The 144,179-nt window shown below is 44.5% G+C and overlaps 1 protein-coding gene and 1 long non-coding RNA gene across 2 annotated transcripts; one reads left to right on the top strand and one right to left on the bottom strand.

The window, feature by feature from the left end:
• Positions 1-42,187: 42,187 nt before the first annotated feature.
• LOC137217884 (uncharacterized) lies at positions 42,188-124,975 on the bottom strand. Its single transcript, XR_010940308.1, has 10 exons — positions 124,854-124,975; positions 49,787-51,423; positions 48,924-48,965; positions 47,942-48,048; positions 47,069-47,348; positions 45,764-45,866; positions 45,390-45,535; positions 43,745-45,132; positions 43,531-43,660; positions 42,188-43,071 (listed from the first exon to the last, which is right to left on the bottom strand). It is a non-coding gene; the product is annotated as an uncharacterized lncRNA (long non-coding RNA).
• On the top strand, positions 83,239-94,473 carry LOC137217841 (odorant-binding protein-like). The gene is made up of 5 exons (XM_067724807.1): positions 83,239-83,243; positions 85,287-85,442; positions 91,434-91,537; positions 92,507-93,590; positions 94,299-94,473. The coding sequence occupies exons 1-4, from the start codon at positions 83,239-83,241 to the stop codon at positions 92,683-92,685; spliced, it is 444 nt and encodes a 147-aa protein (XP_067580908.1). The 3' UTR covers positions 92,686-93,590; positions 94,299-94,473.
• Positions 124,976-144,179: the final 19,204 nt, after the last annotated feature.

The following is a 144,179-nucleotide window of genomic DNA, read 5'->3' as shown; positions in this document are numbered from 1 at the left end:
CACGCCGGCCACCAAAGAAAGCCACGCCTGACGTGATGGGTGGTCCTTAAATGGCCAAGCAGCCGTGAACAACACGCCTCCACTCACTCCTAAGAAGCCTGGTTTATTCCACTGGGAAGAATCCCACAATGGCGTCGAGAAAGAGAACAAGAGGCTCATTTGGCAAAGAAAGAACCATACGGATAACAAGTCAAAAGGAACAGAGAAGAAGCCAAGAACCCAAAAAACACACAGCGCCCCTCCCCCCGCTCCGTACGTGGAGGTGATTCAGCCTCGGTGAGCCGCGGTCCCGAGGTCATGTTAGCGGGGCTGAGCCCGAAAGCCAGCCCTGTTGCCCCTGCGGCCACCCAAGCCCTTGCTGTGATTGCCACGCCCAGCTCTCCGAGCTCATTCTGGTGTCCACGGCCCCGCCTTCCCGGAACCATCAACGTCCCCCATTCTCCGAGGGGACAGAGTGCCCCCTCGGCAACCTTGGGGCACTCACTGGCCACGTGCTCTTGGGGGTGGCCGCCAGCTTCTCCACCTGAATCTCTGCCCCACGTTCCTTGGAGCCGTGCTTCCCATCCCCACATGCATCCGCTGTCCGTGTACATCTTCCCACGTAGGCGGTGCCCCCTGTGGAGCTGTGCATATGGCCCCGGGTACCAGCAGGTCAGCGTCTGCCTCAGAAACGCCAGAGTTGCCGTGTGCCTCTACGTCCTCTTCTCAGCCCTCCTGTCCGGTCCCCAATGCCCACGTAGCTGGGCACGTCCAAAAAGTCACCACGGCGTGGACAAAGGAACCCAGCGGTGGGAGCTGGCTTCCACAGTCTTGGCGGGTGGACAGAATTCATTTCTTCCTCACCTCAGGGTCACAGACGTTAGAAACAATGATCGCCAGAGCCCTGGAGGGGAGGGTGGATGCCGTCGATGACAGTGATTGCCCTAGGTTCTCCACCTCTGGGTCCTCCTCGGTGCAGAATTTGGGGGCCACTGACGGAACCCAGATTCTGACAAATACGTGTGCATCACTGAGTGTGTGTGTGTCTGTCTGTCTGTGGGGGTGTGTCAGTGAGAGAAGAGAGAGGAAGAAAGAGAGGAAACAGACAAAGACTCACGCATTAGTATAAGTTACAAGGAAGAATCTGACAGCCCCAAGAAACAACAGCTGATTGAGAAGCAGGCAGTGGCCTCGGGCTTGCTGAAGGGTCCCCCACTGTTTTCTTAATTACTGCCTCTCCCCAGTCAACAATATGCTATTGATGAAAGACGGAAGCCTGGGAGCCAGGAGACTGGAGGATTTGTCACATCATCAGCGCACCTGGTCGTGGTCAAGTCACTCGGCACACCTGGTCATTGTCAAGATTCCCTTTGAGCATCACCTCTGCTAAACTTACTGCTTTTCTTTGTCTTAATTACACACATTGAGAAACAAAGAAGTGGGCAGAGGCTTCACCCCCAGATGCGTTCAGCAGCCCACAGGTTAAGTTCCTACTTTTCTGTGCAAAACAAATGCCCCCAGCGAGGGTCCCCTGGCTTCAGGCCACCAGAGCCGAGCTGATTTTATTAGCCTTTTCACACCAGCCTGCGATCGGAGCCCAAGCTGAGTGAAATTCTGCATCCCGGGCATCTTGTCTGCATGGGTGGCAGGGTTCGCCCCTTGCCCACCCTCGTGCACGGGTGATGCGCCTCCTGTAGCTGTACATGCCTACAGCGTCCGTCACGGCTTCCACGCGCGGACAGGAGCCGCAAGAGCGCATGCAAGATACATGGGAGCCTGACTCCCAGGTGGTGTCCGGGGCTGCAGACCTGGTGCCGGCGTCCTTGCAGGTTCTCCACGTCTGCAAAGGAGTGTGATGCTCCCAAATAGGAAGACCTGGGGAACATCCCGGGGAGGAGCCCCCAGGCTGACACGATCCAGGAGATAATGGTCCCCTGACACAAGCGCAGATGCCTGCCCGGTATTCAGGGAGGAGGACCCCTAAAAGCTGGGGTGGTTTAAGGGCAGGGTTAATGGAGGAGAAACTGAGCGGGTGTGGAAGGAAACCCCCAAGAGTTTTGGGGAGATGAGAAAGAAGTATTCGCTCAGGTCTGAGCCCGTGGGTTTGTTCCAAGGATGTTACACTTCGGGTGATGTGAACCCAGCCGGGTTCTGGCACCCATGTCACTCGCTGTCCTGGTCACAGGCTCTCCAGTGTTTGCAGCTCTGCCTGTTTGGGTCCTTTCTCTTGTTAGCAGCAATGTGCAGGGATGAATTATTTAGATTTCTGGGTCTGACCTTCTGACGTGGGGTCTCTCTGTCTCTCTCTGTCCCTCTCTCTGTCTCTGTCTCTCTCTCTCTCTCTCTCCTGACTCCCCATCTTATTTCACAAAGGGTTTAAGGAAAACCACCACTCCTCCCACACCATTTAAAAGCTGGTTCTTACATAGATCAATGAAACAGGATAGAAAGCCCAGAGATAAACCCACACACATATGGTCACCTTATCTTTGATAAAGGAGGCAAGAGCATACAATGGAGAAAAGACAGCCTCTTCAATAAGTGGTGCTGGGAAAACTGGACAGCTACATGTAAAAGAATGAAATTAGAACACTCCCTAACACCATACACAAAAATAAACTCAAAATGGATTAAAGACTTAAATGTAAGGCCAGACACTATCAAACTCTTAGAGGAAAACATAGGCAGCACACTCTATGACATAAATCACCACAAGATCCTTTTTGACCCACCTCCTAGAGAAATGGAAATAAAAACAAAAATAAACAAATGGGACCTAATGAAACGTCAAAGCTTTTGCACAGCAAAGGAAACCATAAACAAGATGAAAAGACAACCCTCAGAATGGGAGAAAATATTTGCAAATGAAGCAACTGACAAAGGATTAATCTCCAAAGTTTACAAGCAGCTCATGCAACTCAATAACAAAAAAACAAACAACCCAATCCAAAAATGGGTAGAAGACCGAAATAGACATTTCTCCAAAGAAGACATACAGACTGCCAACAAACACATGAAAGAATGCTCAACATCACTAATCATTAGAGAAGCAAATCAAAACTACAGTGAGGGGGCTTTCCTGGTGGCGCAGTGGTTGAGAAGCTGCCTGCTAATGCAGGGGACATGGGTTCGAGCCCTGGTCTGGGAGGATCCCACATGCCACAGAGCAACTGGGCCCGTGAGCCACAACTACTGAGCTTGTGTGTCTGGAGCCTGTGCTCCGCAACAGGAGAGAGGCCACGATAGTGAGAGGCCTGCGCACCGCAATGAAGAGTGGCCCCCGCTCGCCACAACTAGAGAAAGCCCTCGCACAGAAACGAAGACCCAACACAGCAAAAATAAATAATTAATTTAAAAAAAAACCTCCTACCCCCAACATCTTCTTAAAAAAAAAAAAAACTACAATGAGGTATCACCTCACACCAGTCAGGATGGCCATCATCAAAAAATCTACAAACAATAAATACTGGAGAGGGTGTGGAGAGAAGGGAACCCTCCTGCACTGTTGGTGGGAATGTAAATTGATACAGCCACTATGGAGAACAGTATGGAGGTTCCTTAAAAAACTACAAATAGAGCTACCATATGATCCAGCAATCCCACTACTGGGCATATACCCTGAGAAAACCATAATTCAAAAAGAGTCATGTACCACAATGTTCACTGCAGCTCTATTTACAATAGTTAGGACATGGAAGCAACCTAAGATGAATGGATAAAGAAGATGTGGCACATACATACACTGGAATATTGCTCAGCCATAAAAAGAAATGCAATTGAGTTATTTGTAGTGAGGTGGATGGACCTAGAGTCTGTCATACAGAGTGAAGTAAGTCAGAAAGAGAAAGACAAATACCGTATGCTAACACATATATATGGAATCTAAAGAAAAAAACGGTCATGATAGAACCTAGGGGCAGGATGGGAATAAAGATGCAGACCTACTAGAGAATGGACTTGAGGACACGGGGAGGGGGAAGGGTAAGCTGGGACGAAGTGAGGCAGTGGCATGGACGTGTACACACTACCAATTGTAAAATAGATAGCTAGTGGGAAGCAGCCGCATAGCACAGGGAGATCAGCTGGGTGCTTTGTGACCACCTAGAGGGGTGGGATAGGGAGGGTGGGAGGGAGACGCAAGAGGGAGGGGATATGGGGATATATGTATACATAGAGCTGATTCACTTTGTTATACAGCAGAAACGAACACACCATTGTAAAGCAATTATACTCCAATAAAGATGTGAAAATTTTTCTTTAAAAAATAAAAAGTAAAAGCTGGTTCTTTCAGAATCTACAGGGGATGCAGTTGTGAAAACATTTTAAAAAGTTGCATTAAGTAGACAGTTTTTAGGAGCTGTTTTTTTCTTTTAAAAATATGGGGGTTTTATTTTTGTTGTTTGTTTGTTTGTTTTTTGAGGGGACCAGGTTCTCTTGGGCGCAGCTGGTGAGTTTTATGGAAAAACCACTCTGGTATGGCTACAGAGAATGGATTTGCCCCTGGGGGCAAGCACAGAGTGGGGAGACCTGCATAAACTTTGGGAAAACCTGGATTTGGGTGATGGAGGGACAGAGGGAGTTGGGAGAGATACAGCCAAGACTCTGGGTGAGTGTAGATGCTGAAGGGGTGGAGAAAGGCCACATTCAACTGTTAGCCTGGGATTCCTGGGGCCAGACAGGAAAGACAGGGATGGAGGGATTGGGGAGGATCTGGGGGTGGGACTTAGTGAATTCAATTATAGACATGGATTCAAGGACTATGTGGAAATTTCTGGCATCCCGTTGCCTATTTGTTGTCTGGCCACAGGAGAATGGTCTACCCATTACTCAGTCTTGGGTTCCATGCATAGACCATCAAGTGACCTTCCACAAGGGGGCCAAGGACACAATGGGGAAAGGACAGTCTTGTCAACAAACGGTGTTGGGAAAACTGGATATCCGCATGCCAAAGAATGAAACTGGACCCTTATCGCATGCCATACACAAAAATTAACTCAAAATGTAGTAAGACTTCAGCGTCCCATCTGAAAAGCCTAAAACACCTAAAAGAAAACATACAGGAAGAGTTTCTTGGCAGCAGTGATTTCATAGATCTGACCCCAAAAGCACAGGCAACAAAAGCAAAAAATAGACAAATGGGATTGCAACAAACTAAAAACACTTCTGCATAGCAAGGGAAACAAAGCATACAGCAAAGAGACAGTGTCTCTGCAGAATGGGAGACAATATTTGCAATCTGCACATCTGATACTATCGAGCGTTTGGACAGAGGAGATGCCCTTTAAAAGCTTCAGTGACTGCAAAGTGGGTTGGGAGGTTCTGCCTTGTAACAGATGTTCTGGATTGCTGGTTTTTCCGACTGGAGCAATTTGTCATAATTATGCAAGTAAATTAGCTCAATGTTACCTCTTACTGAAAGATGCAAGCTTTATTATTATGTGATTTCTAGTCCCCTAGGGGTGTAACGAGGGCTCTAGGAAATTGGTTGATTTTTCAGACGGTTGGTGGGATTTCGTTTATTCTCTGGAGAACCCTTCCCATCTGTGCTCCTATCTGGAACATTCAAATATTTTTTGTTGTCTACACGGTACCCAGCACTCTTGAGGCAAACCTCCCAGCTCCCCTGAGCCACTGCCCAGGTTTTGCAAATCAGATTCTGTTTTGGAGAACCGTCTGGAGCTCTAAAGGGTTTTTTCATCTTTCATCTACTTTCCTTTAAAATTCTCTGAACAGGCTTATGCCTGCACCAAAGTCACACTCAGGGAGCTTCTAATAGGCGACTTGGTGCGTTGTTTTTGTTGTAAATGAGTTTGGCAGACAGCAGGTTCATTTCCCCAGAGCTGTGCAGCTCATGGCCCTGCGTTTGCAGGCACCCATCGCGGCACTGGAGAGTCATGGACAGAAGCCGCCATCCTCCTGCTTTCACAGAGAGAAGACGGTCCCTGCTGAGAGCCAACATTAGTCTGAGCACAGTAGAAAAACAAGGAGGTGGGCACCTTTCCAGGTAATTAAATCTGTGCAGAAAACTCCAAAACCTAATTGAGGCTGAAAACTCTGTTTTGGTTGTTATTTGTAATCAATCCACCCTGGCCTTTCCTGCCAACTTTGCGTATGGAGGCATACTCCCAAAATGTTCTGTCAGTTATTTAGAAAGGAAAAGGTCACTCTTTCAAAATTTTTATTTTTTTAGTTGAAGTATAGTTGCTGTACCATATTATATAAGTTACAGGTGTATAATACAGTGATTCACAATTTTTAAAGGTTATACTCCATTTGTAGTTATTATAAAATACTGGCTGTATTCCCTGTGTGTGCTGTACAATATATTCTAGCTTACTGATTTCACACATAGTAGTTTGTGCCGCTTACTCCCCTCCCCCATCTTGCCCCTCCCCCTTCCCTCTCCACACTGGGGACCACTGGTTTGTTCTCTATATCTGTGAGTCTGCTTCTTTTTAGTTATATTCACTAGTTTATTGTATTTTCTTAGATTCCCCATATAAGTGATATCCTATAGTATTTGTCTTTCTCTGTCTGACTTATTTCACTAACATAATGCCCTCCAAGTCCATTCATGTTGCTGCAAATGGCAAATTTTCATTCTTTTTTATGGCTGAGTAGTACTCCGTTGTATATATGCACCACATCTTCTTTATCCATTCATCTGTTGATGGACACTTAGGTTGCTTCCACATCTTGGCTATTGTATAAATAATGCTGCTATGAACATTGGGGTGCATGTATCTTTTCAAACCAAAAATTTTAGCTTAAAGATCTAGAATTCTGCGTTTTATTTTTTTTCTAATCAAACATTACATGTATTTTTTAAGTTGGAATGTAATTGCTTTACAATGTTATGTTAGTTTCTGCTGTACAATGAAGTGAATCAGCTACATGTACACCTATATCCCCTCCCTCTTGGACCTCCCACACCCCATCCCACCCAGTTAGGTCATCACAGGGCACGGAGCTGAGCTCCCTGTGCTATACTGCAGGTGCCCACTAGCTACCTGTTTTACACATGGTAGTGTATTTATGTCGATCCTAATCTCCCAGTTCATCCCACCCTCCCGTCTCTTGGACCTCCCACACCCCATCCCACCCAGTTAGGTCATCACAGGGCACGGAGCTGAGCTCCCTGTGCTATACTGCAGGTGCCCACTAGCTACCTGTTTTACACATGGTAGTGTATTTATGTCGATCCTAATCTCCCAGTTCATCCCACCCTCCCGTTTCCCCCCGTGTCAACACATTCGTTCTCTACATCTGCATCTCTATTCCTGCCCTGCCAATAGGTTCATCTGTACCATTTTTCTAGATTCCAAATATATGCGTTAATATATGATAATTTCTTTCTTTCTTCACTCTGTATGACAGACTCTAGGTCCATCCACATGTCCCAATTTCATTCTTTTTACGGCTGAGTAATATTCTATTGTATATATGTACCACATCTTCTTTAACCATGCAACTGTCGATGGACATTTAGGTTGCTTCCATGACCTGGCTATTGTAAATAGTGCTACAGTGAATATTGGGGTGCATGTATCTTTTTGAATTATGGTTTTCTCTGGGTATATGCCCAGAAGTGGGATTGCTGGGTCATATGGTAGCTCTGTTTTTAGGTTTTGAGGAACCTTCATACTGTTTTCCATACTGGCTGCACCAACTTACATTCCCACCAACAGTGTGGGAGGGTTCCCTTTTCTCCACACCCTTCCCAGCATTTGTTGGTTGTAGATTTTCTGATGATGCCCGTTCTGACCGGCATGAGGGGATACCTCACTGTAGTTTTGATTTGCATTTCTCTAATAATTAGTGATGTTGAGCGTCTTTTCATGTGCCTTTTCGCCATCTGTATGTCTTCTTTGGAGAAATGTCTATTTAGGTCTTCTGCTCATTTATGGATTGGGTTTTTTTTTTTTTTTTAAATATTGAGCTTCATGAGCTGTTTGTACATTTTGGAGATTAATCCTTTGTCAGTTGCTTCATTTGCAAATATTTTCTCCCATTCTGAGGGTTGTATTTACGTCTTGTTTATTTCCTTTGCTGTGCAAAAGCTTTTAAGTTAATTAGGTCCCATTTGTTTATTTTTATTTTCATTACTTCAGGAGGTGGATCAAAAAAGATCTTGCTGTGATTTATGTCAAAGAGTGTTTTTCCTATATTTTCCTCTAAGAGTTTTATAGTGTCTGGCCTTACATTTAGGTCTTTAATCCATTTTGAGTTTATTTTTGTGTATGGTCTTAGGGACTGTTCTAATTTCATTCTTTTACATGTGGCTGTCCAGTTTTCCCAGCACCACTTATTGAAGAGACTGTCTTTTCTCCATTGTATATTCTTGCCTTCTTTGTCATAGATTAGGTGACCGTATGTGCCTGGGCTTATCTCTGGGCTTTCTATCCTGTTCCGTTGATCTATATTTCTGTGTTTGTGCCAGTACCATACTGTCTTGATGACTGTAGCTTTGTAGTATAGTCTGAAGTCAGGGAGCCTGAATCCTCCAACTTTGTTTTTCTTTCTCAAGATTGTTTGGCTATTAAGGGTCTTTTCTGTTTCCATACAAATTGTAACATTTTTTGTTCTACTTCTGTGAACAGTGCCATTGATAATTTGATAGGAATTGCATTGAATCTGTAGATTGCTTTGGGTAGTATAGTCATTTTCACAATACTGATTCTTCCAATCCAAGAACATGGAATATCTCTCCATCTGTTTGTGTCATCTGTGAGTTCTTCCATCAGTGTTTTATAGTTTTCTGAGTACAGTTCTTTTGCCTGTGTAGGTAGGCTTATTCCTAGGTATTTTGTTCTTTTTGTTGCAATGGTAAATGGCATTGTTTCTTTAATTTCTCTTTCTGATCTTTTGTTTTGTTAGAGTATAGGAATGCAAGAGATTTCTGTGCATTAATTTTGTATCCTGCAGCTTTACCAAATTCATTGATTAGTTCTGGTAGTTTTCTGGTGGCACATTTAGGATTTTTTATGTATAGTATCATGTCATCTGCGAACAGTGACAATTTTCTTCTTTTCCAATTTGTATTCCTTTTGTTTCTTTTTCTTCTCTGATTACTGTGGCTAGGACTTCCAAAACTATTTTGAATAATAGTGACAAGAGTGGACATCTTTGTCTTGTTCCTGATCTTAGAGGAAATGCTTTCAGCTTTTCTCTCTTGAGGAAGATGTTAGCTGTGGGTTTGTCATACATGGGCTTTATTATGTTGAGGTAGTTCCTTCTATGCCCACTTTCTGGAGTGTTTTAATCATAAATTGGTGTTGAATTTTGTCAAAAGCTTTTTCTGCATATATTGAGATGATCATATGGTTTTTATTCCTTAATTTGTTAATATGGTGTATCACATTGATTGATTTGTGTATATTGAAGAATCGTTTGCATCCCTGGGATAAATCCCACTTGATGATGGTGTATGATCCTTTTAATGTTTTGTTAGATCCTGTTGGCTAGTATTTTGTTGAGGATTTCTGCATCTATGTTCATCAGTGATATTGGTCTGTAATTTTCTTTTTTTGTAGTATTTCTGTCTGGTTTTGATACCAGGGTGATGGTGGCCTCGTAGAATGAGTTTGTGAGTGTTCCTCCTTCTGCAATTTTTTGGAAGAGTTTGAGAAGGATGGGTGTTAGCTCTTCTCGAAATGTTTGATAGAATTCACCTGTGAAGCCATCTGCTCCTGGACTTTTGCTTGTTGGAAGATTTTTAATGACAGTTTCAATTTCACTGCTTGTGATAGGTCTGTTTATATTTTCTATTTCTTCCTGGTTCAGTTTTGAAGGTTATACCTTTCTAAGAATTTGTCCATTTCTTCCAGGTTGTCCATTTTTATTGGCATAGAGCTGCTTGTAGTAGTCTCGTCTGATCCTGTGTATTTCTGTCGTGTCAGTTATAATGTCTCCTTTTTCATTTCTAATTTTATTGATTTGCATCTTCTCCCTTTTTTTTCTTGATGAGTCTGGCTAAAGGTTTTCGATTTTGATAATCTTCAAGGAGCAATTTTATTGATCTTTGCTGTTATTTTCTTCATTTCTATTTCATGTATGGGTTTTTTTTGTTGTTGTTCTTTCTCTAGTTGCTTTAGTGTAAGGTTAGATTGTTTATTTGAGATTTTTCTTGTTTCTTGAGGTGAGGTTGAATTGCTATAAACTTCCCTCTTAGAGCTGCTTTTCCTGCATCCCATAGGTTTTGGGTCATCATGTTTTCATTGTCATTTGTTTCTATGAATTTTTAAATTTCCTCTTTGATTTCTTCAGTGATTTATTGGTTATTTATTAGTGTATTGTTTAGTCTCCCTGTGTTTGTGTTTTTTACAGTTTTCTTCTTGTAATTGACTTCTAGTGTCATAGCACTGTGGTCAGAAAAGATGCTTGATATGATTTCAAATTTCTTAAATTTTCCAAGGCTTGATTTGTGACCCAAGATGTGATCTGTCCTGGAGAATGTTCCATGTGCACTTGAGAAGAAATTCCATTCTTTCAGGTGGAATGTCCTATAAATATGAATTGAATCTCTCTGGTCTATTGTGTCGTTTAAAGCTTGTGTTTCCTTATTTATTTTCTGTTTGGATAATCTCTCCATTGGTGTAAGTGAGGTGTTAAAGTCCCCTACTACTATTATGTTCCTGTCGATTTCCCCTTGTATGGATGTTAGCATTTGCCTTATGTATTGAAGTGCTCCTATGTTGGGTGCATAAATATTTATAATTGTCATATCTTCTCGGATTGATCCCTTGATCATTATGTAGTGTCCTTCCTTGCCTCTTGTAACAATTTTTATTTTAACGTCTATTTTATCGGATAAAAGTATTGCTACTCCAGCTTTCTTTTGATTTCTATTTGCATGGAATATCTTTTTCCATCCCCTCACTTTCAGTCTGTATGTGTCCCTAGGTCTGAAGTGGGTCTCTTATAGATAGCATATATACATACGGGTCTTGTTTTTTTGTATCCATTCAGCCAGTCTAGGTCTTTTGGTTGGAGCATTTAACCCATTTACATTCAAGGTACTTAATTGATATATATGTTCCTATTACCATTTTCTTAATTGTTTTTGGCTTGTTTTTGTGGGTCTTCTCTTGTGTTTCCTGCCTAGAGAATTTCCTTTAGCATTTGTTGTAAAGCTGGTTTGGTGGTGCTGAATTCTCTTAGCTTTTGCTTGTCTTAAAAGCTTTGATTTCTCCATCGGATCTGAATGAGATCCTTGCTGGGTAGAGTAATATTGGTTGTAGGTTCTTCCCTTCCATCACTTTAAATATGTCCTGCCACTCGCTCTGGCTTGCAGAGTTTCTGCTGAAAGATCAGCTGTTAACCTTATGGGGAGTCCCTTGTATGTTATTTGTTGCTTTTCCCTTGCTGCTTTTAATATTTTTTCTTTGAATTTAATTTTTGTTAGTTTGATTAATATGTGTCTTGGTGTGTTTCTCCTAGGGTTTATCTTGTATGGGACTCTCTGCACTTCCTGGACTTGATTAACTATTTCCCTTCCCATGCTAGGGAAGTTTTCCACTATAATCTCTTCAAATATTTTCTCAGACCCTTTCTTTTCCTCCTCTTCGTCTGAGACCCCTATCATTCGAATGTTGGTGCGTTTAGTGTTGTCCCAGAGGTCTCTGAGACTGTCCTCAGTTCTTTTCATCCTTTTTTTATTCTGCTCTGCAGCAGTTACTTCCACCATTTTAATCTTGCAGGTCACTTATCCGTTCTTCTGCCTCAGTTATTCTGCTCTTGATTCCTTCTAGAGTATTTTTCATTTAAGTTATTGTGTTGTTCATCTCTGTCTGTTTGTTCTTTAGCTCTTCTAGGTCCTTGTTAAACGTTTCTTGTATTTTCTCTATTCTGTTTCCAAGATTTTGGATCATCTTTACTATCATTACTCTGAATTCTTTTTCAGGTAGGTTGCCTATTTCTTCTTCCTCTATTTGGTCTTGGAGGTTTTTACCTTGCTCCTTCATCTATAACATTTTTTTTGTCGTCTCATTTTTTTTGATGGGTCAGGCTGTATTCCTCTCTTATTGGTTGTTTGGCCTGAGGCCTCCAGCACTGGAGTTTGCAGGCAGTTGGATGGAGCCGGGTCTTGGTGCTGAGATGAGGACCTCCGGGAGACCTCACTTTGCTTCATATTCCCTGGGGTTTGAGGTTCTCTGTTAGTCCAGCAGTTTGTACATGGCACTCCCACCACAGGGGCTCAGGCCCAACCCCCAGCCTGGGAACCAAGATCCCGCAAGCCACATGGCGTGGCAAAAGAAAGAAAAAAAGGAACAAACGAAAAAGAGCAGAACAATAACAAAGAATAAGAAATAAAATAAAATTAGAAAAATAAAAAATATATTAGAAAAAGTAAAAATGAAAATGAAACAACAACAAAGCAAAACAGAACCACAACAGCGGGGAAAAAAAAAAAAAAAGGCCGGAGGAGGCCCTGGGGGAGAGGGGGCTTAGACCCAGGACACACATGGCCAGAGGGGACTCCAGAGGGCCGAGTTTCAGGCCCGGGATCCCAGCTGGCTCGCCAGGGCCGAGCAGGCAGGGGAGATGCTGGCCTTGTTCCCCTCTGATCCTCCAGTCCCCTGAAGGTCTCTCCCCGTCCCCACTGATCCCCTCACCGTGAGTGGGCCTTTCTGAGGGTGGGAACCCCTCCCCTCTCCCAGCCATCCCTCAGGGACACCAGTCCCGTCCCGCCTCCACGTTTCATACCCCCACTCCTTCCCCTCCACATCCTTCCCAGTCATGCGGGGATTCCTCCCATCTCCTTAGGGGTCTGAGGTCCCCCAGCAGTGCCTAGTAGGTGCCCTGGTTACGAGGAGACGCAAACTCCACATCCTCCTACTGTGCCATCTTCACCCTGCCCCCTACAATAGAATTCAGCATTTTAAGTCACAAGAGGCATGCTTGGAAAATTATGACTAGGTCTTCCCGCTTTGATAAATGCTTGGACATTTTATGATTTTCACCCCTGGAGCCAAGCTAATCTGTTCCAGTTTTCTTAGAAATATTCCAATTTCTGATTTGCAAATGGAAAATCAGGCTAGCAATGCTTCTGCCTTTGGGTAAGAGAGATGGATGTCAGGATGTCAGAATTTCCTCCAACCGTCCTTTTTCTTTGACTCTGGTTTTGAACTTGGAAAATGTAGCCCAAGACAAATAGGGAAATGTGAATAAGAGTTAGTCAATTTATAAATTTTCAAAGTATCAGCAAAGGTAAGTGAAAGAATCCGTTTCCAGCATGGGAAGCAGGCAGATTTTATGAAAGATTGGATGTAACTAGGATTACTTTTATGAGATCTTCTGTGGTTAGTCCCCAACCATATTTTTATAAGTCAGTATGAAAACCTCCACCTGTCATGAACTGTGTTTTCCTGTGATAATTCCAAATGTACCTCCATTCAGGAAATCTCAGCTGTGGGTTGACACATATTATCCTGTCGTGGGATAGTGGAGGATCCTGCAGGAAGCAGTCGATATGTTTTCTAGTTTCCAGTCATCCCATCCTGGGTCACTCGCTGTTCTCTGCTGTATCTACACCAACCCAATATTAATGCCTGTAAGATACTCACTTTTAGGTAGAATTAAAAAAAAAAACCCCACAAATACAGGGAAAAGATCAGCATAAACCAGGAGTGGGTCAGGACTTGAATTCCACCAACTGCCACCCAAATGGAAAATTCCAAGGAGCATCAACCCCCTTGATTTTCAAATGCATTCTAATTTATTCTGCTTTCTGAAGAGCATGAGCAAGAATGAATCTTCTGGGCTTCCCTGGTGGCGCAGCGGTGGAGAGTCCGCCTGCCGATGCAGGGGACACGGGTTCGTGCCCCGGTCCGGGAAGATCCCACGTGCCGCGGAGCGGCTGCGCCCGTGAGCCACGGCCGCTGAGCCTGCGCGTCCAGAGCCTGTGCTCCACAGCAGGAGAGGCCACAGCAGTGAGAGGCCCGCGTACCGCAAAAAAAACAAGATGAGCGTAAAGAGGAACTGGGCATACCCATTAAGATGGCCACTGTTTTTTAAAAATAGAAAATGACAAGTGTTGGCAAGGATGTAGGGAAGTGGGGGTCCCTGTGCACTGTTGGTGGGTATATAAATGGTGCAGCTGCTGCGGGAAACAGTGTGGCAGCGCCTCAAAAATTAAAAATAGAATTACCATAGGATCCAGCAATTCCAATTCTGGGTGTACACGTGAAAGAATTGAAAGTAGAGTCATGAAGAGAGATTTGCACACCCATGTTCATAGCAGCAGAATTCACAGCAGCTGAAATGTGCAAACAACCCCAGCGTCCATGGAGGGGTGAATGGATAAGTCAAATGTGGTCCATCCGTGCAAGGGAATATGATTCAGTCTTTAAAAAGGAAGGACATTCTGTCACAGGCTACAGCATGGGTGAACCTTGAGGACATGGTACTGAGTGAAATAAGCCAGACACAGAAGGACAAATACTGTTTGATTCCACTCCTATGAGGTCCTTGGAGGAGTCAGATTCACAGTGACAGAAAGTAGGGGCTGGGGGAGGGGAATGAGGTTTGAGTGTTTAATGGCGACACCTTCCGTTTTCCAAGAAGGATGAGTTCTGGAGACGGGTGATGGCGATGGTTGCAAAACCGTGTGGCTGTACTTAATGCCACTGAACCGTATGTTTTTAAATGGCTGAAATGACACTTTCTTTCCACCAATCCAGAGTGTTTTTTTTTTTAATTTTATATTGGAGTAAAGTTGATTTACAATGGTGTGTTAGTTTCAGGTGTACAGCAAAGTGAATCAGTTATACATATATGTATCCATTCTTTTTCAGATTTCTTTCCCATATAAGTTATTACAGAATATTGAGAGAGTTCCCTGTGCTCTACAGTAGGTCCTTGTTATCTGTTTCATAATAGTAGTGTGTATACGTCAGTCCCAAACTCCTAATTTATCACTCCCCTGACCCTCGATTTCCCTTTGGTAACCATAAGTTTGATTTCGAGTTCTGTGAATCTGTTTCTGTTTTCTAAATAAGTTCATTTGTATCATTTTTATTAGGTTCCACATATAAGTGATATGATATTTGTCTTTCTCTTTCTGACTTACTTCGCTTAGTATGATCATCTCTAGGTCCATCCATGGTGCTGGAAATGGCATTATTTCATTCTTTTTATGGCTGAGTCATACTCCATTGTATGCATATACCACATCTTCTTTATCCATTCCTCTGTCCTTGGACACTTAGGTTGCTTCCATGTCTTGGATATTGGAAATAGTGCTGCTATGAACATAAGAGTGGATGCATCCTTTAGAATTATGGTTTTCTCTGGATATATGCCCAGGAGTGGGATTGCTGGATCATATGGTAGCCCTATGTTTAGTTTTTTAAGGAACCTCCATACTGTTCTCCATAGATGCTGCACCAGTTTACATCCACACCAACAGTGTAGGAGGATTCCCTTTTCTCCACACCCTCTCCAGCATTTGTTGTTTATAGACTTTTTGATGCCGGCCATTCTGACTGGTGTGAGATAATCAGGGAAGCCCAATAAAACTGCACAAGGCTCTTTGGAATTTACTGGTCAGTCCGTGGAAGGTGGAAGCTCCATCTCTCCTAGAAAAGGCGGACTTGAATTCACCCCATGCTCTATCTCAGCCTCTGTGAGGCTGCCCAGCGGCTGGGCAGAGGCAGCAAGGCCACCATACTCTCAGCCACGTAGAGTTTGCAAAGCTGTGATGGGTAAATAAGGATTCCCCTGCGTCAACTGGCCAGATGAATTGATTGTCACTTTTTCATCTCGGAAGCATTGAGGATAAAGGGCCTCATGATTCAAAGAGTGTGTTGTGGGGAAAGGGGCCAGACTGGGCAGATGACCAGGGCTCGAGAGGAAGAGGAGGAATTCTTGAGCCCAGATGGGGGGAGGGGGAGATGGAGTGGGTGTGCTTGTTTAAACTTAACAGAAACTTGTGTTGTAAAGGGGTATTTTGAGAACTCCTACTCCTGGGGGAAGAAAAAAAAGACTTACATGTGTCTTTTAAAAAGTGGAGAAATCCAGTTTCATGAAAATGCCATTGCTTTGTGCCACCTTGCGTCTGCATTGAGCTCATGGAACCCCTGTGTATACCAGGGAGGGTGTCTCTGTGAGTAGATCTGGACGTGCCCCAGAAGTCTGATGAGGCGCCTGTCAGATCTCAGGTGTGTTCACGGGGAGACACGCTGGGACCCCAGAGGCACAGGCTGGGTAGGAAGGGGCGGTGGTAAGCAGGATTCCAAGGTGGCCTCAAGACTCCTGTTCCCTAGTGCACACACCCCGTGTAGTCTCCTCCCCTGGAGTGTGGGCAGGACTTGTGAGCCCGATAGGTGTCCTCCTGTGACCGTGTAGCTATGGGTTAACTTGAGTTCATCAGGAGATTATCCTGGGTGGGCCTGACCTAATCAGAGAAGCCCTTTAAAAGTAGAGGAATTCTTTTTTTTTAATTGTTTGTTGTTGTTTTTATTTTTTTATTTTCTCAATTGAAGTACAGTTGATTTACAACGTTGTATTAGTTTCAGGTGGACAGCAAAGTGATTCAGGTAAACATATATATGTATCCTTTTTCAGATTCTTTTCCCATTTGGGTTATTACAGAATATGAAGTGGAGTTCCCTGTGCTCTACAGTAGGTTCTTGTTGGTTATTTTATATACAGTAGTGTGTCTCTGTTAATCCCAAACTCCTAGTTTATCCCTCCCCCACCCATTCCCCTTTGGTAACCATAAGTTTGTTTTCCATGTCTCTGGGTTTATTTCTGTTTTGTACATAAGTTCATTTGTATCATTTTTTTAGATTTCACACATAAGTGATGTCATATGGTATTTGTCTTTCTCTTTCTGACTTACTTCACCTAGTCTGATCATCTCTAGGTCCATCCATGTTGCTGCCAATGGCATTAGTTCATTCTTTTTATGGCTGAGTACTATTCCATTGTATATATGTACCACATCTAAAAAGAAGGAGAATTCTGCCCACAAGAACGAAGTTGGAAAAGGAGCTCTCCCTTCCAGTGAAAATACAGACCTTAACAACTAGTTAAAATATGAAGTATGATCTACTCCACTCAGGGGGATTTCAACCCAATAGCCAGTAGGTGAAACGTCTAATATGCTCATCATGTGAATCTCCCTGAATCACGCAGCACGTATGAGTGTGCGTAGTCGATATAACAAGATGGCATGTGAGTGCGGAAGGATAATTATTTCACCTGCACAGTGTAGTGTCTCGATCTCACAGGGCTGGAGAAAATGATTCAGGGTTAAGCCCCACTGAGATCATTAGTCTGTCTCGGGGCAGGAATACTTCACAGTAGAGGAATATTGGGGAAATTTTACAACACATTCTGTCCACAAAGCAGGCATCACTCTTTTGGGTAAGGGGTGATGACCTCCCAGGTGGATCCTGGTAGTTGACTCTTTGACAGTCAAATAGGACAATTCTTCAGACGCAGGTGGCTCCCAAGATGAACCCACCTTCAACAAGTCTCCCACCTTCCCATCTGGTGGGGTCTTCTGGTGACAGATCATCTCCCTGTCGGATCGCGTCTGTGATTGGCCCTTGTCCCTTCCTGTTTTCTGGATATAAAAGAAACTTCAGGCACCAGTGGTCACCAACACATCAGTGTGATTATTTTAATAGATTTAGACAAACTCAAGTGGGACGGATGGTCCCAATCCCATTTTCTGACCAAAAGATGCTCAGAAGACTTGAGTCGTCAACTATAAATCATCCATGACTAATATCATTAATGGTGGGAGAACCCTTCACAGAGAGAAATAGGGTCGCTCACCAAAAGAAAGGCAGCGGCACTGCCTTTGGATAAGGCAAAACCAACAAAAGCCCACCACACCTCAGTGTCTTAGCTCAAGATGCCGTAACAAGATGCCAGAGGGTGGGTAGCTTAAACAAAAGTAATTGATGTTCTCACAGTTCTGGAAGCTAGATGTCCAAGATCGTGGTGTGTGCAGATTCAGTTCCTGGCGAGACTCTCTTCCTGGCTTACACACGGCATCCTTCTTGCTGTGTCCTCACATGGTAGAGAGAGAGATCTGGTCTCTTTCTCTTCTTATAAGGTCAGTAATCCCATCATGGGGGCTCCACCCTCAAGATCTCATCTACCTCTAATCACCTCCCAAACACCCACCTCCTAATACCATCCTGCTGGGGGGCAGGGCTTCCACACAGGAATTTGGGGTGAGGGACACAATTTAGTCCCTACAACTCATCCTGGTAAATAGCATCGTTCCGTTGCTCAAGCCAAAAGGGAAGCTTGATTCTTCCTCCTTCCCCATATTTCATCCATTTTTAGGCTTTGCTCATTCTATCCATGACAGACATGTCCAGTTATCCCCATCATGGCAGCCACCAGCCCAGACCCAGACACATTCATGAACCTGGACCACAGCCTTAGTCTCCTAAGCATCCCACCTTTGGTCACCGTTCTCCCACTCCCACTCCCGGCAGCTGCGTCTCCAGCTCCACAGCCTCACCTCCGCCTGCACAGCCTTACCTCCAAGCCACAGACTCTAAACTCTCCCTCTCCCCACCGTATCCTACAGGACCCAGGGTGATCTTCTGGGGCCTCAGTCTCTCCATCTCAGCCCACTCTCTCACCTGCCCTCCTCATTTCAGGCACACCAAGCTTCTCTCTCTTCTTTAACCCACTGGTCCTCAATGGTCTCCTGTGCTCCTTTCCTGGGTGTTCATTCCTTCTTGGGCTTCAAGAGGAACGTCACCCCCTCAGAGAGACGTGCTTTGAGTTTTCCATTCACAGGGACCTCTCCCACCATCTGTTTACTTCCTCAAGACACATATCAGATCCTTTTTTTTTAATTTTTTAAATTTTATTTTATTTATTTATTTATTTTGGTTGCGTTGGGTCTTCGTTGCTGTGCACGGGCTCTCTAGTTGTGTCGAGAGGGGGCTACTCTTCGTTTCTTCGTTGCGGTGCATGGGCTTCTCATTGCGGTGGCTTCTCTTGTTGCGGAGCACAGGTTCTAGGCACACGGGCTTCAGTAGTTGTGGCACGTGGGCTCAGTAGTTGTAGCTCACGTGCTCTAGAGCGCAGGCTCAGTAGTTGTGGCCCACGGGCTTAGTTTCTCTGCGGCGTATGGGATCTTCTTGGACCAGGGCTCGAACCTGTGTCCCCTGCATTGGCAGGTGGATTCTTAACCACGGCGCCACCAGGGAAATCCCCGTATCAGATTCTTTAGTTCTTCATTTCTTTTTTCTGGTCACCGTTTATCCCTCCTAGTACAATGGATGTTCCCTGGGAGCAGGGAGAGTTTCCAATGGGAGGCTGTCCACACCTCCCAGGACCTGCCTCACAAAGAAGCGAAATGTGTTAGGTGGATGAGAGAGGGGATGACCGTTCTCACCTGCCTCCCATCCCTACAAGCAGAATCTCCTCCCCACAGGATGTCTTCCACCTTCTCCTCCCCTGAGGAGCTGCCCATCCCCCAAGGCTGACCCACAGAGCAGAATATTATCAAGACTGTGACTTACTCCTACATGTCCAAACTCCAATTAAAATGACTAGTAGGGGTTCAGAGAGGGAGAAATCAATGTCATGTCTAAAAAAACAGGAGCTGGGGCTTCCCTGGTGGCACAGGGAGTCCACCTGCCGATGCAGGGGACACGGGTTCGTGCCCCGGTCTGGGAAGATCCTACATGCTGCAGAGCGGCTGGGCCCATGAGCCATGACCGCTGAGCCTGTGCGTCCGGAGCCTGTGCTCCGCAACGGGAGAGGCCGCAACAGTGAGAGGCCCGTGTACCGTACAAAAAACAAAACCCCCCCAAAAAACAGGAGCTAGTGGCACTCCTATACCAGAATCACAGAAGGAGTTTAGCTGGACATATTGCTATGTATAAAAGCAACTAAAATACAAACTAGAGTAATTGAAAAAGAAGGAAAAAGTGGGGGAGGGATAAACTAGTAGTTTGGGATTAGATACACACTACTATATATAAAATAAACAAGGTCCTACTGTATAGCACAGGGAATCATATTCAATGTCTTGTAATAACCTATAAGGGAAAAGAATCTGAAAAAGAATAGATAAATATGTATGTATAACTGAATCACTTTGCTGTACACCTGAAACACAACACTGTAAATCAACTATACTTCAATTAAAAAAAAAGATTTTAGTAAAAAAATGAGATTCAGGCCTTCCCTGGTGGCGCAGTGGTTGAGGGTCCGCCTGCCGATGCAGGGGACGTGGGTTCGTGCCCTGGTCCGGGAAGATCCCACATGCCGCGGAGTGGCTGGGCCCGTGAGCCATGGCCGCTGAGCCTGTGCGTCCGGAGCCTGTGCTGCGCCACGGGAGAGGTCGCAGCAGTGAGAGGCCCGCGTTCCCCCCCCCAAAAAAAAAAAAAAATGAGATTCAAAAGATTTATGAGATTCAGAGGAAACTGGAATATTTGATCCTAAGCAATAAACTGAGGTAAAATGGTCTGCATGCAATAGATAAACATGATTTGCTGAGTTTAAAGCACTAATGCAGGCACTTTGCACTGTGAGAAATCAAATTTGGGTGAAGTAGGAAACTGACGAGGAAAAATAATCTTCCCAGCATGCAGAGGAAAGTTTAAAATGCTTAAGGGGGGGCTTCCCTGGCAGCGCAGTGGTTGAGAGTCCGCCTGTCGATGCAGAGGACACGGGTTCGTGCCCTGGTCTGGAAAGATCCCACGTGCCACGGAGCGGCTGGGCCCGTGAGCCATGGCCGCTGAGCCTGCGCGTCCAGAGCCTGTGCTCCGCAACGGGAGAGGCCCGCGTACTGCCAAAAAAAAAAAAAAAAAAAGTGCTTAAGGGGAAAAAAAAAGATCAATTTTGAGACATTAAGAAGAATCGCCAAAGCCAATCTGTGAAAAAGGATTTCCTACAAAGGAATATGGGATAGACGGACCAGAAGCACTAATTATAGAAATGATAGAAGGTAAATGTTTTAATCGAAAGAAATAGAAAAATGACTACATACTGACTTCTCAGTGAAAATTTGAAAGAAAACCAATTCTAGACATGCTCTGGTAGCATTGTCAAACAAGATAAAGAGTACTCTACAAGTGCTCATGGAAAGATAAAAATAACAGAAGAGCCAGTACTGGTCTGGCTTCATTTCATCTCAGCCACAAGAAATAACACAATGTTATTGGACCTCCAAGCACTGATGAGGGGAAAAATGTCATTATGAAAAATTCCAGGGCTTCCCTGGTGGTGCAGTGGTTGAGAGTCCGCCTGCCGATGCAGGGGACACGGGTTCGTGCCCCGGTCCGGGAAGATCCCACTTGCCGCGGAGCGGCTGGGCCCGTGAGCCATGGCCGCTGAGCCTGCGTCCGGAGCCTGCGCTCCGCAACGGGAGAGGCCGCAACAGTGAGAGGCCCGCGTACCGCAAAAAAAAAAAAAAAAAAGTAATTCCACAGTGAAACCATTATAAAATTATCTATTGCTCCCAAAGTAGTGTTAATTTTCAATACCGTTAATACAATTAACTATATTCTACTCGGTAACCGTGCAGTGCTGCAGACTCAGGTGGTGGAGAGGAAACCACTTTCTAAGTAAATGAATGAATCCTGCAGCCAGATAGATTTACCCCCTAAATCGAACATTTTTTGTGTTATGCAAATTATTTGCCTCCAGAGCAGTTAGAAAGTGTAAAGAGGGGATGATTCTTGATCCACGCTTCAAAAAGACATCAAAAACCAGAAAGCAAAACAGATGAGGATTTTCAAAAGTTTTTCAAAAATCAGGTCATAGCCAAGTCATCCTTGTCTTCAAATCTATCAAGCCGTGGAACAGGGATAAAATACCTTTAATAGGATTTTCTGATGATGACTAAATAATTTGTATAGTCTCCTCTGAGGGACAGAATCAACATGAGTTGACTGTAATGTGTTTGATCCTTTCCTCTGTAGATTAGTGCTCCTTAAAGAGGGGGACAAGTCTTCCCACATGAAAATGTGGAATTGAAAACCTTTCTAAGAATTAAAGTATTGGCTAAAATCCTCAACTGGTATGTGCTCCAAAGAAAAAGTTACAATTGTGTGGGAAGGAGATCTATCTAAGACGGGATATTTTAAGAACCGGGCATCCATGAATCTGCTGAAATGTTTTTTTCCTTTTCATCATTTCAGACACTCAGGAGAGTCACTCGACTTTCTGGAAGACCCTATTGGATACGCAGAAAATGGAAGTGGGATGGTCCAAATCCACAGAGACGCACTCCCGTGCCATCTGTGGGATCGCTGACTCCGTCCCTGGTGAGTGCCCTTGTGCGTGTCAGTAAACGGTGTGTGTATGCATGAGCTGCTTGGTGCAAAATATGATTCTTAACACTGACCTTGACCTACAGGTGTTGAGGGGATGAGGTAGGTAATCCCCTGCCATATTAATCCTGGTGACCATCCTCTGCAGTGGGTCTTCCGAGACAGAGATTCAACTTAGAATTTCCCTGTGACATACTTTCTTGGGTCCAACTGGGACTCAGAACCAGGAGGGGGGGTACCATACGGCAGGGCCCCCTGAGGCCCATTTGGGTCTGAGTCATAGCTGGGTCAAGAGCAATTCAGCCAGTCCGTGGAGTCTTTGCTGCACATGAATTATATGTGAGAGTCAGGCACGAAATGAGAACAGAATGCAGTCAAATACTCGAGCACGATATCGAGGATTTAAGCCCTGCTCAGGGCGCAGGGCACGTCTTAACTTGCAGCACCTTCACTACGGCCCTTGAAGGAAGACAGCCTCTGGCCGATGTTGATAAATGAGAAAGTTGAGGCACAGTGCTTGAGTCAGCGTCAAGGTCACACAGTTTGTAAACGTGGAAGAGTCGGGATGCTAATTCAGACAGGATCAGGTGCAGGAGAAGGAAATGACTTGTATCTAAGTGTTGGGGCCGATGGTTAATTTCCAAACGTGGTCACCATCTATTGGAAAACCCCTAAGGTCTAGCATTTGAGAGATGGAGGGCAGAAATTCCTTCTAGGGAAGAAATACCCAGACCCCCTGGTGGAGAGTCATCTGGGTTCTGCTGGGAAGTGCCCAGGGAAGTGGTCACAGAACGCTGTGTAGCAGCAGCCAAGGTTCTCACCTCCCTGGTATCTGACTTGAGGGTCTTCCACCGGGAAGCAGTAGGAGCTCCTCTTAATAGCAGAAGCTATGTCAGTAGTCGTTGTAGTGACAAAAATTGTCTCCTCGACCAGACTCTGTGAGGCTCCCCTAAATTCTTCAGTGAGGTCTGATTTTTGGACTTTTGTGTACATTTCTGCATTGTCCAATTTTAGCAAGAGCCACGCTTAGTCGGTTTAACCAGAACCCACCCCCTTCGTATCTGGTCATCTCCATGTCTAGTCAGCTTCGTATCTGCTCATCTCAATATCTGATTAGATTCCTCATCCTGCACGCCCCACCCCCCAGGTGACGTCTAGTCACCCTTCCCTGTCTTCAGCAGGAATCCTGTGGGGTCAGTTTAGCCAGAATGCCCTCACCCCTAATTTTCCTGTTGGTAGTTTTCCATCCACTGACCCTCACCTGCTCCGTGGCTATAAATCCCCACTTGCCTGTGCTGCCTTTGCAGTTGAGTCTGGCTCTATACTGAGCTCTCTTTGCTCTGTTGCAATAGTCCTGAATCAAGTCTGTTTTTACCACTTTTTCTGTCCTGCTCTGGTTTTTCTTTAACAGTAATAGCAATAATAGCAGTAGTAGTTGTTGTTGTAGCAATGATTGGAGTAGGAGTAGCAGTCATAGTAACATTAGTAACAATCGTGGCAATAGTTGTATTAATAGTAACAATACTTGTAGTAGTTGTTATCCTAGCAGTAGTAACAAGAGTGGCAGTAGTTGTAGTAGCAAATTGTAGTAGCCGTAGTAACAATAGGGGCAATAATTGTTGTAGTAGCAATAATTGTAGTCATTGTAGTAGCAATGCTAGTTATAGTAGTATCGATAGTTGTTACAGAAGTTGTAGTTGCGATACTTGTAAAAATAGTTGTAGTAGTATTTGACGTAGTACCTATAGTTGTAGGAAGAGGAGGAGAGATAATTACAGAAGCAGCTTAGCAGTAGTAACAGCACTAGGTCTGGCAGTAATCACTGTCCTAGAACTAGATGTTGTAGTAATTGTAGTTGTAGCCACAGTAACAATTGTAACAGTAGTAACAGTGGTACTGGTAATTGTTATAATTGTAGTAGTAAATGTAATAGCTGTAGTAGCCATTGTAGTACCACTCATTGTTGTAATAATTGTCACTGTAGCACTAGTAATAATTATAGTAGTGTTTGTAATAGTCGTATTGTAGTGATTGTTAAAATTGTCGTCATAGACATAATAGCTGTAGTGATGGTTGTAGTAGCACTAAGTGTAATCACTGTAGTTGGGGCAGTAGCAATAATTGTAGTAGTGGTGGTAATAATAGTAGTGTTTGTAGCACGAGCAATGGTTGTAGTTGTGGTAGTAATAGGAGTTGTGATGCTAATAGTTGTAGCCGTCACTGTAGCTGTAGCAGTAATTGTAGTAGTTGTGATAGTAACAGCAGTAGCTGTCGTAGTCCTAGGAGTACCGTTTGGTGTCACAGCAGTAGCTGTAGCCACAGCAATAATGGTACTAGTGATCGTCGTCAGAATTGCTGTGCTTGTAATAATAGTAGCAGTTGTCGTGGCGCTAATTGCTGTAGTCACAATTGTAGCAGCAGTGGTAGCAGTAGTTGTAGTAAGCGTTACAGTTGTGAGAGTAACCCTAAGAGTTGTAGTAGTAATTATACCAGTACTGATTGCTGTAATAGTTACAGCACTGGTAATAATTATAGTAGTGTTTGTAACCATAGTAGTTGTAGTAGTTGTAACTGTAGCAGTAAATGTAATAGTTGTGGTGGTTGTAGGAGGGGTACCTTTTATGGCGGTAGCAACTGTTGTAGTTGTAGTAATAAGAGTTGTGACCGTAAGAGTTGCAGTACCAATTGTAATAGCGGTGGGCGTAGCAGTAGCAAAAATGACAGTAGCCGTGACGGTAGTAGCGACTACAGTAGTGGCAGTCATTGTTGGAGTCACTGGAATTGCTGTACTTGTAAGGATAATAACAGTAGCAGTTGTACACATTGCTGTAGTCATTATAGTGGTAGGAACTTTTGCAGCAGCAGTAGCAGTTGTAGCAGTAAACAGTACAGTCGTAGTAGCAAACCTCATGGTTGTGGAAGTAGTTACACCAGCACTAATTGCTGCAGTCACTGTAGCGGTAGTCACAATCGTAGCAGCAATGGTAGTAGTCGTTGTCGTAGTGGTAAATGCTACAGTTGTAGTAGTAAATGCGATAGTTGGAGTAGCAGTTACACTAGCACTAGTCGCGGTACTCATTGTGGTCGTGCAGTAGTCTGCACGCCGTCATCACTAACAACAGTCCCGCGTGTAAGCTGTGCCGGGGGTTGGGTGCAGCCATAGGGGTTCTCACCAGCTGAGCTCAGTGGACCCTCGCCGTGCCTTTATGTGACCCGTCCCGGCCTCTGAGAGGCGGAGTGACCTGCCCAAGCTCGCACAGCTGGTACCAGGCACAGTCTCACCCCTGCATCTCCTGTGCTTGGCCCTGCTTAGGAGAGATAAGGAATTAAAACACACTTTCTAAAAAATAAAAATAAAAACCCAAAACTACACAAAAGGAGGCATGCTTTCTGTCTTCAAAGAATTCTCCACCTCTGAGGGCCATCACGCCCGGGGAGAAATGGGGCAAGAAATCACCTCCAAAGACACGCACCTTCAAGATTACGGATGACACACATGTGTCCAGGATAAAAGTCTACAGTTTTTGTTTGCTATGAAAGAGATGTTTGAATCCAAGGATTGTGAGAAACCATTGAGAAAATGGTTAAACCGATGCCACCAGATGCATTCCTCTCCTTCTCGAGAGGCAGGGAGAGCCCACGAGAAAGCCGTTCCTCATTAGGAGTGGGCTGTCATCCAGATGCGCTCTCAGTGCAGCTTTGCAGTTCTTCCTTCACCCCTGGACAGCTCTCGTGACCACAGTGACCGCAGCCAGGGAGCCCCAGGGAGCTTTGCAGCCTGAGGATGTTACAGCATCCGTGGGAGCTGAGCTCGTTTTGTAACCTCATGGGAGACCCGTCTGCATCACAACTCAGTACCCGGTGTTTGCAAGCAGCCCGCTCGCAGACCTCCCACCCCCTCCCCTGTGTGCTCTCTACAAGGTGAGCCTGGTCTCGTCTCGTTTGCTCTACCCGGCGCTATGAGTCCTGCAGGGCCGGCTCCTGAGGGAGTTTGCCTCTTCCTGATACAGGTCGCTTATGACTTAGATCCCCTCTCTGGTTTCCACCAGGATGACAGGTGGTCTGATCGTGAAGGGACTTTGGGGACCTCCATTTTCAGATGGAAAAACAGAAGTCCGTACCAGCTCCATGATACATTCGGTAGCATGACCGTGTCTGAGACCTTCTCATGCCAAGAACATCTCAGTGACTGTTGGGCTTGGATTTATGCACTTACCTGACGTGTGGAATCGTTAGTGTAGGTGCGTTTCTGTGTGTATCACACACGCATACGTATATAAACATCCAGTGCCTTCACCACACACACGCAGACTTATACAGACATACACACACGCCCTAGTATACTTTGTCTGTCGTACGTTATTAAAAGCATAACAAAGTACATTTAGTAAAAGTATGTTTTACATCTACTCATTGGACAACCTGTCTCAGTGTACTTTGAAATATTTGTCATACACAACTTTCCCCAGACAGGTGAGGTCAGAAAGCTTATTCCTTTTCGTTCCAATGTAGCAAAAGCAGGACATTAAGAGGACGGTGATTAATTATGACATGTCCCCAAAAGGGCCAGGTTCTTGCCTTTGGAACCATTTCCAATGTAATGTCTTTTTCTTTACCCCGGAGCCCTGCCGACAGACCCCTGGGATGGGAGAAATGCGCCTTTTGGTATCACACACCCAGAATGATGTTTAACCAAATATCTGGGTGCCCCGGGACTAGTCAAGCTGAAACACGAAATTATCCCTCACGGGTCTTCCAACCCTGGAAAAGTGCCACAGCTCAGACATTAAGAATAAGGAAAGGGCTTCCCTGGTGGCGCAGTGGTTAGAGTCCGCCTGCCGATGCAGGGGACGCGGGTTCGTGCCCCGGTCCGGGAAGATCCCACATGCCGCGGAGCGGCTGGGCCCGTGAGCCATGGCCGCTGAGCCTGCGCGTCCGGAGCCTGTGCTCCGCAACGGGAGAGGCCACCGCAGTGAGAGGCCCGCGTACCGCAAAAAAAAAAAAAAAAAAAAAAAAAAAAGCTTGTGATGAGAAATAGAAGAAAAGTCAGGATACAGATTTCTCCGTGTTTACTGGGAAGTACTTCCAGCAGGAGGCTTGGGGGTGTGTTCGGACAGGTTCGCTTTGGAAGAGTTTCTTGTGTGGTTTGCAAGCCGCCACTCACGAAAGCCACGCCGGGACCTCACAGTTGGTGGGAAACTGTGCTGTGATTTCTGACGGCTCCAGAGCTGCCTGACGCCTTATGTGTTAACCACTAAGAAGCTAAGGAAAGGGAGGGGTCCTCGCCTGCATCCGGCTGGACCCACGCCCAGACGTTGGCTGTGCGATATTCAGTGCACAGAGCAAGGAGAGAAGCCCTCGTCCCCTGCAGCGGGCACAAACCCCGATTGCTTTGTGCGCTCCACCCCCGATCGCCCACATTCCTCTTAGAAAGTGTCGACTTGGGAAAAAAAAAAAAAAAGCACAACGTGAGAGTTGTGAGTTAAGTTTTACTGGGGGCAAAATGAGGACTGCAGCCTGGGAGACAGCATTTCAGACAGCTCTGAGCAACCGCTCCAAACAGGTAGCAGGGGAGGGGGGAGGTCAGTATATATGTGGGATTTCGGTGAACGGGGAGTGCATTCAGTCAGTGTATATGTGGGATTTCGGTGAACGGGGAGTGCATGCAATCAGTCAGTATATATGTGGGATTTCGGTGAAGGGGGAGTGCATGCAATCAGTCAGTATATATGTGGGATTTCGGTGAACGGGGAGTGCATGCAGTCAAGCATATATTTTTGCAGGTTTCTGCTAGTCTCCTGCAGGTTCCTGCTAGCCACACAGAACAGACGGCACCAGGAAGGATTTTAGTGCTTTCGTGGTTATGAGGAGGTGCAAGCATTGGGCTCATAAAACCGTCTCCTGAAAATCTCTAACTATCTGAAGACCTGTCCCGCCAGTTTTTCCCAGAGCACAGAGTTCCTCATTCCTGGTCTCCACCCTGAGCTCCTTTCAGAGGGTGTTGAAGGTCAGCAACTGCAGCGGCTCTTGATTTAATCCTTGTAGAGGTGACAGCAAGGGCCAATCTGTAGTTGGCAAAAGCAACATGAGACAACTACTCCCCCAGCCCCTCCTAAGTCGCAGAGATGAGCAGCTAATGGAGGTGATAACAGAGTGAAAAAGCAGCGTGGATTACACGCCCACGGAGCACCAGTGGCTCCATTAAATGCTGACAGTGCTCTGATGACAAAGGGATGAGGTATCTCCCATCTAACAGGTTAAGGAACTTAAGTTTAGAGAGATTAAGTCATCAAGGTCCCTCCACTGATCAGAGGCAGAGCTTCTCCTGTTTACCTGAAAGACCCCCAAATCCTCTTCTGTGATCACCTGGTGACCACGGTTCCAGGAACAAAGGGTGTAAACCCACCTGCCTCCAAATCAAAGACGGTGCATGGCAGAATCAACCTCGTAAGTCCTGAGGTCCCACAGACCTTCTCTTCCTCCTTCCATGGTTCACCCTCTTTCATGTATTATTTCAACACGTGTTTATCTGTCAAGGGGTTCTGTGTGCTGGCCACCATTCTGGCTCTAGTAAACAAGCCAGGTCAAGTCCCTGCTTAATGTCCATCCCGGGGGAAGAAGCAGACAGTGAGTGGACATGCAAGTAGATGAAATGCACGATGTGCTTTTTTACATGGTCGTTGAGTGTTCCGAGGTTGAGCAGGGAGAGGACAGACTGACCAGAGGAGCCCTTGCAGCACTGTGGCCGGAGAGGGCTTCTATGCGGGGTGACGTTTGTCCGGAGACCTGGCTGAGGTGAGGAAGGGAAAGGACAGCTGTGCCCCAGCCAGGAGCAGACTGTGTGGACAGTAGAACAGCGATGGTCCGGCACGGAGGGATGCAGCTCGAGCAGATGTGTGTGCAGGAGGCTGAGGCCAGAGGGACTGGGGCAGGTCTTGTTATCTTACTTGGATTTTGGAGTCTGTCATGAGTGAGATGGGAGCCACTGGAAGTTTTTCTCGGATGGAGCCGATGGTGGTGGTGGTCGACCCACAACTGCTGGGAATTCCTTGCCATTTCCATGAACAGCGACCTGTCTTCCAATGCAAGCCCTGACTCTTGTTGGATACCTACCCTGCTTGCTGGAACACAGGGGGCCCATGGGAGAGACAAGCTGCAAATCGGCGAAAGGCACATAGCCCCGCTGGTAACTACTGAGCACAGGGTATAAATACCCCGGCTCACACACCTCTCAGCCCGGCTCACCCGAGGAAAGTGCTTTAAGGTGCTTCTCAGAGCATCACCATGATATTACGCTCCAGTCACCTGGGTGTGGCTGGCCTGATAATTCCCCCCTCCTTGGCTACTTTCCTTCCTTGCGTGACCTCCCCATCCCACTCCTGGAGCTCCCTGCCCCTCCCTGCGTTCAACCCTCAACCCAGGCTCTGCTTCTGGGGGAAGGTCAGTTGCGAAACCTGACCTGGGTACAGACAGGATCAGTCTGACTGCTGTGTGGACAGCAGTGATGCAGGAGGGACTGGTGGCAGGTCCTGGATGTTGGCGTTGTCCAGGGACAGATGTCCAGTGCCTTGGACCAGGCAGGAGATGGAGGTGGGGTGATGAGCAGCAGGCTCCCTGGGGACTTGCTGATGAACGGCATAAATAGATGCAGGGAATCTGCGTGGTTATCTGGGCTTCTCTTTTCCTTGCTGAGGCTGCCCTGTTCTTGACGGTTCTGTGCCTTCTCGCTCTCTCGCCTTGCCTTCTCCAGCCCTCCCCCATACCCACCACCTTGATCATTAACAGTACTGCAGAATTTAATTCAACGCAAGGCTTTTGTGGAGCGTGGTGTAGGCGTTAGACACCCACCGAGGTACCAGGGAGACAGAAGTTCGTACTTCCCATCCAAGGTGTGATGAACAGAGGCAGCAAATCATCGGGATACAGTGTAAAACTGCACCACGTCTGTCTGATGTGAAGACAAGTTTGGGCAAATAAAACTTGTCTTTTCTGAGTAGTGTTTTTTTTAGTTGGAGTAGAGTTGATTTACAATATCGTGTTAGTTTCAGGTGTACAGCAAAGTGAATCAGTTATACATATGTATACATTTTTCAGATTCTTTTCCATTATAGGTTATTACAAGATATTGAATATAGTTCCCTGTGCTATATAGTAGGTCCTTGTTGCTTATCTATTTATATATAATAGTATGTATGTGTTAATCCCAAACTCGTAATTTATCCCTCCCTCCCCTTTCCCCACTGGTAACCATAAGTTTGTTTTCTACGTCTGTGGGTCTGTTTCTGTTTTGTAAATAAGTTCATTTGTGTCATTTTTTAGATTCCACATATAAGTGATATCATATGATATTTGCCTTTCTATGACGTACTTCACTCAGTATGATCATCTCTAGGTCCATCCATGTTGCTGCAAATGGCATTATTTCATTTTTTTTATGGCTGAGTAATATTCCATTGTATATATGTACCACATCTTCTTAATCCACTCATCTGTTGATTGGATTGTTTCCATGTCTTGGACATTGTAAATAGTGCTGCTGTGAACATAGGGGTGCATGTATCTTTTTGAATTAGTTTTCTCTGGATATATGCCCAGGAGTGGGATTGCTGGGTCACATGGTAGTTGTTTTTAGGTTTTTAAGGAACCTCCATACTGTTCTCCATAGTGGCTGTATCAATTTACAGTGTAGGAGGGTTCCCTTTTCTCCACACCCTCTCCAGCATTTATTGTTTGTAGACTTTTTGATGATGGCCAGTCTGACTGGTGTGAGGTGATACCTCATTGTAGTTTTGATTTGCATTTCTCTAATAATTAGCAATATTGGGCATCTTATCATGTGCCTGTTGGCCACCTGGATGTCTTCTTTGGAGAAATGTCTATTTAAGTCTTCTGCCCATTTTTCGATTGTGTTGTTTTTTGTTGTTGTTGAATTGTATACACTGTTTGTATATTTTGGAAATTAAGCCCTTGTCGGTCCTATCGTTTGCAAATATTTTCTCCCAGTCCATAGGTTGACTTTTCCTTTTGTTAATGGTTTCCTTTGCTGTGTAAAAGCTTATAAGTTAGATTAGGTCCCATTTGTTTATTTTTGCTTTTATTTCTATTGCCTTAGGAGACGGACCTAAGAAGACATTAGTGCAATTTATGTCAGAGAATGTTTTGTGTACATTCTCTTCTAGGAGTTTTTTAAAATTTACTTTTATTTATTTATTTTTGGCTGTGTTGGGTCTTTGTTGCAGTGCATGGGCTTCTCATTGCAGTGGCTTCTCTTGTTGTGGAGCACAGGCTCTAGGCGCATGGGCTTCAGTAGTTGTGGCTCGCAGGCTCTAGAGCACAGGCTCAGGAGTTGTGGCGCACGGGCTTAGCTGCTCCGCGGCATGTGGGATCTTCCCAGACAAGGGCTTGAACCCATGTCCCCTGCATTGGCAGGCAGGTTCTTAACCACTGCGCCACCAGGGAAGCCCTCTTATAGGAGTTTTATGGTGTCATGTCTTATATTTAAGTCTTTAAGGCATTTTGAGTTGATTTTTGTATATGGGGTATGGGTGTGTTCTAACTTCATTGAGTTGCATGCTGACTAGTGTTTTTGAATGTCTGTCTTTATATAAAATGCAATGGGTATATATTTATATTTATCTCTTGATACACAAACACGAATTATCGTTGCCTTCTAATTAACTGAAGTAGGTAGTCTTGCAGTGTGAGCCTTCAAGAAAATAAAGATGTTCGTCAGAAATGGATCACCTGTACAACTGTCATGTGTATAACACATTATCATGTTCAAGGGACTGTATAATTTAGCTCATTTGTCTCATTTAGACTCATCTGTGATGAGGCTACGTTATTTCATCATCAAGATCATCTTCACCACTGTCATCACCACCACCACCACCATCACAACCATAATCATCATCACCATCACCATCATCTCCATAATTATCAACATCATCACCACCAATAGTATCACTATCATCACCATCATCATTACCACCATCACAATTACCATCATCACCACCACCACCACCATCACCATCACCACTATCGTAATTATCACCTTTATCACCACCATAGTCATCATCACCACCACCACCATCTCCATAATTATCAACATCATCACCACCATCATCACCACAATCACCATCATCCTCATCATTTTCATCATCACCATCCTCACCGTCATCACCATGTTACAGAAGTTGAGGCTCACCCAAGGTCACAGAGCTAATAACTAATGACACCATCACTCATACGCAGACCTTGCCAAAGCAGAGCTCTCTGCCCACTCCCCCTACCACATGCCAGGAACCTTCCTTCAAAGACAGACACGGCTTGCCCTTTCCTCTCCTCTCCTTCCTACTTGCCCCCTGAAATGGGGAGCCACCCTCCTGCACCGTGAGGCCGTGAGTAGGGGTGGAGGAGTGGGGAGATGCAAGGACCCTGCTTTTGGAGGACTGACACCAGCCCTGACCCCATTCCTCAGGGTCACCTTTACGTGAGAGGGAATCACGTTTCCATCATTTTTGAGCCCTGTTGTTTTAGGGTTTCTGTTCCTGCCAGCCCTAATCCTGATGCAGTCTTCAAGCTCCACAGATCCTGCAAACCACCCCCCTCCTCCCATATCGTACGCACATGCCAAACCCCCCATCCTAACTACTCTGAAGGCGGCTCAGCCATTTCCATAATCTGATTTGCTTTTAATCTGTGTTGGAAAGGATAAAAGCAATGGCCTTCGAGGGCAGACCTGGACCAAAACCACGCAGCTGCACCAGGTAAAAACGCTGCGGATAAGTGTCTTATTTGGAAAGCGCTGGCTTACCGCGAGGGATGCCTAGGAGCGCTATTAAGCAGTATTTTAAAAATCCGGTTTATTCTAAAGTGCGTATTTTCCATCTCTGGCTCAGGTCCAGCCAGCAAAGAAAGACAGGCTTTGGCTTGTGGCTTCTTTTATTCCTCATCCCAAATTGACCATCACCGGTAAATGAGATCAAAGCTTCCAGCCCATCAGCCCGTAAAGGCCCCTGGGAAAGGGAATGTTAAGCCGTCATCGGGACCCAGCTGGACATGGGAGTGGGTGGCCCAGTGCCCACGAGGGCATCACTGTATCTCAGCCTTGCCCTGTTGTGACTGCATGGACCACACATCCTAGGAAGAAGTCCAGCCTCTCAGAGGATTTTTCTGACACAGTGAGAGGCCAGTTATCAGAGACAGTGAGAGGCCAGTTATCAGAGGCAGTGAGCCTTGAGGCTGGATGACGGCTCACGTCAGAGGGGGAAGATCTTGTTTTCTTATTGAACTCTAGTTGATGTGCAATAATGCATTAGTTTCAACTGTCCAGCAAAGTGAGTCAGTTTGTTTTGGTTTTTTTGCAGGTTACTTTTCCTTATTATTACAAAATATTGAGTATAGTTCCCTGTTATACAGTAGGTCCTTGTTGATGAGCTATTTTATATATAGTGTGTATCTGCTAATCCCAACCTCCTAATTTATCCCTCGCCCTCCCTTTCTCCTTTTGTAACGATAAGTTTGTTTTCTGTGTCTGAGTGTATTTCTGTTTTGTAAATAAGTTCATTTGTATCATTCTTTTTTAGATTCCACATATAAGTGATGTTTGTCTTTCTCTATCGGACTTACCAGTACTTCACTTAGTATGATCATCTCTAGGTCCATCCATGTTGCTGCCAGTGGCATGATTTCCTTCTTTTTCATGGCCGAGTAATATTCCATTTTATACATGTACCACATCTTCTTTATCCATTCCTCTGTTGCCGCACATGTAGGTTGCTTCCAAGTCTTGGCTGTTGTAAATAGTGAGCGTAGGGGTGCATGTATCTTTTCAAATTATAGTTTTCTCTGGATATATGCCCAGGAGTGGGATTGCTGGGTCATATGGGAGCTCTATATTTAGTTTTCTGAGGAACCTCCATCCAGTGGCTGCATCAGTTTACATTCCCATCGACAGTGCAGGAGGGTCCCCTTTCCTCCACACCCAGGAGGGGCCCTTCTTGATCACCACAGAGCTGTGCTGCAGGCTGCTTGGGGGCCCGGAACACATCCCTGGACATTGGTAGAAAGGGGAGTGCTGATGTTACTGGACACAGAACAGCCTCTGTGGTAGGATGTTTATGCAATGGACATCTGGGAAATACGTGAAGATAATCCTGCCCTTGACGTTCCAGTGGCCAGGAGGGCACATCAGAAAAGCATGGAGTGCTGGTCATGGGCTGCTTCCTAACAGTGCTGTGAGCAAAGCCGGCTCAGTATTTACCAAAGAGAGACATCTGGGTCTTTCGTGCCAACAATTTAAATTAGTCTTGCAAAAAAGCAAGGATTTAATCCAGTCCAAAGAAAATTGGATTAAGGGAAGAGCATTTTGTAAAATGCTCCTGGAAACTATGCCAGAAGCCGTAGCACAATAGTTGTAAGAGAGTTTTACAGGAGTGTGATGAGATGGGTGTGTGTGTGCACGCAAGAGGTTTACTGTGTGACTAGAGCGGGACAGGTGCAGAGAAATCGGGGACTCGGTGGGGTGTGCTCAGGGGGAATTTAATAGATGCTCTAAGAGAAATATATACAACTCATAGAATATCTTCAGTACAGGACTTCCCTGGTGGTTCAGTGGCTAAGACTCTGGTGCAGCATGGCCAAAAAAAAAAAAACCAAACAAACAAATTCTCTGTATGATTGCAATATTAATACCACTCTGTGTTCGTTCGTCAATCAGTATGATTCTTTCTCTCCGAGTACCGCTGATTTTACCATCGGGCTTTATCATCTTGAAACACGCAGATGTGGGTATTAGTCAGCTGAGGCTGCTGTAACAGAACACCCCAGACTGGGCAGCTTAAACAATGGAAATTTAGTTCTCACCGTCTGGAGGCTGGGAGTTTGAGATCACGGCGTGGACAGGCTCAGTTCCCGGCGAGGCGCTCTTGTTGGCGTACAGATGCCACCTTATCTGCATGTCCTTGTGTGGTGGAGAGACAGACCCCATACCATATTATAACCTCCTTTCACCTTCATTAATTGTTTACCCCAAATACAGTTCCTCTGGGGGGTTAGGGCTCCAACATATGAATTGTGAGGGGATATAAATCCGTCCATAGCAACATGGCTTGAGATAAGCAGGCAGGCTTGTCACAGCCCAGCAGGGGCATCTCAGCTCCCTACCTCGTTCCGTTTCTGAATGGGAACATTTCCCAACAAGGCTGAGAAACCTGCTAGTTGAACAGTCACCCCCCACTGCTCCCCACGTTTGTAGAGCCCTTCAGTTCCCTGAGGTCAGGATGCCCCTGCTGTGCCCCTCAGCCCTGCCCCTCAGAATTCCTGCCCACATCCCAGCCGCCAGATCTGGGCTTCAGTGACTGGGCCTCCCTCTGGTCCCAGAAGGCCACTAGAATCAGCTCAGTGCAGGGAATACACAGCCTCCAACCCCCAAGGGGAGGTGGAGTAGGAATCCCCCAGCCCCCTAGGGCAGCTCGCTCACAGGTGCTGTCCAGGGCACTGGGGTTTCCAGAGCAGCTAAGTCCAAATGCCCCACAGTGCTGCCTGGCCTGGTTCACAGCCCTGGTCCCCCATCCCTTTCCCTCACCCCAGATACTCCCAAGTCTGCATGCTGTGGGACCCCAGCCACGACAATCAGCAGAGATCCTGGAAAAATAAAACCCACCCTGGATAGTTCCCCAAGAGGAGAAAAAGAAGCAAACACCTTCGGTACGTCAAACTCCATCCATTCAACACCTATGAGAAAAGTCAGCTCTATTTTTTTTTGAATTCTATGTATTTTTTTATAGAGCAGGTTCTTATTAGTTACCTATTTTATACGTATTAGTGTAGATATGTCACTCCCAATCTCCCAATTCATCCCACCATCACCACCCACCCCTGCTTTCCCCCCTTGATGTCCATACGTTTGTTCTCTACATCTGTGTCTATTTCTGCCCTACAAACCGGTTCATCTGTACCGTTATTCTAGGTTCCACATACATGCGTTAATATACGATATTTGTTCTTCTCTTTCTGACTTACCTCAGTCTGTGTGACAGTCTCTAGATCCATCCACGTCTCTACAAATGACCCAATTTTGTTCCTTTTTATAGGTAATATTCCATTTTATATATGTACCACATCTTTATCCATTCGTCTGTCAATGGGCATTTAGGGTGCTTCCATGACCTGACTTATGTAAATAGTGCTGCAATGAACATTGAGGTGCATGTGTCTTTTTGAATTATGGTTTTCTCTGAGTATGCCCAGGAGTGGGATTGCTGGATCATACGGTAATTCCATTTTTAGGTTTTTTTTTTTAATTGCTTTACAATGGTGTGTTAGTTTCTGCTTAATAACAAAGTGAATCAGTTATACATACACATATGTTCCCATAGCTCTTCCCTCTTGCATCTTCCTCCCTCCCACCCTTCCTATCCCACCCCTCTAGTTGGTCACAAAGCACCCAGCTGATCTCCCTGTGCTATGTGGCTGCTTCCCACTAGCTATCTATTTTACATTTGGTAGTGTACATATGTCAGTGCCACTCTCTCACTTTGTCCCAGCTTACCCTTCCCCCTACCCGTGTCCTCAAGTCCATTCTCTAGTAGTTCTGTGTCTTTATTCCCATCTTGCCCCTAGGTTCTGCATGACCTTTCTTTTTTAGATTCCATATATATGTGTTAGCATATGGTGTTTGTTTTTCTCTGACTTACTTCACTCTGTGTGACAGACTCTAGGTCCATCCACCTCACTACAAATAACTCAATTTCGTTTCTTTTTTCTTTTTTTTGCGGTACGTGGGCCTCTCACTGTCGTGGCCTCTCCTGTTGCGGAGCACAGGCTCCGGACGTGCAGGCTCAGCAGCCATGGCTCACGGGCCCAGCCGCTCCGCGGCATGTGGGATTCTCCTGGACTGGGGCACGAACCCGTGTCCCCTGCATCGGCAGGCGGACTCTCAATCACTGTGCCACCAGGGAAGCACAGTTTCGTTTCTTTTTATGACTGAGTAATATTCCATTGTATACACGTGCCACATCTTCTTTATCCATTCATCTGTCGATGGACACTTAGGTTGCCTCCACATCCTGGCTATTGTAAATAGAGCTGCAGTGAACATTGTGGTGCATGACTCTTTCTGAATTATGGTGTGCTTAGGGTATATGCCCAGTAGTGGGATTGCTGGGTCATAGGGTAGTTCTATTTGTAGTTTTTTAAGGAACCTCCATACTGTTCTCCATAGTGGCTGTATCAGTTTACATTCCCACCAGCAGTGCAGCAGGGCTCCCTTTTCTCCACACTCTCTCCAGCATTTGTTGTTTGTAGATTTTGTGATAATGCCCATTCTAACCGGTGTGAGGTGATGCCTCATTGTAGTTTTGATTTGCATTTCTCTAATAATTAGTGATGTTGAGCAGCTTTTCGTGTGCCTCTTGGCCGTCTGTATGTCTTCTTTGAAGAAATGTCTATTTAGGTCGTCTGCCCATTTTTGGATTGGGTTGTTTGTTTCTTTGATATTGAGCTGCATGAGCTGTTTATATATTTTGGAGATTAATCCTTTGTCTGTTGATTCATTTGCAAATACGTTCTCCCATTCTGAGGGTTGTCTTTTCGTCTTATTTGTAGTTTCCTTTGCTTTGCAAAAGTTTTTAAGTTTCATTAGGTCCCATTTGTTTATTTTTGTTTTTATTTCCATTACTCTGGAGGTGGATCAAAAAAAGATCTTGCTGTGACTTATGTCAAAGTGTGTTCTTCCTATGTTTTCCTGTAAGAGCTTTATAGTGTCCTGTCTTACATTTAGGTTTCTAATCCATATTGAGTTTATTTTTGTGTATGGTGTTAGGGAGTGTTCTAATTTCATTCTTTTACATGTAGCTGTCCAGTTTTCCCAGCACCACTTATTGAAGAGGCTGTCTTTTCTCCATTGTATATTCTTGCCTCCTTATCAAAGATAAGGTGACCATAGGTGTGTGCGTTTATCTCTGGGCTTTCTATTCTGTTCCACTGATCTATATTTCTGTTTCTGTGCCAGTACCGTATTGTCTTGATGACTGTAGCTTTGCAGTATAGTCTGAAGTCAGGGAGTCTGATTCCTCCAGCTCCATTTTTTTCCCTCAAGACTGCTTTGGCTATTCGGGGTCTTTTGTGTCTCCATACAAATTTTAAGAGTTTTTGTTCTAGTTCTGTAAAAAATGCCATTGGTAATTTGATAGGGATTGCATTGAATCTGTAGATTGCTTTGGGTAGTATAGTCATTTTCACAGTGTTGATTCTTCCAATCCAAGAACATGGTGTATATCTCCATTTGTTTGTATCATCTTTAATTCCTTTCATCAGCGTCTTATAGTTTTCTGCATACAGGTCTTTTGTCTCCCTAGGTAGGTAGTTTATTCTTTTTGTTGCAGTGTTAAATGGGAGTGTTTCCTTAACTTCTCTTTCAGATTTTTCTTCATTAGTGTATAGGAATGCAAGAGATTTCTGTGCATTAATTTTATATCCTGCAACTTTACCAAATTCACTGATTAGCTCTAGTAGTTTTCTGGTGGCATCTTTAGGATTTTCTATGTATAGTATCATGTCATCTGCAGACAGTGACAGTTTTACTTCTTTTCCAATTTGTGTTCCTTTTCTTTTTCTTCTCTGATTGCCGTGGCCAGGACTTCCAAAACTATGTTGGATAATAGTGGTGAGCGTGGACATCCTGGTCTTGTTCCTGATCTTAGAGGAAATGCTTTCAGTTTCTCACCATTGAGAATGATACTTGCTGTGGGTTTGTCGTATACGGCCTTTATTATGTTGAGGTAGGTTCCCTCTGTGCCCACTTTCTGGAGAGTTTTTAACATAAATGGGTGATAGAAAGATTTATAAAGCTTTATCAAAAGTTTTTCTGCATCTATTGCGATGATCACAGTTTTTATTCTTCAGCTTGTTAATATTGTGTATCAGATTGATTGATTTGCGTATATTGAAGAATATTTGCATCCCTGGGATAAATCCCACTGTGATCTGGTGTATGATCCTTTTAATGTGTTGTTGGATTCTGTTTGCTAGTATTTTGTTGAAGATTTTTTCATCTATATCCATCAGTGATATTGGTCTATAATTTCCTTTTTTTGTAGTATTTTTGTCTGGTTTTGGTAACAAGGTGATGGTGGCCTCATAGAACGATTTTGGGAGTCTTCCTTTCTCGGAAGTGTTTTGGAAGAGTTTGAGAAGGATGGGTGTTATCTCTTCTCTAAATGTTTGATAGAATTCACCTGTGAAGCCATCTGGTCCTGGACTTTTGTTTGTTGGAAGATTTTTAATCACAGTTTCAATTTCAGTACTTGTGATTGGTCTGTTCATATTTTCTGTTTCTTCCTGGTCCAGTCTTGGAAGGTTATACCTTTTAAGAATTTGTCCATTTCTTCCAGGTTGTCCATTTTATTGGCATAGAGTTGCCTGTAGTAGTCTCAGGATGCTTTGTATTTCTGTGGAGTCTAATTTTAATGATTTGAGTCCTCTCCCTCTTTTTCTTGATGAGTCTGGCTAATGGTTTATCAATTTTGTTTATCTCCTCAAAGAACCAGCTTTTAGTTTTATTGATCTTTGCTATTGTTTTCTTTGTTTCTATTTCATTTATTTCTGCTCTGATCTTTATGATTTCTTTCCTTCTACTAACTTTGGGTTTTGTTTGTTCTTTCTCTAGTTCCTTTAGGTGTAAGGTTAGATTGTTTGAGATGTTTCTTGTTTCTTGAGGTAGGCTTGTATAGGTATTAATTTCCCTCTTAGAACTGCTTTTTCTGCATCCCATAGGTTCTGGATCGTGTTTTCATTGTCATTTGTTTCTATGTATTTTTAAGAGTGTTGTGGTCAGAAAAGATGTTTGATATGATTTCAATTTGCTTAAATTTTCTGAGGCTTGATTTGTGACCCAAGATTTGATCTGTCCTGGAGAATGTTCCATGTGCACTTGAGAAGAAAGTGTAATCTGCTGTCTTTGGATGGAATGTCCTATAAATACCAGTTACATCTATCTGTTCTATTGTGTCGTTTAAAGCTTTTGTTTCCTTATTAATTTTCTGTTTGGATGATCTGTCCATTGGTGTAAGTGAGGTGTTAAGTCCCCCACTATTATTGTGTTACTGTCGATTTCTCCTGTTTTATAGCTGTTAGCAGTTGCTTTATGTATTGAGGTGCTCCTGTGTTGGGTGCATATATAATTGTTGTATCTTCTTCTTGGATTGATCCCTTGATCATTATGTAGTGTCCTTCCTTAACTCTTGTAATATTCTTTATTTTAAAGTCTATTTTGTCTGATATGAGAATTGCTAGTCCAGCTTTCTTTTGATTTCCATTTGCATGGAATATCTTTTTCCATCCCCTCACTTTCAGTCTGTATGTGTCCCTAGGTCTGAAGTGGGTCTCTTGTAGACAGCATATATATGGGTTGTGTCCATTCAGTGAGCCTGTGTCTTTTGGTTGGAGCATTTAATCCATATATGTATGTTCGTTCCTATTACCATTTTCTTAATTGTTATGTTTGTTATGTTTCTTAATTGTTATGTTAATTGTTATGTTTGTGTAGGTCCTTTTCTTCTCTTGTGTTTCCCACTTAGAGAAGTTCCTTTAGTATTTATTGTAGAGCTGGTTAGGTGGTGCTAATTTCTCTTAGCTTTTGCTTGTCTGTAAAGCTTTTGATTTCTCCATTCAATCTGAATGAGATCCTTGCTGGGTAGAGTAATTTCCCTTTCATCATTTTAAATATATCATGCCACTCCCTTCTGACTTGTAGAGTTTCTGCTGAGAAACCAGCTGTTAACCTTATAGGGATTCCCTTTTTCTTTGTATTTAATTTTTGATAGTTTGATTAATGTGTGTCTTGGTGTGTTTCTCCTTGGAGCTATCCTGAATGGGAACCTCTGTGCTTCCTGGATTTGATTAACTATTTATGTTTCGGTTTTTTTGGCTGTGAGGCATGTGGCATCTCAGCTCCCTGACCAGGTGTTGAACCCACACACCCCTGCGCTGAAAGGTGAAGTGATGGGGCCAAGGGTGGACAGCCCTCTCACCTCTGTGCCCCTCACTTCTCTTCTGCCCCCATCCAACAGGCAGACCCATGGTGAGCTCTGTGGGGCAAGGAGCAGGGGTGGACAGGGATGGAGTGCATGCGATCAGAACACCCACCATACTCTCCCCCTCTCCTCACCCATTTAATGGATCATCTGTTGCTTCCCTGATCAGAGAAATGAGAATCTGCTGATGTAAGTTACTCTGCAACCCACTTTTTAAATTTTTATTGGAGTATCGTTCATCTACAACATTGTTAGTTTCAGGTATACAGCATAGTGATTCAGTTATCCACGTACATATTCTTTTCCCATTTAGGTTATTACAAAATACTGAGTAGGGTTCTCCGTGTTACACAGTAGGTGCTCGTTTTCCTCTATTTTATATATAGTAGTGTGTTCCTCTATTTTATGTATAGTTCGTTTTCCTCTATTTTATATATAGTGGTGTGTTCCTCTATTTTATGTATAGTAGTGTGTGTATGTTACTCCCAAACTCCTAATTTATCCTTCCCCCCTACCTTTCCCCTTTGGTAACCATGTTTCTTTTCTAAGTCTGTGAGTCTGTTTCTGCTTCTGATATCAGGTGGTATTTGTCTTTGTCTGACTTCCTTCGTTTAGTATGATAATCTCTAGGTCCATCCACGTTGCTGCCAATGGCATTAGTAATGTATGTGCCACATCTTCTTATCCATTCATCTGCTGATGGACAGTTAGGTTGCTACCATGACCTGGCTATTGTAAACAGTGCTGCTATAAACACTGGCATGCATGTGTCTTTTTGAATTCTGGCTTTCTCAGGGTATATGCCCAGTAATGGGACTGCTGGGTCATATGGTAGTTCTATTTGTAGTTTTTTGAGGAACCTCCATCCTGGTCTTACATTCCCACCCACGGTGCAGGAGGGTTCCCTTTCCTTCACCCCCTCCCCAGCATATATTATTTGTAGACTTTTTGATGATGGGCATTCTGCCCTGTGTGAGGTGATACCTCACTGTACTTTTGATGTGCATTTCTCTAATAATGTAGAGATGTTGAGCACCCTTTCATGTGTCTGTTTGCCATCTGTATGTCTTTGAAGAAATGTCTATTTAGGTCTCTGCCCATTTTTCGACTGGGGTATTTGTTGTTGTTGTTCAGTTGTTTGTAGATTTTGGAAATTAAGCCTTCATCAGTTGCATTGCTTGCAAATATTTTCTCCCATTCTATAGTCTGTTCATGGTTTCCTCTGCTGTGCAAAAGCTGATTAGGTCCCATTTGTTTATGTTTCTATTGCCTTGGGAGACTGACCTGATTCGTGAGAGAATGTTTTGCCTGTGTTCTCTTCTGGGAGTTTTAAGTCTTTAATCCATTTTGAGTTTATTTTTGTGTTTGGTGTGAGCGTGTGTTCTAAACTTCATTGATTTACATGCATGTCTCCAACTTTCCCAGCACCACTTGCTGAAGAGACTTTTTCCCATTGTGTATTCTTGTGTCCTTTGTCAAATATTAATTGACCATAGGTGTGTGGGTTTATTTCTGGCCTCTGTTATTTAAAGATACATTAAAACAGTATAAGAACTGAGGAAGATTGGGGGAATCCACCAACAAGTCCAGAGCTGAGAGCACAGAAGAGCATAAGGCATCAGTGTTGAGACGCCTGCTGTGGTCAGCTGAGTAATGTCCCCAAAGATGTCCATGTTCTAATACCCGAACGTTGTGAATATGTGAACTTAGTGGCAAAAGGGAGTGGGCTAAGCACCTTGAGATGCACAGGTGACCTGGGTCTTACAGGTGGTCCAGTGTCATCACCTGGGTCCCTGTAAAGAGGACGTCAGAGGAGTATTTGATTACAAGATGCTGAGCTGCTCGTTTTGATGATCAAGGAAGGGGCCCCAAGCTCAGGATGGCAGACGCCTCCAGAAGGTGGAAAAGGAAGGAAATAGATTCTCCCCTGGAGCCTCCAGAAGAAAGCAGCCTGCGGGATCCCTTGAGTTTAGAGCTTTGGGCTTTAAAACGGTAAGATAGCACATTTTGTTCTTTTAAGCTACCAAGTCCTCGGTTCTTAGAGTAGCCACAAGAAACTCAGCCAGAATCCAAGGATGTTAAGCAGGGGGATAGCTGACACTTGCAGGGAAATAACGACTTATGAAGATTAGATGACTAGGACAGATGAGAAGTAACGTAGAGAGAAAGATCTGTTTTTCAACCTATTGATTTTCATCTCCCTAAGAGACTGCAAACCCCGGGAAAGAAGGGCTCCAGTGTCTCCAGCTCACCTTCCAAAGGGGAGCAGTATCTCCACCTGCTGCCCCATCCGGCTCGATCCGCGAGCAGCAGAGGGAGGAGGGTTGCCGTGTCAGGTGCGACCCCACGCCTCTGCAGGGTTCCCCTCTCGTTGCCAAGATCCTGGCATGTGGAACACGGAGCAGGGATTCAGATGCACCATGGCTTACGTTCCGGGGACGCAGTAAGGAGATAGTTAATCATTACCGTCTAATTCTGATGGCTCCAGCGCTGCACCCCTTCCCTCTTAAGCAGATGCTCGAGCTGAAATGGTTTGTGCACCTGCGTAGACAACGTGGTTTTACTTCATCTCAGTAGAGACAGCGTGGGCTCCTGAACGGCCTCTTCTCATCACTTCTGGGTCTTCTTCAGCCACCCAGCCAGGCTCTCCACGAATAACGCCTGAAAAAGAATGCACGGCCAGGAGCCTTGCCCCGAGGTCAAGGCGGCTGAATTGCTGCTTTGTCCGGGCAGGGGTTCTGCACTGCAACAGGAATGCAATCGCCACCTTCAGATCTCGGGTGGCAGAAGAGGCAGCCCACCCTCAAGCCTTTCCAGCCCAAGAGAAAGATGCTTTCCACTTTGTGCCTGTGAGCGCCAGGCTCCACCCCCCTCCTGCCTCTGTGCACCCTTCTGCAAGTCACTCGCCTCTTTACTTTCTCTGCATGCTGGGAAGCTTGCCTGCAAGGTGGTTAGTGGTGGAGATGGGACCTCCATATTTGCGTCACTGTCACCGACAAGGTGAGGACCTGCCAGTTCCTGTCTCTCTCCAGGAGAGGAGGAGCAGACCACTTCCCAGGGGAATCTGAGTCAGCTAAGTAAATGCTGCGACCGTTTGATGGAAACACCAAGTGATTTCTACTGGGCAATCTCTGAAAAATACTGTAAAGCCATTACCTTCTTAGAACAGACCATCTGTCTCCCGGTATCATTGAAAACAGCCATCACTTAAAAGGCAACTCAGCCCAGCCTGGTCAGGTGCTAATCAAGGACATGAGTTAATAAGGCAAAATAATTAGAGGATTCGTGTCATGACCTACCTGGTAAGTGCCCATCTTATATTCTAATGCTTATAATCACAGTCTCAGCTGTTTAGGGGTAGAAAAATCCAGCAATGACACTGTCTGATACGGATTCTCTGATATTTTCTTGAAAGAACCAAGGGACTTGAACGCAGGAAGGCAGTGCCACTGGAGGACGTCAGGGCAGTGCTGACACCCTTAATAAGTCAAGGATGCAGTGTCCATCACAAACCTTTCCTGCTCTCTGATTGCCTGAGATTTATGGGATCCTGATGAGTCACTAGGGACGTGAAATCATAACTAGAAGAAACATCACCACCAATGAAACAGCGTGTCACAGCTCAGCGTACGTGGTCGACCCTTCCTGACAACATCTCATAACTGCAGAACAGAGGCCTGTGTTATCCCGACGTAAATATGGACCCCAGGAGAAACCAGCTCTTTGGACCCACGGTAATGGTTCCTGGGAGGGCATTATTGGGGGTGGGTTTCCCACGGTGCTGCTTACAAGTCATTCCTTGGAGACCCTGAGATTGTAGAAAATACTGATCCAGAGCACAGGATGCAGATGACCTAAAAATGGACCCGAGGGGAAAACAGTTAAGTGGGGTTATGATGGCTCTACCGGTCCAACCAAACAAGGGAGGGTGGATTTATGATCAGATTCTGAATTCTAGAACAGGAAGGGATCTGGAAGGAACAGAAGCACAGACGCTGTCCCCACAGGATGGTCTACTTAGCAACTGGCTCCTCCCTCCCTGGGGCCATGTGTCACTATTCAGCCCATGGGGGTCAGGGTAGTTCAGAGGGTACTTGCTGAGGTTGCAGACCTGGAGCTCCAGGATTTGGGGGAAGGTGGTGTCCAGAATTGTCCCTTCCTTTTCACGAGGAGGCTCAGCTCATCCACGGGTGTGGAGAGTTCAGGCCTGCAAGCTGGCTCAGGGTCCACGAGGATGGATGTCCACCTCACCAAGCACTGTAGGGAGGCAGAGGGTTATCAGTGAAGGGCTTCAAGAAGCATGAAAAGCTGCGTGGACGGATCCCCGGGAATGGACATGATGATGAAGGTGATAGACTGTCCGCTGAGCATCTCCAGTTTCTCATTTCCTCCTATCCTTAGGGTGGATGAACATCTGAAATTAGGCTGTGATGTTGTCTGATTCTTGTGCCCCCTCCCCTTGAAGGTGGGTGTGATCTAACTCACTGTGACACAAGAGCGTCCAGCCGGTCCATCAGGACGGTCTCCAGGGACAGGTCCCGAGGAGGAGTCTTAAGGAAAGTGATACGTGGTCTTCAGCGTCTTGAGTCTGAAGGGAAGCAGCATCGAAGAAGGTAATATTCACGTCTGCACTACCCTGTATTATGTGTGTGTGGATGTAACAAATATAAACATTGTAAGTATTATAAATATGGCAATAATATGATACACATACAATATGATTTATACAACATGCATATAGAACATAAAACGTGTAACATTTGACAGCATGACAGTTAAGGTATCTTTTTGGTTTTTGAGGCACACGAGTACCTTGTGGCCTCTCCTGTTGCAGAGCACAGGCTCAGCAGCCATGGCTCACGGGCCCAGCTGCTCCGCAGCATGTGGGATCTTCCTGGACCGGGGCACGAACCCATGTCCCCTGCATCGGCAGGCGGACTCTCAACCACTGCGCCACCAGGGAAGCCCAAGGTATAATTTTTAAGTTGTAATACATAGTATAAAATATAATCGGTGTAATTGCATATATTATACATTATATGAGTATATCAATACATAATAGTAATGTATAAACATGTATTATATATTAATATGTGTATATATGAATATAATGTATAGACATATATATAACAGAATATATAATATACATTCTAACAAATGACTGACATAATTGTATACAATATGTAACAGTATATAATAATATAAAATCTGACATGTATATGAAATATACTATATATAATATACAATTTAATGTACCAAAACTCAGACGGTATAACCTTAAATACTAGATATGATACATGTATATTATATACAAAAATTAGTATATAATATATACTCTTATATAGTATATATATTACCATGTACTAGTATATTAATACTAGTATACAGTATATACTAGTATATATTACTATAGTACAATATACCTTATAATCTATATTGTGTATTATGTGTTCATTGTACATAATCTATAATGATGTGTATGTTATACATAATAGAGCAGTATAATAACTGTATAATATATATTATACACAATTTAATGGACGTCCTGTTGGCTACCTAGCTTGTCTCCATTGTCTTTAAACTTTCCGTTGCGCCTGGATGCACACACTGACTCCCTTCCCTGGGGAAGTGCATCCCCACCTCCTCCATGTCCCCGAGGCTGCCTGCTGTGGCCCCCGCTTTGGGCACAGAACCACCCCCCCGGGTGCCACCCGGTTCCCCTCCGTCACCTCTGCCCTCGCCACCTGCCTGCCTGTCACCTCACCAGGCAGGATAGCACCCAAGTGCCACCTGTGCTGCCCCATGCCAGCCTCTGCAGCAGCGGAGCTCCTTGCTCCTTCAACCACCAGCCTCACCCTGGATTTCCACATCCACAGTAACCTCTTCACTCGCCTATCAGCCGGGCTTCCGAGAGTCCGCCTGCCGATGCAGGAGACGTGGGTTCGTGCCCCGGTCCGGGAGGATCCCACATGCCGCGGAGCGGGTGGGCCCGTGAGCCATGGCCGCTGAGCCTGCGCGCCCGGAGCCTGTGCTCCACAACGGGTCAGGCTGCAGCAGTGAGGCCCACATACTGCCACAAACAACAAAAAAAGAAACTATCAGCTGCTCCTTCCTTTCTCCTGCCTCTGGACCCCCGTCCCCCCCGACCCTGCATGAAGATGGTCCCTGACGTCTGACCCTGGCGTTCTCTCCCTGAGCAGCGTGATGGGGCCAATGGATCCTGCAATCTCTCACCGTTATGGAAGCTCCAATACCTCCCTCCAAAGTGAAATGTCAGGTGGAGAAAGACAAACACCGTAGGGTCTCACTTATATGTGGAATCTAAAAAATACAACCAAGTAGTGAATATAACAAAAAAGAAACAGACTCCCAGATCTAGAGAAGAAACGAGTGGTTCCTAGTGGGGAGAGGGGAGGGGGAGGGGGGCATTATAGGGGAAGCAGAGTAAGAGGTACAAAGTACTAGGTAAAAAATAAGCTACATGGATATATTGTACAGCACAGCGAACAGAGCCACTATTTCGTAATAACTATAAACCTCTTCCTTCCTGAACTTGGCCTGTCACTAACGACGTTCCCTCCCCCATCAAACACCACAGCTGCTAAGCTACCTGAAATCTAGACATTGGGAATTGATTTCTGTGGGTGAGGAAGTGGGTCTCACCTTTGTCTCACCCCAGCACAAATGGGGTACACTTCCATGGGGTTACCCAGATCTTCAGGGAACTCCAATTTCCTGCATAAATTGTTCTCCTTTTCCCCAGTGTGCTACTTAGGAAAAGGACAATAAATAATAATTCACATAAATACTAGAAAGCTAGCGACGTGTTAAGAAAAATAGGAACATCTAATGAAAAAGGAAAATTTGTTTTTCAGAAAGAGGGCTATTAAAGCAGGAAGCAGAACAATGGTTGCCAGGGGCTGGCCGTGGAGGAACCATGTCGGCAACAAAATGACAAGAGAGCATGGAAATGTACACAACTCAGCGGTGGTGCTGATTCCACAACCGTGCACAGGGCTCAACACTCACCCACCTGTCCACCTGAAAGGGCTGCTTTTACTGAAAACAATTACGTCTCAGTAAACGTGAACAGAAAACCAAAGGAGCCTAATCGTTTTCATTCCTTTCCTGCATGAGCAGCACTAAGTCCAGCGAGTCAGATGGGTGAAGATACGCACAAGCAATTCTTTCACTTTTACGTAAAAAATCTGTGCTGTTGCTGTTTACAACAGCCAAGACATGGAAGCAAACTAAACCACCACCGAGAGGGGAACGGATAAAGAAGATGTGGTTCATGTGTACAACGGAGTATACTCAGCCATGAAAAAGAATGAAATAGTGCCATTGGCAGCAACACGGATGGACCTAGAGATGATCATACTAAGTGAAGTAAGTCAGACAGAGAAAGACAAATACCATGTGATGTCACTTATATGTGGAATCTAAAAAATAATACAAGTGAATCTATGTACAAAACAGAAAGAGACTCACAGACATAGAAAACACACTTATGGTTACCAAAGGGGAAAGGGGGGAGGGATAAATTTATGGTTACCAAAGGGGAAAGGGGGGAGGGATAAATTAGGAGTTTGGATTGACATATACACAGTACTACACATAAAATAGATAAACAACAAGATCTTACTGTATATAGCACAGGGAACTCTACTCAGCACTCTGTAACAACCTATATGGGAAAAGAATTTGAAAAAGGATAGATACATGAGGGACTTACTTCCCTGGTGGCACAGTGGATAAGAATCTGCCTGCCAATGCAGGGGACACGGGTTCGAGCCCTGGTCCGGGAAGATCCCACATGACGCAGAGCAACTAAGCCCGTGCGCCACAACTACTGAGCCTGCGCGCCACAACTACTGAGCCCACGTGCTGCAACTACTGAAGCCCGTGCACTGCAATGAAGAGTAGTCCCGCTCGTGGCAACTAGAGAAAGCCCGTGCGTAGCAACAAGGACCCAACACAGCCAAAAATAAATAAAATTAAATCTTAAAAAAAAAAAGCGATACATGAATAACTGAATCACTTTGCTGTACACCTGAAAATAACACCACTGTAAATCAACTATACTACAGTATAAAAAATATATATATATATACACACACACACATATATATATTTTTTCACAGTACGCGGGCCTCTCACTGCTGTGGCCTCTCCCATTGCGGAGCACAGGCTCTGGACGTGCAGGCTCAGCGGCCATGGCTCACGGGCCCAGCCGCTCCGCGGCATGTGGGATCTTCCCGGACCGGGGCACGAACCCGTGTCCCCTGCATCAGCAGGCGGACTCTCAACTGCTGCGCCACCAGGGAAACTGCTGCGCCACCAGGGAAGCCCCTAAAATATATATTTTTTTAATTGTAATTTTCATGTAAAAAAAAAAAGTGTGCGTTTAAGGCACTGTCCAAATGAACAACTTTCCTTGAGGATTTTGTTTGCATTTGCGCTTTCTTTTGAGATGGTATCTGGGGGTGGGATCCTTTGTCATCCTACCTGTGGCCCTGCTCCTGGTGATACTGCTGTACACGAAAAATGGGTAAAAACACACCCCTTATCTTTCATCATCTGTTTTGGCCTCATTGCCTATTAAAAAGACCCTTAGATAAAATGAAAAAAAGAAAGCATTAAAGTATGGAATTGCACCGCTAGCAATGTGTTCCCACCATCCGGGCAGGCGTCCAGCAGAGGTAGGTGGTGGGTGATGTAAACCAGAGTGCTGCCCACCAGCCGTAAGCACTCTCCCCACGCTCAGCACGGCCACTGGGGTACAGCTGATGGTCGTGACAAGTGGGGCAGCCCTGTGGGAAGGGCAGGGGGGCAGACCAAGGGGGATGCCAGCAGTGTCCGCATTCCACAGGTGCCTGAGAAGCAGCATGCCCGTCACCACATCTGGAATGTGCAGGCACAGTTTCTAAAGGAAAACGTGTACAACTGAACCACAGGTGAGGACAGACATCCAAACGGAATCCCCTGTGAGTCCCAAGTAGAGAGGGTAGCACAGCCGGACCCACAGAGGACCCTCCCACCGCCCTGAAAACTACCTTCCACAGCTTTAGTTTTAAATCGTGGACTCACCCGAGTGCCCCCAGCTGTGTGGCTGTGCCTGGCTGAGAGCTGACTTGACTTTTACCCCATGCCACGTTCCCAGGGAGTCCTTCTGGAGACCCCGTTACAGACTGTTTACAACAGCTGAGACGTGGAAGCAACCTAAGTGCCCATCGACAGAGGAACAGATAAAAGAAGATGTACTACCTATACACACAGGGGAATATTACTCAGCCATGAAAAAGAAGGAAATCGTGCCATTGGCAGCAACATGGGTGGACCCGGAGATGATCATACTGAGTGAAGTTAGACAGAGAAAGACAAATACCATATGATATCGATGTGGAATCAAAAAGATACAAATGAACTTATGTACAAAACAGAAACAGACTCACAGACAGAGAGATCAGCCTAGAGGGAGCGGGGTGAGGGAGGCAAGAATTGGGAGTGTGGGATTAGCAGATGCAAACTAGTTTATATAGGATGCACACACGACGAGGTCCTACTGTACAGCACAGAAAACTCCACTCGATATACTGTAATAAACTATACTGGAAAAGAAACAAAAAAACCCACCATTCTTCCCTGACCTATAGACAGTGCACTGGCTGGTCTCTTCCTCCCCCCGCCCCACCCTCTATCCCTGGCTCACTCCATTCCAGTGTCCTTCCTGCTCTTCCAGTTAACCTTGTATGTTCATCCTCAGGGTCTACACCCTTGTGGTCCCCTCCTCCTGGAATTTTCCCCCTAGACATCCCCATGGCTTCCCCTCTTACCTCCTTCAAATTTGCCAAAAGTCACCTTCACAGGCAGACTGATTCTGACCACGTTCACGGCCATCTGTAGTCTCCCTCCCATCCTCGTTGCAGATTTGATTCTTCTCCATTCTGCTTGTTACCTTTCTGATGCATAAAGGGTTACTTTTACCTTATAGGCTCTTTGAGTTGATGCTTTTGTCTGTCTTGATCAGTGCTGTGTCCCAGCACCTAGAAGCCTGCCAGCGTGATGGTCTCTTCTTGCTTGAAATCTTGAACTAAAGTAAGGATTGAGGAAACACCCAGTACGCACATCCGTGCTGCAAACAGCTGAGTGATAAAGACAGAAAAATACAGATAAGGGTTCCGCTGATGGGCTCAGGAAAGTCCATTAGACCTGTTCTAGCACCACTGTGTCTGTGATCAAGCGACTGAACGTGCCGTGGGACTCTGGGACACATGTGGAAGAACTCCGGTGACAGGAGGATGCTTGTGTGAACACAGAAGACGCGTAGAAGGTAAAGTTGGAGAGAAGATTGGGAAGCGGGTCATATAAAACCTTGGAGGCTGTGCTGAAGACTTAGATTATATTCGACCTGCAATATTTATCCTGGGATATTCTACCTATATAACAGAACATACACAAATGACCCTTTTTTTTTTTTGCAGTACGCAGGCTTCTCAGTGTTGTGGCCTCTCCCGTTGCGGAGCACAGCCTCCGGACGCGCAGGCTCAGCGGCCATGGCTCACGGGCCCAGCCGCTCCGCGGCATGTGGGATCCTCCCGGACCGGGGCACGGATCCGTGTCCCCTGCATCGGCAGGTGGGCTCTCAACCACTGCACCACCAGGGAAGCCCGACCTATTTTCATTTATATTTTTATAAGATACTCTGGCTTTTATGAGAGCAGTGGACAAAGAGAGACACTGTGTTATCTGCTAGGACTGTCGTCATAGAGGACCACAGATGGGCGGCTGCAACACAGAAATGTATTTTCTCACGGTCCTGGAGCCTGGAAGCCTAGGATTCAGGAGCCAGCAGGGTTGGCTGCTGGTGAGATTTCTCTACCTGGCTTATGGACGGCTATCTTCTTGCTGTGTCCTCCCGTGGAGGAAAAAGAGAGAGGGAGGGGGAGGGAGGGAGGGAGGGAGGGAGAGGGAGGGAGAGAGGGGAGGGAGAGAGAGGGAGGGAGAGGGGGGGAGGGAGGGAGAGAGGGAGAGAGAGGGAGGGAGGGAGGGAGGGAGAGAGAGGGAGGGAGGGGGAGGGAGAGAGGGAGAGGGAGGGAGAGAGGGAGAGAGGGGGGAGGGAGAGGGAGGGAGAGAGAGGGAGGGAGGGAGGGAGGGAGGGAGAGAGAGGGAGAGAGAGGGAGGGAGGGAGAGAGAGGGAGGGAGGGAGGGAGGGAGAGGGAGGGAGGGAGAGAGAGGGAGGGAGGGAGAGGGAGGGAGGGAGAGAGAGGGAGGGAGGGAGAGAGAGGGAGGGAGGGAGGGAGGGAGAGGGAGGGAGGGAGGGAGAGGGGGGAGGGAGGGGGGGAGGGAGGGGGGGAGGGAGGGAGGGAGGGGGGAGGGAGAGACAGAGACAGCACTCTGGTGTGCCCCCCTCCTCTTGTAAGGACAGGAGTTCTATGGGATCAAGGCTCTGCCGTTATGACCTCATTTCACCATCATTACTTCCCTAAAAGCCCCATCTCCAAATACAGTCTCTTTGGGGGTTACGGCTTCAACGTATGCACTTCAGGGGGGGCACAGTGGAGTCTGTAACACACAAGCGGAAACAGGGAGACCCATCTAGGGGCATCACTGAGAGAGCACGGCTGAAATGGAGAGAGTGAGAATCAGACTTGAGACATCTGATGACCACAAAGCCAACGGGATTTGCTGGTAGATCAAAAGTGAAGGGCAAGAGAAATAAAGACGAGGGCTCCATGATTTGGGACGCAGGTGCTCAATTTCTAGAAAATGAGCATTAAACGTGTATGCTTCCTGCAGGTTTATCTTAGATTCCACTGATTTAGCATGATGGCTTCCTGGTCTCAGGGCAACAGACTCGATAACAGAATGTTATCTCTGGTCACCACTGCTCTGGGTTACTGAAACTGAGCAGGACCCTGTGGGGATCCTGGGCATAGAAGCCTTTCTGTCCCCCATTTCTTGTTTGTAGGGAACAGACTCCAGCCTCCTGGACCTTCCCTGACTCCCAAAGGGAAGATGCAAACAGTTGCCAATCAGGGAAGGATGGGGATGCAGAGACAAGGGAGGAGCAGTGAAGAAACAATAGTGCAGCCTGGGGGCAGGTCCTGGCTCCCCCTCGAGGGATACACATGACAACATCTTTGAGCTCTTTACAGCACTAAGACCCCCCAAACAAATGGAAGCTGTCACCATTCTTCATTCCAGAGAAGACCCCCTGAGGCCAGATTCAAGGGACCAGAGAAGTTCATCAAGAGATTAACTGAGGGACTTCCCTGGTGGTCCAGTGGCTAAGACTCCATGCTCCCAATGCACGGGGCCCGGGTTCGACTCCTGGTCAGGGAAGTAGATCCCACATGCTGTTACTAAAAATTCCACAGGCTGCAACTAAAGATCCTGCATGCTGCAACTGAAGATCCTGCATGCTGCAACAAAGATCCCGTGCGCCAAAACTAAGTGCTCGTGCAGCCAAATAAATATTTTAAAAAATGAGAGAGAGAGACACTACCTGAGACCAGATTAAAGGGGTGCAGGCCCTGCATACACCCTGACCCTGATCAGCAACCCCACCCTTGAACCTTTGCTACAGAACTCCTCACTAGCCCCCCTCCAGGTTGGGACACACAGTTTTGAGGGCACGAATTCAGTGTCCCCCTTTGCCTGGCAAACCAATAAAGCTATTCTTTTCAACTTCACCCACAACCGTCTCTGAGATTTCATTCGGCACCAGCGCGCAGAGGCTGAGTTTTGGGCATCATTACCGCTTTTACATAACCTCTTTCTGCTCACGTTTCTTCCATTCCTGTCCTAAAATTCCCATTCTTAGACTTTCCATTTCCCCTTGGTAATGTCAATCAGGAACTATGAGGTTATGACTCCTGGCGAAACCAAGCCCCCCAGTACTGAGTTCCCCTGCCGAGTTTAGGATTAACCTTTTCATCCAAAACCTTCTTGCCTTTCTTGTCCCATCCGTTTCCCCTAAGGTGTGAGGGATATCCAAGAAAAGACGGGACTGAAAATGAGCAGGACTGTTTGGGGAATCTCCCGGGTACAGTATCTCCTCTATGTCCCCCGTTTGTAGAAAAAGGCTTTCGTGTCCCAGACCTTCCCCGTGTTCCAAAGAGCAGACTCAAGTAGTTAAGGCTTAGAATCATAGAGTCACAGCTCTCCTAGTTCCTCCTGAAAGGACAGAGATAACAGTCTGACCCGTATCTCTGAGTTGTTCTGCAGAAACCAAGACCCCCGCCCAGGTGGAGGATGGTGACCACATGCTAACCACAAGCACTAGACCCCAGGCTGGTTGGAACCAGATGGCTGATGACTGAGATTCCCCAAAACACCACCCTGTTACCTCAGCACCAGCCAATCAGGAGAAGGTCCAGGAGCTGATCAGGCATCCTAGAACCCTCTCCCCAGCACTGTCTTTAAAAACCCTTCCCTGAAAGCCATCAGGGAGCTCAGGTCCTTTGAGCACGAGCTGCCCGTTCTCCTTGCTTGGCACCTGCAATAAACGCTGTACTTTCTTTCGCCACTTCCCGGGGTCAGTAGATTGGCTTTACTGCACCTCTGGACCCAAGTGGACCCAAGTATGGTTCGGTAACTCTGGCACCTCAATGTTCTTCTATTTAAGATTCAGGGCTGTCGTCTGACGAAATAATCTATGTGTTCAGAATTTAGGAAGTAGTTAAAGTTGTTGTTATGCCCTAATTATTGTACAGCCCTTTGGACCTTGTTTGATCTGTCACGAGCTATTGAAAAACAGAATTACGTCATGGTTTGTCTCTATCCAATGAACACACCAAAAACGAAAAGGCAGACACAGGTAGAATTAGAACATAAGCAGAACAGGAATTTGGTCGTGGATGCCCTAGAATAGCCAGCATTTCCATTAATGCTGGGATATTCTACCTATATAACAGAACGTAAGGGTTTATGTCCATGTATAACTTTACTTGGAAGTGATCACAGCAGTGTACGATTTTAGAGCCAAAAGGGAGTTGTTAGAACACATCCCAACCTCAACAAGAGCCAAGCAAACTAGACTGAAGATGTGAACTGCTTGCTCGTGGTCACGGGGGCAGCATGAGATCAAGGATGAATGTCTCGGGCTCTTTGCTCTTCCTATACTATGCTGTTCCTGTCCTTTACCTACCACGGGATAAACTTCTTAGTGAGCAAATGATGCTGCTTCCCCCAAATTACTCCTTTCTGTTTCTTCTCAGAAACTAGCACTTTTTCCTCCATCCATAAATATGCTTCTCATGCATGGAGACCTGAGTTTTCTCAATTCTAAAATAATAACACCTTTGCCTACAATAGTATAATCTTTTGATTAATAAAGCATAATAAATCGTGCAAGCATATTAAACTGCTGGAGTGAAGTATTACGATTTCCTTTAATTCTAGGAAGTGAGTCCATACTGATTGCATACGTGAGTACAGTTATGACATGTGGACAGACGCAGTACAGCTGTTTTCTGCCGGAACCGTCCCATTCTGTTTATCCTTTAAAACCTAATTTACACAGCTCCCTTAGAGCCTAATTTACTCAGTGGAATATGTTAAATGGCATTAACTATAAATTAGGTAGTCCTCCAGAATTGGGGGACATTAGATGCACACAGTGCAATGCTAAGAAAATGGTATCAACCCTTTTCTCTGTCAACTTACATTAAATTTGATACTGCATGTAACCATTATTGGATTAGATGCTATATTTCGAAATCAGTTCTGTTATTGTGGAAACTTTGTGTTACTTCTAATTGAAAATAAGCAGTTCAAAGTTTCATATTGATTAGATGACTTAGAATAATTAATCATGGATATTCAGAGCATTACAGAGCTTATCTGCATGATGGAAAGCAGATGCTTCTTCTAGGCTAATATTTTATCTTATCAAACTGTTATTGAATTCGGTACTCATGACCATTTTAATAATGGTTATGGAGTGATGGTAAGAATTTATGAAAGTCGTTAACATGGGGGTTCTGTATTCCCAAGAGGAACACACGCGGTTGGACACCTGCTGAGCTGCTTCCGCTCATACATGAAATGCACGCGTTTATTATCTATACCTGGACATCATGGGTCCACGGTGATTACTGCATCATTAACCACTGTTACGAGATGAAGTACTGTATGTTGTACCTGCCGGATACACTAACAGGGTACAAATACAACACCAAAAGGACGTGAACAACTTTCTCGTGATTACTTAGAAACGGACAGAAATTACACCTTGAAAGACGACCTGGGTCTCATTCACCACTTTCATGAGACACTTACCAGACACATGTGAGCCTCACATTCATCTAAGAGGATTCAGGGTGCTTTATGGATGTACAGGTTTCAAAATATTTTCACGTAGACCCATGTCATTTCATTCCCCCGCACACACACGCACACACTACAGATTAGCAATGTAACCTATTTTGAAAAAAAAGACTAACTCATTGAAAATATAAATATGCATAGATAACTATTAAATTGAGATAAACTGTTTTCACAAGAAATATTTAATTTTCACTTTAGAAAATATAGATAGATGTAGCAGATTGTGATGATTAATATAAAAGAAAGATATAGGTATAAATATTATATAGGTAGATAATCACTAGTATCTCTCAAGTAAAACTTTTGCTTTTATATATAGGATGCATAAACAACAAGATCCTACTGTATAGCAGAGAACTATATTCAATATCCTATGATAAAACATAATGGAAAAGAATAGTAACAAGGAATGTGTGTGTGTCTATATACATAAATAAAACTGAATCACTTTATGTACAGCAGAAATTAACATGACATTGTAAATCAACTCTACTTCAATAAAAAGTCTATGACAAAGTTTTCTCTGAATGAATTAGTTTGTGCACACAGGAAGTTAAGAGGAAAGTCGCTATCAAACTATTGTTGTATATGATAAATTTTCTTTTTACCTTGCTAATTTCTTTATCTTACTTTCAGACTGGAGGTTTCACTTGAATTTTCTCTGCACTGACTGAGCCAGTTTTTTGTTCCTGCCTTTTACTCTACAAAAATTGTGTCAAGCCTCAGAGGTCTGGTCATTGTTCAAAACTTTGCACCCAGCTTTTAAGATATTCACTTTACTTAAACAGCTGGGCCTAAACCTCGAAAAGAAACCTATGAAGAAATTAAGCTTTGACATAACACCTCTTCTTTATCCATTCACCTTTGGGGTTGCTTCCAGCTCTTGGATATTGTAAATAATGGTGCAGGGAACACAGGTGTGCAAATACACCTTCAAGATCTTGCTTGAATTCTTTTGCATATATACTCGTAAGTGGGATTGCTGGGTCATACGGTAATTCAGTTTTTAATTTTTTGAGGAAATTCCATACTGTTCTCCATAGCAATTGCACCATTTTACATTCCCACCAACAGTGCACAAGTATTCCAATTTTGCACCCTTGCCAACATTTGCTATTTTCTGCTTCTTTTGTTTTTGATTATGTTGTGTTTATAGTAGGCATCCTCATTGGTGTCAGGTGATAACTCATTGTGTGATATCTCATTAGAGATGTACATTTCTCTAATCATTAGTAATAGTAAGCATCTTTTCTCATGCTTATTGGTCACTGTCTTTTGGGGTGAAATGTCTATTTAAGCCCTTCTGCACGTTTTTAATCAATTTACTTGTTTTATTGTTGTTGAGATGCAGAAGTTCCTTATATATTCTTTTTTAAATTTATTTTTTTTAATTTAAAAATATTTTTAAAAAATATATTCTTAATAATCACCCCTTATCAGATATACGATTTGCAATGATGCTCCCATTTCACAGGTGGCCTTTTCACTCCTGATTGTTTCTTGTGATGTGCTAATGTTTTCTTGTAGTCCCACCTGTCTATTTTTCCTTTTGTTGCCTTTGGTTTTGGTGTCCTATCCAAGAAATTATGTGGCCTTAAAAAGGAAGGAAACCCTGTCAGCTGCTAAAACAAGAATGAACTTCGAGGACGTCATGCTGAACAAAATAAGCCAGGGACAGAAGGACACACACTGTAGGACTCCACTCACATGAAGTATCTAAACAGTTAAAATCACAGACACAGAAAGTAGAAAAGTGTACACCAAGGGCTGGGAGGATGGAGCACGGGAAGCTGGTATTGAATGGCTGCAGAGGTTCAGTGTTGCAAGATGAGAAAGTCCCAGAGATCTGCTGAACAACAATATGTCTACACTTAACACAATGAACTGTACACTTAAAAATGGCATATGTATATATATATAAAACTGGTTCATTTTGTTGTAAAGCAGAAACTAACACACCACTGTAAAGCAATTGTACTCCAATAAAGATGTTAAAAAAAATGGCTACGGTGGTAAATAAAAAAGAAATTAAGCTTTAAGAAAAAAATTAAAAAGAAAGCACACGAAGAAAACTTTGGAAATAGAGTGCGCTCCCTTTCTGCATTCCTGCTGGACGCAGAGACCTTAAAATCGCAGGGGGTTAACCATCACACATAAAATACAAAGGATACAGATCATCGTAAGGGGACCATTTTGAAGGGCATTCCTATGAAATATGATATCGAGGCACTTTTAAGGCAGTTACGCTACCCTATTACGGCTTATGAAGATTGCCAAAGCAATAGTTAGAACATCAGAGAATAAAGTGTTCAATGAAATCGCTTTCTTTATGAATAGCCTAGCTCCGTCTCTTAGAGAAAACCTCGAAGAACTGAGTGGCTTATACGGCAGTTAAAATAGTTGCATTGTTCTAGTAAAAAGCAATCATTTGATATTGAGTTGGCTATTAACAGATATTAATTTGTGCTTTTAGATTACTAGTGATTGAGATAATTCATTCTTCGTTAAAATTCCCTATTATTAGAGAATATTAATTTATGTATATAAGATTTTATTGTCCCACTTTTTAAAAATTGGAGTATAGTTGATTTACAATGTTGTGTTAGTTTCAGGTGTACAGCAAAGTGATTCAGTGATTCAATATTTATGTGTATATACAAAAAAAATTGGGTTGGCCAAATAATTCATTCAGGTGTTTCCATAGCATCTTATGGAAAAACTCGAACGAACTTTTTGGCCAACCCAATATATATATATATATATATATATATATATATATATATATATATATATATTCTTTTTCAGATTCTCTTCCTTTATAGGTTATTACAAAATACTGACTTCCCTGTGCTATACAGTAGAGGTCCTTGTTGTTTATCTATTTTATATATGTATTAGTTTGTAGCCGTTAATCCCAAACTCCTAATTTATCCCTCACCTTTGGTAACCATAAGTTTGTTTTCTATGTCAGTGGGTCTATTTCTTTTTTCTTTTAATTAATTAATTTATTTATTTTGGGCTGCACTGGGTCTTCATTGCTGTGTGCAGGCCCTCTCCAGTTGTGGCGAGCAGGGGCCACTCCTCGCCGCGGTGTGCAGGCTTCTCATTGCGGTGGCCTCCCCTGTTGCACAGCACAAGCTCCAGAGCACAGGCTCAGTAGTTGTGGCGCACGGGCCCAGTCGCTCCGTGGCACGTGGGATCCCCCCGGACCAGGGCTCGAACCCATGTCCCCTGCACCGGCAGGCGGACTCCCAACCACTGCGCCACCAGGGAAGTCCCCTCAGTGGGTGTATTTCTATTTTGTAAATAAGTTCATTTGTATCATTTTGTTTTAGATTCCACAAATACGCAATGTCATATGATATCTGTCTTTGGCTTACTTCACTTAGTATGATCTCTAGGTCCATCCATGTTACTGCAAATGGCATTATTTCATTCTTTTTTATGGCTTTTTTTATATCCATTGTAAGATATACCACAACTTCTTTATTTTTTAATTGAAGCACAGCTGATTTAGTGTTGTGCTAATTTCTGCTGTACAGCAAAGTTGACTCAGTTATACCCACATATACATTCTTTTCTAATTATTTTCCATATGGTTTATCACAGGATATTGAATATAGTTCCCTGTGCTCTACAGTAGGACCTTGTTGTTTATCCATCCTAAATGTAATAGTTTTCCAAATTCCCACCTGCTCATGTCTTGTTTCTGCTGTCATTGTTTTGTGGCATTTGGATTCCTCTCTTCGGATAAAAACGCTACCAGGAGCCATGATGCATTCCTGTTTCACACTCTGTCAATATTAACTGTCATCTTCACGATCACACTGAAGATTGCACGGTGTTCTTCCCGGCAGTTGCCAAAGAATGTACCTTTCATATTTTGTAAACGGTCTTCATAGTTGTTTCTCCAAAAGAAATAGAGAATTTTCTTTTTCCATCAAAGAGACTGAAGAGTGTATTAAAAATATTCACATGTTTTGTAGAAACTCAGGCTGGAAGATTTGAGTATTACGATAGTCTTGGAAATAATCAAATGGCCAAAGACTCTGGCACGTTCAATGTTGCAAGGTGATTCGCCCTTTTCGAAGAAAACACAAAAACTTTTCATCAGCCAACCCTCTCCGAGGAAGACGTCTCTACGTAGAGTCATGAGGAAAGCAAGGCACTTGAAGTATTTCTGCCCACCGCCTGGTCTGATTCCTTACTCTGGAACTGTGCATTATTTCTGTGATCGCAGGTAAATACCAGCAGCCTCTGTACTGTTGAGAGTAATTTTTTAGCTTCGTTCATTTATTTCTCAAGCAGTGATTACGTAGACTCTCTGGCACGTTCACTGCCAGCTACAAAGCTGGTATTCTGAGTTTGGTGGATTCCAGGCGTTTTGGTATTTCACACACAACGGGAACCCTTCTTAGTGCATCTTGAAAACACCAAAACGGTAGTCTTAGGTCAGAAATCGCAGTTGTTTTTTTTTTTCCCCCAATGTGGATAGTTTATTTTAATTCAAAATATTGTAAAGATCCCTTTTTTCATCCATTCTAGGGAACAATGATGATAGATAGGCTAAAGTGATAGTAAATGTCAACCACACCATGCTTCCACATACGCTAACGTCTTAAAATACTATTTTAAAATTTAATAATGTAAATACACATTTAATAACTTTTTCAATTTTAGAAAAATATTAGATTCACAAAATCATTGCAAAGATAGTACAGTATTCTGGCATTCTCTACACTGCTTCCCCTATCATTAACCTCTTATGTTAGTATTGAACATTTATCATAATCAATCAATGTTGATACATTTTTATTAACTAAATTTTATACTTCATTCAGATTCCTCAGTTTTCCCCTAATGTTTTTCAATACAAATAACAATCACCAAAAAAGCTGTGGATTCCACCTATTAAAAATGGAATCTAAATGTGGATTAGTATCTGGTGAGAAGTGATAGCTTTCCTATTAGCTGTATGGATAGAGACATACTTGATAAGAATAAATCTGGTTTCTTTCCAGATTGATCTAGGAGAGGACTATGCTCATTTTCTATTGTGTATGTTTCAAGATACATAAGTTCTCTGTATGAATTTAGGAAGGCAAGTTACGAACCTCAACTATTTCAGTCTATCTTTACGGGCACGGATCTGTGAGTCTTTGAATTTATATCCAACTGCTTCCCCAAAGATATGTGAGTTACACTGAAACTCAGTGTTCAGCATGTTTCCTGCAGTTTATTCACAGCCTGACCAACGAATGATCAATGTTCCATGAAATTTACATATAAAATATGCATTTGAAGAAAATAAAGATATAACCCAAACCACTTTCTCCTAATTCATTCCCAAGGTTGCCCACAGATTCTGAGATAAACCTACAGAGCCACAAAGATACCAAGAATGTAAACAAAGGATGTACTGAATCGAGTCTGCACCCTGTGACTTAACAAAGCAAAGGAAGATGAAGCTCTGTCCCAGAAAGCTCTGGGTGGAAGAAGAGACCAACTCAAGAGCCACTGCTTCCCACTGAGACACAGTAAAAAGAACACACAGACTGATGCTTTAAGGATATGATTCAAAATGTTTAGAGACTTCCCTGGTGGTCCAGTGGTTAAGAGTTTGTCTATCAATGCAGGGGTGTGGGTTCGATCCCTGGTTGGGGAGCTTAGATCTCACATGCCTCGCGGCCAAAAAACCAAATCATAAAACAGAAGCAATGTTGTAACAAATTCAATAAAGACTTTAAAAAACAATGGTCCAGGAAGGCGGAAGATGGCGGAAGAGTAAGACGCGGAGATCACCTTCCTCCCCACAGATACACCAGAAATACATCTACACGTGGAACAACTCCTACAGAACACCTACTGAAGGCTGGCAGAAGACCTCAGACCTCCCAAAAGTTTTCTTGAGCTATAAATGACAAATAAAATTTGTATGAATTAAAAAAAAAACAAAACAAAACATCAAAAAACCAAAAATGTTTAGGGGTTTGTGTTTAGTGAATGTCATTTTTAAACACAGTACTGTAAATAAAATGTTTCCCTAGGGCTTCCCTGGTGGTGCAGTGGTTGAGAGTCCGCCTGCCGATGCAGGGGACCCGGGTTCGTGCCCTGGTCCGGGAAGATCCCACATGCCACGGAGCGGCTGGGCCCGTGAACCATGGCCGCTGGGCCTGCACGTCCGGAGCCTGTGCTCCGCAACGGGAGAGGCCACAGCAGTGAGAGGCCCGCATACTGCAAAAAAAAAAAAAAAAAAAGTATCCCTAGAGGTAAGTGAATAGGAAAATGGACATGACAGCAAACTAACATATTCTGGGATTTGAATGCAGCGATTACCCTATAACACAAGAAAAAAATATATATAATTAACAACAACAGCACTTAAGGAGTTTCAGCCCTAACGTTATATTCTGAGCTAATTTAAAATACTACAATGAAACATTCTGATTTTCACCATCACTGAATTAACTGAAAAGAATTCCACTGGTGATACCTGATTTATTGGCCGGACCATCCAATATGAACATACCTCAATAAAGAGAGAATGAAATAGTGGGGAATGACACATCTAAATAGATAAGGTTACAATCTTTGAATGACTTATGCAACTACCAAAAGAGACTTCTTTTCTTCTAAATTAAAAAAAAATTTTTTTTATGGAAGTCGAGTTGATTTCCAACGCTGTGCCAGTCTCTGCTGTACGGCAAAGTGACTCAGTTATATGCAGAGAGATAATTTTTTATATTCTTTTCCACTATGGTTTATCCCAGGATACTGAATGTACTTTCCTGTGCTCTACAGTAGGACCTTGTTGTTTATCCATTCTCTATATAATAGTTTGCATCTGCGAATCCCAAACTCCCAGCCCATCCCTCCTCCATACATATATATATATGTAACTGAATCACTTTGCTGTACGGCAGAAATTAACACTACGTTGTAAACCAAATATACTTCAATAAAATAAATGTTCAAAACTCATGTCAAGTTGCATAGCAGAATTGTGAAGTTAAGTACGATCTGTCCCTCTTTTATAAGCGAACTCTTTCACTTCATCCTCACCTGGCTGACGACGTGCAGGATATGATGCTATGAGGAGGATGATTATAATGGTGGCGGTGAGGGCGGTTTAATGACTACATGGCTGCCAGGTATGTCGTTAGGTCCGTAGTTTTCTAACTACAGAACATACAAGAATTGACTGAGATTTTTTTTTTTTTTTGGTTGGGGGGGGACCACGCCACACAGCTTGCAGGACCTTAGTTCCCCGACCAGGGGTCGAACCTGTGCCCCTTGCAATGGAAGTCAGGAGTCCTAACCACTGCACCGCCAGGGAAGTCCCTTGCCTGAGATTTTAAAGAAGCAAATCACAGGCTTTCCTTCGACACATTATGAATCAGCAGATCTGTGAAGCCCAGAAATCTCTCAGTCATTATGGTGGATATAGTATACAGCGCTTACATAGAGAAACACTCCAGAGAAAGTACCCTGATATCCTTTAACGACTAATATTTAAAAGAAAACACAAACTATAGCTTCTCCAGGGATGTCCAAAGACTTTTTACATCGACTCCTTCTGGTCACTTTTTATTTGAAGGGAAGCCGCTAGTTTTCAACTGACGTGAAGATAATTCAGCTCTCCTGTTTCTCCTATAAAAGACATCCTTCCTCACTGCTAAGTACCAAATCTCAGTACTTAGGAGTCTGTTCTCTCTAAATGTCCTCTCTTCATCCTGTCCACAATGAGCTCAGAGGGATACTTTTGAATTATGATGGTTTCACTGACTAGCAGATAAAACCCATCAGAATTATTGGACCTAGAACACAGTACGGAGGATGGACCTTTGGGAAATCCAGTCTCAAACATACAGCACGTTTTTTCCAATGCCTATGATCCAGCATCCAGAATCCAGCACTTAACGATCATGGTTTCAACTCACAGGTCAGGAAAAAGAAAGACGGCGTAGCATGACGTCAGAGGTACTTATTGGTTAGTTCTGTGAGCAGCGTCCATCCACGGGTCACTGGAAACTCACAGGTCAGGAAAGAGAAAGAGCGTAGCATGACGTCAGAGTTACTTATTGGTTAGTTCTGTGAGCAGCGTCCATCCACGGGTCACTGGAAACTCACAGGTCAGGAAAGAGAAAGAGCATAGCATGACGTCAGAGGTACTTATTGGTTAGTTCTGTGAGCAGCGTCCATCCACGGGTCACTGGAAACTCACAGGTCAGGAAAGAGAAAGAGCGTAGCATGACGTCAGAGGTACTTATTGGTTAGTTCTGTGAGCAGCGTCCATCCACGCGTCACTGGAAACTCACAGGTCAGGAAAGAGAAAGAGCGTAGCATGACGTCAGAGGTACTTATTGGTTAGTTCTGTGAGCAGCGTCCATCCACGGGTCACTGGAAACTCACAGGTCAGGAAAGAGAAAGAGCATAGCATGACGTCAGAGGTACTTATTGGTTAGTTCTGTGAGCAGCGTCCATCCACGGGTCACTGGAAACTCACAGGTCAGGAAAGAGAAAGAGCGTAGCATGACGTCAGAGGTACTTATTGGTTAGTTCTGTGAGCAGCGTCCATCCACGCGTCACTGGAAACTCACAGGTCAGGAAAGAGAAAGAGCGTAGCATGACGTCAGAGGTACTTATTGGTTAGTTCTGTGAGCAGCGTCCATCCACGCGTCACTGGAAACTCACAGGTCAGGAAAGAGAAAGAGCATAGCATGACGTCAGAGGTACTTATTGGTTAGTTCTGTGAGCAGCGTCCATCCACGGGTCACTGGAAACTCACAGGTCAGGAAAGAGAAAGAGCGTAGCGTGACGTCAGAGGTACTTATTGGTTAGTTCTGTGAGCAGCGTCCATCCACGCGTCACTGGAAACTCACAGGTCAGGAAAGAGAAAGAGCGTAGCGTGATGTCAGAGGTACTTATTGGTTAGTTCTGTGAGCAGCGTCCATCCACGGGTCACTGGATAGAACCCGATCACGTGCCATCCCGAACTGTAAGACAGGATGACAGACGTGATTTCTCCGTGTGTCGAGAAGGTAGAAGGAATGGGTGTGGAGGGATGCTGGAGGGAGACTGATGTGAAATGTGCATTACAAGCTTTCTAAGTAGCCCAACGTGACTGGAGCCTAATACACGTGTAGACACAGAGGATGACAAGACGACGAAATCCGTGAAAGGGAAAAATCACAGAGCCCCTTGTATGTAACGGCAAGGAGTCTGACTTGTATTCTATAAGCAGAGTAGAATCCGGGAATAATACGAGTCTTAAGATTAAGGTCTGATTTTCCTGAGATGATCCTCAAAACCTTTTCACTAAGGTGCTGGGAAACTCTTAAGTGTGCAGAAGTGGATTTCCTGAAGAGACTTGTAATATGGTACAGCCTGGACCCTGCATACGTTTCTATAAGCCTTTTAAGAATTAGCAGATCTCCTAACAAGTGAAAGAAAATCCCAAGGTATTTATCCAAAAGGATTGAAATCAGGATACTGAAGAGATATTTGCACAACCATGTTCACTGCAGCATTATTCACAAGAGCCAAGTTGTGGAAACCACCTAAGTGTCCACCGAGAGATGAAGAGAAAAGGAAAATTTGCTAGATCCATACAACGGAGTACCATTCGGCCTTTAAAAGCAAGGCAATTCTGCAATATGGGACATGCAGGAACCTCGAGGACACCGTGCCAAGAGGAATAAAACGAGTCACAGAAACACGAACACTGCACGATCCCAGTTACGTGTGGAATCTAAGACAGTCAAATCCATGGGCTCAGACTGGACTGAGCTGCCTGGGGCTGGGAGGAGGTGGAAATGGGGAGTTTGGAATCAAAGGGCACAGAGTTTCAGGTAAGCAAGGTGAATTCTAGCTCTGCTGTCCAACAGCGTACCTTGAGTCAACAGTACTGTCCACTTAAGTTTCTGTTAAGAGGACAGAGCTCGCGTGAAGTGTTCCTACCCCGATAGAATAAGAGTTTTTAAAAAAGAAAGAAAATCCCAAGAACCCCAAACAATGTGAAACCGAAACAACCAATGAAAAGCAAATCCGATGAGTTGAAACCGAAACGTAGGCTGTGGGCAAGGTCAGATTTTTTTGTTTGTTTGGTGTGTGTGTGTTTGGGATTAAATACGAACACTGTGGAAGGAACCTGGCGATTCAGGCTGAGGCCCATCAAACAAGATGGGTGAGCAGGACCCGGGAGCCCTCTAGCAGGCAGCATTCTTGGCAGGAGCTAAACTGGTCTTAGGTCAGTATTTATCTTAGCTTCCGGCAGAAGCCAGAGCAAATATCTCTGGAAGAAAGCAATTCCCACCGAGGGCACAGATGCTGCAATTATATTGAATCAAAGATGAGATCACAAAATAAATAACCTACATCCAAGAGGAGAAGCCTCTCTGAGTGACAAAAACAGAGGATTCGGGAACGCAAAGCCATACTATAATTGGGATTATCATACAAAGAATATAAAAGCCAGGTCTGGAATGTTTAGAAGCATTCAGAGGATAAGGAAAAATCTGAGGGTGTGAGCATCACTTTTGAAAGCAATCGGTGTCACGTCAAAAAGAACGATACTGACATTTTAGAAAATCTTTGAATTTAAAAATCCAAAAGATGGATAACAATTTATCCATAGCTTAAGGGAACGAATATGAAAATAGAAAAGGACTGGAAAACGCAGTTCGGGGATATAATTATGAGAAAAATACATAGGAAGCAGAAAATGTCAAGATCCGACACACATCTCATCAGTCACAACAGAAGAGAATGCGCAAATCAGGAAATGGGCAGTCCTCAAAGATCTAATAGCTAAGGATTTTCCAGAACTGGAGAAAAACATGGACCCACAAAAATGGAAAGGAAACCAAAAAAAGGCAGTAGATAGACTCATCACAGTGAGACAAAATAGCAAAAGGGAAGATCTAAAAAGACCAAGAACAAAGGCATATTTAAGTTAGACTCACGGCAACTTACAAAGGAACAACTCCACCGGAACTTACAAAGGAACAACTCCACTGGAACTTACAAAGGAACAACTGCACCGGAACTTACAAAGGAACAACTCCACCGGAACTTACAAAGGAACAACTCCACCGGAACTTACAAAGCAACAACTCCACCGGATTCTGCCTTTGCCTTTGGGCCATTTAGAGCTATTGCCCTGGGTCATAGAGGTTTCAGAGGATCCCTAATCATGAATCCTAAAAAAACAACTCGTGTGGGTTTTGTTTGGTTTTTGCTTGTTTTGTTTTACAGGGAGAGCGCCACTTGCGACACAGCCTTGATCTTGCAGGACTGATGGTTTTCACTACTTGCTTTTTTCTTTGTTTTTGTCTCTCTTCTCTCAGCAATGAATCTCCAAGGTGTATCTCTCTCTCTCTCCCCTAATTCCTTCCCCCAAGGACCCCCCGCCTACTAAATCATAGTCAATATCTATAATGACTTGCATTTTGCTGTCAACATGCAATTGAACAAAATATAGATAACTCTGGCATCAGAGAACAACAACAAAAGAAGTATGAAGTATCGACTATTTCTATGAAAATTTGTACACATTCTTTTAATGGAGAAAATTCTCACATGTAAGGTAGGACATTCATTTAATTGGTTAATGAAATGATTCGGGATGAGAGAGAATTCTCTGGGTCTGCGATGTTTCATGCTATCTGGAGGGATTTTTATCTTATGATTTTTTTTTCTGGGGGTGCCACTAATTGTCAAGGAGAATTTACTCGTAGGGACCCTGACCACACCTTTGGGAAGAAGGGGATGTATCGGAGTTCCTGACAGCAGCCTCGGTGGAGTCAGAAGACACGATTCCGAGATGTAGGAGCCCATTCGTGTGCAAGAGGCATAGGTGTTAGATGAGGAAACAGCTAATGAGAGATGGGAGGTTACGAAAGAGGAACTAGAGAGTGCAGTCGGCAATGCTGAGCTGGGTCCCCAGCGTTCCCCCAGGGGCCCCTCATCCTAATCCTTTGTTTCTAATTCCCAAGGGATGTCCAGCAACACAGGTGTCACTGACAGTCGTTCCCAGGTCCATTTCTAGCCCAGATTTGACAACACTGAGGCTCTGTCCCAGCTGTGCTTTCAGTCTTAGAATTGGGCAGAAAAGTAAAATCTAAAGAAATGAACAGTTCCATTCAAAGTATAAACATGTCTTAGGAGGCTGGGACTGACACAGACACACTACTGCATATAAAATAGACAACTAACAAGGACCTACTGTAGTGCACAGGGAACTCTGCTCAATACTCTGTGATAACCTATAAGAGAAAAGAATCCAAAAAAGTTATGTGTATATAACTGAATCACTGCGCTGTATACCTGAAATTAACATGACATTGAAAATCAACTGTACTTCAATAAAATATATATTATTTAAATGACACACCACAGTTTTACAATATTTAGTGGTGAAGAATGAAATAAACGATGTTGTGGGAAAAAGAAAAAAAAATCCTTGATACAGAATTAAAGCTATTTGAGATTGTGCTTACTTTTATTATTTTGTCTAAATACATAATTTCCTGCAGATAAACAGAAATGATACATTCCACCTCGCCTTCTGTTTCTGTGTTTTTACTTTTCTTAATCACTAGCTTCCTAAAGAGAACACACTGTATATTTCAAGATATAAAAATAGGTGGAAAATAAGAAATGCAATCTCTCACCCTGACAGCAAATATTTTGTCTCGTTGGCACTTAAAAAAATGACTACAGTGAATGTCCACATTATATGTGTTTTCAAGTGAAACAGTTTTCTTGGTGCCAATAACGCCACGTCTAAAAAGGAGTCTCAGTTTTCCACAAAAGTTCATATTACATTCATTGGTTACATTTCAAGTAAGAACAGTACTAACAAGATATTGTTAAATCATTTCTGACGACTTAGGAGAAACATGGAAAGCAGACAGTGCAAACAGAATAAAATAATATAATGCCAGGTATACCTTAAATATTTGCTACACAGTCCAAGCTTTCTGTTGGCTCTGCACTAGATGGCCATGTGTTTTCCTTTTGATAAGGTGTAGTGATTCTCTCAAATTAGTAACCTGCCTCTTCTGCTGCTCGGTATTAAAAATAGGTCGGTAATGACCCTCCTTTACAGTTAATTCTTTATAACTGAAAATAGAAGCTCTCCTTATTCCAGGCTTTCCATGTTCATCAAATCGTTCAGGTGCTTTAAAAAGTGACTGTAAAGAGACACCGTTCTACACGCAGTGAGTTAGGCTTCATTAGAATCATGCACGTCACAGAACGTCTGCGGACGCCTTTATTCATCTAATTATGATATTACCTGGAAGAAAGGGGTGTGTGTGTGTGTGTGTATGTGTGTGTGTGTGTGTGCGCGCGCGCGCATGCAAATATGTAATGATATCCTTTATTTGAAGGATGCTGTTCTTTTATTTAACTGAAGTATAGTTGATTCACAACGTGTTGATTTCTGCTCTACAGCAAAGTGATTCAGTTATACACATACATACCTTTTTTTTTTGTATTTTTTCATTATGGTTTATCACAGGATATTGAATACAGTTCCCTGCGCTATACAGTAGGTCCTTGTTGATTACCTATTTTACCTATAGTAGTGTGTATATTTTAATCCCAAACTCCCAGTGCATCCCTCCCCCCTGCCCTCTGGCCCACCACAAGTCTGTTCTCTGTGTCTGCGAGTCTGCTTCTGTCTCGTAGATCAGTTCATTTGTGTCATATTTTAGATTCCACATGTAAGTGACATCATAGGGTATTTGTCTATGATCATCTCTAGGTCCATCCACTGTTGCTGCAAATGGCATTATTTCATTCTCTTTCATGGCTAAGTAGTGAAGAATGCTACTCTTATACATGGACTGCACTGTCCTGCTCAGTGTCCACAATAGGAATAGATATTGCTGGGGTGCAGGCAGGCCACCCCAAAATGTGCCTCCCTGGCATACTGATTATTTTGAATTAAAGTTACTTAAGAAACAGCCGACGCAGGAGGGACACTCTGACCCTCCTCTCTGTCCCCCTGAAGCAGGAAATACATCCCCCCTGTGAAAGGTTCCCTCCCTGCATCTGGACACAGGACACCCTTACGGCCAGAGACAGGGAGTTCGGGCTGAGAAACCTGTTCATAACTAAGTACCTCAAGCCCGAACTCTGATTAGATTCTTCATTAACTGAACACCGGTGTTCCTTTGTCCTGTTGATGCCTCACAAATGTATTGTTTCTTTGTGTAAAAAGTATAAAAGCCACCTGCTTTGGCCACTTCTTAGGTCCCATTTCTAGGAGACCTCTGTGCACACAAATTAAAATGTGTTTCTTTTTCTCCTGCTCAGCTGTCTTGTGTTAATTTTATTATAAGTCCAGCCACAAGGACTCAAGAGGGGTAGAAGGGGAAATCCCCCCTCCCCTACAATATTATAAGAGATTAAAGGTAACAGGCAACCATTTTCCTCAAATTGCCTATAAACACGTCTCATCACATGATATTGACAGTCAGAGTCATTTATTCAGCACAACAAAGGGCATAAAAGCGCTCTGTTCTGAAACAGCAAATATTTGCCTAAGAGATTCTAAGACTTAACAACCATACACATAATTTCATGAACGCTCCTGACACACGGTTTCGGACCTTATACTTAATGGAATGTGATTTTTTTTTCCTAACTGAAATTATGTTTGTAAAAAGAAAATCATTGTTTCATTTCAATTCTATTCTGTTCAACATTACTGTGTTGCAGTCAAGTAGAGTTTCTGAAAGCGAAAGGATATAGAAATCGTCTTGAGGCAAAAGCAACTGAGAAAAGTAAAGGAAAGGTCTTCTCAGAGATATTAGCAATTTTATCACATAAATGCATTAGGCGCTCTGTTCTATTGGTCACAGAAAAGCAAGTGTTCACACTCTACACACACACACACACACACACACAGTCACACATGAAGGTATCCGTTTCATTTACAAATGTAAACATCTTGTTCTTTCTGTGTCTGAAGGCTCATGTCTCACAATGTAATCCACACCTCATTTCCTGTTTGCGAACCGGGCTGTTACAGACCCCTGCGCATGGCTGCCACGGACCAGCTGCCGTGTCCCCTGCGTTGGCAGGTGGATTCTTAACTACGGAGCCACCAGGGAAGCCCCCTTTGCTCATTTTTCTAATCAAGTTACTTGGGGTTTTTTTTGCTATTGAGTTGTGGGAATTTCTTACACTTTTATGCCTTTGTATTGCCTATCTGCACTGCTGATTCCTCCAACTTCAGCAATGGTAAATGTTGATAACAGTGAGAATAAGCATTTTTTCTGTTTTTCCTCACTTTAATGGGTATTTCCCTTAGCATTTCCTCTGTAAGTACATGGTGCCTTTGGGCTACACATATTTAATTTGGTATCATTATTTTCTGTTGTTGTTTGGTTAGTTTCGCCCCTTGTTTAGGGTAGACATTTATGCATTTTCCCTATTTAAAAATCAGGATTTTACTGTATTGAATATATTGAAGATTTGTGACTCACGAATGATCAGTTATTAATAAGACTGCATATTACTACAGAGAAGCTGAGGCCTATATAAATTTTAATACTTATAAATCAGTTTAATCTTTTTGCCAACGATACTTGTCTACCATGGCCAATACTTTACTTGTCTACCATGGCCAATACTTTGTCTAACTTATGACAGATTAACTTTCCTGACATAACATGGGTCTTTCCAAAGAATGATCTCAAGTGTGAGGTTATTTCTGACATTTTGGGGGGATTAATCTGTAATAACCGATATATATCATAATTTTGGCTTTCTGTTTTCTGGACAATTATGCTTATATTGGTCTTTTTGATAGATATATCCCTCAAAGTCTTTTTAATGTCTTTTTATTCTGTTTCATTGCATTGACTTTTCTTACACCTATCCTCTCTGTCTCTTCATTATTTTCCCTACAGGTTATATTCTTTCTTGTTTTTCTTTTCATTCCCATTTCTGTGATTTTTACTCTCTCTTCATGACAGTGTTATGTTGGTTCATGACCACATTCTGCTGTCTTCTTGCCATCTTTTTCTGAGTGATTGTATTTTGACTTTGTTTGCTTCCTTCATGGGTGTGAATTGCTTTATTAAAGATGTGTAAGTGTTCTAGAAAGTGGTGTATAAAATGTATTGTTTTTAAAACTCTTCAACCTTGTTTTTATACACGCCAAGATCCTTGTCCTGAAGTAGGTTATAATGTTACACCCATACGCTTCCTTCAGACTTTGGGTATTAGTTCCTCATTATTCTGTATAATTTTCTCCTCCACCTCTTTCCTGTTTTGTCTATCATTACTGCTGTCACTCTAAAATATGTAGACCTAGCAGTATGGTCAGAGCAGACTTCTTACCATGACACTTACTGAGGTTATGATTCAGGGGCAGAATCTAGTGGGATAGTTCTGAAAATTCCCTGCTCAAAATATCATCATTTTTCCCAGTGTGAATTAGAATAATTCAAAGGAAAAGAGATAGTTTGCAGGGTTGGGTGAGCTCTTGGTTCAATTTCGCTTTCGTTATGAACAATCTGGGTTAAATTTACGTTGCCATCACTCCGAAGTACTGATGTGTTTTACTGAACTGGTGTTCACTGTAACAATTCTTTGCCATGGTCATTAGATGTGTCCCTACTTCACTTTCCTGGTTCCAGGTAGCTGTATGGGTACTGTACACTTCTGTTCTAGTTAATAAATATAGCTTATTAACATCGAGGTAACTCATTCAATATCATTTCAATGATCAATAACATGTGAGCCCTTAAAGTCTTATTTCAGGGACTTCCCTGGTGGAGCAGTGGTTAAGAATCCGCCTGCCAATGCAGGGGACATGGGTTTGAGCCCTGGTCTGGGAAGATCCCACATGCCGCAGAGCCACTAAGCCTGTGAGCTTCAACTACTGAGCCCGCGCACCACAACTACCGAAGCTGACGCGTCTAGAGCCCGTGCTCCGCAACAAGAGAAGCCACCGCAATGAGAAGCCCATGCACCGCAACGAAGAGTAGCCCCTGCTCACCGCAACTAGAGAAACCCCGCATGCAGCAACAAAGACCCAACGCAGCCAAAAATAAATAAATAAAATTTTTTTTTTAAAGTCTTATTTCAGGCAGGGAGATTCAAGTGGAAATCTGACAAGCTCCTCATTTGTGCCCTCAAGGAATCAAGTGATGGAGAAAGGAAAGGAATTATTTCATTACAATACTGGTATATTTTTATGCAGGATGCATACATATAGGACAGGGCTTTGTGAATGGGAATAAAAGTGTAAGAGAATGTTCTGGAAGGAGATGACATCGGACTGGACGCACTGAGGATGATAAGGCATCCACTAGGTAAGGGCTGGTGGTTTGTGGCAGAAGGTGCAGCATGTATCTTGCCAAGGCTCTGGAGACCGCACACCTCATGGACACAGTCGCTAGTAACTCAGGGACCCCGGACATGCATGGGAGTGGACGGACGCAGAGGTAGAAAAGGCAGGATGCTAACAGCAGCTGTAGAGATGGCAGAGAGATTCAGAATACAGCTGCGACACTTAATAGCAAGGGACCACGAGAAAGCAAGATTTTAACTGCAAGCGTGGAAAGCAACAATGTGTGATTTTTGGCAAGAGACTCTTCAGCTGTGAGAGGATAAGGAAGTTCATTTTGAGCGGGCTAAGGAACGAATGGAAGTTGAGAAAGGCGAGCAGTAGATGGAGATGACTCTAGGAGATGAGATGTCAAGAAAAGGAAGAAGGATACGACAACATTCAACGCCAGGCCACCGCACAACGGCTTGTCCTGCAGTTCTGCTCTGCGCTGTAGGTCTGGAAATGGACGCGATCTGAAGCAGCACGTTTGGGGAACATTGGCGGAGGTCGATTCCTGAGAATGTGGGGCAACCGTAAGATCCCGATTATGGCAAAGAATTCTGAAAATGGTAGAGAAATAATTGGACGGTGGGTGGATAAAATTTCTTAAATTAAGGCAGAACCCCAGAATGGCCTTGGCCACTGGAAATTCAAATCCTAGATTTGACGCCTTAGCAGAAGTGAAGTGGGGACAGCATGTCTGACGGGCAGTGGCCACACTGTCAGCTTCATTTGTAAAAGGAAGATCATTCTTTTCTAATTTGATCAGTGGCCTGAAAGCTGTGATGATGAGAACTGACAGCTTTAAATCTCTGGATATAATTTATCTGGACACTAATGCGTATTTTGAAATGCATGGCTGTTTGAAAAAACACGAGGGTGAGATATTACAAGGATTACAAGTGAACTGGGCAAAAGTTAAAGATTATCTAGGTACTTAAATGATAACTAGATGATAGAAGCTGAAAGTTTTATATGTATGTGTGAAAATTAACACTGAATGATCTATAGTGTTTTGTCTTACTGGAAAACTCTAACGCAGGGAGTGCTAATTAAGATGCCAACTGTTGCTGGCTTGAACAGGCTGACAGTATGCGTAAATTAAAAAAAACAAACGTACACTTAGTATATTCACTGAAGATTCTTCCATGTCTTTTTATGGCTTGGAAGCTCATTTCTTTTTAGCGCTGAGTAACAGACCCTTCTGTGGATGGAGCACAGATTCTTTGTCCACTCACCTACTGCAGGACATCCTGGTTGCGTCTGAGTTTGGGCAATTATAAATGATGGTGCTATAAAGAGTACAGGCTGTGTGCTTCTAACTATGGGACATTCTGGAAAACCCCAAACCATGAGGACAATAAAAAGATCAGTGCTTGTCAGGGGTTAGGAGGGAGGGCTGAGCACACAGCGCAGAGGATCTTGAGGGCACTGAAGCTCCCCTGGATGACATTACAATGGGGGACACGTGTCATTTGACACTTGTCCAAACCCACAGAACGGGCAACACCAGGAGTGAAGCCCGATGCAAACTAGGGACTTGAGGTGATGATGACGCTTCAGTGTAGGTTCATCAGTTACAACAGCTGTACCATCTGTGGGAGCTGCTGACACCAGAGAAGGCTGTGTCTGGGTGGGAGTGGGGGTACGGAAACTGTCTGTCCCTTCCTCTCGATACTTGTGACCCTAGAATTGGTCTGAAAAATAACGTCTATATAAAAAATCATCTTACCAAACAACCAAGCAATCCCCTTCCTATGTCCTTAACTCAAGAGAAACGAAAACCAGAATCACACACGAATCCGTTCGTGTATACTCCCGACAGCGTCAACTGGAAAGAAAGCGGACATCCCACAAAACACGACGAGATAAAAAGTGGAGTCTTCACACACACGTAGAATGGGACTTGGCTTTAGAACGGTTGGACACGTCAGTACCTGCATCTCCGTGGTTGAGTGTCTAAGTCACCTGCTGAGCCACAAAGACAAACACAAAAAAGTACATGCTGTCTTCTTTCCTATATTTGACATTCTGAAGCGTGTACGGTGACAGAAAACACGCCAATGGTTGCCTTAGGGCTATGAACAGCAGAAGGTTCTGTCTGAAAAAGGACATGCGGGGATGTCTGGGGTTCTACGGGGGTTCTGTGCGTTGATTGGGGTGGGCAAGTGGCTACGCTAATTATACAACTTTTTCAAACTCACTAAACTGTGCACTTTCAATGGATGTAGTCCCAAATTCCTAACAGAGACACACTACTATATATAAAATAAACAACGAGGACCTACTGTATACCACAGGGAACACTACTCAACATTCTATTATAACTTATACGGGAAAAGAATCTGAAAAAGGATACATATATACGTATAACTGTATCGCTCTGTGGTGCAACGGAAACTAACACACACTGTAAATCAATTATACTTCAACAACAAAAAATATTTTAAAAAAATTAAGTGGATGTAGTCCATTGTATGCATTAGACCTCAGCAAATTAGATGAAAAGTACAAGTTGACATAAACACATTCATACATCTGTGTAATACATACACTCAGTAAAGGTTAAAATCCAACATCACGCTCCTAGAAGAGATGCACAGTAGTTACAAGAATTCCTTAAGTTTAAAAGAAGTGGATTCGAGACTTCTCTGGTGGTCCAGTGGTTAAGACTCCACACTCCCAATGCAGGGGGCCCGGGTGTGATCCCGGGTCAGGAAAGTAAGATCCCTCATGCCTGCCGCAACTAAGACCCGGGACAGCCACATAGATTAAATAAATGTTAAAATAAATTAATTAATAAAAATAAAACAAAGTAAGTGGATGGGAAGCATCTACTATGCAACACGAGGCATAAGAAAGCTGAAGCAACTGTGTTAAAACCAGACAGGATAGGGCTTCCCTGGTGGCGCAGTGGTTGAGAGTCTGCCTGCCGATGCAGGGGACGCGGCTTCGTGCCCTGGTCCGGGAAGATCCCACATGCTGCGGAGCGGCTGGGCCCGTGAGCCATGGCCGCTGAGCCTGCGCGTCCGGAGCCTGTGCTCCGCAACGGGAGAGGCCACAGCAGTGAGAGGCCCGCGTACCGCAAAAAAAAAAAAAAAGAAAAAAAAACCCACACAGGATAGACTTCAGGAATATACGAGTATCAAGGATCACTAATGATAAGGGGTTAAATCATCAGGAAAATATAACCGTATTACAGATGTATGTCTGCAAATAACAGAGATTCAAAACAGAGGGAGCACCATTCTGAGAGATCTAACGTTGAAAACGGACAAACCCACAGTTACAGATTCCGAGTTCAACCCTCCCCTCTCGGTAACTGGTGTAACAAATAAAGTATCGCTAAGGGTAGAGGTGATGGGAGCTGCCCCCTCCGACACCTTGAAATAACTGACCTCCGCCAAGCGTAGAACACATCCTCTCCTCAAGGGCACCTGAAACACCCACCAGGGTCAGCCACATGCTGGGCCATGAAATAAGTCATAACACGTTTTCAAAGACTGGAGTTCTATCAAGTGTAGTCTTGGATCAAAACAGAATTAAGTTAAAAATCAATGAAAACAAGGACCTGGGAAATCCTTGAATATCTGGCAATTGAAGAGACATAGTTCTGCTTTGTACAACATGGGTCATAGAAGGACAAGAAGCATGAAAAACCCAACCTATTAAAAATGAGATGTAGCTTAAGCAGCAGCTAGAGGGATATTTATGGCTTTATACGCCCCTATGAGATTTTGTAAAGGATTAAAATCAACGTACTTTTCTCTAAGAATCTAAAAAAAGAGCAAATTAAACCCAGCACAAGATGAAGGAAATAGTAGATATATGAATATATGAAATCATAAATCACTGAAAGAAATCAATACAGAATATATATGCTTTCAGATTAATTTTCAGTGCTCTATGATTTCTTTAGAGAGATGCCGGACATCTGGGAAATGCTTTCTTTTTTTTTTTTTAAATTTATTTATTTTTGGCTGTGTTGGGTCTTTGTTGCTTTACAGAGGATTTCTCTACTTGCGACGAGCAGGGGCTACTCTTCGTTGCAGTGTGTGGGCATCTCACTGCAGTGGCTTCTCTTGTTGCGGAGCACGGGCTCCAGTAGTTGTGGCTCGCGGGCTCTAGAGCGCAGGCTCAGCAGTTGTGGCGCACGAACTTAGTTGCTCCACGGCATGTGGGATCTTCCCAGACCAGGGCTCGAACCCGTGTCCCCTGCATTGGCAGGCAGATTCTTAACCACTGAGCCACCAGGGAAGTCCCTGCTTCCTAATTTTAATAAAAGTAAAGAGGTAGCAAAGGAAGAATGAGTTTCAGAAAAAATGGGCAGGATGAAGACTGGGTACCTTGTGACACGACCCTTCTCGGTGACACACAACATCATTGCTAAGATTCCTGACAAACCTACAGGAGCAGGGTCCTTGCGGGAACCAGCCAAGGAGGTTTTCTGTACGAAGATGGTCCTGTGACACAGCAGTAGGCTTGTGTGTGGGCACCGGGAAGGTGGAGAGAAGCATGGGACAGAGCTGGGGACCTCTTAGAAACCACAGCTTTCTGCCGTCCTTCTGCAAGTGTCTACTGGGCATTTTTATAAACATTGGTATAAAGTATTGAGGAAGCTTAGAAGACCCTTCCTTCTCCTGGGGAGCTTCCCATTCGTCTGGGAAAAGCAGGCAAACAAGTAAATAAATGGCTATTAGGTCAGATGTCGATGAGTCGTGGTACGCAAAATAAAACGGAGAGAACAGCTGCGACAGACTACAGGTTTGAAGGAGGACGCCTTAACATAATCGAAGGAACATTGCTCCACACAGAAAGAAGGGCAAGGGCAGACACCTTGGGATGACCATGCTTCTGCCACTGGGAGATTAAGTGTGTGTCCCGGGTGGAGGGCTACAGAGCCTGTGAGGTCATGGAGGGTCTGGGGACCGGGTCAGCTGTGACCTTACAAGATTTACATGGACTTTGGGGGAGAAGTTTTCCCTGGGAAGACTTTGGAATTTTCTAAGTGGTGGCTAACATCACAATATTTGTACCTCTTCAGTGGTCACGATGCTTGCTTTGTTTGCAATACTTTTGCACAGCAAATGAGTTGAAATGGAAGCGCTTTGAAAAGAAACAGGCCAGAAAAGATCGGGGTCGGAGGCTTTCCATTTTAGCCTATGCCAAAGCTGTCCATTAATACTTTATGGAAAAGGCAGGGGGAAATTTAGTCTATTTTGCACAAACTATTGAAACCTCTGAAATATTTATTTTAAAAATGGCAAGCGATCTTTTTTTCTTTCTCCCCTGAAGAAAAATAAACAACCCTGTTCAACCAACTGCTCCCTCCTTGGAAACAACTGTCTTGGCCATTCACCAGCTCTCACTGAAAGTATGTTATAGATAGAAAGCCAACAGGCTATTGTAACTCAACTTACAAGCGGAACTTATTTATCTTTTATCAGCGCTATACAGGAAAATCAGGGTCTTGCAATGTCCTGGAACCCTTGCACAGAACTGGTGAAAATTAGATGTGTTTCCTTGGAACTTCTGAAAATCTGCCCTTCCCCACATTTATAGAGAGACGTGGGGTGTGTAGTTTCTCTGGTGTTTTTGTTTTGCTTTGCTCAACCGTAAGATACGAATAAGTGAGACCTTCAAAGGATGGATTAGTGTGAGCTTTCACACCAGTAAGGAGACATTTAAAATTTTCACTAAGTTTCTCTATGCATGCAAAAATCCTCTGCTTGGTTCAACTTGAATTTTATATATACTTATAATCAACATGGTTAACATGAAAGTATATTATGCATTATATAAAAGTATACATTATACTATTATAAAATTATATGTGATATAATATATATTAAATATTTTATATATTTATATTAGAGACGTTTATTACGTATAATGTATATTTGCTATATATATCTTACATTCGTTCTGTTTCTCTGGAGAACCCTAATACAAGCTTCATGAGCAATTATTAAAGAATGCTTTCCAGATTTGCAAACAATATTATGGGGTTTGAGAAACATGTATTTGCTATATTTGATTGTTGCTCTCTCTTCTGAATCATTTATTTGTTATACTGTTGATACTTATTTATTCCTCAATTAAAAAAGTGACTTTAGCACCTATTCCTCTCCAAATATGCCACGCTTCTCTCTCCTTCTCTTGCCAAATTCTTCAAGAGAGTTGTCTAGACAAGAGTACCCCTATCTCTCCTTTTCATGTCTCTCTGGAACGCACCTCAAAGCCAAGGGGAGGGTGGGGCTTATGGATGTCATACGGACAGGAGCCGACATGATGAGTGACCGGGATGCACCCACATTTCAGCCATCTCCACACCGTGAAGTACGACGGATCACGTCAAGTTCTGACCTAATGACATGCCACATGCCACCTCTGAGAAGAAACTTGCAATGTCATCGTGGGGTTCGGTGCAAACTCCTGTTTTTCCCTTTGCCCCGAGAATGGGCACTTCCCACAGAAAGAGCTATTTCTCCTCTGGTGTCCTGGAATGAGGAAACATGGAGCAGAGCCTTCCACGAGCTGCTGCGTGCATGGCGGGGAGGCTGAAATAAACACTGACCCGTGTCGACTACCACTGACGCTGGGTGCTGGGGCCACCAGCCAAGCGGGCTGAGGAAGACGTCTGGTATGTTCTCACACATCACGTGTCCACACACAGACTCCACCACGTGCCCCAAAATGACCCAAGGTCCATCTTCTGAGTGTCAGAAGCCTGCAGGCAGACATCTGCATCTCTGGCTGTTCCTCCTCTCTCCCGATCTGTGCTCAATCTGCAAGCACCTGACGGAGGCTCTATTTCAAAGTGTTTGCAGAAACCAAACATAAGTCATTACTAATACCAGGACCACCAGGAACAAATACCACCCTCTCATCCATTGCTCTGATTTCCAACAAGACCCCTGAGTGGTCTCACCCGGCTCCGCAGCTGTTAAGAAGTGAAATACACAATCTGATTAAAGTTAACGTTACAGCATGACCTTTCTCCACTCAAAACTCACCGGGGGCTTTCTGTTTTGCTAAGCGTTAGAGACCACATTTCAAAAATGCTTCTGTGTCTCCACAATTCTGTATGTGACTTGCGCGGTACAGAGGGAAGCCCTGAGAATTTATGACCAATTGTTATTTAAACAGCTTATAAATTACCTCAATACTTACGGTAATTTGATTTATGCCTTACCCCAAAGTAACACCTGTGTTTGGTCAAGTTCATCTGTAATGTAAGGATAATAAGGGCCCTTATTTCAGAGGGTGGCTAAAAGAATCCCAAGAGATATGCTGAAAACATTTAGACCAAAGCTTAATATATATCCTCTCAATAAGCTCAAAATATTTTCAAATTTCCAATTACTTTTTCTTGGATCCACCTTTTTTAAAATAATTCTTTCTAAATTCCAAATATATACGCACATTCCAGTTCTTTTTACTTATGCTGTACTAAATTCAATGTTAAATGCATAATAACCTGTATGATTTTACTGTTGTGTCATTTGTGAGACTCCCTCGAAGCTTCAGCAAATAGAAAATGTTGGTTTGCTTTTTTAAAGTTCAAGCATTCTCCCATTGTTCTGCGAAATGTTTTAGAATAATTAAACTTGATGAATCTTGTTTTCCAAATGTTTCATATGTTTTGTGATAGTTTATTGAAATGTTCTCTGAGTCCTGAAAGAAGTGTGCTGAACTCTCCCTCTCTAATTTTGCAATCGTAGTTCTGTCGATGTCTGCTCCAGTGATTTCAGGATTTAGTGTTCCTCATGTGCTCTTTTAGGACTGTTACACCTTCCTGGTGTGTTTCATCCTTTACTCTTCTCCACTGCTCCTTTTTTCCCCCCTTTCTTGCATGTTTTGCTAATTCTGTCTGATATTACTACAGCCATAACAGCTTACTTAAACTCAGTGTTTGCTGGGTTTTTATTAATTTTATCCTGAATGTGCACACAAGGTGTCTTGGTTCAGAGGTGGATTTCCTGTGAAGAATCTCACAGGAAGTAGTAAGTGCATTCCTGGGGTTTGCCCCAGTCCTCACCCAGGGGGGATGCAATGAGAAACAAGTCAATTGTTCAAAGTAAAGAGCCTGACGCCCTGGGGGGCAGGAAAAATGAGTTTTCTTTGTGTGGACAAGTCAAAGGGGAAGCTGTCCTCTGAAGGAGTCCGCTCCTTCCTCCAGCCTTTGGAACGTAAATGAAACCTCCCCAGGAGCCTGAGACACCTGCCTTTTTTATCCCTACCAATGGCCATAAGGTCATGGGATCATTCCTCCTTGAAGTGTAAATACCCCAAGTGAATACCAGTCTTCTAGGGGCCTTGGGGCTTAACCAAAAGATAAGTCTGAGTCCTAACCAGTTATCTTCGGTGGAGATAAGAGAAGTTTTATTATCCTGTTGGATCAGAACAAGTATTTCCTTCATTAGAGAAACAAATGGCTACACACCTAACCCTTATGGCATGTGAAAATGTTTCCAGGATAAGTGAAAGGTAACATTTCCTAATTTTATATCATATATATTCCGTATCCCACTGACGGAAGCTTTTTTTTGTTTTGTTTTCTTTAAAGAAACACTGAAAAAGCCAGAAAAGTTTTCTTTCTCCAACATGTTTTTTTTAGGATTTTCATGGTATATTCCTTTCCAGTGTGTTTGCATCTTTATATCTAAGAAGTGTATCTAGTAAAGAACATACATTGTACATTTTCCACAGTCTGATTCTCTTTGTATGTTATATGGAGATGATAGTAAATTTTAAATAAGTTTATTACTGTATATGTATGTGCAAACATAGATGACAGATAAATTTAGGTAAATTATATACTATAATATAACATTTAATAGGATCTATCTACCTAGCTAGCTATTTGTCTATCTACATACAATTTCATTCTATCGATTTCAAGTTCTGTGTATTTCACCAAAATTAACAATTAAAAGAAGAAAAGGTATTAGACTTAGTAGTCACTCTCTCGGGAATCTTTTCACTCAAGCGACTGTATGACTTACTGTCTTCCACTCATCAGATCTCTGCCCGGGTGCCCTGTGTTATGCTTCTATATAACCCTCATCAATCTCCTACACTGTGCGTTTATTTCTGTGTTTCCTGTCTCCCCTCCCGGAACAGAAGCTCGGTGGATCTGTACCTGTGTGGGCCGCTGTTTTCTCTGCTGCAAGCCTAGAACAATGGCCTTCCCCCAGCCTGGGCTCAACAGAGACCTGCTGAACCCTTGGTATTGGCACCTGTGAAAATACCCACTTTCTGGACAGTGTGCATGGGGTAAGTGACTACTCTGCTCTCTGCTGTACTTTTTGAAACTGGAGCATAGTTAATTTACAATGTTGCGTGAGCTTCGGGTGTAGAGCAAAGTGATCCAGTTATATATATACACATACTATACACTCTTCATACATACATTTAAAAAAATTTTCACTGCAGTACAGTGGCTTTACAATGTTGTGTTAGTTTCTGCTGTACAGCAAAGTGAATCGGCTCTACGGATACATCTATCCCGTCTTTTCTGGATGTCCTTCCCATTTAGGTCACCACAGAGCACTGAGTAGAGTTCCCTGTGCTATACGGCAGGTTCTCATACATACACATTCTTTGTCAGATTCTTTTCCATTATAGGTTATTCCAAGACACTGAACATCTGCTGTACTTTTTAATAGTTATTTTTTAAAAATCTGAGACACCCATTCATTCCACAGACACTGAATTTGTCTCCTAACACAGTCACCAGATGGCTACAATTTAGGAAGGTTCATTAAGTGCTGTCCTTGAGTGCAGGTAACCTGCTAGGCAGGATTTGAGAGGAAGCTCTCATACGTTTCCAGCGTGACTTATTTGTGCTGAGAGTGGCTTTTTCCTCAAAGGCGGGACTAGCTAATATGGAACTGTAACTCAGGCACGGGGAAGGGGGAAGCAATTCCACAGTCCATGGACAGTAAACATGGTGACAAACAACGGAGCTCGGAGCCATGGCCCCACAAGAACGCCATACCCGCCATGTGGCAAAATAAATACACACACCGAGACGAAAATAAAGAACAGACAGACACTATGCACGTTAAAAGCAGTGCACGGATAATGGGGGAGACAGTGGTCCCTGCCCTTCCAGAGGGAAGCTGCCCCTCTGACGTTTGTACAAACTACGGGACTGTCTCCTCTAGTTGGGTCAATGCCTATTTTCATGATTGAAACGGGCCACACGCGTATCTTGAAGTTAGCACAGACACTGGAGGTGTGACCAGGGTTTGCATGTTTCCCCACCTGCATGGATGGATCTGTGGGATTCTGGATGGCCCGAGGGGCGCACAGGAGGCTTGGGGAGGAGAGATTTCTGGAGAGAAAACTGCGTGGCAAGATGAAGACCCTTGCTCCTGCTATCCCCATTTGGAGACCTGAGCCCGGCCCTTTCTGAGCCTGAAAACTTCTCCCTAACAATGCTAAAGTTGAGACTAAAACATAATAATAGCAATAATAATAATAACTATTATTAGAATATGAAGCACGAGTAGGGGCTGCTTTGGCTGCACCAGCAAATGCCTGAGATCCCCTTGGAACGACACAGTGCACCGTGGAATCCACGTAATCAATTATCGGGGCATTTTTCTAGGACATGCATTCTCAGTGGTGGCAATACTGCCCCTAAAGGGGGCCCAAAAGGGATTCCTTGTGGGTTAAACAGAATCACGTCCTTGTATCTACAAAGCCCAGACACAAACAGTGTATGTAACCAGACAGACAGTTATTTCTGCTACTAAGATTTCATGGAGGTGGGGCTGGCTGAAGAAGAAAGATCTCAAAAGGCTCCGTGGAAAAAGGGGGTGTGATGGCTGTTTTATGGATGTGCGTGTGAGTGTGAGTGTGTGTGTGTGTGTGTGTGTGTGTCCCTTTTGGGGCTTTATACACGTGTATCCAAATTTATCTGCCCCAAAGCCTAGCCATCTCCTCCGACTCACAATTACTCCATTACCTGGGTCCATATACACTTCTACTGAACATGTCTTCCACGGTCTCTGTGCATTTATATTGTCTTTTAATTGGGTCCTCGTCCATTTCTACTCTGCTTGTAAAAGAGAAGGTGAGCCAGCCAATTACCAGCTGCACTGCAGTTCCTGCATTTGATAACAGAGTGTAAGCTATTTCAGGAATATCTCCATTTCTTCCTTTACCACTCATTTGGGTAGTCACACAAGCTTATAAATCCTGCTTTGTTCAGTAAAGTTAGATAATTTGTGCTGATGTGCAAAAGAGAAAGGAAGCTCCTGAGGGATGATGTCAGACAAAATTAAAAGAGAGGAACTAAAATTTCTGCAGAGAATTTTGCTTTCACCTTTCAGGAGAATGGAAAACCCTTTACGTCGCATCCAATAACCCAGAGAAGACCAGTGAGAACGGGCCATTCAAGGTTTATATGCGTAATATTCATCTTGATGATGAAAATGACAGAGCAGCCTTCAACTTTTTTGTCAAGTAGCAAAAATAACGTAGAAGGAAACCACATATAAATCCCGAAGCCTGAGGGAGGGTCTGGCTTGCACATTTGCAGGGAATTATCGGGATTATATGTCGAAAAGCATGACTCCCTGAGTTATGGGGCTGAGAAGGGTCTTGGAGTTGTGGGATCAGGTCCGCTCTAGGCCTCCAGGGAATGTCCTGGAGCCTTTGCTTTGAGGGAGGAGTCCCAGAAGCTCCACTGGCATCAACTCATGACAGGAAAGAGAGACACAGCAGGGGGAAGAGGATCCTGCCCTCGACCCCGACAGTCCCACCCAGGGGCTTGAATCCTTCACGCGTAATTGGTGAGCGATGGTTCCCACTGTGCCCCAGAAGCTGTGGGCAGGTAGAGGACACGCAGTGCGCTCTGCCCTGAAAGGCTTGCACACGGCGATGTTCAATCGTGACCAAATTTATTAGAGCTCTCAGAGCCCCAGGTACTACCCATGGAATGCTGACTATACTGCAGGTGGTTTCCTAAGAACTCAAATGAATAAGAGAAGATGAAGAAACACGCTTCTGACCTTCATTGGTGAAAGGAGAGTGAGGGATACAGATTCACATGCTAATAACAATACTGTACGTGAAATTCTACAATAATGTTATGGATGAGGTGGAAAGACGGCACCAGGAAGCTGCAGAGGGTGGGAACACGGGGAGTCTGAAACATTACATGAGGAATGTGACGCACACAGGGTGCTTTGAAGGGGACTGGGATTTCTAAACAAAGAGCTCGGAAGAGGGAGAAATACGGCCATCCTCAGAGGCACCCATTCATTTAAAAACCCAGGAAATAGCAAATAGCATCAGGGAGCTGGGATAGCATGTGTGGAGGCCTCTGTAAAAGCGGAGATTTAGAAAAGAAATATCAGACTTCGTTCTGAAGACTCTTATATGCCCAACGACTCTCAGTTTCAACTTCGCCACAACAGAAATGGGTATCTATTGAGTTATGCAGAAGCAGTCAAATTCCACTTCTTTCTGATTATGCTTCTCCTATGAACTCATGAAATATAAAAGAAACAAGGTTTGGATTCTCAAATTTAATTCTGAAGTTTCAGCTTCACCATATAGATCAACGGCAATGCTTTAAACTAAATAAGAATATTTTAGGAATTGTAGATCTCGGTGTCTGTCTCTCTCACATCTAAACTTTACGTTACATTAGTAATAAATGTAAACACATAATTTGATGATTTCGTCCTTGAAAGAACAGTTATTCCCACACTAACATTTAAGTTTAAGCAGAAGCCAAACATAAAGAAATGAAGCAGCAGGAATTATTTAAATCGAAGAAATATAGGGTATCCAAAAGCATCAAAGAGATCTCTTGTCAATGGGATTAAAATACATATTTATATTGTAGGTGTAACTTATGTTAATGTTTCCTTTTATCTGTCCTTTAAATCCAAGTATGATGGCATTGAGAAATACAGCTTAATAATTCAAAAAAAATGGCAGTATAAAGGAAGAGGGCAAGTGCAAGGAAGAAGTCTAGGAGGAGACAGAAGACTAAAGGAAATATTTCTATCAGTATAAATAACCAGGGCAAATTTACTGTCCAGAAGAGAGTCAAGCATAAAGGCTTGAAACTAAGGACAGAAAGTTATTAACCTGTTAGGAACTGAAAGAAATTGGAAATAGAGGAGAAGGGCAGCTTTTCCTATGATAAAAAAATGAAGAACAGATACCAAAAAATTATAAAAGAAAATGAAGTCTATTTCTGAAGACCTAATTTCTAACTATATACGTGTAATCCAACAATCTCTCCCTATTTTCACATACTTTGAAGAATAAAAACATTAAGAAAAAAATAACTAAGAGATTTATGCTTGGAGAGATTGGTTTATAAATATATATGATTGATCATCTATTATACAAAATATATAACTGGTTGTATACACATAATTATACACACACTCACACACACACATACATATCCCATCCCAGTACATGTATCTGTTAGTTCTCAGTATTTTTTTTTTTTAAGAATACATAACCTGGTTGTTTGCTATGTTTAGAATGTTGGTGCCCCATTTAATTGACATTACATGTGGGCACACTTTTAAACATCAACTTTATGGAAGTTTATTTATCTGTAATTATATGCACCCTTGTGAAGGGCAAAGTTCAGTGAGTGTTGACATATGTGCACACCTGTGTAATCACCACCACAGTTAAGACATAAAACCTTTCCATCACCCCAGAAAATTCCCTCTCTCTCTCTGACCATGAAATGTCTACCGATCTAGCCAGAGGTAACAACTGACCTGATTTTCCCACCTGTTCTCGAACTTCAAACAGTTACACACTCTGCACCTTTTTCTCCTGGTTCTTTCACTCAGCGTATTACTTTAAAAATGTATCCACCAGGGCTTCCCTGGTGGCGCAGTGGTTGAGAGTCCGCCTGCCGATGCAGGGGACACGGGTTCGTGCCCCGGTCCGGGAAGATCCCACATGCCGCGGAGCGGCTGGGCCCGTGAGCCATGGCCGCTGAGCCTGCGCGTCCGGAGCCTGTGCTCCGCCACGGGAGAGGCCACACCAGTGAGAGGCCCGCGTACCGCAAAAAAAAAAAAAAAAAAAAAAGTATCCACCAGGCTACATACACAAGGAGTCACATCTTTCACGGCCCAGTGAAAGGACGATGGGGATATAAATATTCGTACTTCGGCAGTCATTGGACAACTGTGTTATTCTTCCCCACCTGTGATGACTCTAACTCTGCCGTGAGTAGTTCTGTACTAACCTTTGTGCTGCCGTACACTCTCAGTCCTCTCGGGTAGGCGTGGAGCGGCTGCTTCCTAGTGCAAGTGTACGTTTAGCTACAGGAATCGGTAAAGTACCCAGTAACAATCCCTGTTGCACGATCACCACCAGTGTTTAAGGCATTCAACGGCCATACGTCCTTTTACAAACTTGGAATGAACATCGTCTGCAACTTCATCCAGTCTCATTGACGTAAAGTGGAATCTCACTGTAGTTTTAACTGGCTTTTCCCTAATGACGAATAATGGGGGTACACAGTTTCACACCGCCTTTCTTCTGGACGTGTCCTGTTCAATAATTTATCCAATTTTTGTTGGCTTATTTCCCCTTTTATTTGGGTTGTGTGCATCTTCATATATGACAAATAACATGTTTTTGTCTTACACTTACACACAGAGATACATGAAGACAGCCTTTTGTTATACAGGTGACACATGTAATTATCTTATGTTACATGTACATAATTTAAGTCAGATGTGTATCATGTGTATTTCTGCATTTGCTTGTGCGTGTCTGAATGTGTTTGTATACACACGTGTGGCTTTCAGTGTTTAATTCTCTAAAAGGTTTTTTATAGAAGACATTTGTGTTTTGATGAAATTAAACTCACTGTCGTCTTTATTTTTTTGGCTATCATATTATCTAATAAACCATTGCCAGGGTTGTGAGAACCCCTAAGGTCTGTCATGATGGCTAGACCTCTCAATTTCCAGAAAGTATTTAAAGGGAAGACTTGTTTTCTTCTTTTCTAAAATTCTAGATTTCTTCATGCTTATTTGGCTGTAAACGTGACCTGTTTATCTGCAGTTTGTCTTTGGAACGTCTCACATTTTATGTGTAGACATGACATCCTTGCCTCCTGACAGCTGCCTGATGTTAGACAACGTATTTCTTCTCTTTCGAATGTCACATCGTTCATAGCCACTAAAAGGATACCTGACACAGGGTCTAAAGAGGGTAAATCAGAGAAAATCCTAATTGTGTGTCACATTTTTATCACGGTAATCAACCAACTTGAAGATCTTTTGTTTTTAAGGTTCCACGGAAAATGCACAGAATTATATGCTAACGGAAGAAAGATAGGAGACAGTGTTTGGCCAGTTGACTAAGTATGAGAGTGTTCACTGGTAAAGGTCTATCAGGGTAGAAATCTTGGTCTCAACTTCCTTCAACCACTCCATATATCCGAATTCTCGTTCCATTAACAATCAGAGGTGTGACCAGGCACCAGTCCCTAAATCTTCCAAGCACTTGGTCATGAGCAAAGGGTTCAATCGCATGAATTGGACAGCCCGTCCCGATTAGGAGTGTTACTCATTGAGAGACTAAGCACGGGTGTGGAGAACTTGTATTTCATAAGGTGCTCAGTATATGAAACTGTTTCTACGTAATCTAAAACAACCTTAGGAACTAACGTCTCATGGGTCTATATTGAGTTTAGACATCAGTGCCACTCCATAGAGTACACTCTTAAAAAACCATCTTAGAACATCTTCATCCATCCAACGTCTGGTGGATGAATATAAATCCAAGGATATCATAAATGATTTCAATTCTCCAGCACAGTTCTTCATAAACACAGCTTCTGTTCAAAGCAATGGGGATGCTGGCTCAGAGTTCTATCTCTAAGTCCTTTTTAATTCACTCATTCTGAATTTGGAATGGTCTAAGGGGTACGTATTGGATTAAAATTTAAACATGATCAACCTGTGCTTCCTACCCTTGCCTAACATAACCAACAGCAAAGTGACTGTACCATGAACACAAGTAGGGAAAACATATGCCTGAAACGTACCCCTACACATTCATCAGTAATTTTTAGATTGCGAGATATTTTTTAACTCCTGTATTAATTTTTCCTTTAGCTGATTCATTAATGCTTCTACTATATTTTCTTCTTCACTTTTCTCCACTGCTGTAAATCATTTAAATGGATTTCAAAAGGGCAACTTAAGATGGAAGAAAAACAGAGTAGCTGGCCTTCTTGTGCAGGTCTCTTGGGAACTAGCTATTGGAAACGCACCCCCCCCTTTGATTTGGGGACTCTAATGTGTACCCACAGTATGCAGCGCACAGCAGTGGCTTTGATTGGTGACGTGAGACCCGGAAGACAGATTTACTTTCACTGTCTCCATCACCTTCATTGCCTCTACAGCCTATCTAGTGATGCTGCAACGTCCACCTCTGTAAAAACCACGGCTATAACACAGGTGGTCACTGAGGACCTGAAGAGACGCATAATCTGATTTAAACTGTCCCAATGTTACCCAAAGCTCATGGACTCAGAGTGGGCTCGGGCAAGACGCGTGTACCTGTCTGGGGCCGTGAGACTCTGAAGCTGTTTCGGCTATTTTTTTCTTTTTCTCAAGCAGACTGATGCTTTTTCAGTGTTTCAGACAAGGAGCAATGGTACCCGGGGTTTCAGGAACACAGCTGGCACTTTTAGATCCTACCTGGATGAGCGATCGCAATAAGGTGTGAGGCAGGGCTCACGAGAGAATGCGTTTAGAGGGTTCAGAAGGAAAGCGAAGTAGGTCGCTGCTTGTTTCTCCCCAGATAAACAAGGCAGAGTGGACGGGCAGAGCCAGAGACGAAGGTGCAACCCTCCAGGTGGGGTGTGAGTTAACTGTTAGGGGGTCCCTGCCTGCACATCCTAGCAGGTAAAACTGTCTTCATAGCAATAGACATGGTGGTGGTCTCTACACATCTGTGAAGTAATAACCTAGACCGAGGGGCAGAGGAAACGCAATAATTAACATACGGCGTTCAGACGGTTCCCTGGTACAGGGTAGGCACTCAGGATCACACAGTTTTGAGTGGTTTATTGACTTTGGTCCCAAAGAGAAGTCAATTCCATGGCTGGGATCATGGAAAACCAAAGAACTGTAGAATTGGGATCTGATGAACGGCTCACGTTGTTTAAAAAAAACTGTCGGATCCATTAAAAAACATCTTCTAGAAAACATCTTAGTAAGATAGCAAGGTGTGGCCAGTTTAATTGTATAAGAAGGTGGGAATGAGGAAAAGTCTTCCCTGCTTGCCTTCCTTTACTATCAGCTGTAGCATTCAGCACACCCACGGAGTGAGACTGAGATCAACACAGGATGTACGGTTGCTAATACCCTAGAGGTGCCCTGATAAATCTAATCGACAATAATTAATGCAGGGTCGTATATATGTAAATTCTCTCTCACAGATGTAAGTAAAAATAAAATCAAAATTATTCCTCTCTGAAAATGCTCTGAGAATGTATAATGTCAACATGGATGAACTAGACAAGACTACGAAACTTACTGGACTGACTGGTATGTATTACATCCTAATATTCCCATTGCCACTGTCACGTAACATTTCCATCGTCAGTTTTTTTATTCAGAAAGTCAGTAAGTGCTGACAATATTCATTACTCAGGGTACAAGGCCTAGGTCTCTATGTTTACTGAGTTAACGACCCTGGAGAGTAATCTATCAAGAAAGAGGGGCTTGTAGGGGTGGGAAGTATCAGATCATCACAAATTTCAAAATAATTCCCACCTGCTGAAATTAAAAAGCAAAATACGGAGTTTTACTAGGAATAGTTTAACATGCCAACTAATTTCAAGCCCTGGTTATAATCAGGCTGACCTCCATTTCTCCATTCAGGCCACTTTTCTAATGCATTCTGAGCCTTGGAACTGAAGCTTTAAAAATAAATCTTCATCTTGTTCAACTGTTCTGCTGCACTGTTAGGGATACTGGCATCACCCCAAATACCTGCACAGGGGCACTGAGAGATGTGTGTATCACTGGGACAATAGGTGTCTATTTCAGAAGAGGTATTGGGTAGAATGGTGGGGTAATTAGAGAATAAATTTTCTCCCATCACCCATCACCCTGTGTGACAGGGTGAATGTGTCTCTGGAAGTGGACAATTGTGTTTCCAGTTTATGTCAGTCTAGAACAAGGCATGAGTGTCAGGTATAGATTCTAGGAGGTTGATAAAGGACCAAGTAGGGTCCACACTGTGATCATGGAGCCCCAAATTCATAGACCTCCTGGTCAGCCTTTGGGGTCTCGCTGCTGATGCTAGATACTGCCTAGTTGCAGCGTTGTATTGGGATTCATTCTCAAGACAGACAGCAGACACCTGTGTCATGGGAAACGGTAACCAGCTGAGACTCTCTTACATTGTACACCAAGCGAAATCTGACTTGCACATTCAATTCCTTGTTCTGTATTCAGACATTTCCCCGGGTTCTAACGGGCAAAATTCTGCTTCTGCATGGTGATTTTCAGGCAGAGGAAATAACACGAAAGAGGAAGACTTTGAGAAGTTCAAGCAGATGACGAGAGAAGAGGGGATTCCGGAAGAAAATACTGTGAATGTCACGGAAGCTGGTAACAGAATTATACTTTTTCCTGAATGTATCCTTCACCTGGCATGTAAATACGCTATCGGGAAACAAGTCAATTGATTTAAAACTTCCTCTTCCACGAGTCATCTTTTATAAAATCCATCACTTAAAAAAAAGAAACTTTGGAAATACTGAGAAACGGTAGTAATCGGTGGTTCTTTGATTCCTGCCGTTTTGATTTTCCCCAGTGGAAAAAAAAAGTGACTTCACCACCTAATTCTAAGTAAACACAGCCTGTTATTAATGCTCTTTCATGAAACAAATCAACAAGCACATGCTGTGATTTCATATGTGCCAAATGTTGTAAGTAATATTTTGTGTCCCAGTAACTTAAATTCTGTCACTAGAGAACTTTTTCTGTTCCAGTAGGTAATTTCGCTTCTCTTGAGCCCTATTACATTTCAGATTTGTTGGTTGATTCATGCTGAGCCGTTCTGGTGAGACAGCCTTATCCTGCAGGAATCATGCCAACCACAGTCATTACAGAGAAGCAGGGATGTGGCCAGAAGTTGGTGGAAACTAGTTTGTGTTCCAGTCAGGCCTGACATGATGGCTGTCCATACACATCCCAACTCCAGGAGGACTGGGGTTAAAGAGACCTCACACTTCCCGCAAGAACAATGTTTAATTTTGCCCCGCTCAAGGCCTTCCAGCCACACTGTCTGAAACACGCGTTTGGTCTATATTCCCCTTCAGAAGGTGACTTTGTTCTAGCGGAACCTTTAAACTTTCTAAACTAAGAGAGCCTCAGAAAACGACACTGATCTAGGCTAAAGTGTGTTTTTATTTTTCTGTTTGAACAAAACAGAAGGAAAAAAGCAAATAAAAACACTATCTTCCACGTGAATGTGATAAGAAAGATGTGGTACATATGTACAATGGAATATTACTCAGCCATAAAAAAGAATGAAATAATGCCGTTTGCAGCAACATGGACAGACCTAGAGATGATCATACTGAGTGAAGTAAGTCAGGCAGAGAAAGACATATCATGTGATGTCGCATATATGTGGACCCTAAAAACTGATACAAAAGAACGTACTTACAAAACAGAAACAGTCACAGAGAAAAAAACTTATGGTTACCAAAGTGGGAAAGGGGCGGGGACGGATAAATTAGGAGCTTGGGATTGACATATACACACTACTATATATAAAATAAACAACAAGCACAGGGACCGATACACAATATTCTGTAATAACCTATATGGGGAAAATCTGAGAAAGAATTGATATACCTGTATGTATAACTCAATCACTTTGCTGTACACCTGAAACGAGCACGATATTGTTAATCAACTATACTCCAAAACAAAAATTAAAAAAAAAATTCTCAAAGCCCCAAAAGACAAAACTTTTGGAATTAGGAGAGAAGTGTACCTCAGTCACAGAACTGGTAAACCAGTTTTAGATGAAACAGCCACACAAGCATGAATCCTGACATCATAACTCCTAGAGCGGATCCCAAATGGGAAAGGTCCCACCGTATGTACATCCTTAGGAAAATTCCAAATGGATCCTCCCATGGCACAGAGATGTGTCCACCGGGAATCTGTCCATTGGATTCACTAACAGCTCCTCTACCCTTGGACGTCCTACTCCCTGAGGCTCACCCCTGTCGGCTGCCACACAGTCAACTCTACTAAACTGTGGTCCTGTTTTATTCACCTGCAGGATGTGTCACTGGGAACCAGGCACATCATCTCCTCCATGGAATCAAGGTCAACAACACGAAGACAACGTTCCTGGTTCCTGCAGAACAATCCCCCTTCTCTCTTCATCATCACACTCCCTTTCCCATTTCATCTCTCCTGGTCACCATTCATGTCCCGTCTGGTGCTACTTGATTTCTGAGGGTTTAAATAAATAGATTTAATATATACCCTGCACATGTGTGCTTGTGCAGAAAGTCACCTAATTTAAAACACACACATATGCACATTCAGTACCCAGGAAAATGTGCTTTTAATAGGATAGATGCTCCATCAGACACAATTCTGATGAGGATTAAATACAGATGTCCTAGAGATGTCCAGGAGAGAAGGAGAAAAAGGACTAAACCATCACCGGACAGGGGACGGGGTCACGGATACTCATATTGTAGTGGGAGGGGGCAGTCTGGTCGAGAAAAACGTCCCCAGAAAGCATCTTATTCATTACAGGAAGGGGAACTTGTGTTTGAATCACTGAGATTTATGCACAGAAAATGCAAGACGCCACGTCCCATCACTGGGGGGAAACAGCACCAACACTTCTGAAATTGCGCTGAAGACCTGATATTTCTTAACGATTAGATCCCTCGTAATCGAAGATGGGGCAGCAGCTGAGACTTGGTCAATCCACAGGATCGTGAAGTCCGCGTACTGCTTGGAGGGGCCAGATGACTGAGAGCTCAGTCAGGAAGATGGACCTGCAAACACAGCTCAAAACATCTAAAGATGGTATTCCATCCTCTTACGCTTCCAAGAGCAGTAGACACTAGTATTCCCAAGGAGTGGCCATTCCCACTCTAATGGGCAGAGCACACAGTGATCAGCTCTGCACGGCACTCAAGGTGTTTTGGGTCTCAAAGATCTAGCAGCCTCCGTGCATAACTTATTCCCAGGGTGGGGCTAAAGTTCAGGGAATGGGTCCAAGCCCCGGGAAAACAGAGCTACACCTAAGCAACATTTACCAGAATAAACGTTGTGGTGCCTCCACAGACACGGACTCCAAATGTACAACGGGCAAGTGTCAGAGACATCAGCACTGAAGATTAAAAGGACTCTGTCTGAAAGTAACAAAGCCTCCGTGGCAATGCTTGAATTATTTCTCTTGTGTATGTAGGGTGTATGCAGTTGGAGCTCTAACTCCGGTCTTCACAGTATGTCAGGAAATGCTGGATTGGTTGGGTGGAAATACACAAGGGCAATGCAACAGAGAGTGATGGGATGAACCTCTTAAGGAACACTGAAAGGTAGGACCTGGCATAAACAAGTTAAGCAACTGTGAAATAGTACATGTGTTCGTGATGTGAGCAATCTTAATAGGGAAAACAGGGTAGTCACCACGAATGCTACAGAAATGAAGAAAAATGTAGAAGAAAACCGGAAACAAAGTTATGCCAACCAAATGAACACTTGATGAAATGGACACTTTTCTTGAAAGATCTGTTACCAACACTGACACAAGATGGAACAGAAAATTTGACTAGTCCCTTTTCTTATAAAAGATTTTCAATCTGTCATCACACAATTTTCCATTAAGAACTTGGAGGTCCAGAAGATCTCACTGCAGAGTCTTCTCAGACATGCAAAGAAGAGACGGCACTAAACTTAAAGCTTTCAGAAGGAGAGGATGAGGGAGCCTGTCCTACTCCTTTTAGGAGGTTAGCATGACCTAAAACCCCCAAATCTGATCAAGACGTCTTAATATACACAAACATATGAGTTCATAGTAAAATATCTCTATATCTTAAACTGTTCTTTAATCCCCTAGACAGAATTAAGTCCTCTCAACAGAATGGTATAATTTACACATTGTACCTATGCATGCATTTTTATTACAACACAAACCTATTAACATATTGGAGAGCAGTCTTTGTTTTGCACGTACATAAGGATTAAACTACATGGAGAATCTTGCTTCTGCTCTTTTTCAGAGGGTAACACTTTTAGAGATTATTTGCATGTGGATTCATCGAGATCTAATGTATTAATTTTTTCCATCTCACACTGATATGTTATAGCCACCAGATTGTGAAGTTGTTTTAAATATTTCAACATTACAAACAACAAACCAGTGAATCATACTTACACATGTCAGTCATTTTAAAATTTCTGTAAACGGAAACGCCTTGTCAAAGTAAATACACCTTTAGGATAGTTACGGTTACAACCAAAAGGACCTTTCAAAACCCCTATGTATCTTCTGTTCCCGCGTCCCAGCAGGTCCCACCCACAGATACACACTTGACTCCCTCTTCCAGCTATCATCAGAGCTTCACTCAAAACCCTTCCTTTTGGAAAATGCGTCTCCCACGAAATGGATTTTGCAAACACACTCCACGTTCCTGCCTTGCCTTATTTTTCATCCTTGAACTTAGAAACAGGTGATATATTTGGCAATCACCAGTTAGCTTGACTGTATTCTGTCTCCTTTCACTGGAAGACACCTCACTGGAGGGTGAACTGAGCCTGGTTCACGAGTTATCAGTCTGGTTCACCTGTTACAGCACCACATCCATATTTATCAACACAGACAAAGCACTGGACAGTAGGAACCTTACAGAATGCGCTCTCTTTAAAATGTGGATATGTATACAAGGTTACTGTATACTGGACTATACTGTATACATTCTACGAAGTTACTGTAAGATCAAGGAAAAGCTGGGTCCTTCTACGGAGAACTGAGACTTTTCCCTCCCTGAGTGTACACACCTGGAGAAGGGCTGGCCTGGGAGTCACTGTTCTTCACGTCGGATTTTGTTTCCAGCCAGGCATTACTAGAGTAGGGTGGAGGGATGGAAAAAAACAATTCCTATCTCATTGACAGGAAACATTTTGATCAAGGATTCGGTGCAGAGGCTGACTGACTGAAATACCCACCCAGGAATTAAGCGTCTACCATTCAGTAAAACAAACACACAGGCTGAAATGAAAACAAAGGACAGACAGACACCGAAGGATAAATACCAATACGGGAACAGCAAGGCAAAGGTGAACAGTGGCGAGAGACAAAGGGACCTTTTCTCTCTGGAACCTGCCGTCTCTGACATTCGTAGGAAATTCTGTCCTGTCCGTATCTACCTGCGTGCCTACAAGCTTCCACAGGGATTAGGAAGGTCACGGAATATGTCACTTGTTTTCCTTTTAATACCTCTCTTTTCCTCTCTACCTGGATGGGTTCGAGAGGTTCTCAGTGGCAAGCATGGGCTCAAAGGAACCTCCAAGGGGTGAGGATTTCTAGCAAGAAAACTTGAGGTAAGGCATATATGTTGCCTTCGCTACTCATATCGAGTGTTTATCTGTTCTTTGCTTGGGCCGTGTACCCCCTCCAAGTGGTTCCAAAGCGCCTGCCCATTAATGGAAAGACGGTGATCCCTTCCCGAGTCAGACTGACGAGACACCCTTGGGAGCTATGCTGAAATGTACAACCCGGGCACTCATTTAACAGAGGAATCCCTATCCTCTATCCGTTTCTAGGTGGCGACTTCCTTCTTGAAACAACCCCACCGTTTACCGAACCTGCCACGACTAGCTTTCCATTTCTTTACGTATTTCGGGTATAACCAGTCCTACAGCGCGGGATGCTGAGTGACTCATTTCCTTCTAAACGCACCCGGGCCAGTGCACCCCGGCCTCAAGAACAAAAATCCCCAGGGACACACACTGCGCCTCACTGATTAGCCAGCTCTGGCACTGGGGATGCAGCCAACACCCAAGTCCAAAGCCCATGACGTCGTGGAAGTTACACATTAGTGAATGAGGACTGCCTATAGGAAGAAAATGAGATCATGAAGTGGGGAGGAGAGAGGAGTTAGGGAGTGTGGGGCTTGTTACGCTGGAGAGAGGAGCAAATCCTGCTGGAATCTGCAGGTTCCCCTAAGGACTGAGGCTTCGTTCTGGGCCAGAGGAGCACGTTAACTCATATGAACCAGGATTTCTCAGCCTCCCCATGGTTGACCCATGACTGGATAATTCTCTCTGTGACGTGCTGTCCTGCACACTGTAGGATGTTGAGCAGCCTGCTTCATCTCTACCCACCAGATGGAAGGGGTCGCCACCCACCTCTCCCACTGTGACAACCAAAAATGTCTCACTGTGATGTCAAGTGTCTCTCTTGCGAGGTACAGAGGTCCCTGATTGAGAACCAATATCCTACAAGCAGTTCTAGAAAGCCTTCCCAGACATGGTCAAACAAAAGCTCCTGGGTAGGAGCAGAGACATCTACATAGGGAATCAGTACACCACGGGACACACAAAACAGGGCAAGCCTTGGGAAGACGGCTCTAAGGCGTTGCTGCTGAAAAGTATGGTTTGGGACCACAAGCAACGGCACCTCCTGGGCACTTGTTAGAAATGCAGGGTTTCAGGATCAACACTAAACATGCTCCATCAGAACCAGCAGCACCAGTAAATTTCTCTGGGAATCACTGTGCATGTTCCCATTTGAGAGGCACTGTGTGGAGAATGTCACCAGGATCAGATCTCAGAAAGTGGGCTGCTGGTTAATTATCTCATTTGAAATTCTATGTATATTGGAACCTTGGCCAGGAATCCTTGGGGAAGGCAATCTACAGATTCAATGCCTCCCCTATCAAAATAACAATGACATTTTTCACATAACTAGAATAATTTTAAAATTTGTGTGGAAACCCCAAAAAAACCCAAATAGCCAAAACAATCTTGAGAAAGAAGAACACAGCATGGAGGAATCATGCTCCCTGACTTCAGACTATACTACAAAGCTACAGTCACCAAAACAGTATGGTACTGGCAAGAAAAACAGACACATAGGTCAATAGAACAGGACAAAAAGCCCAGAAACAAACCCACACACCTATGGTCAAATAATCTATGATAAAGGAGACAAGGATGTACACTGGAGAAAAGACAGTCTCTTCAATAAGTGGTGCTGGGAACACTGGATAGCCAGATTTAAAAGAATGAAATTAGAACATTTTCTAACATCATATACAAAAAAATACCTCAAAATGGATTAAAGACCTAAGTGTAAGACTGGATACTATAAAAATCCTAGAGGAAAACATAGGCAGACACTCAACATAAATCACAGCGATATTTTTTTACTATGTCTCCTAAAATAAAGGAAATAAAAGCAAAAATAAATAGGACCTAATTGAACTTAAAAGCTTTTGCACAGCAAAGGAAACCATCGACAAAACAAAAAAATAACCTACCAAAAGCAAGAAAATATTTCCAAATGATATGACTGACAGGGATTAATATTCAACATACATAAACAGCTCAAACAATACAACATTAAAAAAAGAAACAACCCAACTTAAAAATGGGTAGAAGAACTGAATACACATTTTTCCAAAGAGGAAATACATATGGCCAATGGATACACGGAAAGATGCTCAAAATTGCTAATCATCAGGGAAATGAAAATCAAAACCACAATGAGGTATCACCTCACACCAGTCAGAATGGACATCATCAAAAAAATCTACAAACAATAAATGCTGGAGAGGGTGTGGAGAAAAGGGAACCCTCTTGCACTGTTGGTGGGAATGTAAATTGATACAGCCACTGTGAAGAACAGTATGGAGGTTCCTTAAAAAAACTACAAATAGAATTACCGTACGACCCAGCAATCCCACTACTGGGCATATACCCTGAGAAAACCATAATTCAAAAAGAGTCATGTACCACAATGTTCACTGCGGCTCTATTTACAATAGCCAGGACGTGGGAGCAACCTAAACGTCCATCCACAGCTGAACGGATAAAGAAGATGTGGCACATACATACAATGGAACCTTACTCAGCCATAAAAAGAAACAAAATTGAGTTATTTGTAGTGAGGTGGATGGACCTAGAGTCTGTCATACAGAGTGAAGTAAGTCAGAAATGCATAAACAAATACCCTATGCTAACACATATATAAGGAATCTAAACAAAAAAAAAAAGGTCATGAAGAACCTCGGGGCAGGTTGGGAATAAAGACTCAGATCTACTAGAGAATGGACTTGAGGACACGGGGCGGGGGAAGGGTAAGCTGTGACAAAGTGAGAGAGTGGCATGGACATATATACACTACCAAATGTAAAACCGATAGCTAGTGGGAAGCAGCCGCATAGCACAGGGAGATCAGCTCAGTGATTTGTGACCACCTGGAGGGGTGGGATAGGGCGGGTGGGAGGGAGACACAAGAGGAAAGAGATATGGGGATATATGTATAACTGATTCACTTTGTTATAAAGCAGAAACTAACACACCATTGTAAAGCAATTATACTCCAATAAAGATGTTAAAAAAAATACATGCACCCCAATGTTCATAGCAACACTATTTACAATAGCCAAGACATGGAAGCAACCTAAATGTCCATCGACAGATGAATAAAGACGTGGTATATATATATACAATGGAATATTACTCAGCCATAAAAGAGAATGAAATAATGCCATTTACAGCAGTATGTCTGGACTTGGAGATTACCATAGTAAGTGAAGTAAGTCAGACAGAGAAAGACAAATATATGTTACCACTTATATGTGGAATCTAAAAAAAATGATACAAAAGAACTTACTTATAAATCACTTTGCTGTACAGCTGAAACTAACACAACATTGTAAATCAACTATACTTCAATTTAAAAATTAAAAATAAAGAAAAGGAAGGAAAAAAAGGAAAATGGAACACAGAACAGATGGCACAAATAAAAATAGACTCTACTGGTGATTAAAATAAATTGTCTAAACACTTCAATTAAAAGAAATTGTCAAGTTAGATAAATAAGAAAGCACACGACAACTACCTGCTGTCCACAGAAATATAAATCCTGGGATTGACTAGTTTTTCAATACAGGTTCCTCAATTTCTTAGACTTTGAGGGCTCTGATTAGAGCCTCTAGGTTTTCACATTATTGCAGTGTGTACCATTTTCTTCAATCAAAGGAAATAGTTTTTTTGATAAATTAAACACATTGTTTTCTCAATAATAACTATAAAAAAAAGAGCACACACAACAAATGTCAGCGAGAATATGGAGAAAAGGGAACCCTCCTACACGATTCGTGGGAATGGAAATTAGTGCAACCACTGTGGAGAACAGTACTCCTGTGTGGAGAGGTTTCTCACAAAACTAAAAACAGAGCGACCGTAGGACTCAGCAATTCCACTACTGGGCATATACCCAGACAAAACTCTAATTCGAAAAGATGCGTGCACCCCTATGTTCATAGCAGCACTATTTACAGTAGCCAAGACATGGAAGCCACCTAAGTGTCCATCAACAGAGGAGTGGATAAAGAAGATGCGGTGCATATATACAATGGGATACTAGTCGGCCATCAAAAAGAACAAAATAATGCCATTTGCAGCAACATGGATGGACCTAGAAATGATCATACTGAGTAAGTCAGAGAAAGACAAATATCACATGGTATCACTTACAGGTGGAATCTAAAAAATGATACAAATGAACCTATCTACAAAACAGAAACAGACCCACAGACATAGAAAACAGACTTATGGTTACCAAAGGGGAAAGGGGAGAAAGGATAAATTAGGACTTTGGGATTAACAGATATGAACTATTATATACAGAATAGATAAACAAGGACCTACTGTATATCACAGAGAACTATGTTCAATATCTTATAATAACCTATAAGGGAAAAGAATCTGAAAAAGAATACATAGATATATAAAAGATTATATAAAATATATGACTATTATAAAATTTTATATATAAAAATGTATACATAAAATATATAAAAGAATATATATATAACTGAATCACTTAGTTCTACACAAGAAACTAACACAACACTGTAAATCAACTATACTTCAATAAAAAAGAAAGATTTGCAATCCAGAGGGGAAAACGATAGAGGAAATTTTGACATGTTGAGGTATAGGGAAGTCATCCTGGCTTCTACATGATTTAATCTGAACTTCAGGCTAACCAAAACAGCATGTTTGCGGCCTATTAAACATGCACTGTACGTCTGCTTTAGCCATGAAGGAAAAATACATTTAAAACTCAGAATGGAGTAACTGTGGTTCAGACATCCAACATGCAGCCAGGTGGCCATTGCTGAGGTGCATTCAGACACATGAAAAGATGCTCAACACTGCTAATCATCAGGGAAATGCAAACCAAAACCACAACGAGGTATCACCTCACACCTGTCAAATGACCATCACCAAAAAGAACACAAATCACAAATGCTAGGGAAGCTGTGGAGAAGAAAGGACGCTCCTACACTGTTGGGGGGAATATAAACCACGGAGAACAGTATGGAGGTTCCTTAAAAAACTAAAAATAGAGCTATCATACGATCCAGCAATCCCACTGCTGGGCATATATCCAGACAAAACTGATTCGAAAAGATACACGCACCCCACTGTTCACAGCAGCACTATTCACAATAGCCAGGACATGGAAACAACCTACGTGTCCATCGACAGAGGGAAGGATAAATAAGACACAGTGGTGCATGTGTACAATGGAACATGACTCAGCCATAAAAAGGAATGAAATCATGCCATTTGCAGCAACCTGGATGGACCTAGAGATGATCATACTGAGTGAAGTCAGTCAGACAGGGAAGACAGATACCACGTTACCACTTACATGTGGAATCTAAAGTGTGATACAAATGAACTTGCCTATGAAACATAAACAGACTCACAAGAGGATTGGTTGAACGTGCAATCAGTAAACTTTCGACAGGTTGGTGTCGTGACGAAACACGAACCTGAAAACAGATGCCTGCATGTATGGCTTTGATTTTTTTCCTTTCACCCATCTGACTGATTTTTTCCTTTCATACATTTTCTATATAAAATGCACACCGCAGGACAAAGCTCCATGCCCCCCACCCCTACCAAGTGCCCGATGGTCACAAACTAAAACAAATCATTTGCATTTTCGTTTACAGACAATGCGTGAATGCCAACGTAAAATGTTCCCCCGTCCCACCACTTTGCAATTCCACTGACTTGTAAGTTCTGGAAGCTGCAGCGAAGAGGCTGGTCTTTGTTGTAACAGGGCTGCAGATTTCAAGGGATTACTGTAAGCGTTAGGGATGGACTCTTGACAGCACGATGTGGGAACGGCCCAAAGCGATTTGCACGGCCACATATCCAACAAAGCCCAGAGCTTCTGAGTGAAATCAAAGACAGTGGGATCTCTAGGTCTCTCCATGTTGCTGCAGATGGCATGATTTCATTCTTTTTTATGGCTGAGTAATATTCCACTGTATATACGTACCACATCTTCTTTATCCATTCCCCCGTCGAAGGACATTTAGGTGGCTTCCATGTCTTGGCTACTGTGAACATTGCTGCTGTGAACATAGGGGTGCATGCACCTTTTTGGGTTACAGTTTCCAACTGGAATTGTAAAACTCTTTTAAACGTCTTTTGGGAAGAAGAAAGGCAGTTAAAGCAATCACCGTTTCGGAACACTGGAATGTTATCTTTCTGAATTACGGTTTTCTCCAGGTATAGAGTGAAGTAAGTCAGAAAGAGAAAAACGAATGTCATATATTCATTTAATGCATATATGTGGGATCTAGAAAAATGGTACAAATGAACCTATTTGCAAAGCAGAAATAGACACAGACGTAGAGAACAAACGTATGGACACCAAGGGGGGAGTGGGATGGATTGAGAGATTAGGATGGACATATGAACACTACTGTGTATGAAGCAGAGGTTTAGTGAGGGACTACTGTATTGCACAGGGAGAAGAAAAGAAGGTACAGTATGTTTGCAGGACATATATTAACCTTAAAAATGCATTCCAATATACACTGGGTGCAGGTCAATGCTGTTTGATACCACTTATATGAGGTACCTAAAACAGTCAAATTCATGAAGTCAGAAAGTACACTGGTAGATGCCGGGGCCGGGGGGTGGGGGAATGTGCAGTTAATGTTTGATGGGGACAGAGTTTCAGTTTGGGAAGCTCAAAAATTCGGGAGGTGAGGATTGTACAATAATGTGAATGTACTTAGTGCCACTGAGCTGTGCAGTTAAATGTGGTTAAAATAGGATGTTTTGGGCTTCCCTAGTGGCGCAGTGGTTGGGAGTCCTCCTGCCGATGCGGGGGACACGGGTTCGTGCCCCGGTCTGGGAAGATCCCACATGCCGCGGAGCGGCTGGGCCCGTGAGCCATGGCCGCTGAGCCTGCGTGTCCGGAGCCTGTGCTCCGCAACGCGAGAGGCTACAGAAGTGAGAGGCCCGCGTACTGCAAAAAAAAAAAAAAAAAAGGATGTTTTATATTATGTGACTTTGACAATAAAAAAATGTTAAATAAAAAAAAATTTTTTAAGTACAGCTGGATCACAGCCCCTTCAAACGTGCTCATGTAACAATTCATCCGATGGAAGGCGCATTTCCCCTGGAGGTCACCCCGCTCCGTTGTAATGAGTGATAAGGACTTTTCCGTGGGTACATTGGTTTTCCTCTGATACATCCACCCCTTCTAATCCTTTCTGCAAAGCCCAAAGCAAATGACCGTTGTCTCCATTCTGCAGACAAGAAAACTGACGTTTGGTGACGTCGAGGGTCTCCAAGAAGGCAGCCCAGCTACAGAGGCAGCAAAGCAAGAACTAGGATTGCAGGCCATGAGATGCCAAGGCCCACGCTCTCTCCACGACTCCGGAACGTTTTATTACTTTCTCCTTCCGTCCAGCGGAGAAATGACACCACACGAGTACCACATGCTGTGAAATGGGTCACCGCGGATAGTACAATAGAACTGCACATTATTAAAAGTGTACGTGGGGGGACAGGATGCAGTGAGAGGTGTGGAGATCAGACATGAGTTTTAATTAACATTGCTTTGCAACCAGGACCGATCCTGGCAGCCTTCCTGGCATTGCCTGATGCCCTGGGAATCAGGTTCCTTCGGCGAGATTGCTTTGAACCATCAAGGGAAGCTGCAAACCAGCTGAAAAATGGGATAGAATCCCCTCAGCGTCACTTAGGAGTCTGTTCAAAGCTGTCGCTCTCAGGATCCTTTGAAACCAGCACGAGGCAGATGCTGGGAAGCTAAGAACAGTCCTTTTCTAATGCAAACACCCGAAGAATGGCACACTAGGGTTCTACCTGCAGTGTCCCCAAGGCTAGGAAGTGTCCCCATAATTCAACAGCTCTCTTTTCTCCAAATATGACAGGGCAAGGGAGTCGTGGTGAGGAAGGAAATGGAACTGGCAACAAAGGCAAGGTCAGAATCCCACGGTCCGTTCACCGAAGCATCCTCATCCGTGCCCATTCTCAGAAGAGGTCCTGCAGCACTTCCAAACCGGCTCCTCAAACTCTACTGTCACAGCCTCTCCCCCCGCCAGCATCTCTCACCCACAGAAGTGTTATGTTTATTTCTCTGGTCGTAAAACTCAGTCACACAGGGGGAGGCAAGCATCTGTCTGAACCTTCTCAGGGGTCCCACCATGGGGCACCTGATGTCTGTCACCTGCTGCTCAGGTGTTCGGCGGGCACCCAGCCATAGGATGACGTAATGTCCCATGGTCCATCTTCTGTTGGTTTAGCCATCAGGAAAATGAACACGCTCTCAGCACTGGGAAGTGCTTTTATTTACACAACGCCTACCGCAGAATGTCACTGATGGGACAAACCCACGCAATTATGGAGGGGTCACCCCTGTGACGCTCTCCCTGTGCCCACCCCATCTGTGGCTAAGTGTTCCCAGCTCTGGGCAGCATGGCGACCAGAGAGACACCTGCATCCTCTCCAGCCACAGCACGCCCGCAGCCTCCACCCACCACCAACGTTGATTTTAAGCTGCTTGGGTCCAGGGAACATTCCACGCTTCCGAGACAGGGTCTTCTTTATGCAGCTAGGAGACAGACACTCATGACACTTAAGGGGGGGGTCCAGTTCCCCACGTGATCTAGCATGGCTCCAAACCACCTTTTATAAGGAGCTGTGAACAAGAGTGTCTGCAATTAAGACGGGCTCCCTCTGGGTTTCTCATGCCACCAGATCCTCTTACACAGCTCTGAAACCTCACAGATAAGGGAGTCATCGTTTGCACCCTAGTGAACGGCCCTGTCCTGGGGTTGGCATTGGTGACGGCCCAGCAACCTTTCGTTAATGCAGAAATGGACTTTCCACTCCCTGTGGGCCATCGCCTGCTCCACAGTCCCGGCGGGGAGGGAAGGATCCTTCCCCGCCGATGCATCTGGGGTGCTCTCTGCTTTGGGTGGATGAGTGAAGACCACTGCGTCTCTAGGATTTCACAGCCTTCTCTTGTTTGTCGTCTCCCAGTCATGGTGACGCAAGCAACGGAGTTCATAACAAAGGTAAATGGAGGAAAAATGCCTGTATCCACAGGGAACAACAATATTAGAATTCAGAAGTGGGAGAGAGCACAGGGAACCTTTAGAAAAAGTTCAAATAAAAGGAGAACGTGTTCTTAGAGACACAGTCTTCTGAGCAGGAGAAACTTGTGTGCGCCTCACGCTGGTCACAGTGGCCATCGTCAAAAAGTCTACAAACAGGGCTTCCCTCGTGGCGCAGTGGTTGAGAATCTGCCTGCTAATGCAGGGGACACGGGTTCAAGCCCTGGTCGGGGAGGATTCCACATGCCGCGGAGCAACTAGGCCCGAGAGCCACAACTACTGAGCCTGCGCGTCTGCAGCCTGTGCTGCGCAACAAGAGAGGCTGCGACAGCGAGGCCCGCGCACCGCGATGAAGAGTGGCCCCCGCGTGCCGCAATTAGAGAAAGCCCTCAGGCAGAAACGAAGACCCAACACAGCAAAAATATAAATTAATAAACTCCTACCCCCAACATCTTAAAAAAAAAGTCTACAAATAACAAATGCTGCAGAACGAGAGAAAATATTGGCAAATGATGCAACCAACAAGGGTTTAATTTCCAAAATATACAAATAGCTCACACAACGCAAGAACAACAACAAAAAACAATCAAAAAATGGGCAGAATTTGTTGTAAAGCTGGTTTGGTGGTGAATTCTCTCAGCTTTTGCTTGTCTCTAAAGCTTTTAATTTCTCCATCAAATCTGAATGAGATCCTTGCTGGGTAGAGTAATCTTGGTTGTAGGTTTTTCTCCTTCATCACTTTAAATATGTCCTGCCACTCCCTTCTGGCTTGCAGAGTTTCTGCTGAAAGATCAGCTGTTAACCTCATCGGGATTCCCCTGTATGTTATTTGTTGCTTTTCCCTTGCTGCTTTTAATATGCTTTCTTTGTATTTAATTTTTGATAGTTTGATTAATGTGTGTCTTGGCCTATTTCTCCTTGGATTTACCCTGTATGGGACTCTCTGTGCTTCCTGGACTTGATTAACTATTTCCTTTCCCATATTAGGGAAGTTTTCTACTATAATCTCTTCAAATATTTTCTCAGTCCCTTTCTTTTTTCTCTTCTTCTTCTGGGACCCCTATAATTCGAATGTTGGTGCGTTTAATATTGTCCCAGAGGTCTCTGAGCCTATCCTCAACTCTTTTCATTCTTTTTTCTTTATCCTGCTCTGCAGTAGTTATTTCCACTATTTTATCTTCCAGGTCACTTATCCATTCTTCTGCCTCAGTTATTTTGCTATTGATTCCTTCTAGAGTATTTTTAATTTCATTTAGTGTGTTGTTCATCGTTGCTTTTTTCCTCTTTAGTTCTCCTAGGTCCTTGTTAAACGTTTCTTGTATTTTCTCCGTTCTATTTCCAAGATTTTGTATTATCTCTACTATCATTACTCTGAATTGTTTTTCAGGTAGACTGCCTATTTCCTCTACATTTGTTTGGTCTGGTGGGTTTTTACCATACTCCTTCATCTGCTGTTTCTCTGTCTTCTCATCTTGCTTAACTTACTGTGTTTGGGGTCTCCTTTTCACAGGCTGCAGGTTCGTAGTTCCCGTTGTTCTTGGTGTCTGTCCCCAGTGGCTAAAGTTGGTTCAGTGGGTTGTATAGGCTTCCTGGTGGAGGGAACTAGTGCCTGTGTTCTGGTGAATGAGGCTGTATCTTGTCTTTCTGCTGGGCAGGACTACATCCAGTGGTGTGTTTTGGGGTGTCTGTGACCTTATGGCATCTAAAAAAAATGGTTCTGAAGAACCTAGGGGCAGGACAAGGATAAAAACGCAGACGTAGAGAATAGACTTGAGGACACGGGGAGGGGGAAGGGTAAGCTGGGACAAAGTGAGAGAGTGGCATGGACATATATACACTCCCAAATGTAAAACAGATAACTAGTGGGAAGCAGCTGCATGGCACAGGGAGATCAGCTCAGTGCTTTGTGACCACCTAGAGGGGTGGGATAGGGAGGGTGGGAGGGAGGGAGACGCAAGAGGGAGGAGATATGGGGATACATGTATATGTATAGCTGATTCACCTTGTTATATAGCAGCAACTAACACACCATTGTAAAGCAATTATACTCCAATAAAGATGTTAAAAAAAAATGGGCAGAAGACCTTAATAGACATATAGGTCCAGAGAAGACATCCAGATGGCCAACAGGCACAGGAAAAGAGGCTCAACATTGCTAATTATTAGAAAAATGCACATCAAAACTACAAGGAGGTATCAACCTCACACTGGTCAGAATGGGCATCATTAAAAAGTCTACAAACAATAGGTGCTGGAGAGGGTATGGAGAAAAGGAAGCCCTCCTACCCTGTTGGTGGGAATGTAAGTTGGTGCAGCCACTATGGAGAACAGTGTGGAGGTTCCTTAAAAAACTAAAAATAGAACTACCATACGACCCAGCAATCTCACTGCTGGGCATATACCCTGAGAAAACCATAATTCAAAAAGACACATGCAATGGAATATTATTCAGCCATAAAAAAGAATGATATAATGCCATCTGCAGCCACACGGATGGACCCAGAGATGATCATACTAAGTGAAGTAAGCCAGAGAAAGACAAATAGCATGTGATATCACTTATATGTAGAATCTAAAATATGAACACAAATGAACGTATCTACAAAGCAGAAACAAGACTCACAGACGTAGAGAACAGACTTGTGGTTGCCAAGGGGCAGGGGGGTGGAGGAGGGATGGAGTGGAAGGTTGGGATTAGCAGATGCAAACTAGTATATATAGGATGAATACACAACAAGAGCCTCCTGTATAGCACAGGGAACTCTACTCAATATTCTGTGATAAACCAAAATAGGAAAGAATATGAAAAAATACATATAATTATAACTGAATCACTTTGCTGTACTCCTGAAACTAACACAACCTTGTAAATCAACTATACGTCAATAAATAAAATTTTTTTGAAGATTTATGGGTGGATGCCTGGCTGAACACACTCTCTACACTCAGCTAACCGCAGGCAGATGTGGCCAAACTTTCCACAGCACACCTGGTGGAATTACACCTCCAAGAATCTCCCTTGGAATCTAAGGTTCCCAAAAGCCGCCTTAGGACACTCAGTGCTTTCTTCATTTTTTTACATTAATTTTTATTGTTGTACAGTTGATTTACAAGGTTGTGTTTGTTTTCTTCATTTTTATATTCGTTTCTCTGTTTATCAGTTCAAAATCCAGCAGGGCCAAGCTGCACCTGGTTATCCAGAATTACGTTTAGCCGTCTTCCCGGAATCTACTTATACCTTTCAAAGTGGATGCTGTGTCCACCGTGAACTATCCTCGTCAGCATCAACAGTCTCACCCAGACTCCCAACACGTCCTCCGCGGCTGAATTCTATGTTACTTGGCTACTACCATTCCGTGGAAGGTGTGTTCCTTACCGCAAATCCTTCCAACCCCCAATGTTCTGTGAAGTCTCCTCAGTGCACGTTACACTGTTCATCGCAACAGCTACGGCCAGAACCACCATTCCCATAACCGCTTTGAACGCTCAAAGTCAAGCTCTCAGAGGCTCACAAATGTCTTTTCAGAGATTCACACGGAGGAGAGCAACCCTCGTGGAAATATGCTCGCAAGTATTTCTACTTTGCCAACGGGCCTCCAGGCCAAGACAGGAAACTCTGGAATACAAAGTGAATGTCCTGTAGGGTCGTTTTTTGCCCAGGATGCCTGGTTCCCATAGAAACAAGTCTAGTCCACCCCACTTGCGGCATGGGAGACCCCAGTTCCAACGTGTGCGATTTGACCAGCTATCACAGCATCAGGGCCCCCTTCCTGGACTTTTAGACTTTCACTGTGACAAGTGTAGAGATATGCGTATTTATATCATGCTGGCAGCCAACCGACCTCTTCTGTTTCACTTTCCCCACTTTTTCTGAAAGCCACTTGCATGTGGAAGGTCCTCCCAGGAAGTCCCTAGAGGCTTCCAGGCGGCCCCAAAGCAGTGATGGTTTACAAGCCAAGGGCATTGAAAGCAATGAGCTTCCGAATGAGGTTTGGTTCCCGCAGGGTTTGGGAGGCTACTGGGACTCGCACACCTTCTTGTTTCTCTCCCAGCTGCTTCAGAAACATTTCTTAACAACCACAATAAAAAACAGAACTACCATATGATCCAGCAATCCCACTCCTGGGCATACAGCCGGAGAAAACCGTAATTCCAAAAGACACATGCACTCCCATGTTCATAGCAGCACTATTTACAATAGCCAGGACATGGAAGCAACCTAAGTGTCCACCAGCAGAGGAATGGATAAAGATGTGGTGCATACATACAGTGAAATACTACTCAGCCACAGAAAGGAACAAAACTGTGCCATTTGCAGAGATGTGGCTGGACCTACAGACTGTCATAAAGAGTGAAGTCAGAAAGAGAAAAGCAAATATCGGATATTAATGCATATATGTGGAATCCAGAAAAATGGTAGAGAGGAACCTATTTGCAAAGCAGAAATAGAGACACAGACGTAGAGAACAAACGTATGAACACCGAGGGGGGAAAAGGGGAATGGGATGAATTGGGAGATTGGGATTGACATATACACACTACTATGTATAAAATAGATAACTAACGAGAACCTGCTGTATAGCACAGGGAACTCTACTCACTGCTCTGCGGTGACCTAAATGGGAAGGAAATCCAAAAAGGAGTGGACATATGTATACGTATGACTGATTCACTTTGCTGTACAGCAGAAACACAACATTGTAAAGCAACTCTACTCCAGTAAAAAATTACAATATCTATATATAAATAAAAAGAAAATTTAAAAACGGAATTAATAAAGAGAGCCCACTGAGGGGAAAAAACTGAGTTTTTTAAATAGGCAAAGAACATGAACAGATATTTCTGCAAAGAAGATATGCCAATGGCCAATAAGCACATGAAAAGATGCTCAACATCACTAATGGTTAGAGAAACGCAAATCGAAAGCACAGTGAGACACCACCTCACACCCACTAGGATGGCTATAAACAGAAACAAAAGCAGAAAATAACAAGTGTGGGTGAGGCTGTGAAGAAAAGGAACCCTCCTACGCTGTTGGTGGGGATGTAAACTGATACAGCCACTCTAGAGCACAGTATGGAGGGTCCTTAAAAAGCTAAGAACAGTTACCGTACAACCCAGCAATTCCACTTTTGGTATTTATCCAAAGGAATGGAAAGCAGGGTCTTGAAGAGATAGTTGCACACCCGGGTTCATAGAAGGCTTATTCACAAAGGTGGAAACAACCCAACCGCCCATCCACGGATGAATGGATAAAGTGTGGTCCCATCCACACAATGGAATGGTATTCAGTCATAAAAAGGCAGGAAACGCTGACACCGGCTACGGCATGGACGAAGCTTGAGGCCGTCGTGCTCAGTGAAAGAGGCCACACACAAAAAGACACATAGTGTGTGACTCCATTTACAGGAAATGCCCAGAACACGCAAATTCCTGGCCAGAAAGAAAACTGGGTGCCGGGGCCAGGGGAGAGGAAAAGGGGATTTAGTGTTTCACGGGGACAGAGTTTCAGTTTTGCACAAGGAGTTCCGGAGAGGATCGTGGTGATGTCTGCACGACAGTGTGAATGGACTTAACACCACTAAACACTTAAAAAAGGTTAAAAGGGTGCATTTCATGCTTTGTCTATTTCACAATAGAATGGTTTTTATTAAAAAGTTTCAAACACACATCCTAGGCCTTCCTTTGCTCCAATAAAACTGAAAGTTGGCATGATTTCTTCAACCTCGAGTAAAAAAGAAGGGGGAAAAAATGAAGAAGGGATGACACACACTAGAAAGAAAGAAGAGGGAAGAACACTAATGTGTGCGTGGGCAACCCGCCCCCCGCCCCGAGGTTCTCCTCCCGGGGGCAGGGATCACGTCTTACTAAAAGCGCTATTTGCCTTGTATTCCATGGCTTTCGCTCTGTGGGTACCCTGGGAAGTTTCTGAGCAACAGGACAGACCCGAGTTAAGATTTAACGAGCCATTTATATGCGTGTCTCTTTCCAACGGTTGCTGTAACGACAGCGCACCCTCAAGGCTCAAATGATGCATATTTATTATCTCACAGGTCTGGGGGGTCAGAAGCCCCACAGAGCTAAGACCCCGGTGTCAGCGGGGCTGGTGCCTTCTCGACGCGCCAAGGGAGAACCTGTCTCTTGCATTTTCCGGCTTCTACAGACCACCCACATTGCTTGGCTCCGTGGTCCCCTCCCCCATCCTCGAGTGCCGCAGAGGGTGGTCCTTCCTCCCTCACATCACATCACTCCGCCCCTCGTTCTCCCTCCCTCGCCCGCTTTGAAGGACGCTGTGCTTACACTGAGCGCATCCGGATAATCCAGGATCATCTCCATCTTAAGGTCAGCTCATGACCAACCTTAGCTCTACCTGCTACCGTAATTCCCTTTTGCCACGTAAGGGAACACGCCCACCTGCTCTGGGGATGAGGAATTAGGGATTGGACATCTTCGGGGGTCATTTTTCTGCTGGCCACACACGGTCAAAAAGGGACGTAGTGGGGACCCAGACCCGTATCCTCCGACAGAATTCACGTCGCAGTTAATTTTCCACCAAAGTTTTCTAGAAACGGTCGTGATTCCCTCCTTCCTCCCGGTGGGCACGTCAAAGAATTGAACAAGGCTTGACAGACAGCTGGGCTTTTTGTTTTTCTAAAATAAATAAAATAAAACCTAGAGTCTTGTCACAAAATCAAAGATGATAAAGCACAATTTCTCTTCTAAAACATAGATTCAGACAAACTCACGCCACTAAAAATAAACGGTGTGGGGGGGGAAATAAGGCCTAGATAATTGCTCTTCTCCGGGATACTTTCTCCTGGAATCCACAGCCCTGGCGCCCACCTCGGGCTGTGATGCCGGGAGCAGAGCCCTTGACGTGGTTTTGTGATCTCCTCACAGACAAGGAGCTAAGGTGCTTCCCAGGGAACTGAGTCACGCCTACTTCTACCAGGGTTTCCTGCAAGACACGCTCTTTTATTTTGTTTGGGTTTTTGGTTTGGTTTTTTTAATGTTTATTCATTTATTTATTTTTGGCCACACCGCGCGTCTTGTGGGATCTTAGTTCCCCAACCAAGGAGTGAACCTGGGCCCTCAGCAGTGAAAGCAGCGAGTTCTAACCACTGGACCGCCGGGGAGTTCCCTGCTTGGTTTTAAATATCGAAATTTTGGGTTTTTGGTATTTAGTTTCAGTGCTTTAGGGATAATTTAAGAGGTTATATGCTAGGGCTTCCCTGGTGGTGCAGTGGTTAAGAGTCTGCCTGCTGATGCAGGGGACACGGGTTCGTGCCCCGGTCCGGGAGGATCCCACGTGCCGCGGAGCGGCTGGGCCCGTGAGCCATGGCCGCTGAGCCTGCACGTCCGGAGCCTGTGCTCCACAACGGGAGAGGCCCGCGTACCGGGGCGGGGGGGAAGAGGTTATATGCTATATGACGATTTTATGTTATATATTATATGCTGTTGTGTATGTTATGCTATGCCAGTCATGTCATTTATATATAATGGCAATTGTATGCTATGACGTACACTGAGTGTCGTGTTATATGTCAATTACATGTTATGGTATGTACTGCGTGTTATGTCAGCTATAATGTCCTATGTATCAATAATGGCAACTATGATACGACATATACTTTGTACGTCATGCCGTATGTTATTTACACGTTATGACATATGTTATGTCAGTTATCATGTCATGTTATATCTCATAATGGCAATTATAAGATATGTTATAGGTCAAGCATAACATCATGGTAACAATGGCATATTATGAGATATAACATGACATAACATTTGCTATAAGTCAATTAAATCTATGTCACATTAAAACAATCATTTCTGGGATGAAGTGAGAGAGTGGCATGGACATATACACACTACCAAATGTAAAACAGATAGCTAGTGGGAAGCAGCCGCATAGCACAGGGAGATCAGCTCGGTGCTTTGTGACCACCTAGAGGGGCGGGATAGGGAGGGTGGGAGGAAGACGTAAGAGGGAGGAGATATGGGGATATATGTATACGTATAGCTGATTCACTTTGTTATAAAGCAGAAACTAACACACCATTGTTAAGCAATTATCCTCCAAGAAAGATGTTATAAAAAAGATCATTTGATACATGCATATTCTGAAATAATTACTGTGATAACACTTAACATCTCCAACCCTTCATATAATTACCATTTCGTTTTCTTGGTGAGAACACTTAGAAATTGCTAAAGAGAGTAGATCTTAATTACGTAATACAGCACTGTTAACTAGAGCCCGATTCAAGAGGATGCAGTGCACAAAACGCAGCAGTTTTTAATTCAAAGACGTGACATGAGGGAGGACTACAGCCGCGCTCTCTGGACTGAGCAGTGTCACTTGGAATGAACAATTCCGTGCTGTGCTTGGGCGATGCCCGTGTGAGGAAGTAAAGCATTTATGTGGAAGGGGGGTGTTTTACTTGCTAAAATCATTTTACTTTGCATTAATGAATGCCACTTTCTTGATACAGATAGTTGCCCGTATTTTGAACATGGTGAGGCAAAATGATGCTCATTATCTGGAAAAAAGGAAGGAAGGGAGGGAGGTGGGAGGGAGGGAGGAGTAAAATAACAGAGAACAGATATTCCAAGCATCAGCTGTTCATGGCGGGGTCCCTGGTAAGGTGGAGCGTTCAAATATTTTAGCGAAAGAAGATGCCTTAAAATGTTTCCATCTTGCAAATATTTGACTAATTGCTGTAACTGAAGAAACACTGACGGAAACGACAAAATACTACGTTTCATTTATCAGATCGCCAAAGGTCTAACCATCTGGTGATGTGCGGGTCTGGGGGAGATGTGGGAAAAGGGGCCATTTTAGTACCTCTTTACCGACAGTGCTCATGGGTGCCACGGGCACCGCAAAGGCAAGTCGGCAGCCACTAGTGAAACAACTCATGCATATTTGAGAAGATACCACAGAGACACATCTTAAGGCCGAGATGAAATGCCCATGCTTATTGGTATAAGAGGAGGAAAGATGATACCAATTAACAATAAGATTGGTACCATATGAGATCAGCAAAAAGCCGCGACACCACCTGTCGGTCAGGACGTGAATGAATTCGACCTGCATATACTTCCGGCGGGGGTGTAAACTTAGACCCAATCCTGAGAATCACAGGTGCAAAGCTTACATTCACACACCCTGGAAACGAGTTCCGTTTCAGGTCTGCACCCCAGAAGCAGGCTCGCACACACATTCCAAGACACAACTATCCACGTCCACATGACCTGTGCTGGAAAAACCCAGAACCAAGCCAGAACTCTGGCATCCACTGCCCATATCATGTCCAGGGATAACTGCCGTGTATTTAACATGAAACACACGCGCGGACAATTTCTGCAAAGACAACCCAAAACCTGTGAACAAATGTCTTTCACGGGTGGGGTAGTGGGCTCACAGGTGTGTCCTGGGACCCACTTTTAATTTTCATATTAGTAGCCTTGGGCTCTGAGTTGTTTTTTTTTACTCCAATGTATTAATAGTTTTCAAAGAATAAACAGCAATTTAACTTACAAGCCTCTTAATTACCGCTGACAAAGACGTTCTGTAAATATTAACACGCCAAACAAGAAAGCCGGAGAGATGTAATGCAGTTCATTTTTGTAAGCTAATCAACTGACCTTTAAAGTCAGTTGAAGCAACTATCACATAGATTTAAATCTGCTCGACACACAAACCTACACGCACACGCACACTTTTCCTGAATGCAAATAATCTCAATAGCCGATCCCCAAACGTGGACTATTGTCTGAGGGATAGACAATTGCACGCACACACGTGAAACCTCTCATACGCCCTGCAGTTCCCGGTTCCTGATATCTGGTATGTCGCCCGTCCTAATGCAGTCCATTGATCCCGTCTTCAGCTGCCCCACTTTCTCTAAGGAGGGGACCCCGCCAACACACTTGTCATAGATCCTTCAGGAGAACAGACATGACAGAAAACCTGTCTCGTGTCCTACGCTGGCAGATTTTGGCCAAACCCATCAGGTAGTAGGAGCGATTGCTGCATCTCTGCTACAGGTGATGACGGTCCCGCCCCTGAGCGCAGAGACTGCAGTAGAGGGGGTTTCCCGACGGTCACGTGGCTCTGCTGATCGTCTCTCAGCACAGAGCTGGCATCGCTGGGCGCCTGACCGGGGCTGCTTCGGGTCCCAGCGCCACCCGTGGGCCAAGGGCGCTGCCCCTCTCACTTTGTGTCCTGCTGTCTTTCCCTTTTTGCTCTTTCAGTGTGCTTCCTTCTCCCCTTTGATGGTCTTAACTCACCAGCAGCTCTCAGCTGGGCAGCTCTAGAGCAGAAGCGGCAAAGGGACGGCCAGCTCACGCGTGACCCAACAAATCCCCTCGTCTTCCTGGGCTCACGTGCAGGAAGGGAGGCCCCTGTTCCAGCCAATGACACATACAGGAACATGACGGATGCCCCTCTAGACCTTGGAAGTGTCCACACGTGCCCCTTCCTACACTTTTCCCACTTTGCCTGCCTTGCCCCACCCCTTGGCAACTTTGCTGTCATGAGACTGGAATCTATTTGTCGCAGCTACTCGACTCTGATTGACACGCATTCCTACCCCTTACAGAAAACATATTTTTCAATGAAATACTAAAACACTCCAAAAGGGATTCCGGGATTCAGGAAGACAACGCCACACACCCCTGGGTCATCCATCCGGGGTCGAACCAGGAACAGGACATGAAGGCTCAGTAAGGCACTGACACAGGCTCGAAGCCGGCCTGCCCTCCGGCTCCTGAAGGCCCATCGCTTCCCCTGATGCCGAGACCACCTCGCGGGGTGCAGACGCCAGCCCACCAGCTGACGGGGTGCGTTTCTCTGCAGTTCTCAGCTGCTCCCGTGGCTGTGCCCCATGGGGGCTGCACTTACCTTTCTCCCCCGCATTTGCCATCTGGCCTCTGGAGAGGAAGTAATACTGTCTGAACAAGAAGGGTGGACGACCCAAGACGCTATTGCCAGGTGAGTCCTCAAAGCCTTCCGTGAAAAAATACAGCCATTGGACAAACTACTGTTTATATAAAATAAACAAGGTCCTACTGTAGAGCACAGGGAACTGTATGTAATATCCTGTGATAAACCATCATGGAAAAGAAAATGAAAAAGATATTTTTAACGGAATCCCTTTGCTGTACACCTGAAACACATTTGTAAGTCAACGACACTTCAGTAAAAAAAAGCACAGCCGTCGGAACACCGTGTTCTTCCTCCATCTCCAAATATTTACTTTAATTTGGTGTTTTTCTTCTGTTCGGTAGCTTTCTCAAGGAGAACCAAATGTTGAAAACGAATGGGCCAAGAGACACGGACCAGAAGGTCTTCATTCCATGTTAATCTTCCCCAGGGCTGTTTCCATCACTGAGCAAAACGTACTTGGACACGATGCATTCGGAGTTTAGTCATACCCCATTATTTTGTTTGAAAACGCATCAGTGGCCACGTGGGAAGTAAATAGAGCTGCCTTTCCCTAGTTGTCACTGTTTAAAATAATTCTGGATACTGTGAATGACTTTATTTCAGCAACACCAACAGCCCTAGCACCAGGTGCAGTGTTGGAAAACATCAAACAAATGGAATAGAAATGTCATCTCTATTATTTTATGCCCACATATCGAAAGACGATTAGCCTCTAGTCTCTACCTGCCTCAAAAACGGATTCTTCATCAGTAACATGACAGGTTTGGAAGAAACTCACTAGATGCTCGATGTTTGTGGTAAAAACCACATCACATGTATATACTGTGGGTGGGAATGGAAAGTGCTGCAGCCACTGTGGAGAACAGAATGGAGATGCCTCAGAAAATAAACTACAAAAGAGAGTGGCCATATGGTCCAGCAATCCCACTCCTGGGCATCTATCTGGGAGAAAATTCTAATTAGAAAAGATACATGCACCCCAAAGTTCATAGCAGCACTATTTACAATAGCCAGGACATGGAAGCAACCTAAGTGTCCATCAACAGATGAACGGATAAAGAAGATGTGGTACATATACACAATGAGATATGACTCAGCCATAAAAAAAAAAGAATGAAATAATGCCATTTGCAGCAACACGAATGAACCTAAAGGAGATCAGACTAGGTGAAGTCAGAAAGACAGATATCACGATATGACTTCTATGTGGAATCTAAAAAAATACAACAAATTAGTGAATATAACAAAGCAGAAGCAGACTCACAGCTACAGAGAACTAGTGGTCCCCAGTGGGGAGAGGGAACGGGGAGGGGCAAGATGGGCGGGGCTTTAAGAGATACAAACTATTACGTATAAAATAAGCTACTAGGATATACTGTACAGCACAGGGAGTACAGCTAATATTTTGTAATAACTATAGCTGGACTATAACATTTAACAATTGTGAGTCACTCTATTGTGTAACAATACCGTATGGCAAATATACTTCAATAAAAATTTTAAAAAGATGAAAAATGACAATGTGAAATCTGCCACTAACCACACACATATATTACTTGATGTACACATATATAAACCACCACTTGTATATATAGTTATTTATATATAATTATATGCACATATAGTCTGTACACACATTACGTGTGCACAATTTCAAAATAGCATTTCCTACTAGATCAAGAAGCTAGATGGGGGCTTCCCTGGTGGCGCAGTGGTAAAGAATCTGCCTGCCAATGCAGGGCACACGGGTTCGAGCCCTGGTCCGGGAAGATCCCACATGCTGCAGAGCAAGCCTGTGCGCCACAACTACTGAGACTGCATGCCACAACTACTGAAACCCACGCACCTAGAGCCCGTGCTCTGCAACAAGAGAAGCCGCCACAATGAGAAGCCCGCACACCACAAAGAAGAGTAGCCCCCACTCGCTGCAACTAGAGAAAGCCCGCACGCAGCAACGAAGACCCAAACATAATTAAAAAAAAAAAGCTGGATGGAAACAGGGAAATGGAGCATTATGATATATACTACATTTTTCCAAGAGGAACATATTCAGAAATGACTACCATACATAAAAGAATACTAAGGAGGATAAAAACCATAAACAATCCACCGTCGATTAGTTTTGAATCATGAGATGTAGGGATTTCACAAGGATGACCCTAATAAAGGATGGAACGAGGTGAGTTTGGCTTTGCCAGTCCGGGAGCACGGAATAATCTGATTCTCCTCTGTGATGGTCCTCTTTCCCCATAATCTACGCGTAACCCATGAATGACCAGATCAGGGGAAGACAGAAGCACAGACCCATGAAAAGCAAACCAAGTCAGATGAACAGAACGGCCTGTAATAGAAACGCCCAATTCGTAGGAAAAACTAAGGTTTCAGGAGTCATTTCATTGGGATTTTGGTGACGCCTTAGATGCCGGCTATAAAATTGAGGTGCATGATAAATTCAGGTTCACTGGGGAAAGCACATGAGGACCAGTGTACCCCCAATGGAGAAGGGGACATAGTCACAGTGAAAAGAGGGGTCTACATACATACGCAGGGGTGTGGTTGTATCTAGTTGTGTTAAATTGTCCCTTTATGTGCTATAGGCTGAACTGTTCCCTCCAAATTCACGGAAAATCCTAGCCCCCAGGACCTCAGAATGTGACAGTATTTGAAAATGAGGGTCTTCAAAGAGGGGATGAAGGTAAATGAGGTCACTAGGGTGGGTCCTGATCCCAAAGGACAGGTTTCCTTACAAGAAGAGGAGATCGGGACACAGACGCGCAGAGAGGGACGACCCTGTGAGGACACGGGGAGGAGAGGCCGTCTACAAGCCCAGGAGAGAGGCCTCAGGAGGTACCAGCCCTGCTGACGCTTGGATCTCAGATTCCAGCCTCCAGGACTGGGAGAGACACATACCTGATGTTTAAAAGCGCCCCCAGTCTGGGGCATTTTATGGCAGCCCGAGAAAACAGATACATCACGATTTTACAAACGCTTTTAAAAATTATAGCAATCAGCACACCTGCAGGTCCCATATAGCAATTTGTGGAATACACCAGCAAACTTCATTTTAGGGTCAATTAAAAACAAAGTGCGATTTAAGTGTGAAAAATTGAGTTATGGGATAAAGTTTTAAAGCACCGTGAAGACACGATAGAATACATTTGCACAGGTACATGCCCTGCAAGCAATCCCATGCTAAGGTCACATGTGTGTTATCTGTATTCGAATCAAAAAGCATTTGTATCTTTAGGCCCCAAAATGTCCATACGAATGCTCACAGCTTGCAACATCACTAACCGACATCACATGGCAAACTCAGTGGGAAAGGACGAGGCAAAACCAGCCGTGACCTATAACCAGGAGGTGAGAATAAGCACGGTGGCATCCACAACCGGCTGTATACAGTCACCGCACTGACATCCAGAACCGACTGTATACAATACCCATGACGCCCCTTCCTGAAATTGGGGGAACTGCAGCTGAGATGGGCTGGGAGCTGGGACCCTTTGCTGCAAGGCTTGCACCTGGACACACCTCTCCTCCAGCAGCAAGATACAAAGAAACTAGAAGGGACTAAAAATAACCGCACACAGCTGTGGGAAATTACAAACAATAAGATGCAAAAAGACCAACCCCAACTGCCATGTCTGAGGTGTTGGAGCAAAAGCAGGGTCCTGCGCGTGATTCCTGCGCACAGCACCACCGAGGGGTGGGCAGACCCCCTAAGCCGTCCCTCCATCCCAACCCACCCAACTACTCCCCCCCTCAGCCCATTAGGAACCAGCTCAGGGAATGAGCAGGCACCTGTTACTTGTCTTCACTCCCTCCCGCTGCAGGACAAGTCCCAAGACAGCCTCTCCTGAATTCCTCATCTGCCTTCTAATCAATTTCTATTGATTAGAGAGACCAAGGACCCGGGCAGGGAACACAGTGACCTGCTTGCCTGAGGGCACAGCTGAAGGTCAGGACCGTGGCCAGCTACCTCTGCAGCCGAGTTCTCATAAAGTAAAGAATCACCATCTTTCCTGAAGACTCTCGGAAGATGCTCATTTGGCTGGTGTACTGTATGTTACTAACAGATGATGCGTAAACAACCTTTACTCCTAAGCGGAAGCCACCCATGCCTTGACAGTTGGCATTATATTTACTTGCAAGACACAAACTTACGCACACAATTTCGGATGATTCATGAGACTTGGGAGTGCCTGTCATGAGCCCATGATGGCAGAATGAAATCACCTTGTATTTTTTAAACCTATTTTTTTCTTTTTGTTTTGGCCGTGGCTTGCAGGATCTTAGTTCCCCGACCAGGGATCAAACCCGTGCCCCCTGCAGTGGAAGCGTGGAGTCCTAACCACTGGACCGCCGGGGAAGTCCCCCCTTAAACCTATTTCTTGAACAAGGAGCTCTGCAGGTGGAGAGCGGAGAACTGACCTTGGGTCAAGAGAAACCCACAACCCTTTTATACCCAGGGAAGAATAAAGAGTATCCTTATCATAAACATGCAGAACTCTAAGGAATGTTTACTATGGACCTCAGCCAGCATCCTTGCTAACTCTGATGAACGCTGCAGGCCCAGAAACGGAGTGGCCTGGTGTCTGCAGAGGGAGCCCAACCCTGAAGAACGGTTTGTTACGTGGGGTCTACAAGCCCCGCCTGGTGGTTTTGATGATTTTTTTCCTTCCTAGTTCCTTCTGATCAGTTATCTCTCTTACAAAACAAAACCTAAGTGTGTTCCACTGTAACAAACCCTTCTGTGTCATATTTTAGCTCCCTTAGCCTATGTCACATTAACTGTGTAACTTATTCCCGTCTTGATTTTAAAATCTCGCTAAATACAACTATGGCTTTTGTTGTCGTGCCAGGCTAAAAAGGAGTGATGTTTTGGTTAATAATTGGGCAAATAGGGGGAGGATTCTGCTGGCCACTCTGGGGAACATTATAATGGTGATTAACGCTTTTCCTGTAGCAGGGAAATGCTGAACTCATGAGGCATTTTTAAGCCAAATGCCATCTCGTCTCTGCTGACAAAGTGTACTGGACACAGGAGTGGCATTTACCTGAACGGAAATGAGGGGCAGCTAATCCACCCCTCCATGTTTCCACCCATGAAACACAAGAACAGAACTCAGGGAAATGGAAGATGCAGCCATGGAAGGAGGAAGACCCTGATCTGAGGCAGGGGATACAACTGCAAAAGGAAACAAATCAAGGATGAAACGGACGGACTCCAGGGTACACACAAAAAAAATAAAAGATGGGGGCGGTGGGAGCTGACAAAAAGGAACAGAGACCAGTCTCTACGAAGAAAAAACGGCAAAAAAATTAAACTGTACTGGGGAAAAAAAAGTCCCCTTTTTCTTCATGGGATAAAAGATACCTTCTCTCTGGGAACACTGGCTGGGGAAGCAGCTAATGTTGCCTGAGTATGAGAACATGAATATACAACTTATGGACGCTGTCACAGACCGGGGGATGGACCCCTCCCCCCATGTCCCCGGCCTCCTGTTTCTAAGAAAAGCTTTACCCTCCTAGGCCTTCCGGGATCTCCAGAGAGCAAATTTAATCAGAGAAGTGAGAAAATATACAAAGGAACACAGTTAAGACAAAAATAGTAATAGTTTAGCCATTAAACAGAGTCAAGGACTTTCAGTGCCTCCCTAAGGGCTACAGATCATGTTCTGAGCCACGTCATTTGCGTTGCTTTGCAGAGACCGAAAGCCCCGCCAGGTGGGAGAAGTTACCTGCGTGCCACCCACCAGCACGGAGACCCCAGGTGGCTGCAATCAGAAGGTTGACGACGCGGACGCCTGGTCCCCCACCAACCAAGCCGAAGAAGGTCCACGAGCTGACCTCGCACCCGAAACCCTCTCCCTCGACCCTGGTTTAAAGCCTTTCCCTGAAGGCCCTCGGGGAGTTCGCGTCTTCAGCGCGAGCCGCCCTTCTCTAGACTTGGCCGCACACGGGGCGTCTTGCAGACAAACGCTGCTCTTCCCTTCACCACAACCCGGGGTCAGGAGCTGGGCTTCGCTGAGCACGGGACTCGGATTTGCTTTGGTAACAATTATCTGCAAGCGCCGCCCTCGACGCGGCTAGCGAACAGGCTTGAGTAGCTGGGCATCCTCTGAATTTCCCGTGTACCCCAGGGGGTGCAGACCCTGCCCTCAGGGGACTTACACAGGAGAAGCCACGTGGACATAAAACATGAAACGCGGTAGTCTTCTCCGGGTTAAATGCATCTGCAGAGAAGGTCTGGGGTGACCAGATTTGGACTCGGAGAAACTGAGTCATGGAGAATCGTCTATTAGTTACTTGCTGGGGAACACAGCCGGTGGGCTGAGGCACTGATGGGGAATTGGAAGCATGGAAGACAAGGGCAGTGCCTTGCTTCAAAGCCAGATTTTCACCAGATACTCAACCAGAATGGCTTTTCGGCGGGGGGAGGGGCAGGAAGGGCAGATGGGACCCATCGTTTGGGAAATGTTTAACACACGCAGCCAAAGGCCCCATATAAGATTATGATACAGGCACCAGGGAAATGTTAAGTCCAGCTCCTCTGCTGGGATTATACACTCACTGTCTTGGGAAAGGTTCAGGTCTTAATCACTTACCTTTAGGACTTTAAAACCTACAGGGTTTTCTAATTGAACTATAGTTGCTGTATAGTCTATTAGTTTCAGGTGTACTTGATTCAGTATTTTTTACAGATTTCCGAAAACAGCACGAATGGCAAAGTGAGCTAAAACCATCACAATTTCCCCTCAAACTGATACATCGAAGATATACAATTCCAGTAATTAGAAAAATGCATCTTCATTTCCAGATAGTATTTAGCCTGGATTCCCCACCTTGCTCTGACAATGGTCCAATTCATTAAGAATTCAGCCCATTTCTCTCCCACGACTGTCTGACCAAGTCCATGGATGACCACAGCCTCGGCTGGATAGAAAAGATGGGGCACAAAACAAAGATGGGCAGGTGGGTGCAGGAGGCTTTGGGGTGTCATATTCCATCCAGCTCCGCCAGGTTCATGTTTGGCAACAATTCGTGGAAACTGCTGTTGGAGTCTTAATTGTTCTTTCTTTTCCCCCGAGTGACCCTATTTAAACTAGGGAGAGTGTAAGCCTCCCTTCCCTCCGTGAGGCTGAACGGGATTGAACGTACCTCTGTAGAAAAGCACGTGGAAATCCAGCCCAGGCTGCACACCGACAGGCACCCGCGCTCTTACCTTTGCATCCCACTGACGGTACAGGATCCTACTCAACAGCGTCATGAAAAACGGCACCAGCGTCTTGTCATCCCCCCTGCACACACGTCTCAGACCTCTCATCCGGCCGGTGGGGCTGGTGGTGGGCACACTGACCGAGATGCAGTATCTTTAGGTGACTCAGTATTTGATGAGCGCCCCAAGACTTGTCTCCGAGCAAAGGCTCACCGCCCGACGTGCACAGAAGCCAATGCAATGGCACAAGCTTTCCCAGAAGACTAAGAGATTCACCGTCAGCTCAACCAGCAGCAGCAGCCCGGGCTCGCAAATGCGTCTCCAGGATTCGGCATCCGGAGTGAACTTTAAGGGGTCAGGGAGTTTCAAGCTTGGAAGCTGATTGGCTAGTTTCCAATCAGGCCATATGAGCTACTCCTGCAGATGGAGGCCTGATTTTCCTCATTAAGGGGTTCTCGCTTCGTAAAGGGCTCCAGTGGTAACGTTTCTAGTCCTTAAGTTTTGGGGACTGAAGATTCTTGGCTCCGAGATCACCCTAGAAACATGGGTCCCGTCCTGAGCATGTGCAGTGCTGTCTCTGTAAAATAAATCGGGGATTGATGAATCAACGACCTATTAAATGAGGCGAAACCAGGAGAAGCTGGTGCTGTTTCAGCTTGATTAATCAACAACCTATTTAAGGAGGCAAAGCCAGTTTAAGCTGGTCCATGATTTCCATGCCTTGCAAACTGACTCCTGAAACCACGTCCGATGTGTCACGGGACATGCAAATTAAGTCGTCTTAGTTTTTTTTCGGTACGCGGGCCTCTCACTATTGTGGCCTCTCCCGTTGCGGAACGCAGGGTCAGCGGCCATGGCTCACGGGCCCAGGCGCTCCGCGGCATGTGGGATCCCCACCCCGGACTGGGGCACGAACCCGCGTCCCCCGCATCGGCAGGCGGACTCCCAACCACTGCGCCACCGGGGAAACCCTCATCTTACTTTTTTCAACATTGTGCTTTAATATCGGGCATAGTGCACGGGCAAACGGTCCTTGAATTCTTTCCTTCTTGCAGAAATGAGACCCAGGCTCTCGTTAACCCAGAGAGGTGATGACGAAATTGCAAATAATCTCAGTGTTTTCCCTGAGCGCCCCTCTGCGGGGCCAGCGACAGAATCATTGGAGGAACTTCTTAAAAATACTGTCGACCTGATACCTACCCAGGTCACTCTCAGAGGACGGGGCCCAGGAATGTGTGTTTTTATGGGCTGTCTGGACTGAACTGGATGCACAGCTAGGTTGAGGAAGCACTTGTTGATTAGGGAGGGCAGGAGATCTGGGTATAAAAGCCCACTCGCTTAGTCATCATCACAGGAGCCCCAGAGTTCCCACGGTGGATAAAGTGGGATATTAACAGGGCCTTTCTCTCAACATCTGCAGAGAACTGAGTGAGAAGACAGACCTGAAAACCCGATACGCTGCATCCCGCTAACAAACCAGAGCCTGCTCTGTAGGTGGAAGGTCATCGGAGGACGATGGAGGGTAAGCATTTCAGCCCAGTGAGTCTAACAGCCAACATCAAATATCATACACGGTGTGTCTGGGAGAGCAACGCAGTGGATTCCCCCCGAGAACACAGAGAAACGGCGAGCACTCACTGGGTGTCGTTCACGTAACATTACTGCCCTGAACACCAACGCGGCCAAGCCATGCAGTTTGATGAGCCACTGAGTGCGTACACCTGTATTAGTCTCCCCGGGGTCGCCATCACACATGACCACACACCAGATGGCTGAAACCAACAGAAAAGTACCTTCTCTCAGTTCTGGAGAACAGACGTCTCAGATTAAGGTGTGGGCAGGGCTGGTTCCTTCCAGAGGCTCCAGGGGAGAATCTGTTGTAGGTTTCTCTCCAGAATCTGGGGGCTGCCGGCCTTCCTTGCTGGTCCTTGGCTTGTAGACACATCTCTCCAATCTCTGCTCCATCGTCACATGGCTTCTCTCAGTGTCTCTCTGTGTCTCCTCTTCTTATATTGGCACCGGTTATACTGGATTAAAGACCCACCCTCAGAAGCAACCTAAATGTCCATCAACAGAGGAATGGATGAAGAAGATGTGGTGCATTTATACAATGGAATACTACTCAGCCCTTAAAAAGAATGAAATAATGCCATCTGCAGCCACATGGATGGACCTTGAGGGTGTTATGCTAAGTGAAATACGTCAGAGAGAGAAAGACAAATGCTGTATGATCTCACTTATATGTGGAATCTAAAAAGTACAACCAAGTAGTGAATACTGTATAACAAAACAGAAGCAGGCTCACAGAGAACAAACGAGTGGTTTCCAGTGGGGGGGAGGGGCAAGATAGGGGTAGGTGATTAAGAGGTCCAGACTACTATGTATAAATAAGCTACAGGAACACACTGCCCCAAATGGCAGTATTTCATTCTTTTTCATGGCTGAGCCGTATTCCATTGTATATATGAACCACTTCTTGTTTATCCATTCCTCTGTTGATGGACATTTAGGTGGCTTCCATGTCTTGGCTATTGTAAATAGTGCTGCTATGAACTTTGGGGTGCATGAATCTTTTCAAATTAATTTTGTCTGGATATGTGCCCAGGAGTGGGATTGCTGGATCATATGGTAGCTCTAGTTTTAGATTTTTAAGGAACCTCCATACTGGCCTCCATAGTGGCTGCAGCAACTTACATTCCCACCGACAGTGCAGGAGGGCTCCCGTTTCTCCACACCCTCTCCAACATCTGTTATTTGTGTTCTTTTTAATGATGGCCTTCTGACCGGTGTGAGGTGATGTCTCACTGTGGTTTTGATTTGCATTTTCCTGATCATTAGCAACGTTGAACATCTTTTCGTGTACCTGTTAGCTGGCTTGGAGAACCGATTTTCAAGCTTTCTCCTAGGGCCGGTTTAGCAATAAGCCAGGATACTCTGCTCCACGTGGCATCTTCTAACCAAGAAGCCAAAAATGGTGTTCCACGAAAAGAGCAGCTGGTTCAGCTCACAGCTCAGTATCTGCACAAGCACTCTGCTTCACAGTAACTATCATATTTTGTTAATACAGCAGAAGTGCTTTATTTAAAAAAATTATTTAATTCTATAGCTTTTAAAATATTATTTAATCCATTAGTTTTAAAAAATTGTTTTCATTTAGCTTATTTTTTGCTATCCTTTCTGGTTTTCTTTATTGAGATATAATTCACATATGGTAAAATTCACCCTTCTAAGCATGCAATTCAGTAGTTTTCGGTGTATTTTGAGTAGCCCCCGCTCGCTGCAACTAGAGAAAGCCCGCATGCAGCAACGAAGGCCCAATGCAGCCAAACATAAATAAATTTATTTAAAAAAAGCTGGATGGAAACAGGGAAATGGAGCATTATGATATATACTACATTTTTCCAAGAGGAACATATTCAGAAATGACTACCATACATAAAAGAATACTAAGGAGGATAAAAACCATAAACAATCCACCGTCGATTAGTTTTGAATCATGAGATGTAGGGATTTCACAAGGATGACCCTAATAAAGGATGGAACGAGGTGAGTTTGGCTTTGCCGGTCCGGGAGCACGGAATAATCTGATTCTCCTCTGTGATGGTCCTCTTTCCCCATAATCTACGCGTAACCCATGAATGACCAGATCAGGGGAAGACAGAAGCACAGACCCATGAAAAGCAAACCAAGTCAGATGAACAGAACGGCCTGTAATAGAAACGCCCAATTCGTAGGAAAAACTAAGGTTTCAGGAGTCATTTCATTGGGATTTTGGTGACGCCTTAGATGCCGGCTATAAAATTGAGGTGCGTGATAAATTCAGGTTCACTGGGGAAAGCACATGAGGACCAGTGCACCCCCAATGGAGAAGGGGACATAGTCACAGTGAAAAGAGGGGCCTACATACATACACAGGGGTGTGGTTGTATCTGGTTGTGTTAAATTGTCCCTTTATGTGCTATAGGCTGAACTGTCCCCTCCAAATTCACGTGTTGAAGTCCTAGCCCCCAGAACCTCAGAATGTGACAGTATTTGAAAATGAGGGTCTTCAAAGAGGGGATGAAGGTAAATGAGGTCACTAGGGTGGGTCCTGATCCCAAAGGACAGGTTTCCTTATAAGACGAGGAGATCAGGACACAGACGCGCAGAGACGGACGACCCTGTGAGGACACAGGGAGGAGAGGCCGGCTACAAGCCCAGGAGAGAGGCCTCATGAGGGACCAGCCCTGCTGACACCTGGATCTCAGATTCCAGCCTCCAGGGCTGGGAGAGATACATGCGTGCTGTTTAGAAGCGTCCCCAGTCTGGGGCATTTTATGGCAGCCTGAGCAAACAGATACATCACGATTTTACAAACGCTTTTAAAAATTATAGCAATCAGCACACCTGCAGGTCCCATAGAGCCAGTTGTGGAATACACCAGCAAACTTCATTTTAGGGTCAATAAAAGAACTGCGATTTAAGTGCGAAAAATTGAGTTATGGGATAAAGTTTTAAAGCACCGTGAAGACATGATAGAATACATTTGCACAGGTACATGCCCTGCAAGCAATCCCATGCTAAGGTCACATTTTTGTGATTTGTATTCGAATCAAAAACATTCGTATCTTTTGGCCCCAAAAGGTCAATACGAATAGTCACAGCTTGCAACATCACTAACAGAACACCACATGGCAAACTCAGTGGGAAAGGACGACGCAAAACCAGCCGTGACCTATAACCAGGAGGTGAGAATAAGCACGGTGGCATCCACAACCGGCTGTATACAGTCACCGCACTGACATCCAGAACCGACTGTATACAATACCCATGACGCCCCTTCCTGAAATTGGGGGAACTGCAGCTGAGATGGGCTGGGAGCTGGGACCCTTTGCTGCAAGGCTTGCACCTGGACACACCTCTCCTCCAGCAGCAAGATACAAAGAAACTAGAAGGGACTAAAAATAACCGCACACAGCTGTGGGAAATTACAAACAATAAGATGCAAAAAGACCAACCCCCAACTGCCATGTCTGAGGTGTTGGAGGAAAAGCAGGGTCCTGCGCGTGATTCCTGCGCACAGCACCACCGAGGGGTGGGCAGACCCCCTAAGCCGTCCCTCCATCCCAACCCACCCAACTACTCCCCCCCTCAGCGCATTAGGAACCAGCTCAGGGAATGAGCAAAGCACCTGTTACTTGTCTTCACTCCCTCCCGCTGCAGGACAAGTCCCAAGACAGCCTCGCCTCAATTCCTCATCTGCCGTCTAATCAATTTCTATTGATTAGAGAGACCAAGGACCCGGGCAGGGAACACAGTGACCTGCTTGCCTGAGGGCACAGCTGAAGGTCAGGACCGTGGCCAGCTACCTCTGCAGCCGAGTTCTCATAAAGTAAAGAATCACCATCTTTCCTGAAGACTCTCGGAAGATGCTCATTTGGCTGGTGTACTGTATGTTACTAACACATGATGCGTAAACAACCGTTTACTCCTAAGCGCAAACCACCAATGCCTGGGCAGCTGGCATTGTATTTACTTGCAAGAAACAAACTTATGCACACAATTTCGGATGATTCATGAGACTTGGGAGTGCCTGTCATGAGCCCATGATGGCAGAATGAAATCACCTTTTTTTAAACCTATTTCTTTTCTTTTTTTTTTTTTTGGCCGTGGCTTGCAGGATCTTAGTTCCCCGACCAGGGATCAAACCCCTGCCCCCTGCAGTGGAAGCGTGGAGTCCTAACCACTGGACCCCCGGGGAAGTCCCCCCCCTTAAACCTATTTCTTGAACAAGGAGCTCTCCATGTGGAGAGCAGAGAACTGACCTTTGGCCAAGAGAAACCCACAACCCTTTTATACCCAGGGAAGAATAAAGAGTATCCTCATTGTGGACATGAAGAGCTCTGTGGAATGTTTCCTATCGACCTCAGCCAGCATCCTTGCTAACTCTGAGGGACGCTCCAGGCCCAGAAACGGAGTGGCCTTGTGTCTGCAGAGGGAGCCCAACCCTGAAGAACGGTTTGTTACCTGGGGTCTACAAGCTCTGCCTGGTGGTTTTTGATGATTTTTTTCCTTCCTAGTTCCTTCTGATCAGTTATCTCTCTTATAAAACAAAACCTAAGTGTGTTCCACTATAACAAACCCTTTTGTGTCATATTTTAGCTCCCTTAGCCTATGTCACATTAACTGTGTAACTTATTCCCGTCTTGATTTTGAAATCTCGCTAAATACAACTATGGCTTTTGTTGTCGTGCCAGGCTAAAAAGGAGTGATGTTTTGGTTAATAATTGGGCAAATAGGGGGAGGATTCTGCTGGCCACTCTGGGGAACAGTATAATGGTGATTAACGCTTCTGTAGCAGGGAAATGTTGAACTCATGAGGCGTTTTTAAGCCAAATGCCATCTCGTCTCTGCTGACAAAGCGTACTGGACACAGGAGTGGCATTTACCTGAACGGAAATGAGGGGCAGCTAATCCACCCCTCCATGTTTCCACCCATGAAACACAAGAACAGAACTCAGGGAAATCGAAGATACAGCCTTGGAAGGAGGAAGACCCTGATGTGAGGCAGGGGATACAACTGCAAGAGGAAACAAATCAAGGATGAAACGGACGGACTCCAGGGGACAGAGAAAAAAAAGTAAAAGACTGGGGGTGGTGGGAGCTGACAAAAAGGAACAGAGACCAGTCGCTACGAAGAAAAAACGGTAAAAAAATTAAACTCTACTGATAAAAAAAAAGTCCCCCTTTTCTTCATGGGATAAAAGGCACCTTCTCTCTGGGAGCACTGGCTGGGGAAGCAGCTAATGTTGCCTGAGTATGAGAACATGAATATACAACTTATGGACGTTGTGACGGACCGGGGGATGGACCCCTCCCCCATGTCCCCTGCCTCTTGTTTCTAAGAAAAGCTTTAGTCTCCTAGGCCTTGCGGGATCTCCAGAGAGCAAATTTAATCAGAGAAGTGAGAAAATATACAAACAAAGGAACACAGTTAAGACAAAAATAGTAATAGTTTAGCCATTAAACAGCGTCAAGGGCTTTCACTCCCCCCCTAAGGGCTACAGATCATATTCTGAACCACGTCCTTTGCGTTGCTTTGCAGAGACTGAAAGCCCCACCAGGTGGGAGAAGTTGCCTGCGTGCCGCCCACCAGCACGGAGACCCCAGGTGGCTGCAATCAGAAGGTTGACGACGCGGACGCCTGGTCCCCCACCAACCTAGTCGAAGAAGGTCCACGAGCTGACCTCGCACCCGAAACCCTCTCCCTCGCCCTGGTTTAAAACCTTTCCCTGAAGGCCCTCGGGGAGTTCGCGTCTTCAGCGCGAGCCGCCCTTCTCTAGACTTGGCCGCACGTGGGGCGTCTTGCAGACAAACGCTGCTCTTCCCTTCACCACAACCCGGGGTCAGGAGCTGGGCTTCGCTGAGCACGGGACTCGGGTTTGCTTTGGTAACAATTATCTGCAAGCACCGCCCTCGACGCGGCTAGCGAACAGGCTTGAGTAGCTGGGCATCCTCTGAATTTCCCCGTGTACCCCAGGGGGCGCAGACCCTGCCCTCAGGGGACTTACAAGGGAGAAGCCACGTGGACATAAAACATGAAACGCGGTAGAGTCTTCTCCGGGTTAAATGCATCTGCAGAGAAGGTCTGGGGTGACCAGATTTGGTCTCGGAGAAACTGAGTCATGGAGAATCGTCTATTAGTTACTTGCTGGGGAACACAGCCGGTGGGCTGAGGCTCTGATAGGGATTTGGAAGCATGGAAGAGAAGAGCAGTGCCTTGCTTCAAAGCCAGATTTTCACCAGAAAAATCAACCAGAATGGCTTTTCGGCGGGGGGAGGGGCAGGAAGGGCAGATGGGACCAGTCTTTTGGGAAATGTTTAACACACGCAGCCAAAGGCCCCATATAAGATTAAGATACAGGCACCAGGAGAGTGTTAAGTCCAGCTCCTCTGCTAGGATAATACACTCACTGTCTTGGGAAAGTTTCAGGTTTCAATCAGTTACCTTTAGGTTTTAAAAGCTGCAGGGTTTTCTAATTGAACTATAGTTGCTGTATAGTCTATTAGCTTCAGGTGAACTTGATTCAGTATTTTTACACAAAAACAGCACAAATGGCAAAGTGAGCTAAAAACATCACAATTTCCCCTCAAACTGATACATCGAAAGACATACGATTCCAGTAATTAGAAAAATGCATCTTCATTTCCAGATAGTATTTAGCCTGGATTCCCCACCTTGCTCCGACAATGATCAAACTCATTAAGAATTCAGCCCATTTCTCTCCCACGACTGTCTGACCAAGTCCATGGGTGACCACAGCCTGGGCTGGATGGAAAAGATGGGGCACAAAACAAAGATGGGCAGGTGGGTGCAGAAGGCTTTGGGGTGTCATATTCCATCCAGCTCCACCAGATTCAAGTTTGGCAACAATTCGTGGAGACTGCTGTTAGAGTCTTAATTGTTCTTGCTTTTCCCCCGGGTGACCCTATTTGAACTAGGGAGAGTGTAAGCCTCCCTTCCCTCCGTGAGGCTGAACGGGATTGAACGTGCCTCTGTAAAAAGCACGTGGAAATCCAGCCCACCGAAAGGCACCCGCACTCTTACCTTTGCATCCCACTGACGGTACAGGATCCTACTCAACAGCGTCATGAAAAACGGCACCAGCGTCTTGTCATCCCTCCTGCACACACGTCTCAGACCTCACACCCGGCCGGTGGGCCTGGTGGTGGGCACACTGACCGAGAGGCAGTATCTTTAGGTGACTCAGCATGTGATTAGCGCCCCCAAGACTTGTCACCGAGCAAAGGCTCACCGCCCGAGGTGCATAGAAGCCAATGCAATGGCACAAGCTTTCCCAGAAGACGAAGAGCTTCACCGTCAGCTCAACCAGCAGCAGCCCGGGCTCGCAAACGCGTCTCCGCCATATGAGCTACTCCTGCAGCTGGAGGCCAGATTTTCCTCATTGAAGGGGTTCTCGCTTCGTAAAGGGCTCCAGTGGTAACATTTCTAGTCCTTAAGTTGTGGGGACTGAAGATTCTTGGCTCCAAGATCACCCTAGTAACATGGGTTCCCGTCCTGAGCATGTGCAGTGCTGTCTCTGTAAAATAACTCGGGGATTGATGAATCAACGACCTATTAAATGAGGCGAAACCAGGAGAAGCTGGTGCTGTTTCAGCTTGATTAATCAACAACCTATTTAAGGAGGCAAAGCCAGTTTAAGCTGCTCCGTGATTTCCATGCCTTGCAAACTGACTCCTGAATCCACGTCTGATGTGTCACGGGACAAGCAAAGAAAGTCATCTTACTTTTTTTTTCTCGGTACGCGGGCGTCTCACTGTTGTGGCTTCTCCCGTTGCGGAGCACATGCTCCGGACGCGCAGGCTCCACGGCATGTGGGATCCTCCCGGACCGGGGCATGAACCCGCGTCCCCCGCATCGGCAGGCGGACTCCCAACCACTGCGCAATCGGGGAAACCCTCATCTTACTTTTTGCAACATTGTGCTTGAATATCGGGCATAGTGCACGTGCAAACGGTCTTGAATTCTTTCCTTCTTCCAGAAATGACACCCAGGCTCTTGTTAACCCAGAGAGGTGATGACGAAATTGCAAACAATCTCAGTGTTTTCCCTGAGCGCCCCTCTGCGGGGCCAGCGATAGAATCATTGGAGGAACTTCTTAAAAATACTGTCGACCTGATACCTACCCAGGTCACTCTCAGAGGACGGGGCCCAGGAATGTGTTTTTATGCACAGCCAGGTTGAGGAAGCACTTGATTAGGGAGGGCAGAAGATCTGGGTATAAAAGCCCACTAGCTTAGTCATCATCACAGGAGCCCCAGAGTTCCCACGGTGGATAAAGTGGGATATTAACAGGGCCTTTCTCTCAACATCTGCAGAGAACTGAGTGAGAAGACAGACCTGAAAACCCGATACGCTGCATCCCGCTAACAAACCAGAGCCTGCTCTGTAGGTGGAAGGTCATCGGAGGACGATGGAGGGTAAGCATTTCAGCCCAGTGAGTCTAACAGCCAACATCAAATATCATACACGGTGTGTCTGGGAGAGCAACGCAGTGGATTCCCCCCGAGAACACAGAGAAACGGCGAGCACTCACTGGGTGTCGTTCACGTAACATTACTGCCCTGAACACCAACGCGGCCAAGCCATGCAGTTTGATGAGCCACTGAGTGCGTACACCTGTATTAGTCTCCCCGGGGTCGCCATCACACATGACCACACACCAGATGGCTGAAACCAACAGAAAAGTACCTTCTCTCAGTTCTGGAGAACAGACGTCTCAGATTAAGGTGTGGGCAGGGCTGGTTCCTTCCAGAGGCTCCAGGGGAGAATCTGTTGTAGGTTTCTCTCCAGAATCTGGGGGCTGCTGGCCTTCCTTGCTGGTCCTTGGCTTGTAGACACATCTCTCCAATCTCTGCTCCATCGTCACATGGCTTCTCTCAGTGTCTCTCTGTGTCTCCTCTTCTTATATTGGCACCGGTTATACTGGATTAAAGACCCACCCTCAGAAGCAACCTAAATGTCCATCAACAGAGGAATGGATGAAGAAGATGTGGTGCATTTATACAATGGAATACTACTCAGCCCTTAAAAAGAATGAAATAATGCCATCTGCAGCCACATGGATGGACCTTGAGGGTGTTATGCTAAGTGAAATACGTCAGAGAGAGAAAGACAAATGCTGTATGATCTCACTTATATGTGGAATCTAAAAAGTACAACCAAGTAGTGAATACTGTATAACAAAACAGAAGCAGGCTCACAGAGAACAAACGAGTGGTTTCCAGTGGGGGGGAGGGGCAAGATAGGGGTAGGTGATTAAGAGGTCCAGACTACTATGTATAAATAAGCTACAGGAACACACTGCCCCAAATGGCAGTATTTCATTCTTTTTCATGGCTGAGCCGTATTCCATTGTATATATGAACCACTTCTTGTTTATCCATTCCTCTGTTGATGGACATTTAGGTGGCTTCCATGTCTTGGCTATTGTAAATAGTGCTGCTATGAACTTTGGGGTGCATGAATCTTTTCAAATTAATTTTGTCTGGATATGTGCCCAGGAGTGGGATTGCTGGATCATATGGTAGCTCTAGTTTTAGATTTTTAAGGAACCTCCATACTGGCCTCCATAGTGGCTGCAGCAACTTACATTCCCACCGACAGTGCAGGAGGGCTCCCGTTTCTCCACACCCTCTCCAACATCTGTTATTTGTGTTCTTTTTAATGATGGCCTTCTGACCGGTGTGAGGTGATGTCTCACTGTGGTTTTGATTTGCATTTTCCTGATCATTAGCAACGTTGAACATCTTTTCGTGTACCTGTTAGCTGGCTTGGAGAACCGATTTTCAAGCTTTTTCCTAGGGCCGCTTTAGCAATAAGCCAGGATACTCTGCTCCACGTGGTATCTTCTAACCAAGAAGCCAAAAATAGTGTTCCACGAAAATAGCAGCTGGTTCAGCTCACAGCTCAGTATCTGCACAAGCACTCTGCTTCACAGTAACTATCATATTTTGTTAATACAGCAGAAGTGCTTTATTTAAAAAAATTATTTAATTCTATAGCTTTTAAAATATTATTTAATCCATTAGTTTTAAAAAATTGTTTTCATTTAGCTTATTTTTTGCTATCCTTTCTGGTTTTCTTTATTGAGATATAATTCACATATGGTAAATTCACCCTTCTAAGCATGCAATTCAGTAGTTTTGGGTGTATTTTGAGTAGCCCCCGCTCGCTGCAACTAGAGAAAGCCCGCATGCAGCAACGAAGGCCCAATGCAGCCAAACATAAATAAATTTATTTAAAAAAAGCTGGATGGAAACAGGGAAATGGAGCATTATGATATATACTACATTTTTCCAAGGAGAATATATTCAGAAATGACTACCATACATAAAAGAATACTAAGGAGGATAAAAACCATAAACAATCCACCGACGATTAGTTTTGAATCATGAGATGTAGGGATTTCACAAGAAAGGATGACCCTAATAAAGGATGGAACGAGGTGAGTTTGGCTTTGCCGGTCCGGGAGCACGGAATAATCTGATTCTCCTCTGTGATGGTCCTCTTTCCCCATAATCTACGCATAACCCATGAATGACCAGATCAGGGGAAGACAGAAGCACAGACCCATGAAAAGCAAACCAAGTCAGATGAACAGAACGGCCTGTAATAGAAACGCCCAATTCGTAGGAAAAACTAAGGTTTCAGGAGTTATTTCATTGGGATTCTGGTAACACCTTTGATGCCGGCTATAAAATTGAGGTGCATGATAAATTCAGGTTCACTGGGGAAAGCACATGAGGACCAGTGCATCCCCAATGGAGAAGTGGACATAGTGAAAAGAGGGGTCTACATACATACGCAGGGGTGCAGTTGTATCTGGTTGTGTTAAATTGTCCCTTTATGTGCTATAGGCTGAACTGTCCCCTCCAAATTCACGTGTTGAAGTCCTAGCCCCCAGGACCTCAGAATGTGACAGTATTTGGAAATGAGGGTCTTCAAAGAGGGGATGAAGGTAAATGAGGTCACTAGGGTGGGTCCTGATCCCAAAGGACAGGTTTCCTTACAAGAAGAGGAGATCGGGACACAGACGCGCAGAGAGGGACGACCCTGTGAGGACACGGGGAGGAGAGGCCGTCTACAAGCCCAGGAGAGAGGCCTCAGGAGGTACCAGCCCTGCTGACACCTGGATCTCAGATTCCAGCCTCCAGGACTGGGAGAGAGACACATGCCTGATATTTAAAAGCGCCCCCAGTCTGGGGCATTTTATGGCAGCCAGAGCAAACAGATACATCACGATTTTACAAACGCTTTTAAAAATTATAGCAATCAGCACACCTGCAGGTCCCATATAACAATTTGTGGAATACACCAGCAAACTTCATTTTAGGGTCAATAAAAAACAAACTGCGATTTAAGTGTGAAAATTGAGCTATAGAATAAAGTTTTAAAGCACCGTGAAGACACGATAGAATACATTTGCACAGGTACATGCCCTGCAAGCAATCCCATGCTAAGGTCACATTTCTGTGATCTGTATTTGAATCAAAAAGCATTCGTATCCTTTGGCCCCAAAATATCCATACAAATGCTAACAGCTTGCAACATCACTAACCGACATCACATGGCAAACTCAGTGGGAAAGGACGACGCAAAACCAGCCGTGACCTATAACCAGGAGGTGAGAATAAGCACGGTGGCATCCACAACCGGCTGTATACAGTCACCGCACTGACATCCAGAACCGACTGTATACAATACCCATGACGCCCCTTCCTGAAATTGGGGGAACTGCAGCTGAGATGGGCTGGGAGCTGGGACCCTTTGCTGCAAGGCTTGCACCTGGACACACCTCTCCTCCAGCAGCAAGATACAAAGAAACTAGAAGGGACTAAAAATAACCGCACACAGCTGTGGGAAATTACAAACAATAAGATGCAAAAAGACCAAACCCCAACTGCCATGTCTGAGGTGTTGGAGCAAAAGCAGGGTCCTGCGCGTGATTCCTGCGCACAGCACCACCGAGGGGTGGGCAGACCCCCTAAGCCGTCCCTCCATCCCAACCCACCCAACTACTCCCCCCCTCAGCGCATTAGGAACCAGCTCAGGGAATGAGCAAAGCACCTGTTACTTGTCTTCACTCCCTCCCGCTGCAGGACAAGTCCCAAGACAGCCTCGCCTCAATTCCTCATCTGCCGTCTAATCAATTTCTATTGATTAGAGAGACCAAGGACCCGGGCAGGGAACACAGTGACCTGCTTGCCTGAGGGCACAGCTGAAGGTCAGGACCGTTGCCAGGTACCTCTGTAGCCGAGTTCTCATAAAATAAAGAATCACCATCTTTCGTGAAAACTCTCGGAAGATGCTCATTTGGCTGGTGTACTGTATGTTACTAACAGATGATGCGTAAACAACCTTTACTCCTAAGCGGAAGCCACCCATGCCTTGACAGTTGGCATTATATTTACTTGCAAGACACAAACTTACGCACACAATTTCGGATGATTCATGAGACTTGGGAGTGCCTGTCATGAGCCCATGATGGCAGAATGAAATCACCTTGTATTTTTTAAACCTAATTTTTTCTCTTTTTCTTTTGGCCGTGGCTTGCAGGATCTTAGCTCCCCGACCAGGGATCAAACCCCTGCCCCCTGCAGTGGAAGCGTGGCGTCCTAACCACTGGACCCCTGGGGAAGACCCCCCCCTTAAACCTATTTCTTGAACAAGGAGCTCTGCAGGTGGAGAGCGGACAACTGACCTTTGGCCAAGAGAAACCCACAACCCTTTTATACCCAGGGAAGAATAAAGGGTATCCTCATCGTGGACATGCAGAACTCTAAGGAATGTTTCCTATCGACCTCAGCCAGCATCCTTGCTAACTCTGAGGGACGCTCCAGGCCCAGAAACGGAGTGGCCTTGTGTCTGCAGAGGGAGCCCAACCCTGAAGAACGGTTTGTTACCTGGGGTCTACAAGCTCTGCCTGGTGGTTTTGATGTTTTTCCTTCCTAGTTCCTTCTGATCAGTTGTATCTCTTATAAAACAAAACCTAAGTGTGTTCCACTATAACAAACCCTTTTGTGTCATATTTTAGCTCCCTTAGCCTATGTCACATTAACTGTGTAACTTATTCCCGTCTTGATTTTGAAATCTCGCTAAATACAACTATGGCTTTTGTTGTCGTGCCAGGCTAAAAAGGAGTGATGTTTTGGTTAATAATTGGGCAAATAGGGGGAGGATTCTGCTGGCCACTCTGGGGAACAGTATAATGGTGATTAACGCTTCTGTAGCAGGGAAATGTTGAACTCATGAGGCGTTTTTAAGCCAAATGCCATCTCGTCTCTGCTGACAAAGCGTACTGGACACAGGAGTGGCATTTACCTGAACGGAAATGAGGGGCAGCTACTCCACCCCTCCATGTTTCCACCCATGAAACACAAAAACAGAACTCAGGGAAAACAAAGACGCACCCTTGGAAGGAGGAAGACCCTGATGTCAGGCAGGGGATACAACTGCAAAAGGAAACAAATCAAGGATGAAACGGACAGACTCCAGGGTACAGAAAAAAAAAAAATAAAAGATAGGAGGTGGTGGGAGCTGACAAAAAGGAACAGAGACCAGTCTCTATGAAGAAAAAACGGTAAAAAAATTAAACTCTGATAAAAAAAAGTCCCCTTTTTCTTCATGGGATAAAAGATACCTTCTCGATGGGAACACTGGCTGGGGAAGCAGCTAATGTTGCCTGAATATGAGAACATGAATATACAACTTATGGACGTTGTGACAGACCGGGGAATGGACCCCTCCCCCCACGTCCCCTGCCTCTTGTTTCTAAGAAAAGCTTTACCCTCCTAGGCCTTCCGGGATCTCCAGAGAGCAAATTTAATCAGAAGTGAGAAAATATACAAACAAAGGAACACAGTCACGCAAGACAATAATAGTTTAGCCATTAAACAGCGTCAAGGGCTTTCACTTCCTCCCTAAGGGCTACAGATCAGATTCTGAGCCACATCCTTTGCGTTGCTTTGCACAGACCGAAAGCCCCGCCAGGTGGGAGAAGTTACCTGCGTGCCGCCCACCAGCACGGAGACCCCAGGTGGCTGCAATCAGAAGGTTGACGACGCGGACGCCTGGTCCCCCACCAACCAAGCCGAAAAAGGTCCACGAGCTGACCTCGCACCCGAAACCCTCTCCCTCTACCCTGGTTTAAAGCCTTTCCCTGAAGGCCCTCGGGGAGTTCGCGTCTTCAGCGCGAGCCGCCCTCCTCTAGACTTGGCCGCACGCGGGGCGTCTTGCAGACAAACGCTGCTCTTCCCTTCACCACAACCCGGGGTCAGGAGCTGGGCTTCGCTGAGCACGGGACTCGGATTTGCTTTGGTAACAATTATCTGCAAGCGCCGCCCTCGACGCGGCTAGCGAACAGGCTTGCGTAACTGGGCATCCTCTGAATTTCCCCGTGTACCCCAGGGGGCGCAGACCCTGCCCTCAGGGGACTTACAAGGGAGAAGCCACGTGGACATAAAACATGGTAGAGTCTTCTCCGGGTTAAATGCATCTGCAGAGAAGGTCTGGGGTGACCAGATTTGGTCTCGGAGAAACTGAGTCATGGAGAATCGTCTATTACTTACTTGCTGGGGAACACAGCCGGTGGGCTGAGGCTCTGATGGGGAATTGGAAGCATGGAAGACAAGGGCAGTGCCTTGCTTCAAAGCCAGATTTTCACCAGATACTCAACCAGAATGGCTTTCGGTGGGGGGGAGGGGCAGGAAGGGCAGATGGGACCCATCGTTTGGGAAATGTTTAACACACGCAGCCAAAGGCCCCATATAAGATTAAGATACAGGCACCAGGAAAGTGTTAAGTCCAGCTCCTCTGTTGGGATTATACACTCACTGTTGGGAAAGTTTCAGGTCTTAATCACTTACCTTTAGGTTTTAAAAGCTACAGGGTTTTCTAATTGAACTATAGTTGCTGTATAGTCTATTAGCTTCAGGTGAACTTGATTCAGTATTTTTATAGATTTCCAAAAACAGCACAAATGGCAAAGTGAGCTAAAACCATCACAATTTCCCCTCAAACTGATACATCGAAGATATACAATTCCAGTAATTAGAAAACTGCATCTTCATTTCCAGATGGTATTTAGCCTGGATTCCCCACCTTGCTCTGACAATGGTCAAACTCATTAAGAATTCAGCCCATTTCTCTCCCACGGCTGTCTGACCAAGTCCATGGGTGACCACAGCCTGGGCTGGATGGAAAAGATGGGGCACAAAACAAAGATGGGCAGGTGGGTGCAGGAAGCTTTGGGGTGTCATATTCCATCCAGCTCCACCAGATTCAAGTTTGGCAACAATTCGTGGAGACTGCTGTTAGAGTCTTAATTGTTCTTTCTTTTCCCCCGGGTGACCCTATTTGAACTAGGGAGAGTGTAAGCCTCCCTTCCCTCCGTGAGGCTGAACGGGATTGAACGTGCCTCTGTAGAACGCACGTGTAAATCCAGCCCAGGCTGCACACAGAAAGGCATCCGCACTCTTACCTTTGCATCCCACTGACGGTACAGGATCCTACTCAACAGCGTCATGAAACACGGCACCAGCGTCTTGTCATCCCCCCTGCACACACGTCTCAGACCTCTCATCCGGCCGGTGGGGCTGGTGGTGGGCACACTGACCGAGATGCAGTATCTTTAGGTGACCCAGTATGTGATGAGCGCCCCAAGACTTGTCTCCGAGCAAAGGCTCACCGCCCGACGTGCACAGAAGCCAATGCAATGGCACAAGCTTTCCCAGAAGACTAAGAGATTCACCGTCAGCTCAACCAGCAGCAGCAGCCCGGGCTCGCAAATGCGTCTCCAGGATTCGACATCCGGAGTGAACTTTAAGGGGTCAGGGAGTTTCAAGCTTGGAAGCTGATTGGCTAGTTTCCAATCAGGCCATATGAGCTACTCCTGCAGATGGAGGCCTGATTTTCCTCATTAAGGGGTTCTCGCTTCGTAAAGGGCTCCAGTGGTAACGTTTCTAGTCCTTAAGTTTTGGGGACTGAAGATTCTTGGCTCCGAGATCACCCTAGAAACATGGGTCCCGTCCTGAGCATGTGCAGTGCTGTCTCTGTAAAATAAATCGGGGATTGATGAATCAACGACCTATTAAATGAGGCGAAACCAGGAGAAGCTGGTGCTGTTTCAGCTTGATTAATCAACAACCTATTTAAGGAGGCAAAGCCAGTTTAAGCTGGTCCATGATTTCCATGCCTTGCAAACTGACTCCTGAAACCACGTCCGATGTGTCACGGGACATGCAAATTAAGTCGTCTTAGTTTTTTTTCGGTACGCGGGCCTCTCACTATTGTGGCCTCTCCCGTTGCGGAACGCAGGGTCAGCGGCCATGGCTCACGGGCCCAGGCGCTCCGCGGCATGTGGGATCCCCACCCCGGACTGGGGCACGAACCCGCGTCCCCCGCATCGGCAGGCGGACTCCCAACCACTGCGCCACCGGGGAAACCCTCATCTTACTTTTTTCAACATTGTGCTTTAATATCGGGCATAGTGCACGGGCAAACGGTCCTTGAATTCTTTCCTTCTTGCAGAAATGAGACCCAGGCTCTCGTTAACCCAGAGAGGTGATGACGAAATTGCAAATAATCTCAGTGTTTTCCCTGAGCGCCCCTCTGCGGGGCCAGCGACAGAATCATTGGAGGAACTTCTTAAAAATACTGTCGACCTGATACCTACCCAGGTCACTCTCAGAGGACGGGGCCCAGGAATGTGTGTTTTTATGGGCTGTCTGGACTGAACTGGATGCACAGCTAGGTTGAGGAAGCACTTGTTGATTAGGGAGGGCAGAAGATCTGGGTATAAAAGCCCACTAGCTTAGTCATCATCACAGGAGCCCCAGAGTTCCCACGGTGGATAAAGTGGGATATTAACAGGGCCTTTCTCTCAACATCTGCAGAGAACTGAGTGAGAAGACAGACCTGAAAGCCCGATACGCTGCATCCCGCTAACAAACCAGAGCCTGCTCTGTAGATGGAAGGTCGTCGGAGGACAATGGAGGGTAAGCATTTCAGCCCAGTGAGTCTAACAGCCAACATCAAATATCATACACGGTGTGTCTGGGAGAGCAACGCAGTGGATTCCCCCCGAGAACACAGAGAAATGGCGAGCACTCACTGGGTGTCGTTCACGTAACATTACTGCCCTGAACACCAACGCGGCCAAGCCATGCAGTTTGATGAGCCACTGAGTGCGTACACCTGTATTAGTCTCCCCGGGGTCGCCATCACACATGACCACACACCAGATGGCTGAAACCAACAGAAAAGTACCTTCTCTCAGTTCTGGAGAACAGACGTCTCAGATTAAGGTGTGGGCAGGGCTGGTTCCTTCCAGAGGCTCCAGGGGAGAATCTGTTGTAGGTTTCTCTCCAGAATCTGGGGGCTGCTGGCCTTCCTTGCTGGTCCTTGGCTTGTAGACACATCTCTCCAATCTCTGCTCCATCGTCACATGGCTTCTCTCAGTGTCTCTCTGTGTCTCCTCTTCTTATATTGGCACCGGTTATACTGGATTAAAGACCCACCCTCAGAAGCAACCTAAATGTCCATCAACAGAGGAATGGATGAAGAAGATGTGGTGCATTTATACAATGGAATACTACTCAGCCCTTAAAAAGAATGAAATAATGCCATCTGCAGCCACATGGATGGACCTTGAGGGTGTTATGCTAAGTGAAATAAGTCAGAGAGAGAAAGACAAATGCTGTATGATCTCACTTATATGTGGAATCTAAAAAGTACAACCAAGTAGTGAATACTGTATAACAAAACAGAAG

Source organism: Pseudorca crassidens, chromosome Y, assembly GCF_039906515.1.
Source record: "Pseudorca crassidens isolate mPseCra1 chromosome Y, mPseCra1.hap1, whole genome shotgun sequence".
In the NCBI taxonomy this organism is placed as follows: Eukaryota; Metazoa; Chordata; class Mammalia; order Artiodactyla; family Delphinidae; genus Pseudorca; species Pseudorca crassidens.
Note: the sequence above shows the minus strand (reverse complement) of the source record. Positions and strands in the feature narration are given on the sequence as shown.

Excerpts from the sequence above, each read along its gene's own strand:
- LOC137217841 (XM_067724807.1), top strand. Across the intron at positions 85,443-91,433 it reads GCCTTCAACTTTTTTGTCAA|AGTAAAAATAAAATCAAAAT; the intron begins GTAGCAAAAATA and ends CTCACAGATGTA. Across the intron at positions 91,538-92,506 it reads GAAACTTACTGGACTGACTG|GCAGAGGAAATAACACGAAA; the intron begins GTATGTATTACA and ends GGTGATTTTCAG.